The 143,649-nt window shown below is 50.4% G+C and overlaps 1 protein-coding gene across 2 annotated transcripts; it reads left to right on the top strand.

Annotated features, from left to right (window-relative positions):
* The first annotated feature begins 34,513 nt into the window (after window positions 1-34,513).
* Window positions 34,514-133,813, top strand: URI1 (URI1 prefoldin like chaperone). 2 transcript variants are annotated; one of them, XM_088451065.1, is made up of 11 exons: window positions 34,514-34,673; window positions 85,581-85,615; window positions 94,072-94,150; window positions 96,227-96,362; window positions 116,167-116,258; window positions 118,950-119,010; window positions 123,508-123,685; window positions 124,071-124,317; window positions 124,447-124,589; window positions 126,527-126,758; window positions 133,434-133,813. In XM_088451065.1, the coding sequence occupies exons 1-11, from the start codon at window positions 34,602-34,604 to the stop codon at window positions 133,617-133,619; spliced, it is 1,461 nt and encodes a 486-aa protein (XP_088307191.1). In that variant the 5' UTR covers window positions 34,514-34,601; the 3' UTR covers window positions 133,620-133,813. The 2 variants fall into 2 exon arrangements, with proteins under 2 accessions (XP_088307191.1, XP_088307192.1); XM_088451066.1 differs by lacking the exon at window positions 85,581-85,615 and having other exon boundaries at window positions 34,527-34,673.
* The last annotated feature ends 9,836 nt before the right edge of the window (window positions 133,814-143,649 follow it).

The following is a 143,649-nucleotide window of genomic DNA, read 5'->3' as shown; positions in this document are numbered from 1 at the left end:
TGCTCCATACCCTGTCTGCCTGTCCTGTCTGTGCTCCATACCCTGTGTCTGTCTGTCCTGTCTGTGTTCCATACAGTGTCTGTCTGTCCTGTCTGTGTTCCATACCCCGTGTCTGTCCTGTCTGTGTTCCATACCGTGTCTGTCTGTCCTGTCTGTGCTCCATACCCTGTGTCGGTCTGTCCTGTCTGTGTTCCATAGCGTGTCTGTCTGTCCTGTCTGTGTTCCATACCCTGTATCTGTCTGTCCTTTCTGTGTTCAATACCCTGTCTGTCTGTCCTGTCTGTTCCATAGCGTGTCTCTCTGTCCTGTCTGTGCTCCATACCCTGTGTCTCTCTGTCCTGTCTGTGTTCCATACCGTGTCTCTCTGTCCTGTCTGTGTTCCATACCCTGTGTCTCTCTGTCCTGTCTGCGTTCCATACCCTGTGTCTCTCTGTCCTGTCTGTGCTCCATACCGTGTCTGCCTGTCCTGTCTGTGCTCCATACCCTGTGTCTGCCTGTCCTGTCTGTGCTCCATACCCTGTGTCTGTCTGTGCTCCATACCCTGTGTCTGTCTGTCCTGCCTGTGTTCCATACCCTGTGTCTGTCAGTCCTGTCTGTGCTCCATACCCTGTGTCTCTCTGTCCTGTGTGCTCCATACCCTGTGTCTCTCTGTCCTGTCTGTGTTCCATACCCCTTGTCTGTCCTGTCTGTGTTCCATACCGTGTCTGTCTGTCCTGTCTGTGTTCCATACCCCGTGTCTGTCCTGTCGGTGTTCCATACCTGTGTCTGTCTTTCCTGTCTGTGCTCCATACCCTGTGTCTGTCTGTCCTGTCTGTGCTACATACCCTGTGTGTCTGTCCTGTCTGTGTTCCATACCCCGTGTCTGTCCTGTCTGTGTTCCATACCGTGTCTGTCTATCCTGTCTGTGCTCCATACCCTGTCTGCCTGTCCTGTGTTTCATACCCTGTGTCTGTCTGTCCTGTCTGTGTTCCATACCCTGTGTCTGTCAGTCCTGTCTGTGCTCCATACCCTGTGTCTCTCTGTCCTGTCTGTGCTCCATACTCTGTCTGCCTGTCCTGTGTTTCATACCCTGTGTCTGTCTGTCCTGTCTGTGTTCCATACCCTGTGTCTGTTTGTGTTCCATACCGTGTCTGTCTGTCCTGTCTGTGTTCCATACCCCGTGTCTGTCCTGTCTGTGTTCCATACCGTATCTGTCTGTCCTGTTTGTGCTCCATACCCTGTGTCTGTCTGTCCTGTCTGTGTTCCATACCCTGTGTCTGTCTGTCCTGTCTGTGCTCTATACCCTGTGTCTGTCTGTCCAGTCTGTGCTCCATACCCTGTGTCTGTCTGTCCTGTGTTCCATACCGTGTCTGTCTGTCCTGTCTGTGTTCCATACCCCTTGTCTGTCCTGTCTGTGTTCCATACCGTGTCTGTCTGTCCTGTCTGTGTTCCATACCGCGTGTCTGTCCTGTCGGTGTTCCATACCTGTGTCTGTCTTTCCTGTCTGTGCTCCATACCCTGTGTCTGTCTGTCCTGTCTGTGCTCCATACCCTGTGTGTCTGTCCTGTCTGTGTTCCATACCCCGTGTCTGTCCTGTCTGTGTTCCATACCGTGTCTGTCTATCCTGTCTGTGCTCCATACCCTGTGTCTGTCTGTACTGTCTGTGTTCCATACCCTGTCTGCCTGTCCTGTGTTTCATACCCTGTGTCTGTCTGTCCTGTCTGTGTTCTATACCCTGTGTCTGTCAGTCCTGTCTGTGCTCCATACCCTGTGTCTCTCTGTCCAGTCTGTGCTCCATACCCTGTCTGCCTGTCCTGTGTTTCATACCCTGTGTCTGTTTGTCCTGTCTGTGTTCCATACCCTGTGTCTGTCAGTCCTGTCTGTGCTCCATACCCTGTGTCTCTCTGTCCTGTGTGCTCCATACCCTGTGTCTTTCTGTCCTGTCTGTGTTCCATACCGTGTCTGTCCTGTCTGTGTTCCATACCCTGTGTTTGTCTGTCCTGTCTGTGCTCTATACCCTGTGTCTGTCTGTCCTGTCTGTGCTCTATACCCTGTGTCTGTCTGTCCAGTCTGTGCTCCATACCCTGTGTCTGTCCTGTCTGTGTTCCATACCGTATCTGTCTGTCCTGTTTGTGCTCCATACCCTGTGTCTGTCTGTCCTGTCTGTGCTCCATACCCTGTGTCTGTCTATCCTGTCTGTGCTCTATACCCTGACTTTCTGTCCTGTCTGTGTTCCATACCGTGTCTGTCTGTGTTCCATACCCCGTGTCTGTCCTGTCTGTGTTCCATACCGTGTCTGTCTGTCCTGTCTGTTCCATACCCCGTGTCTGTCCTGTCTGTGCTCCATACCGTGTCTGTCTATCCTGTCTGTGCTCCATACCCTGTGTCTGTCTGTCCTGTCTGTGCTCCATACCCTGTCTGCCTGTCCTGTCTGTGCTCCATACCCTGTGTCTGTCTGTCCTGTCTGTGTTCCATACAGTGTCTGTCTGTCCTGTCTGTGTTCCATACCCCGTGTCTGTCCTGTCTGTGTTCCATACCGTGTCTGTCTGTCCTGTCTGTGCTCCATACCCTGTGTCGGTCTGTCCTGTCTGTGTTCCATAGCGTGTCTGTCTGTCCTGTCTGTGTTCCATACCCTGTATCTGTCTGTCCTTTCTGTGTTCAATACCCTGTCTGTCTGTCCTGTCTGTTCCATAGCGTGTCTCTCTGTCCTGTCTGTGCTCCATACCCTGTGTCTCTCTGTCCTGTCTGTGTTCCATACCGTGTCTCTCTGTCCTGTCTGTGTTCCATACCCTGTGTCTCTCTGTCCTGTCTGCGTTCCATACCCTGTGTCTCTCTGTCCTGTCTGTGCTCCATACCGTGTCTGCCTGTCCTGTCTGTGCTCCATACCCTGTGTCTGCCTGTCCTGTCTGTGCTCCATACCCTGTGTCTGTCTGTGCTCCATACCCTGTGTCTGTCTGTCCTGCCTGTGTTCCATACCCTGTGTCTGTCAGTCCTGTCTGTGCTCCATACCCTGTGTCTCTCTGTCCTGTGTGCTCCATACCCTGTGTCTCTCTGTCCTGTCTGTGTTCCATACCCCTTGTCTGTCCTGTCTGTGTTCCATACCGTGTCTGTCTGTCCTGTCTGTGTTCCATACCCCGTGTCTGTCCTGTCGGTGTTCCATACCTGTGTCTGTCTTTCCTGCCTGTGCTCCATACCCTGTGTCTGTCTGTCCTGTCTGTGCTACATACCCTGTGTGTCTGTCCTGCCTGTGCTCCATACCCTGTGTCTGTCTGTCCTGTCTGTGCTACATACCCTGTGTGTCTGTCCTGTCTGTGTTCCATACCCCGTGTCTGTCCTGTCTGTGTTCCATACCGTGTCTGTCTATCCTGTCTGTGCTCCATACCCTGTCTGCCTGTCCTGTGTTTCATACCCTGTGTCTGTCTGTCCTGTCTGTGTTCCATACCCTGTGTCTGTCAGTCCTGTCTGTGCTCCATACCCTGTGTCTCTCTGTCCTGTCTGTGCTCCATACCCTGTCTGCCTGTCCTGTGTTTCATACCCTGTGTCTGTCTGTCCTGTCTGTGTTCCATACCCTGTGTCTGTTTGTGTTCCATACCGTGTCTGTCTGTCCTGTCTGTGTTCCATACCCCGTGTCTGTCCTGTCTGTGTTCCATACCGTATCTGTCTGTCCTGTTTGTGCTCCATACCCTGTGTCTGTCTGTCCTGTCTGTGTTCCATACCCTGTGTCTGTCTGTCCTGTCTGTGCTCTATACCCTGTGTCTGTCTGTCCAGTCTGTGCTCCATACCCTGTGTCTGTCTGTCCTGTGTTCCATACCGTGTCTGTCTGTCCTGTCTGTGTTCCATACCCCTTGTCTGTCCTGTCTGTGTTCCATACCGTGTCTGTCTGTCCTGTCTGTGTTCCATACCGCGTGTCTGTCCTGTCGGTGTTCCATACCTGTGTCTGTCTTTCCTGTCTGTGCTCCATACCCTGTGTCTGTCTGTCCTGTCTGTGCTCCATACCCTGTGTGTCTGTCCTGTCTGTGTTCCATACCCCGTGTCTGTCCTGTCTGTGTTCCATACCGTGTCTGTCTATCCTGTCTGTGCTCCATACCCTGTGTCTGTCTGTACTGTCTGTGTTCCATACCCTGTCTGCCTGTCCTGTGTTTCATACCCTGTGTCTGTCTGTCCTGTCTGTGTTCTATACCCTGTGTCTGTCAGTCCTGTCTGTGCTCCATACCCTGTGTCTCTCTGTCCAGTCTGTGCTCCATACCCTGTCTGCCTGTCCTGTGTTTCATACCCTGTGTCTGTTTGTCCTGTCTGTGTTCCATACCCTGTGTCTGTCAGTCCTGTCTGTGCTCCATACCCTGTGTCTCTCTGTCCTGTGTGCTCCATACCCTGTGTCTTTCTGTCCTGTCTGTGTTCCATACCGTGTCTGTCCTGTCTGTGTTCCATACCCTGTGTTTGTCTGTCCTGTCTGTGCTCTATACCCTGTGTCTGTCTGTCCTGTCTGTGCTCTATACCCTGTGTCTGTCTGTCCAGTCTGTGCTCCATACCCTGTGTCTGTCCTGTCTGTGTTCCATACCGTATCTGTCTGTCCTGTTTGTGCTCCATACCCTGTGTCTGTCTGTCCTGTCTGTGCTCCATACCCTGTGTCTGTCTATCCTGTCTGTGCTCTATACCCTGTCTTTCTGTCCTGTCTGTGTTCCATACCGTGTCTGTCTGTGTTCCATACCCCGTGTCTGTCCTGTCTGTGTTCCATACCGTGTCTGTCTGTCCTGTCTGTTCCATACCCCGTGTCTGTCCTGTCTGTGCTCCATACCGTGTCTGTCTATCCTGTCTGTGCTCCATACCCTGTGTCTGTCTGTCCTGTCTGTGCTCCATACCCTGTCTGCCTGTCCTGTCTGTGCTCCATACCCTGTGTCTGTCTGTCCTGTCTGTGTTCCATACAGTGTCTGTCTGTCCTGTCTGTGTTCCATACCCCGTGTCTGTCCTGTCTGTGTTCCATACCGTGTCTGTCTGTCCTGTCTGTGCTCCATACCCTGTGTCGGTCTGTCCTGTCTGTGTTCCATAGCGTGTCTGTCTGTCCTGTCTGTGTTCCATACCCTGTATCTGTCTGTCCTTTCTGTGTTCAATACCCTGTCTGTCTGTCCTGTCTGTTCCATAGCGTGTCTCAATGTCCTGTCTGTGCTCCATACCCTGTGTCTCTCTGTCCTGTCTGTGTTCCATACCGTGTCTCTCTGTCCTGTCTGTGTTCCATACCCTGTGTCTCTCTGTCCTGTCTGCGTTCCATACCCTGTGTCTCTCTGTCCTGTCTGTGCTCCATACCGTGTCTGCCTGTCCTGTCTGTGCTCCATACCCTGTGTCTGCCTGTCCTGTCTGTGCTCCATACCCTGTGTCTGTCTGTGCTCCATACCCTGTGTCTGTCTGTCCTGCCTGTGTTCCATACCCTGTGTCTGTCAGTCCTGTCTGTGCTCCATACCCTGTGTCTCTCTGTCCTGTGTGCTCCATACCCTGTGTCTCTCTGTCCTGTCTGTGTTCCATACCCCTTGTCTGTCCTGTCTGTGTTCCATACCGTGTCTGTCTGTCCTGTCTGTGTTCCATACCCCGTGTCTGTCCTGTCGGTGTTCCATACCTGTGTCTGTCTTTCCTGTCTGTGCTCCATACCCTGTGTCTGTCTGTCCTGTCTGTGCTACATACCCTGTGTGTCTGTCCTGTCTGTGTTCCATACCCCGTGTCTGTCCTGTCTGTGTTCCATACCGTGTCTGTCTATCCTGTCTGTGCTCCATACCCTGTCTGCCTGTCCTGTGTTTCATACCCTGTGTCTGTCTGTCCTGTCTGTGTTCCATACCCTGTGTCTGTCAGTCCTGTCTGTGCTCCATACCCTGTGTCTCTCTGTCCTGTCTGTGCTCCATACCCTGTCTGCCTGTCCTGTGTTTCATACCCTGTGTCTGTCTGTCCTGTCTGTGTTCCATACCCTGTGTCTGTTTGTGTTCCATACCGTGTCTGTCTGTCCTGTCTGTGTTCCATACCCCGTGTCTGTCCTGTCTGTGTTCCATACCGTATCTGTCTGTCCTGTTTGTGCTCCATACCCTGTGTCTGTCTGTCCTGTCTGTGTTCCATACCCTGTGTCTGTCTGTCCTGTCTGTGCTCTATACCCTGTGTCTGTCTGTCCAGTCTGTGCTCCATACCCTGTGTCTGTCTGTCCTGTGTTCCATACCGTGTCTGTCTGTCCTGTCTGTGTTCCATACCCCTTGTCTGTCCTGTCTGTGTTCCATACCGTGTCTGTCTGTCCTGTCTGTGTTCCATACCGCGTGTCTGTCCTGTCGGTGTTCCATACCTGTGTCTGTCTTTCCTGTCTGTGCTCCATACCCTGTGTCTGTCTGTCCTGTCTGTGCTCCATACCCTGTGTGTCTGTCCTGTCTGTGTTCCATACCCCGTGTCTGTCCTGTCTGTGTTCCATACCGTGTCTGTCTATCCTGTCTGTGCTCCATACCCTGTGTCTGTCTGTACTGTCTGTGTTCCATACCCTGTCTGCCTGTCCTGTGTTTCATACCCTGTGTCTGTCTGTCCTGTCTGTGTTCTATACCCTGTGTCTGTCAGTCCTGTCTGTGCTCCATACCCTGTGTCTCTCTGTCCAGTCTGTGCTCCATACCCTGTCTGCCTGTCCTGTGTTTCATACCCTGTGTCTGTTTGTCCTGTCTGTGTTCCATACCCTGTGTCTGTCAGTCCTGTCTGTGCTCCATACCCTGTGTCTCTCTGTCCTGTGTGCTCCATACCCTGTGTCTTTCTGTCCTGTCTGTGTTCCATACCGTGTCTGTCCTGTCTGTGTTCCATACCCTGTGTTTGTCTGTCCTGTCTGTGCTCTATACCCTGTGTCTGTCTGTCCTGTCTGTGCTCTATACCCTGTGTCTGTCTGTCCAGTCTGTGCTCCATACCCTGTGTCTGTCTGTCCTGTGTTCCATACCGTGTCTGTCTGTCCTGTCTGTGTTCCATACCCCTTGTCTGTCCTGTCTGTGTTCTGTACCGTTTCTGTCTTTCCTGTCTGTGCTCCATACCCTGTGTCTGTCTGTGCTCCATACCCTGTCTGCCTGTCCTGTCTGTGTTTCATACCCTGTCTGTCTGTCCTGTCTGTGATCCATACCCAGTGTCTGTCTGTCCTGTCTGTGTTCCATACCCTGTGTCTGCCTGTCCTGTCTGTGCTCCATACCGTGTCTGCCTGTCCTGTCTGTGCTCCATGCCCTGTGTCTGCCTGTCCTGTCTGTGCTCCATACCCTGTGTCTGTCTGTGCTCCATACCCTGTGTCTGTCTGTCCTGTCTGTGTTCCATACCGTGTCTGTCCTGTCTGTGTTCAATACCCCGTGTCTGTCCTGTCTGTGTTCCATACCGTGTCTGTCTGTCCTGTCTGTGCTCCATACCCTGTGTCTGCCTGTCCTGTCTGTGCTCCATACCCTGTGTCTGTCTGTCCTGTCTGTGCTCCATAACCTGTGTCTGTCCTGTCTGTGTTCTATACCGTGTCTGTCTGTCCTGTCTGTTCCATACCCCGTGTCTGTCCTGTCTGTGTTCCATACCGTGTCTGTCTGTCCTGTTTGTGCTCCATACCCTGTTTCTGTCTGCCCTGTCTGTGCTCCATACCCTGTGTCTGTCTGTCCTGTCTGTGTTCCATACCCTGTGTCTGCCTGTCCTGTCTGTGCTCCATACCGTGTCTGCCTGTCCTATCTGTGCTCCATGCCCTGTGTCTGCCTGGCCTGTCTGTGCTCCATACCCTGTGTCTGTCTGTGCTCCATACCCTGTGTCTGTCTGTCCTGTCTGTGTTCCATACCGTGTCTGTCTGTCCTGTCTGTGTTCAATACCCCGTGTCTGTCCTGTCTGTGTTCCTTACCGTGTCTGTCTGTCCTGTCTGTGCTCCATACCCTGTGTCTGCCTGTCCTGTCTGTGCTCCATACCCTGTGTCTGTCTGTCCTGTCTGTGCTCCATAACCTGTGTCTGTCTGTCCTGTCTGTGTTCTATACCGTGTCTGACTGTCCTGTCTGTTCCATACCCCGTGTCTGTCCTGTCTGTGTTCCATACCGTGTCTGTCTGTCCTGTTTGTGCTCCATACCCTGTTTCTGTCTGCCCTGTCTGTTCTCCATACCCTGTGTCTGTCTGTCCTGTCTGTGCTCCATACCCTGTGTCTGTCTGTGTTCCATACCGTGTCTGACTGTCCTGTCTGTGTTCCATACCCCGTGTCTGTCCTGTCTGTGTTCCATACCGTATCTGTCTGTCCTGTTTGTGCTCCATACCCTGTGTCTGTCTGTCCTGTCTGTGCTCCATACCCTCTGTCTGTCTATCCTGTCTGTGCTCCATACCCTGTCTGTGTTCCATACCGTGTCTGTCTGCGTTCCATACCCCGTGTCTGTCCTGTCTGTGTTCCATACCCTGTGTCTGTCTGTCCTGTCTGTTCCATACCCCGTGTCTGTCCTGTCTGTGCTCCATACCCTGTGTCTGTCTGTCCTGTCTGTGCTCCATACCCTGTCTGCCTGTCCAGTCTGTGTTCCATACCCTGTGTCTGCCTGTCCTGTCTGTGCTCCATACCGTGTCTGCCTGTCCTGTCTGTGCTCCATACCCTGTGTCTGTCTGTGCTCCATACCCTGTGTCTGTCTGTCCTGTCTGTGTTCCATACCGTGTCTGTCTGTCCTGTCTGTGTTCCATACCCTGTGTCTGTCCTGTCTGTGTTCCATACCTCGTGTCTGTCCTGTCTGTGTTCCATACCTGTGTCTGTCTTTCCTGTCTGTGCTCCATACCCTGTGTCTGTCTGATCTGTCTGTGCTCCATACCCTGTGTGTCTGTCCTGTCTGTGTTCCATACCGTGTCTGTCTGTCCTGTCTGTGTTCCATACCCCGTGTCTTTCCTGTCTGTGTTCCATACCGTGTCTGTCTATCCTGTCTGTGCTCCATACCCTGTGTCTGTCTGTCCTGTCTGTGCTCCATACCCTGTCTGCCTGTCCTGTGTTTCATACCCTGTGTCTGTCTGTCCTGTCTGTGTTCCATACCCTGTGTCTGTCAGTCCTGTCTGTGCTCCATACCCTGTGTCTCTCTGTCCTGTCTGTGCTCCATACCCTGTCTGCCTGTCCTGTGTTTCATACCCTGTGTCTGTCTGTCCTTTCTGTGTTCCATACCCTGTGTCTGTCAGTCCTGTCTGTGCTCCATACCCTGTGTCTCTCTATCCTGTCTGTGTTCCATACCGTGTCTGTCCTGTCTGTGTTCCAAACCCTGTGTTTGTCTGTCCTGTCTGTGCTCTATACCCTGTGTCTGTCTGTCCAGTCTGTGCTCCATACCCTGTGTCTGTCTGTCCTGTGTTCCATACCGTGTCTGTCTGTCCTGTCTGTGTTCCATACCCCTTGTCTGTCCTGTCTGTGTTCCATACCGTGTCTGTCTATCCTGTCTGTGCTCTATACCCTGTGTCTGTCTGTGCTCCATACCCTCTCTGCCTGTCCTGTCTGTGTTTCTTACCCTGTCTGTCTGTCCTGTCTGTCTTCCATACCCTGTGTCTGTCTGTCCTGTCTGTGTTCCATACCCTGTGTCTGCCTGTCCTGTCTGTGCTCCATACCATGTCTGCCTGTCCTGTCTGTGCTCCATACCCTGTGTCTGCCTGTCCTGTCTGTGCTCCATACCCTGTGTCTGCCTGTGCTCCATACCCTGTGTCTGCCTGTCTGTGCTCCATACCCTGTGTCTGCCTGTCCTGTCTGTGCTCCATACCCTGTGTCTGTCTGTGCTCCATACCCTGTGTCTGCCTGTCCTGTCTGTGCTCCATGCCCTGTGTCTGTCTGTGCTCCATACCCGGTGTCTGTCTGTCCTGTCTGTGTTCCATACCCCGTGTCTGTCCTGTCTGTGTTCCATACCGTGTCTGTCTGTCCGGTCTGTGCTCCATATCCTGTGTCTGCCTGTCCTGTCTGTGCTCCATACCGTGTCTGTCTGTCCTGTCTGTGCTCCATAACCTGTGTCTGTCTGTCCTGTCTGTGTTCCATACCGTGTCTGTCTGTCCTGTCTGTTCCATACCCCGTGTCTGTCCTGTCTGTGTTCCATACCGTGTCTGTCTGTCCTGTTTGTACTCCATACCCTGTTTCTGTCTGTCCTGTCTGTGCTCCATACTCTGTGTCTGTCTGTCCTGTCTGTGCTCCATACCCTGTGTCTGTCTGTGTTCCATACCGTGTCTGTCTGTCCTGTCTGTGTTCCATACCCCTTGTCTGTCCTGTCTGTGTTCCATACCGTATCTGTCTGTCCTGTTTGTGCTCCATACCCTGTGTCTGTCTGTCCAGTCTGTGCTCCATACCCTGTGTCTGTCTGTCCTGTGTTCCATACCGTGTCTGTCTGTCCTGTCTGTGTTCCATACCCCTTGCATGTCCTGTCTGTGTTCCATACCGTGTCTGTCTATCCTGTCTGTGCTCCATACCCTGTGTCTGTCTGTGCTCCATACCCTGTCTGCCTGTCCTGTCTGTGTTTCATACCCTGTCTGTCTGTCCTGTCTGTGTTCCATACCCTTTGTCTGCCTGTCCTGTCTGTGCTCCATACCGTGTCTGCCTGTCCTGTCTGTGCTGCATACCCTGTGTCTGCCTGTCCTGTCTATTCTCCATACCCTGTGTCTGTCTGTGCTCCATACCCTGTGTCTGTCTGTCCTGTCTGTGTTCCATACCGTGTCTGTCTGTCCTGTCTGTGTTCCATACCCCGTGTCTGTCCTGTCTGTGTTCCATACCGTGTCTGTCTGTCCTGTCTGTGCTCCATACCCTGTGTCTGCCTGTCCTGTCTGTGCTCCATACCCTGTGTCTGTCTGTCCTGTCTGTGCTCCATAACCTGTGTCTGTCTGTCCTGTCTGTGTTCCATACCGTGTCTGTCTGTCCTGTCTGTTCCATACCCCATGTCAGTCCTGTCTGTGTTCCATACAGTGTCTGTCTGTCCTGTTTGTACTCCATACCCTGTTTCTGTCTGTCCTGTCTGTGCTCCATACTCTGTGTCTGTCTGTCCTGTCTGTGCTCCATACCCTGTGTCTGTCTGTGTTCCATACCGTGTCTGTCTGTCATGTCTGTGTTCCATACCCCGTGTCTGTCCTGTCTGTGTTCCATACCGTATCTGTCTGTCCTGTTTGTGCTCCATACCCTGTGTCTGTCTGTCCTGTCTGTGCTCCATACCCTGTGTCTGTCTATCCTGTCTGTGCTCTATACCCTGTCTTTCTGTCCTGTCTGTGTTCCATACCGTGTCTGTCTGTGTTCCATACCCCGTGTCTGTCCTGTCTGTGTTTCATACCGTGTCTGTCTGTCCTGTCTGTTCCATACCCCGTGTCTGTCCTGTCTGTGCTCCATACCGTGTCTGTCTATCCTGTCTGTGCTCCATACCCTGTGTCTGTCTGTCCTGTCTGTGCTCCATACCCTGTCTGCCTGTCCTGTCTGTGCTCCATACCCTGTGTCTGTCTGTCCTGTCTGTGTTCCATACCCCGTGTCTGTCCTGTCTGTGTTCCATACCGTGTCTGTCTGTCCTGTCTGTGCTCCATACCCTGTGTCGGTCTGTCCTGTCTGTGTTCCATAGCGTGTCTGTCTGTCCTGTCTGTGTTCCATACCCTGTATCTGTCTGTCCTTTCTGTGTTCAATACCCTGTCTGTCTGTCCTGTCTGTTCCATAGCGTGTATCTCTGTCCTGTCTGTGCTCCATACCCTGTGTCTCTCTGTCCTGTCTGTGTTCCATACCGTGTCTCTCTGTCCTGTCTGTGTTCCATACCCTGTGTCTCTCTGTCCTGTCTGCGTTCCATACCCTGTGTCTCTCTGTCCTGTCTGTGCTCCATACCGTGTCTGCCTGTCCTGTCTGTGCTCCATACCCTGTGTCTGCCTGTCCTGTCTGTGCTCCATACCCTGTGTCTGTCTGTGCTCCATACCCTGTGTCTGTCTGTCCTGCCTGAATTCCATACCCTGTGTCTGTCAGTCCTGTCTGTGCTCCATACCCTGTGTCTCTCTGTCCTGTGTGCTCCATACCCTGTGTCTCTCTGTCCTGTCTGTGTTCCAGACCGTGTCTGTCCAGTCTGAGTTCCATACCCTGTGTCTGTCTGTCCTGTCTGTGCTCTATACCCTGTGTCTGTCTGTCCAGTCTGTGCTCCATACCCTGTGTCTGTCTGTCCTGTGTTCCATACCGTATCTGTCTGTCCTGTCTGTGTTCCATACCCCGTGTCTGTCCTGTCTGTGTTCCATACCTGTGTCTGTCTTTCCTGTCTGTGCTCCATACCCTGTGTCTGCCTGTCCTGTCTGTGCTCCATACCGTGTCTGCCTGTCCTGTCTGTGCTCCATATCCTGTGTCTGTCTGTGCTCCATACCCTGTGTCTGTCTGTCCTGTCTGTGTTCCATACCGTGTCTGTCTGTCCTGTCTGTGTTCCATACCCCGTGTCTGTCCTGTCTGTGTTCCATACCGTGTCTGTCTGTCCTGTTTGTGCTCCATACCCTGTCTGTCTGTGTTCCATACCGTGTCTGTCTGTCCTGTCTCTGTTCCATACCCCGTGTCTGTCCTGTCTGTGTTCCATACCCTGTGTCTGTCTGTCCTGTCTGTGCTCCATACCCTGTCTGTCTGTGTTCCATACCGTGTCTGCCTGTCCTGTCTGTGTTCCATACCCCATGTCTGTCCTGTCTGTGTTCCATACCGTGTCTGTCTGTCCTGTCTGTGCTCCATACCGTGTCTGTCTGTCCTGTCTGTGCTCCATACCCTGTGTCTGTCTGTCCTGTCTGTGTTCCATACCGTGTCTGCCTGTCCTGTCTGTGCTCCATACCCTGTGTCTGTCTGTCCTGTCTGTGCTCCATACAGTGTCTGTCTGTCCTGTCTGTGTTCAATACCCTGTGTCTGTCTGTGCTCCATACCCTGTGTCTGTCTATCCTGTCTGTGCTCCATACCCTGTGTCTGTCTGTCCTGTCTGTGTTCCATACCCTGTCTGTCTGTGTTCCATACCGTGTCTGTCTGTCCTGTCTCTGTTCCATACCCCGTGTCTGTCCTGTCTGTGTTCCATACCCTGTGTCTGTCTGTCCTGTCTGTGCTCCATACCCTGTCTGTCTGTGTTCCATACCGTGTCTGTCTGTCCTGTCTGTGTTCCATACCCCGTGTCTGTCCTGTCTGTGTTCCATACCGTGTCTGTCTGTCCTATCTGTGCTCCATACCCTGTGTCTGTCTGTCCTGCCTGTGTTCCATACCCTTTGTCTGCCTGTCCTGTCTGTGCTCCATACCCTGTGTCTGCCTGTCCTGTCTGTGCTCCATACCCTGTGTCTGTCTGTCCTGTCTGTGCTCCATACCCTGTGTCTGTCCTGTCTGTGCTCCATACCCTGTGTCTGTCTGTCCTGTCTGTGCTCCATACCCTATGTCTGTCTGTCCTGTCTGTGTTCCATACCGTGTCTGTCTGTCCTGTGTTCCATACCGTGTCTGTCTGTCCTGTGTTCCATACCCTGTGTCTGTCTGTCCTGTCTGTTCCATTCCCTGTGTCTGTCTGTCCAGTCTGTGCTCCATACCCTGTGTCTGTCTGTCCTGTCTGTGCTCCATACCCTGTCTGCCTGTCCTGTGTTCCATACCCTGTGTCTGTCTGTCCAGTCTGTGATCCATACCCTGTGTGTCAGTCCTGTCTGTGTTCCATACCCTGTGTCTCTCTGTCCTGTGTGCTCCATACCCTGTGTCTCTCTGTCCTGTCTGTGTTCCATACCGTGTCTGTCCTGTCTGTGTTCCATACCCTGTGTCTGTCACTCCTGTCTGTGCTCTATACCCTGTGTCTGTCTGTCCAGTCTGTGCTCCATACCCTGTGTCTGTCTGTCCTGTGTTTCATACCCTGTGTCTGTCTGTCCAGTCTGTGCTCCATACCCTGTGTCTGTCTGTCCTGTCTGTGCTCCATACTCTGTGTCTGTCTGTCCTGTCTGTGTTCCATACCCTGTGTCTGTCTGTCCTGTCTGTGTTCCATACCGTGTCTGTCTGTCCTGTGTTCCATACCCTGTGTCTGTCTGTCCTGTCTGTTCCATTCCCTGTGTCTGTCTGTCCAGTGTGTGCTCCATACCCTGTGTCTGTCTGTCCTGTCTGTGCTCCATACCCTGTCTGCCTGTCCTGTGTTTCATACCCTGTGTCTGTCTGTCCAGTCTGTGTTCCATACCCTGTGTCTGTCAGTCCTGTCTGTGCTCCATACCCTGTGTCTCTCTGTCCTGTGTGCTCCATACCCTGTGTCTCTCTGTCCTGTCTGTGTTCCATACCGTGTCTGTCCTGTCTGTGTTCCATACCCTGTGTCTGTCTGTCCTGTCTGTGCTCTATACCCTGTGTCTGTCTGTCCAGTCTGTGCTCCATACCCTGTGTCTGTCTGTCCTGTGTTCCATACCGTGTCTGTCTGTCCTGTCTGTGTTCCATACCCCTTGTCTGTCCTGTCTGTGTTCCGTACCGTGTCTGTCTATCCTGTCTGTGCTCCATACCCTGTGTCTGTCTGTGCTCCATACCCTGTCTGCCTGTCCTGTCTGTGTTTCATACCCTGTCTGTCTGTCCTGTCTGTGTTCCATACCCAGTGTCTGTCTGTCCTGTCTGTGTTCCATACCCTGTGTCTGCCTGTCCTGTCTGTGCTCCATACCGTGTCTGCCTGTCCTGTCTGTGCTCCATGCCCTGTGTCTGCCTGTCCTGTCTGTGCTCCATACCCTGTGTCTGTCTGTGCTCCATACCCTGTGTCTGTCTGTCCTGTCTGTGTTCCTTACCGTGTCTGTCTGTCCTGTCTGTGTTCAATACCCCGTGTCTGTCCTGTCTGTGTTCCATACCGTGTCTGTCTGTCCTGTCTGTGCTCCATACCCTGTGTCTGCCTGTCCTGTCTGTGCTCCATACCCTGTGTCTGTCTGTCCTGTCTGTGCTCCATAACCTGTGTCTGTCCTGTCTGTGTTCTATACCATGTCTGTCTGTCCTGTCTGTTCCATACCCCGTGTCTGTCCTGTCTGTGTTCCATACCGTGTCTGTCTGTCCTGTTTGTGCTCCATACCCTGTTTCTGTCTGCCCTGTCTGTTCTCCATACCCTGTGTCTGTCTGTCCTGTCTGTGTTCCATACCCTGTGTCTGCCTGTCCTGTCTGTGCTCCATACCGTGTCTGCCTGTCCTGTCTGTGCTCCATGCCCTGTGTCTGCCTGGCCTGTCTGTGCTCCATACCCTGTGTCTGTCTGTGCTCCATACCCTGTGTCTGTCTGTCCTGTCTGTGTTCCATACCGTGTCTGTCTGTCCTGTCTGTGTTCCATACCCCGTGTCTGTCCTGTCTGTGTTCCATACCGTGTCTGTCTGTCCTGTCTGTGCTCCATACCCTGTGTCTGCCTGTCCTGTCTGTGCTCCATACCCTGTGTCTGTCTGTCCTGTCTGTGCTCCATAACCTGTGTCTGTCTGTCCTGTCTGTGTTCTATACCGTGTCTGTCTGTCCTGTCTGTTCCATACCCCGTGTCTGTCCTGTCTGTGTTCCATACCGTGTCTGTCTGTCCTGTTTGTGCTCCATACCCTGTTTCTGTCTGCCCTGTCTGTTCTCCATACCCTGTGTCTGTCTGTCCTGTCTGTGCTCCATACCCTGTGTCTGTCTGTGTTCCATACCGTGTCTGTCTGTCCTGTCTGTGTTCCATACCCCCGTGTCTGTCCTGTCTGTGTTCCATACCGTATCTGTCTGTCCTCTTTGTGCTCCATACCCTGTGTCTGTCTGTCCTGTCTGTGCTCCATACCCTGTGTCTGTCTATCCTGTCTGTGCTCCATACCCTGTCTGTGTTCCATACCGTTTCAGTCTGTGTTCCATACCCCGTGTCTGTCCTGTCTGTGTTACATACCCTGTGTCTGTCTGTCCTGTCTGTTCCATACCCCATGTCTGTCCTGTCTGTGCTCCATACCCTGTGTCTGTCTGTCCTGTCTGTGCTCCATACCCTGTCTGCCTGTCCAGTCTGTGTTCCATACCCTGTGTCTGCCTGTCCTGTCTGTGCTCCATACCGTGTCTGCCTGTCCTGTCTGTGCTCCATACCCTGTGTCTGTCTGTGCTCCATACCCTGTTTCTGTCTGTCCTGTCTGTGTTCCATACCGTGTCTGTCTGTCCTGTCTGTGTTCCATACCTCGTGTCTGTCCTGTCTGTGTTCCTTACCTGTGTCTGTCTTTCCTGTCTGTGCTCCATACCCTGTGTCTGTCTGATCTGTCTGTGCTCCATACCCTGTGTGTCTGTCCTGTCTGTGTTCCATACCGTGTCTGTCTGTCCTGTCTGTGTTCCATACCCCGTGTCTTTCCTGTCTGTGTTCCATACCGTGTCTGTCTATCCTGTCTGTGCTCCATACCCTGTGTCTGTCTGTCCTGTCTGTGCTCCATACCCTGTCTGCCTGTCCTGTGTTTCATACCCTGTGTCTGTCTGTCCTGTCTGTGTTCCATACCCTGTGTCTGTCAGTCCTGTCTGTGCTCCATACCCTGTGTCTCTCTGTCCTGTCTGTGCTCCATACCCTGTCTGCCTGTCCTGTGTTTCATACCCTGTGTCTGTCTGTCCTTTCTGTGTTCCATACCCTGTGTCTGTCAGTCCTGTCTGTGCTCCATACCCTGTGTCTCTCTATCCTGTCTGTGTTCCATACCGTGTCTGTCCTGTCTGTGTTCCAAACCCTGTGTTTGTCTGTCCTGTCTGTGCTCTATACCCTGTGTCTGTCTGTCCAGTCTGTGCTCCATACCCTGTGTCTGTCTGTCCTGTGTTCCATACCGTGTCTGTCTGTCCTGTCTGTGTTCCATACCCCTTGTCTGTCCTGTCTGTGTTCCATACCGTGTCTGTCTATCCTGTCTGTGCTCTATACCCTGTGTCTGTCTGTGCTCCATACCCTCTCTGCCTGTCCTGTCTGTGTTTCTTACCCTGTCTGTCTGTCCTGTCTGTCTTCCATACCCTGTGTCTGTCTGTCCTGTCTGTGTTCCATACCCTGTGTCTGCCTGTCCTGTCTGTGCTCCATACCATGTCTGCCTGTCCTGTCTGTGCTCCATACCCTGTGTCTGCCTGTCCTGTCTGTGCTCCATACCCTGTGTCTGTCTGTGCTCCATACCCTGTGTCTGCCTGTCCTGTCTGTGCTCCATACCCTGTGTCTGCCTGTCCTGTCTGTGCTCCATACCCTGTGTCTGTCTGTGCTCCATACCCTGTGTCTGCCTGTCCTGTCTGTGCTCCATACCCTGTGTCTGTCTGTCCTGTCTGTGTTCCATACCCAGTGTCTGTCCTCTCTGTGTTCCATACCGTGTCTGTCTGTCCGGTCTGTGCTCCATATCCTGTGTCTGCCTGTCCTGTCTGTGCTCCATACCGTGTCTGTCTGTCCTGTCTGTGCTCCATAACCTGTGTCTGTCTGTTCCATACCCCGTGTCTGTCCTGTCTGTGTTCCATACCGTGTCTGTCTGTCCTGTTTGTACTCCATACCCTGTTTCTGTCTGTCCTGTCTGTGCTCCATACTCTGTGTCTGTCTGTCCTGTCTGTGCTCCATACCCTGTGTCTGCCTGTGTTCCATACCGTGTCTGTCTGTCCTGTCTGTGTTCCATACCCCTTGCATGTCCTGTCTGTGTTCCATACCGTGTCTGTCTATCCTGTCTGTGCTCCATACCCTGTGTCTGTCTGTGCTCCATACCCTGTCTGCCTGTCCTGTCTGTGTTTCATACCCTGTCTGTCTGTCCTGTGTTCCATACCCTGTGTCTGCCTGTCCTGTCTGTGCTCCATACCGTGTCTGCCTGTCCTGTCTGTGCTCCATACCCTGTGTCTGCCTGTCCTGTCTGTTCTCCATACCCTGTGTCTGTCTGTGCTCCATACCCTGTGTCTGTCTGTGCTCCATACCCTGTGTCTGTCTGTCCTGTCTGTGTTCCATACCGTGTCTGTCTGTCCTGTCTGTGTTCCATACCCCGTGTCTGTCCTGTCTGTGCTCCATACCCTGTGTCTGCCTGTCCTGTCTGTGCTCCATACCCTGTGTCTGTCTGTCCTGTCTGTGCTCCATAACCTGTGTCTGTCTGTCCTGTCTGTGTTCCATACCGTGTCTGTCTGTCCTGTCTGTTCCATACCCCGTGTCAGTCCTGTCTGTGTTCCATACAGTGTCTGTCTGTCCTGTTTGTACTCCATACCCTGTTTCTGTCTGTCCTGTCTGTGCTCCATACTCTGTGTCTGTCTGTCCTGTCTGTGCTCCATACCCTGTGTCTGTCTGTGTTCCATACCGTGTCTGTCTGTCCTGTCTGTGTTCCATACCCCGTGTCTGTCCTGTCTGTGTTCCATACCGTATCTGTCTGTCCTGTTTGTGCTCCATACCGTGTCTGTCTGTCCTGTCTGTGCTCCATACCCTGTGTCTGTCTATCCTGTCTGTGCTCTATACCCTGTCTTTCTGTCCTGTCTGTGTTCCATACCGTGTCTGTCTGTGTTTCATACCCCGTGTCTGTCCTGTCTGTGTTTCATACCGTGTCTGTCTGTCCTGTCTGTTCCATACCCCGTGTCTGTCCTGTCTGTGCTCCATACCGTGTCTGTCTATCCTGTCTGTGCTCCATACCCTGTGTCTGTCTGTCCTGTCTGTGCTCCATACCCTGTCTGCCTGTCCTGTCTGTGCTCCATACCCTGTGTCTGTCTGTCCTGTCTGTGTTCCATACCCCGTGTCTGTCGTGTCTGTGTTCCATACCGTGTCTGTCTGTCCTGTCTGTGCTCCATACCCTGTGTCGGTCTGTCCTGTCTGTGTTCCATAGCGTGTCTGTCTGTCCTGTCTGTGTTCCATACCCTGTATCTGTCTGTCCTTTCTGTGTTCAATACCCTGTCTGTCTGTCCTGTCTGTTCCATAGCGTGTATCTCTGTCCTGTCTGTGCTCCATACCCTGTGTCTCTCTGTCCTGTCTGTGTTCCATACCGTGTCTCTCTGTCCTGTCTGCGTTCCATACCCTGTGTCTCTCTGTCCTGTCTGCGTTCCATACCATGTGTCTCTCTGTCCTGTCTGTGCTCCATACCGTGTCTGCCTGTCCTGTCTGTGCTCCATACCCTGTGTCTGCCTGTCCTGTCTGTGCTCCATACCCTGTGTCTGTCTGTGCTCCATACCCTGTGTCTGTCTGTCCTGCCTGAGTTCCATACCCTGTGTCTGTCAGTCCTGTCTGTGCTCCATACCCTGTGTCTCTCTGTCCTGTGTGCTCCATACCCTGTGTCTCTCTGTCCTGTCTGTGTTCCATACTGTGTCTGTCCAGTCTGAGTTCCATACCCTGTGTCTGTCTGTCCTGTCTGTGCTCTATACCCTGTGTCTGTCTGTCCAGTCTGTGCTCCATACCCTGTGTCTGTCTGTCCTGTGTTCCATACCGTGTCTGTCTGTCCTGTCTGTGTTCCATACCCCGTGTTTGTCCTGTCTGTGTTCCATACCTGTGTCTGTCTTTCCTGTCTGTGCTCCATACCCTGTGTCTGCCTGTCCTGTCTGTGCTCCATACCGTGTCTGCCTGTCCTGTCTGTGCTCCATATCCTGTGTCTGTCTGTGCTCCATACCCTGTGTCTGTCTGTCCTGTCTGTGTTCCATACCGTGTCTGTCTGTCCTGTCTGTGTTCCATACCCCGTGTCTGTCCTGTCTGTGTTCCATACCGTGTCTGTCTGTCCTGTTTGTGCTCCATACCCTGTCTGTCTGTGTTCCATACCGTGTCTGTCTGTCCTGTCTCTGTTCCATACCCCGTGTCTGTCCTGTCTGTGTTCCATACCCTGTGTCTGTCTGTCCTGTCTGTGCTCCATACCCTGTCTGTCTGTGTTCCATACCGTGTCTGCCTGTCCTGTCTGTGTTCCATACCCCGTGTCTGTCCTGTCTGTGTTCCATACCGTGTCTGTCTGTCCTGTCTGTGCTCCATACCGTGTCTGTCTGTCCTGTCTGTGCTCCATACCCTGTGTCTGTCTGTCCTGTCTGTGTTCCATACCCTGTGTCTGCCTGTCCTGTCTGTGCTCCATACCCTGTGTCTGTCTGTCCTGTCTGTGCTCCATACAGTGTCTGTCTGTCCTGTCTGTGCTCCATACCCTGTGTCTGTCTGTGCTCCATACCCTGTGTCTGTCTATCCTGTCTGTGCTCCATACCCTGTGTCTGTCTGTCCTGTCTGTGTTCCATACCCTGTCTGTCTGTGTTCCATACCGTGTCTGTCTGTCCTGTCTGTTCCATACCCCGTGTCTGTCCTGTCTGTGTTCCATACCCTGTGTCTGTCTGTCCTGTCTGTGCTCCATACCCTGTCTGTCTGTGTTCCATACCGTGTCTGTCTGTCCTGTCTGTGTTCCATACCCCGTGTCTGTCCTGTCTGTGTTCCATACCGTGTCTGTCTGTCCTGTCTGTGCTCCATACCCTGTGTCTGTCTGTCCTGTCTGTGCTCCATACCCTGTCTGCCTGTCCAGTCTGTGTTCCATACCCTGTGTCTGCCTGTCCTGTCTGTGCTCCATACCGTGTCTGCCTGTCCTGTCTGTGCTCCATACCCTGTGTCTGTCTGTGCTCCATACCCTGTGTCTGTCTGTCCTGTCTGTGTTCCATACCGTGTCTGTCTGTCCTGTCTGTGTTCCATACCTCGTGTCTGTCCTGTCTGTGTTCCTTACCTGTGTCTGTCTTTCCTGTCTGTGCTCCATACCCTGTGTCTGTCTGATCTGTCTGTGCTCCATACCCTGTGTGTCTGTCCTGTCTGTGTTCCATACCGTGTCTGTCTGTCCTGTCTGTGTTCCATACCCCGTGTCTTTCCTGTCTGTGTTCCATACCGTGTCTGTCTATCCTGTCTGTGCTCCATACCCTGTGTCTGTCTGTCCTGTCTGTGCTCCATACCCTGTCTGCCTGTCCTGTGTTTCATACCCTGTGTCTGTCTGTCCTGTCTGTGTTCCATACCCTGTGTCTGTCAGTCCTGTCTGTGCTCCATACCCTGTGTCTCTCTGTCCTGTCTGTGCTCCATACCCTGTCTGCCTGTCCTGTGTTTCATACCCTGTGTCTGTCTGTCCTTTCTGTGTTCCATACCCTGTGTCTGTCAGTCCTGTCTGTGCTCCATACCCTGTGTCTCTCTATCCTGTCTGTGTTCCATACCGTGTCTGTCCTGTCTGTGTTCCAAACCCTGTGTTTGTCTGTCCTGTCTGTGCTCTATACCCTGTGTCTGTCTGTCCAGTCTGTGCTCCATACCCTGTGTCTGTCTGTCCTGTGTTCCATACCGTGTCTGTCTGTCCTGTCTGTGTTCCATACCCCTTGTCTGTCCTGTCTGTGTTCCATACCGTGTCTGTCTATCCTGTCTGTGCTCTATACCCTGTGTCTGTCTGTGCTCCATACCCTCTCTGCCTGTCCTGTCTGTGTTTCTTACCCTGTCTGTCTGTCCTGTCTGTCTTCCATACCCTGTGTCTGTCTGTCCTGTCTGTGTTCCATACCCTGTGTCTGCCTGTCCTGTCTGTGCTCCATACCATGTCTGCCTGTCCTGTCTGTGCTCCATACCCTGTGTCTGCCTGTCCTGTCTGTGCTCCATACCCTGTGTCTGTCTGTGCTCCATACCCTGTGTCTGCCTGTCCTGTCTGTGCTCCATACCCTGTGTCTGCCTGTCCTGTCTGTGCTCCATACCCTGTGTCTGTCTGTGCTCCATACCCTGTGTCTGCCTGTCCTGTCTGTGCTCCATACCCTGTGTTTGTCTGTGCTCCATACCCTGTGTCTGTCTGTCCTGTCTGTGTTCCATACCCAGTGTCTGTCCTCTCTGTGTTCCATACCGTGTCTGTCTGTCCGGTCTGTGCTCCATATCCTGTGTCTGCCTGTCCTGTCTGTGCTCCATACCGTGTCTGTCTGTCCTGTCTGTGCTCCATAACCTGTGTCTGTCTGTTCCATACCCCGTGTCTGTCCTGTCTGTGTTCCATACCGTGTCTGTCTGTCCTGTTTGTACTCCATACCCTGTTTCTGTCTGTCCTGTCTGTGCTCCATACTCTGTGTCTGTCTGTCCTGTCTGTGCTCCATACCCTGTGTCTGCCTGTGTTCCATACCGTGTCTGTCTGTCCTGTCTGTGTTCCATACCCCTTGCATGTCCTGTCTATGTTCCATACCATGTCTGTCTATCCTGTCTGTGCTCCATACCCTGTGTCTGTCTGTGCTCCATACCCTGTCTGCCTGTCCTGTCTGTGTTTCATACCCTGTCTGTCTGTCCTGTGTTCCATACCCTGTGTCTGCCTGTCCTGTCTGTGCTCCATACCGTGTCTGCCTGTCCTGTCTGTGCTCCATACCCTGTGTCTGCCTGTCCTGTCTGTTCTCCATACCCTGTGTCTGTCTGTGCTCCATACCCTGTGTCTGTCTGTGCTCCATACCCTGTGTCTGTCTGTCCTGTCTGTGTTCCATACCGTGTCTGTCTGTCCTGTCTGTGTTCCATACCCCGTGTCTGTCCTGTCTGTGCTCCATACCCTGTGTCTGCCTGTCCTGTCTGTGCTCCATACCCTGTGTCTGTCTGTCCTGTCTGTGCTCCATAACCTGTGTCTGTCTGTCCTGTCTGTGTTCCATACCGTGTCTGTCTGTCCTGTCTGTTCCATACCCCGTGTCAGTCCTGTCTGTGTTCCATACAGTGTCTGTCTGTCCTGTTTGTACTCCATACCCTGTTTCTGTCTGTCCTGTCTGTGCTCCATACTCTGTGTCTGTCTGTCCTGTCTGTGCTCCATACCCTGTGTCTGTCTGTGTTCCATACCGTGTCTGTCTGTCCTGTCTGTGTTCCATACCCCGTGTCTGTCCTGTCTGTGTTCCATACCGTATCTGTCTGTCCTGTTTGTGCTCCATACCGTGTCTGTCTGTCCTGTCTGTGCTCCATACCCTGTGTCTGTCTATCCTGTCTGTGCTCTATACCCTGTCTTTCTGTCCTGTCTGTGTTCCATACCGTGTCTGTCTGTGTTTCATACCCCGTGTCTGTCCTGTCTGTGTTTCATACCGTGTCTGTCTGTCCTGTCTGTTCCATACCCCGTGTCTGTCCTGTCTGTGCTCCATACCGTGTCTGTCTATCCTGTCTGTGCTCCATACCCTGTGTCTGTCTGTCCTGTCTGTGCTCCATACCCTGTCTGCCTGTCCTGTCTGTGCTCCATACCCTGTGTCTGTCTGTCCTGTCTGTGTTCCATACCCCGTGTCTGTCGTGTCTGTGTTCCATACCGTGTCTGTCTGTCCTGTCTGTGCTCCATACCCTGTGTCGGTCTGTCCTGTCTGTGTTCCATAGCGTGTCTGTCTGTCCTGTCTGTGTTCCATACCCTGTATCTGTCTGTCCTTTCTGTGTTCAATACCCTGTCTGTCTGTCCTGTCTGTTCCATAGCGTGTATCTCTGTCCTGTCTGTGCTCCATACCCTGTGTCTCTCTGTCCTGTCTGTGTTCCATACCGTGTCTCTCTGTCCTGTCTGCGTTCCATACCCTGTGTCTCTCTGTCCTGTCTGCGTTCCATACCATGTGTCTCTCTGTCCTGTCTGTGCTCCATACCGTGTCTGCCTGTCCTGTCTGTGCTCCATACCCTGTGTCTGCCTGTCCTGTCTGTGCTCCATACCCTGTGTCTGTCTGTGCTCCATACCCTGTGTCTGTCTGTCCTGCCTGAGTTCCATACCCTGTGTCTGTCAGTCCTGTCTGTGCTCCATACCCTGTGTCTCTCTGTCCTGTGTGCTCCATACCCTGTGTCTCTCTGTCCTGTCTGTGTTCCATACTGTGTCTGTCCAGTCTGAGTTCCATACCCTGTGTCTGTCTGTCCTGTCTGTGCTCTATACCCTGTGTCTGTCTGTCCAGTCTGTGCTCCATACCCTGTGTCTGTCTGTCCTGTGTTCCATACCGTGTCTGTCTGTCCTGTCTGTGTTCCATACCCCGTGTTTGTCCTGTCTGTGTTCCATACCTGTGTCTGTCTTTCCTGTCTGTGCTCCATACCCTGTGTCTGCCTGTCCTGTCTGTGCTCCATACCGTGTCTGCCTGTCCTGTCTGTGCTCCATATCCTGTGTCTGTCTGTGCTCCATACCCTGTGTCTGTCTGTCCTGTCTGTGTTCCATACCGTGTCTGTCTGTCCTGTCTGTGTTCCATACCCCGTGTCTGTCCTGTCTGTGTTCCATACCGTGTCTGTCTGTCCTGTTTGTGCTCCATACCCTGTCTGTCTGTGTTCCATACCGTGTCTGTCTGTCCTGTCTCTGTTCCATACCCCGTGTCTGTCCTGTCTGTGTTCCATACCCTGTGTCTGTCTGTCCTGTCTGTGCTCCATACCCTGTCTGTCTGTGTTCCATACCGTGTCTGCCTGTCCTGTCTGTGTTCCATACCCCGTGTCTGTCCTGTCTGTGTTCCATACCGTGTCTGTCTGTCCTGTCTGTGCTCCATACCGTGTCTGTCTGTCCTGTCTGTGCTCCATACCCTGTGTCTGTCTGTCCTGTCTGTGTTCCATACCCTGTGTCTGCCTGTCCTGTCTGTGCTCCATACCCTGTGTCTGTCTGTCCTGTCTGTGCTCCATACAGTGTCTGTCTGTCCTGTCTGTGCTCCATACCCTGTGTCTGTCTGTGCTCCATACCCTGTGTCTGTCTATCCTGTCTGTGCTCCATACCCTGTGTCTGTCTGTCCTGTCTGTGTTCCATACCCTGTCTGTCTGTGTTCCATACCGTGTCTGTCTGTCCTGTCTGTTCCATACCCCGTGTCTGTCCTGTCTGTGTTCCATACCCTGTGTCTGTCTGTCCTGTCTGTGCTCCATACCCTGTCTGTCTGTGTTCCATACCGTGTCTGTCTGTCCTGTCTGTGTTCCATACCCCGTGTCTGTCCTGTCTGTGTTCCATACCGTGTCTGTCTGTCCTGTCTGTGCTCCATACCCTGTGTCTGTCTGTCCTGTCTGTGTTCCATACCGTGTCTGTCTGTCCTATCTGTGCTCCATACCCTGTGTCTGTCTGTCCTGCCTGTGTTCCATACCCTTTGTCTGCCTGTCCTGTCTGTGCTCCATACCCTGTGTCTGCCTGTCCTGTCTGTGCTCCATACCCTGTGTCTGTCTGTCCTGTCTGTGCTCCATACCCTGTCTGTCCTGTCTGTGCTCCATACCCTGTGTCTGTCTGTCCTGTCTGTGCTCCATACCCTGTGTCTGTCTGTCCTGTCTGTGTTCCATACCGTGTCTGTCTGTCCTGTGTTCCATACCGTGTCTGTCTGTCCTGTGTTCCATACCCTGTGTCTGTCTGTCCTGTCTGTTCCATTCCCTGTGTCTGTCTGTCCAGTCTGTGCTCCATACCCTGTGTCTGTCTGTCCAGTCTGTGCTCCATACCCTGTGTCTGTCTGTCCTGTGTTTCATACCCTGTGTCTGTATGTCCAGTCTGTGCTCCATACCCTGTGTCTGTCTGTCCTGTCTGTGCTCCATACTCTGTGTCTGTCTGTCCTGTCTGTGTTCCATACCCTGTGTCTGTCTGTCCTGTCTGTGTTCCATACCGTGTCTGTCTGTCCTGTGTTCCATACCCTGTGTCTGTCTGTCCTGTCTGTTCCATTCCCTGTGTCTGTCTGTCCAGTGTGTGCTCCATACCCTGTGTCTGTCTGTCCTGTCTGTGCTCCATACCCTGTCTGCCTGTCCTGTGTTTCATACCCTGTGTCTGTCAGTCCTGTCTGTGCTCCATACCCTGTGTCTCTCTGTCCTGTGTGCTCCATACCCTGTGTCTCTCTGTCCTGTCTGTGTTCCATACCGTGTCTGTCCTATCTGTGTTCCATACCCTGTGTCTGTCTGTCCTGTCTGTGCTCTATACCCTGTGTCTGTCTGTCCAGTCTGTGCTCCATACCCTGTGTCTGTCTGTCCTGTGTTCCATACCGTGTCTGTCTGTCCTCTCTGTGTTCCATACCCCTTGTCTGTCCTGTCTGTGTTCCATACCGTGTCTGTCTGTCCTGTTTGTGCTCCATACCATGTGTCTGTCTGTCCTGTCTGTGTTCCATACCCCGTGTCTGTCCTGTCTGTGCTCCATACCGAGTCTGTCTGTCCTGTCTGTGCTCCATACCGTGTCTGTCTTTCCTGTCTGTGCTCCATACCCTGTGTCTGTCTGTCCTGTCTGTGTTCCATACCCTGTGTCTGCCTGTCCTGTCTGTGCTCCATACCCTGTGTCTGTCTGTCCTGTCTGTGCTCCATACCGTGTCTGTCTGTCCTGTCTGTGCTCCATACCCTGTGTCTGTCTGTGCTCCATACCCTGTGTCTGTCTATCCTGTCTGTGCTCCATACCCTGTGTCTGTCTGTCCTGTCTGTGTTCCATACCGTGTCTGTCTGTGTTCCATACCCCGTGTCTGTTCTGTCTGTGTTCCATACCGTGTCTGTCTGTCCTGCCTGTGCTCCATACCCTGTGTCTGTCTTTCCTGCCTGTGTTCCATACCCTGTGTCTGTCTGTCCTGTCTGTGCTCCATACCCTGTGTCTGTCTGTCCTGTCTGTGCTCCATACTCTGTGTCTGTCTGTCCTGTCTGTGTTCCATACCCTGTGTCTGTCTGTCCTGTCTGTGCTCCATACCCTGTGTCTGTCTGTCCTGTCTGTGCTCCATACCCTTTGTCTGTCTGTCCTGTCTGTGTTCCATACCGTGTCTGTCTGTCCTGTGTTCCATACCCTGTGTCTGTCTGTCCTGTCTGTTCCATTCCCTGTGTCTGTCTGTCCAGTCTGTGCTCCATACCCTGTGTCTGTCTGTCCTGTCTGTGCTCCATACCCTGTCTGCCTGTCCTGTGTCTGTCTGTCCTGTCTGTGTTCCATACCCTGTGTCTGTCAGTCCTGTCTGTGCTCCATACCCTGTGTCTGTCTGTCCTGTCTCTGCTCTATACCCTGTGTCTGTCTGTCCTGTCTGTGCTCCATACCCTGTGTCTGTCTGTCCTGTGTTCCATACCGTGTCTGTCTGTCCTGTCTGTGTTCCATACCCCTTGTCTGTCCAGTCTGTGTTCCATACCGTGTCTGTCTATCCTGTCTGTGCTCCACACCCTGTGTCTGTCTGTGCTCCATACCCTGTCTGCCTGTCCTGTCTGTGTTTCATATCCTGTCTGTCTGTCCTGTCTGTGTTCCATACCCTGTGTCTGTCTGTCCTGTCTGTGTTCCATACCCTGTGTCTGCCTGTCCTGTCTGTGCTCCATACCGTGTCTGCCTGTCCTGTCTGTGCTCCATACCCTGTGTCTGCCTGTCCTGTCTGTGCTCCATACCCTGTGTCTGTCTGTGCTCTATACCCTGTGTCTGTCTGTCCAGTCTGTGCTCCATACCCTGTGTCTGTCTGTCCTGTGTTCCATACCGTGTCTGTCTGTCCTGTCTGTGTTCCATACCCCTTGTCTGTCCTGTCTGTGTTCCATACCGTGTCTGTCTGTCCTGTTTGTGCTCCATACCATGTGTCTGTCTGTCCTGTCTGTGTTCCATACCCCGTGTCTGTCCTGTCTGTGTTCCATACCGAGTCTGTCTGTCCTGTCTGTGCTCCATACCGTGTCTGTCTGTCCTGTCTGTGCTCCATACCCTGTGTCTGTCTGTCCTGTCTGTGTTCCATACCCTGTGTCTGCCTGTCCTGTCTGTGCTCCATACCCTGTGTCTGTCTGTCCTGTCTGTGTTCCATACCGTGTCTGTCTGTCCTGTCTGTGCTCCATACCCTGTGTCTGTCTGTGCTCCATACCCTGTGTGTCTATCCTGTCTGTGCTCCATACCCTGTGTCTGTCTGTCCTGTCTGTGTTCCATACCGTGTCTGTCTGTGTTCCATACCCCGTGTCTGTTCTGTCTGTGTTCCATACCGTGTCTGTCTGTCCTGCCTGTGCTCCATACCCTGTGTCTGTCTGTCCTGCCTGTGTTCCATACCCTGTGTCTGTCTGTCCTGTCTGTGCTCCATACCCTGTGTCTGTCTGTCCTGTCTGTGCTCCATACTCTGTGTCTGTCTGTCCTGTCTGTGCTCCATACCCTGTGTCTGTCTGTCCTGTCTGTGCTCCATACCCTTTGTCTGTCTGTCCTGTCTGTGTTCCATACCGTGTCTGTCTGTCCTGTGTTCCATACCCTGTGTCTGTCTGTCCTGTCTGTTCCATTCCCTGTGTCTGTCTGTCCAGTCTGTGCTCCATACCCTGTGTCTGTCTGTCCTGTCTGTGCTCCATACCCTGTCTGCCTGTCCTGTGTCTGTCTGTCCTGTCTGTGTTCCATACCCTGTGTCTGTCAGTCCTGTCTGTGCTCCATACCCTGTGTCTCTCTGTCCTGTGTGCTCCATACCCTGTGTCTCTCTGTCCTGTCTGTGTTCCATACCGTGTCTGTCCTGTCTGTGTTCCATACCTTGTGTCTGTCTGTCCTGTCTCTGCTCTATACCCTGTGTCTGTCTGTCCTGTCTGTGCTCCATACCCTGTGTCTGTCTGTCCTGTGTTCCATACCGTGTCTGTCTGTCCTGTCTGTGTTCCATACCCCTTGTCTGTCCAGTCTGTGTTCCATACTGTGTCTGTCTATCCTGTCTGTGCTCCACACCCTGTGTCTGTCTGTGCTCCATACCCTGTCTGCCTGTCCTGTCTGTGTTTCATATCCTGTCTGTCTGTCCTGTCTGTGTTCCATACCCTGTGTCTGTCTGTCCTGTCTGTGTTCCATACCCTGTGTCTGCCTGTCCTGTCTGTGCTCCATACCGTGTCTGCCTGTCCTGTCTGTGCTCCATACCCTGTGTCTGCCTGTCCTGTCTGTGCTCCATACCCTGTGTCTGTCTGTGCTCCATACCCTGTGTCTGTCTGTCCTGTCTGTGTTCCATACCGTGTCTGTCTGTCCTGTCTGTGTTCCATACCCCGTGTCTGTCCTGTCTGTGTTCCATACCGTGTCTGCCTGTCCTGTCTGTGCTCCATACCCTGTGGCTGCCTGTCCTGTCTGTGCTCTATACCCTGTGTCTGTCTGTCCTGTCTGTGCTCCATAACCTGTGTCTGTCTGTCCTGTCTGTGTTCCATACCGTGTCTGTCTGTCCTGTCGTTGTTCCATACCCCGTGTCTGTCCTGTCGGTGTTCCATACCGTGTCTGTCTGTCCTGTTTGTGCTCCATACCCTGTCTGTCCTGTCTGTGCTCCATAACCTGTGTCTGTCTGTCCTGTCTGTGTTCCATACCGTGTCTGTCTGTCCTGTCGTTGTTCCATACCCCGTGTCTGTCCAGTCGGTGTTCCATACCGTGTCTGTCTGTCCTGTTTGTGCTCCATACCCTGTTTCTGTCTGTCCTGTCTGTGCTCCATACCCTGTGTCTGTCTGTCCTGTCTGTGCTCCATACCCTGTGTCTGTCTGTGTTCCATACCGTATCTGTCTGTCCTGTTTGTGCTCCATACCCTGTGTCTGTCTGTCCTGTCTGTGCTCCATACCCTGTGTCTGTCTATCCTGTCTGTGCTCCATACCCTGTCTGTGTTCCATACCGTGTCTGACTGTGTTCCATACCCCGTGTCTGTCCTGTCTGTGTTCCATACCGTGTCTGTCTGTCCTGTCTGTTCCATACCCCGTGTCTGTCCTGTCTGTGTTCCATACCGTGTCTGTCTGTCCTGTCTGCTCCATACCCTGTGTCTGTCTGTCCTGTCTGTGCTCCATACCGTGTCTGTCTGTCCTGTCTGTGCTCCATACCCTGTGTCTGTCTGTCCTGTCTGTGCTCCATACCCTGTGTCTGTCTGTCCTGTCTGTGTTCCATACCGTGTCTGTCTGTCCTGTCTGTGTTCCATACCCCGTGTCTGTCCTGTCTGTGTTCCATACCGTGTCTGTCTGTCCTGTTTGTGCTCCATACCCTGTCTGTCCTGTCTGTGCTCCATACCCTGTGTCTGTCTGTCCTGTCTGTGCTCCATACCCTGTCTGTGTTCCATACCGTGTCTGTCTGTCCTGTCTGTGTTCCATACCCCGTGTCTGTCCAGTATGTGTTCCATACCGTGTCTGTCTGTCTGTCCTGTTTGTGCTCCATACCCTGTGTCTGTCTGTCCTGTCTGTGTTCCATACCCGTGCCTGTCCTGTCTGTGTTCCATACCGTGTCTGTCTGTCTGGTCTGTGCTCCATACCGTGTCTGTCTGTCCTGTCTGTGCTCCATACCCTGTGTCTGTCTGTGCTCCATACCCTGTGTCTGTCTATCCTGTCTGTGCTCCATACCCTGTGTCTGTCTGTCCTGTCTGTTTTCCATACCGTGTCTGTCTGTGTTCCATACCCCGTGTCTGTCCTGTCTGTGTTCCATACCCTGTGTCTGTCTGTCCTGTCTGTGCTCCATACCCTGTGTCTGTCTGTCCTGCCTGTGTTCCATACCCTTTCTCTGTCTGTCCTGTCTGTGCTCCATACCCTGTGTCTGTCTGTCCTGTCTGTGCTCCATACCCTGTGTCTGTCTGTCCTGTCTGTGCTCCATACCCTGTGTCTGTCCTGTCTGTGCTCCATACCCTGTGTCTGTCTGTCCTGTCTGTGCTCCATACCCTGTGTCTGTCTGTCCTGTCTGTGCTCCATACCCTGTGTCTGTCTGTCCTGTCTGTGTTCCATACCCTGTGTCTGTCTGTCCTGTCTGTGTTCCATACCGTGTCTGTCTGTCCTGTGTTCCATACCCTGTGTCTGTCTGTCTTGTCTGTTCCATTCCCTGTGTCTGTCTGTCCAGTCTGTGCTCCATACCCTGTGTCTGTCTGTCCTGTCTGTGCTCCATACCCTGTCTGTCTGTCCTGTCTGTGCTCCATACCCTGTGTCTGTCTGTCCAGTCTGTGCTCCATACCCTGTGTCTGTCTGTCCTGTGTTCCATACCGTGTCTGTCTGTCCTGTCTGTGTTCCATACCCCTTGTCTGTCCTGTCTGTGTTCCATACCGTGTCTGTCTATCCTGTCTGTGCTCCATACCCTGTGTCTGTCTGTGCTCCATACCCTGTCTGCCTGTCCTGTCTGTGTTTCATACCCTGTCTGTCTGTCCTGTCTGTGTTCCATATCCTGTGTCTGTCTGTCCTGTCTGTGTTCCATACCCTGTGTCTGCCTGTCCTGTCTGTGCTCCATACCGTGTCTGCCTGTCCTGTCTGTGCTCCATACCCTGTGTCTGCCTGTCCTGTCTGTGCTCCATACCCTGTGTCTGTCTGTGCTCCATACCCTGTGTCTGTCTGTCCTGTCTGTGTTCCATACCGTGTCTGTCTGTCCTGTCTGTGTTCCATACCCCGTGTCTGTCCTGTCTGTGTTCCATTCCGTGTCTGTCTGTCCTGTCTGTGCTCCATACCCTGTGTCTGCCTGTCCTGTCTGTGCTCCATACCCTGTGTCTGCCTGTGCTCCATACCCTGTGTCTGTCTGTCCTGTCTGTGTTCCATACCGTGTCTGTCTGTCCTGTCTGTGTTCCATACCCCGTGTCTGTCCTGTGTTCCATACCGTGTCTGTCTGTCCTGTCTGTGCTCCATACCCTGTGTCTGTCTGTCCTGTCTGTGCTCCATACCCTGTGTCTGTCTGTCCTGTCTGTGCTCCATACCCTGTGTCTGCCTGTGCTCCATACCCTGTGTCTGTCTGTCCTGTCTGTGCTCCATACCCTGTGTCTGTCTGTCCTGTCTGTGTTCCATACCGTGTCTGTCTGTCCTGTCTGTGTTCCATACCCCGTGTCTGTCCTGTCTGTGTTCCATACCATGTCTGTCTGTCCTGTTTGTGCTCCATACCCTGTCTGTCCTGTCTGTGCTCCATACCCTGTGTCTGTCTGTCCTGTCTGTGCTCCATACCCTGTCTGTCTGTGTTCCATACCGTGTCTGTCTGTCCTGTCTGTGTTCCATACCCCGTGTCTGTCCTGTCTGTGTTCCATACCGTGTCTGTCTGTCCTGTTTGTGCTCCATACCCTGTGTCTGTCTGTCCTGTCTGTGTTCCATACCCCGTGTCTGTCCTGTCTGTGTTCCATACCGTGTCTGTCTGTCCTGTCTGTGCTCCATACCGTGTCTGTCTGTCCTGTCTGTGCTCCATACCCTGTGTATGTCTGTCCTGTCTGTTTTCCATACCCTGTGTCTGCCTGTCCTGTCTGTGCTCCATACCCTGTGTCTGCCTGTCCTGTCTGTGCTCCATACCGTGTCTGTCTGTCCTGTCTGTGCTCCATACCCTGTGTCTGTCTGTGCTCCATACACTGTGTCTGTCTATCCTGTCTGTGCTCCATACCCTGTGTCTGTTTGTCCTGTCTGTGTTCCATACCGTGTCTGTCTGTGTTCCATACCCCGTGTCTGTCCTGTCTGTGTTCCATACCCTGTGTCTGTCTGTCCTGTCTGTGCACCATACCCTGTGTCTGTCTGTCCTGCCTGTGTTCCATACCCTTTGTCTGTCTGTCCTGTCTGTGCTCCATACCCTGTGTCTGTCTGTCCTGTCTGTGCTCCATACCCTGTGTCTGTCTGTCCTGTCTGTGTTCCATACCCTGTGTCTGTCCTGTCTGTGCTCCATACCCTGGTGTCTGTCTGTCCTGTCTGTGCTTCATACCCTGTGTCTGTCTGTCCTGTCTGTGCTCCATACCCTGTGTCTGTCTGTGCTCCATACCCTGTGTCTGTCTGTCCTGTCTGTGTACCATACCCTGTGTCTGTCCTGTCTGTGCTCCATACCCTGTCTGTGTTTCATACCCTGTGTCTGTCTGTCCTGTCTGTGCTCCATACCCTGTGTCTGCCTGTCCTGTCTGTGTTCCATACCCTGTGTCTGTCTGTCCTGTCTGTGTTCCATACCCTGTGTCTGCCTGTCCTGTCTGTGCTCCATAGCCTGTCTGCCTGTCCTGTCTGTGCTCCATACCCTATGTCTGTCTGTGCTCCATACCCTGTGTCTGTCTGTCCTGTCTGTGTTCCATACCCTGTGCCTGTCTGTCTGTCCTGCCTGTGTTCTATACCGTGTCTGTCTGTCCTGTCTGTGCTCCATACCCTGTGTCTGTCCTGTCTGTGTTCCATACAATGTGTCTGTCCTGTCTGTGTTCCATACCGTGTTTGTACTAACTACATTCCTCGAGTCCCTGGTTCATGCAGCTGGTACTTAGAGGTCCCTTTGAGGGGACAATAAAATGTGCTCTGTGGTGGGTTGGCAGTTTTGCAGTGGGCCATTAACATTGCATTCCCCTGGTGGGCCCTCCATGTCGCAGATTGCAGTAAAAGGATGTCGGGCAGTCGGTACATTGTGGTGCAGTGAGAACGGTACAGTGTGGAGCAGTAAGTACAGGGTACAATGCTGGGTACAGTGTGAAGCAGTAGATACAGGGTACAGTGTTGGGCAGTATATTCAGGGTACAGTGAAGGGCAGCGGGTACAGAATAAAGAGTGGGGCAGTATGTACAGGGTACAGTGTGAGGAAGTGAGTACACTGTGGGGCAGTATGTACAGGGTACAGTGTTGGGCAGTATATTCAGGGTACAGTGAAGGGCAGCGGGTACAGAATAAAGAGTGGGGCAGTATGTACAGGGTACAGTGTGAGGAAGTGAGTACACTGTGGGGCAGTATGTACAGGGTACACTTTGGGGCAGTATGTACAGGGTACACTGTGGGACAGTATGTACAGGGTACAGTGTGAGGAAGTGAGTACACTGTGGGGCAGTATGTACAGGGTACAATGCTGGCAGGTGTGGAAAAGTGGGTGCAGTGGTTACAGTGCTGGGTACTATAGGGCAGTGAGTGCAGAGTACAGAGCTGCGTGGTGTGGTAAAGTGGATACAGTGTGGGGTAGTATGTACAGGATACAGTGCTGGGTAGTGTAGGGCAGTGGGTACAGGTTTCAGTGCTGAGTACAGTGTGGGGCAATGGGAACAGTGCTGGGTAGTGTGGGGCAGTGGGTACAGTTCTGGGTAGTGTGGGGCAGTGGGTACAGTGTTGGCTAATGTGGGGCAGTGGACACAAGGTACAGTTCTGGGTAGTGTGGAGAAGTAGGTACAGTGCTGAGTAGTGTGTGGGGCAGTGGGTACAGTGCTGTGTAATGTAGGGCAGTGTGTACAGTGCTGAGTAGTGTGCCTGGCAGTGGGTACAGTGCTGAGTACAGTGTGTACAGTAGTGTGTAATGTAGGGCAGTGTGTACAGTAGTGTTTTACGTAGGGCAGTGTGTACAGTGCTGTGTAATGTAGGGCAGTGGGTACAGTGCTGAGTAGTGTGCGGGGCAGTGTGTACAGTGCTGAGTACAGTGTTGTGTAATGTAGGGCAGTGTGTACAGTGCTCTGTAATGTAGGGCAGTGGGTACAGTGCTGAGTAGTGTGCGGGGTAGTGGGTACAGTGCTGAGTACAGTGTGTACAGTAGTGTGTAATGTAGGGCAGTGGTACAGTGCTGAATAGTGTGCGGGGCAGTGGGTACAGTGCTGAGTACAGTAGTGTGCGGGGCAGTGGGTACAGTACTGTGTAATGTAGGGCAGTGTGTACAGTGCTGAGTAGTGTGCCTGGCAGTTGGTACAGTGCTGTGTAATGTAGGGCAGTGGGTACAGTGCTGAGTAGTGTGCGGGGCAGTGTGTACAGTGCTGCGTAATGTAGGGCAGTGGGTACAGTGCTGAGTAGTGTGCGGGGCAGTGGGTACAGTGCTGAGTAGTGTGCCTGGCAGTGGGTACAGCGCTGAGCAGTGTGCCTGGCAGTGGGTACAGCGCTGAGCAGTGTGCCTGGCAGTGGGTACAGCGCTGAGCAGTGTGCCTGGCAGTGGGTACAGTGCTGAGCAGTGTGCCTGGCAGTGGGTACATCGCTGAGTACAGTGAATGAGCCTGATGTGATGATCTCGCCTGTCCCTCTCCCACGTGTGACATCTCGCGAGATGGTGACGCCGTCAGTGTACTGTACGTAGGGGGAATGTGCTGCTGTGAGTGAGGGGACCGGGAGGCGGAACCAGGACTGGGGTGAGCCCGGAGCATGGAGGGTGCAACTGGGGTGAGGCAGCCCAGCACCCGAGAGGTGACCCGCTTGCAGCAAGAGCAGAGCCAGGTAACCCGGGGGGAGGAGGAGTCTGCGCCGCTACACGTGATGATGGGTGACCCGTGTGCCCCGTGCTGGTGGTAACATTACACAGTCTCCCACATGGGGTCACATAACACAGAGGGCCCCAAACTGTCACCCGGATCTACTGTGCAACATGTGCATCCAATCAGTGTCCAGCAACACTCCATGTAATATCTATAATACCTGCCCCAACACATCACCCCTTCCCCCCAGTACCCAGTGCTCTGCCTCCCCACCCCAGTACACACTGCTCTGCCCCCCACCCCAGTACTCAGTGCTCTGCCCCAACACATCACCCCTTCCCCCCAGTACCCAGTGCTCTGCTCCCCCACCCCAGTACCCAGTGCTCTGCCCCAACACATCACCCCCTTCCCCCCAGTACACACTGCTCTGTCCCCCACCCCAGTACACAGTGCTCTGCCCCAACACATGACCCCTTCCCCCCCAGTACACAGTGCTCTGCCCCAACACATGACCCCTTCCCCCCCAGTACACAGTGCTCTACCCCCCCACCCAGTACACAGTGCTCTGCCCCAACACATGACCCCCCCGGTACACAGTACTCTGCCCCAACACATCACCCCTTTCCCCCAGTACACAGTGCTCTGCCCTCCCCACCTCAGTACACTGTGCTATGCCCCAACACATCACCCCTTTCCCCAAGTACACAGTGCTCTGCCCCCCCACCTCAGTACACAGTGCTCTGCCCCAACACATGACCCCCACCCCAGTACCCAGTGCTCTGCCCCCCCACCCCAGTACACAGTGCTATGCCCCAACACATCACCCCTTTCCCCCAGTACACAGTGCTCTGCCCCCCCACCCAGTACACAGTGCTCTGCCCCAACACATGACCCCCACCCCAGTACCCAGTGCTCTGCCCCCCCACCCCAGTACACAGTGCTCTGCCCCAACACATGACCCCCTTCCCCCCAGTACACAGTGCTCTGCCCCCCACCCCAGTACTCAGTGCTCTGCCCCCCCACCCCAGTACCCAGTGCTCTGCCCCAACACATCACCCCCTTCCCCCCAGTACACACTGCTCTGTCCCCCACCCCAGTACACAGTGCTCTGCCCCAACACATGACCCCTTCCCCCCCAGTACACAGTGCTCTGCCCCAACACATGACCCCTTCCCCCCCAGTACACAGTGCTCTGCCCCCCCCACCCAGTACACAGTGCTCTACCCCCCCACCCAGTACACAGTGCTCTGCCCCAACACATGACCCCCCCGGTACACAGTACTCTGCCCCAACACATCACCCCTTTCCCCCAGTACACAGTGCTCTGCCCTCCCCACCTCAGTACACTGTGCTATGCCCCAACACATCACCCCTTTCCCCAAGTACACAGTGCTCTGCCCCCCCACCTCAGTACACAGTGCTCTGCCCCAACACATGACCCCCACCCCAGTACCCAGTGCTCTGCCCCCCCACCCCAGTACACAGTGCTATGCCCCAACACATCACCCCTTTCCCCCAGTACACAGTGCTCTGCCCCCCCACCCAGTACACAGTGCTCTGCCCCAACACATGACCCCCACCCCAGTACCCAGTGCTCTGCCCCCCCACCCCAGTACACAGTGCTCTGCCCCAACACATGACCCCCTTCCCCCCAGTACACAGTGCTCTGCCCCCCACCCCAGTACTCAGTGCTCTGCCCCCCCACCCCAGTACCCAGTGCTCTGCCCCAACACATCACCCCCTTCCCCCCAGTACACACTGCTCTGTCCCCCACCCCAGTACACAGTGCTCTGCCCCAACACATGACCCCTTCCCCCCCAGTACACAGTGCTCTGCCCCAACACATGACCCCTTCCCCCCCAGTACACAGTGCTCTGCCCCCCCCACCCAGTACACAGTGCTCTACCCCCCCACCCAGTACACAGTGCTCTGCCCCAACACATGACCCCCCCGGTACACAGTACTCTGCCCCAACACATCACCCCTTTCCCCCAGTACACAGTGCTCTGCCCTCCCCACCTCAGTACACTGTGCTATGCCCCAACACATCACCCCTTTCCCCAAGTACACAGTGCTCTGCCCCCCCACCTCAGTACACAGTGCTCTGCCCCAACACATGACCCCCACCCCAGTACCCAGTGCTCTGCCCCCCCACCCCAGTACACAGTGCTATGCCCCAACACATCACCCCTTTCCCCCAGTACACAGTGCTCTGCCCCCCCACCCAGTACACAGTGCTCTGCCCCAACACATGACCCCCACCCCAGTACCCAGTGCTCTGCCCCCCCACCCCAGTACACAGTGCTCTGCCCCAACACATGACCCCCTTCCCCCCAGTACACAGTGCTCTGCCCCCCCACCCCAGTACCCAGTGCTCTGCCTCCCCACCCCGGTAATCAGTGCTTTGCCCCAACACATGATCCCCTTCCCCCAGTACCCAGTGCTCTGCCTCCCCACCCCAGTACACAGTGCTCTGCCCCAACACATGACCCCTTCCCACCCAGTACACAGTGCTCTGCCCCAACACATGACCCCTTCCCCCCCAGTACACAGTGCTCTGCCCCCCCATCCCAGTAAACAGTGCTCTGTCCCCCCACCCCAGTACACAGTGCTCTGTCCCAACACATGACCCCTTCCCCCCCAGTACACAGTGCTCTGTCCCAACACATGACCCCTTCCCCCCCAGTACACAGTGCTCTGTCCCAACACATGACCCCTTCCCCCCCAGTACACAGTGCTCTGCCCCAACACATGACCCTTCCCCCCCAGTACACAGTGCTTTGCCCCAACACATGACCCTTCCCCCCCAGTACACAGTGCTCTGCCCCAACACATGACCCCTTCCCCCCAGTACACAGTGCTCTGCCCCAACACATGACCCCTTCCCCCCCAGTACACAGTGCTCTGTCCCCCCACCCCAGTACACAGTGCTCTGCCCCAACACATGACCCCCACCCCAGTACCCAGTGCTCTGCCCCCCCACCCCAGTACACAGTGCTCTGCCCCAACACATGACCCCCTTCCCCCCAGTACACAGTGCTCTGCCCCCCCCACCCCAGTACCCAGTGCTCTGCCTCCCCACCCCAGTAATCAGTGCTTTGCCCCAACACATGACCCCTTCCCCCAGTACCCAGTGCTCTGCCCCCCCCACCCCAGTACACAGTGCTCTGCCCCAACACATGACCCCTTCCCACCCAGTACACAGTGCTCTGCCCCAACACATGACCCCTTCCCCCCCAGTACACAGTGCTCTGCCCCCCCATCCCAGTAAACAGTGCTCTGTCCCCCCACCCCAGTACACAGTGCTCTGCCCCAACACATGACCCCTTCCCCCCCAGTACACAGTGCTCTGTCCCAACACATGACCCCTTCCCCCAGTACCCAGTGCTCTGCCCCCCCACCCCAGTACCCAGTGCTCTGCCCCCCTACCCCAGTAAACAGTGCTCTGCCCCCCCACCCCAGTAAACAGTGCTTTGCCCCGCCACCCCAGTAAACAGTGCTCTGTCCCTCCACCCCAGTACACAGTGCTCTGCCCCAACACATGACCCCTTCCCTCCCAGTACACAGTGCTCTGCCCCAACACATGACCCCTTCCCCCAGTAAACAGTGCTCTGCCCCCCCACCCCAGTAAACAGTGCTCTGCCCCCCCACCCCAGTAAACAGTGTTCTGTCCCCCCACCCCATTACACAGTGCTCTGCCCCAACACATCACCCCCTTCCCCCAGTACACAGTGCTCTGCCCCAACACATCACCCCTTCCCCCCAGTACCCAGTGCTCTGCCTCCCCACCCCAGTAAACAGTGCTCAGCCCCCCCATCCCAGTAAACAGTGCTCTGTCCCCCCACCGCAGTACACAGTGCTCTGCCCCAACACATCACCCCTTCCCTCCAGTACCCAGTGCTCTGCCCCAACACATGACCCCTTCCCCCCAGTACCCAGTGCTCTGCCTCCCCACGCCAGTACACACTGCTCTGCCCCCCCACCCCAGTACCCAGTGCTCTGCCCCAACACATCACCCCTTCCCCCCAGTACACAGTGCTCTGCCCCAACACATCACCCCCTTCCCCCAGTACACAGTGCTCTGCCCCAACACATCACCCCCTTCCCCCCAGTACACACTGCTCTGTCCCCCACCCCAGTACACAGTGCTCTGCCCCAACACATGACCCCTTCCCCCCCAGTACACAGTGCTCTGCCCCAACACATGACCCCTTCCCCCCCAGTACACAGTGCTCTGCCCCAACACATCACCCCTTCCCCTCCAGTACACAGTGCTCTGCCCCCCCCCACCCAGTACACAGTGCTCTACCCCCCACCCAGTACACAGTGCTCTGCCCCAACACATGACCCCCCCAGTACACAGTACTCTGCCCCAACACATCACCCCTTTCCCCCAGTACACAGTGCTCTGCCCTCCCCACCTCAGTACACAGTGCTATGCCCCAACACATCACCCCTTTCCCCAAGTACACAGTGCTCTGCCCCCCCACCTCAGTACACAGTGCTCTGCCCCAACACATCACCCCTTTCCCCCAGTACACAGTGCTCTGCCCCCCCACCCAGTACACAGTGCTCTGCCCCAACACATGACCCCCACCCCAGTACCCAGTGCTCTACCCCCCCACCCCAGTACACAGTGCTCTGCCCCAACACATGACCCCCTTCCCCCCAGTACACAGTGCTCTGCCCCCCCACCCCAGTACCCAGTGCTCTGCCTCCCCACCCCGGTAATCAGTGCTTTGCCCCAACACATGACCCCCTTCCCCCAGTACCCAGTGCTCTGCCTCCCCACCCCAGTACACAGTGCTCTGCCCCAACACATGACCCCTTCCCACCCAGTACACAGTGCTCTGCCCCAACACATGACCCCTTCCCCCCCAGTACACAGTGCTCTGCCCCCCCATCCCAGTAAACAGTGCTCTGTCCCCCCACCCCAGTACACAGTGCTCTGTCCCAACACATGACCCCTTCCCCCCCAGTACACAGTGCTCTGTCCCAACACATGACCCCTTCCCCCCCAGTACACAGTGCTCTGTCCCACCCCCCAGTACACAGTGCTCTGTCCCAACACATGACCCCTTCCCCCCCAGTACACAGTGCTCTGCCCCAACACATGACCCTTCCCCCCCAGTACACAGTGCTCTGCCCCAACACATGACCCCTTCCCCCCAGTACACAGTGCTCTGCCCCAACACATGACCCCTTCCCCCCCCAGTACACAGTGCTCTGTCCCCCCACCCCAGTACACAGTGCTCTGCCCCAACACATGACCCCCACCCCAGTACCCAGTGCTCTGCCCCCCCACCCCAGTACACAGTGCTCTGCCCCAACACATGACCCCCTTCCCCCCAGTACCCAGTGCTCTGCCCCCCCACCCCAGTACCCAGTGCTCTGCCTCCCCACCCCAGTAATCAGTGCTTTGCCCCAACACATGACCCCTTCCCCCAGTACCCAGTGCTCTGCCCCCCCACCCCAGTACACAGTGCTCTGCCCCAACACATGACCCCTTCCCACCCAGTACACAGTGCTCTGCCCCAACACATGACCCCTTCCCCCCCAGTACACAGTGCTCTGCCCCCCCATCCCAGTAAACAGTGCTCTGTCCCCCCACCCCAGTACACAGTGCTCTGCCCCAACACATGACCCCTTCCCCCCCAGTACACAGTGCTCTGTCCCAACACATGACCCCTTCCCCCAGTACCCAGTGCTCTGCCCCCCCACCCCAGTACCCAGTGCTCTGCCCCCCTACCCCAGTAAACAGTGCTCTGCCCCCCCACCCCAGTAAACAGTGCTTTGCCCCGCCACCCCAGTAAACAGTGCTCTGTCCCTCCACCCCAGTACACAGTGCTCTGCCCCAACACATGACCCCTTCCCTCCCAGTACACAGTGCTCTGCCCCAACACATGACCCCTTCCCCCAGTAAACAGTGCTCTGCCCCCCCACCCCAGTAAACAGTGCTCTGCCCCCCCACCCCAGTAAACAGTGTTCTGTCCCCCCACCCCATTACACAGTGCTCTGCCCCAACACATCACCCCCTTCCCCCAGTACACAGTGCTCTGCCCCAACACATCACCCCTTCCCCCCAGTACCCAGTGCTCTGCCTCCCCACCCCAGTAAACAGTGCTCAGCCCCCCCATCCCAGTAAACAGTGCTCTGTCCCCCCACCGCAGTACACAGTGCTCTGCCCCAACACATCACCCCTTCCCTCCAGTACCCAGTGCTCTGCCCCAACACATGACCCCTTCCCCCCAGTACCCAGTGCTCTGCCTCCCCACGCCAGTACACACTGCTCTGCCCCCCACCCCAGTACTCAGTGCTCTGCCCCCCCACCCCAGTACCCAGTGCTCTGCCCCAACACATCACCCCTTCCCCCCAGTACACAGTGCTCTGCCCCAACACATCACCCCCTTCCCCCAGTACACAGTGCTCTGCCCCAACACATCACCCCCTTCCCCCCAGTACACACTGCTCTGTCCCCCACCCCAGTACACAGTGCTCTGCCCCAACACATGACCCCTTCCCCCCCAGTACACAGTGCTCTGCCCCAACACATGACCCCTTCCCCCCCAGTACACAGTGCTCTGCCCCAACACATCACCCCTTCCCCTCCAGTACACAGTGCTCTGCCCCCCCCCACCCAGTACACAGTGCTCTACCCCCCACCCAGTACACAGTGCTCTGCCCCAACACATGACCCCCCCAGTACACAGTACTCTGCCCCAACACATCACCCCTTTCCCCCAGTACACAGTGCTCTGCCCTCCCCACCTCAGTACACAGTGCTATGCCCCAACACATCACCCCTTTCCCCCAGTACACAGTGCTCTGCCCCCCCACCCAGTACACAGTGCTCTGCCCCAACACATGACCCCCACCCCAGTACCCAGTGCTCTACCCCCCCACCCCAGTACACAGTGCTCTGCCCCAACACATGACCCCCTTCCCCCCAGTACACAGTGCTCTGCCCCCCCACCCCAGTACCCAGTGCTCTGCCTCCCCACCCCGGTAATCAGTGCTTTGCCCCAACACATGACCCCCTTCCCCCAGTACCCAGTGCTCTGCCTCCCCACCCCAGTACACAGTGCTCTGCCCCAACACATGACCCCTTCCCACCCAGTACACAGTGCTCTGCCCCAACACATGACCCCTTCCCCCCCAGTACACAGTGCTCTGCCCCCCCATCCCAGTAAACAGTGCTCTGTCCCCCCACCCCAGTACACAGTGCTCTGTCCCAACACATGACCCCTTCCCCCCCAGTACACAGTGCTCTGTCCCAACACATGACCCCTTCCCCCCCAGTACACAGTGCTCTGTCCCAACACATGACCCCTTCCCCCCCAGTACACAGTGCTCTGCCCCAACACATGACCCTTCCCCCCCAGTACACAGTGCTTTGCCCCAACACATGACCCTTCCCCCCCAGTACACAGTGCTCTGCCCCAACACATGACCCCTTCCCCCCAGTACACAGTGCTCTGCCCCAACACATGACCCCTTCCCCCCCCAGTACACAGTGCTCTGTCCCCCCACCCCAGTACACAGTGCTCTGCCCCAACACATGACCCCCACCCCAGTACCCAGTGCTCTGCCCCCCCACCCCAGTACACAGTGCTCTGCCCCAACACATGACCCCCTTCCCCCCAGTACACAGTGCTCTGCCCCCCCACCCCAGTACCCAGTGCTCTGCCTCCCCACCCCAGTAATCAGTGCTTTGCCCCAACACATGACCCCTTCCCCCAGTACCCAGTGCTCTGCCCCCCCACCCCAGTACACAGTGCTCTGCCCCAACACATGACCCCTTCCCACCCAGTACACAGTGCTCTGCCCCAACACATGACCCCTTCCCCCCCAGTACACAGTGCTCTGCCCCCCCATCCCAGTAAACAGTGCTCTGTCCCCCCACCCCAGTACACAGTGCTCTGCCCCAACACATGACCCCTTCCCCCCCAGTACACAGTGCTCTGTCCCAACACATGACCCCTTCCCCCAGTACCCAGTGCTCTGCCCCCCCACCCCAGTACCCAGTGCTCTGCCCCCCTACCCCAGTAAACAGTGCTCTGCCCCCCCACCCCAGTAAACAGTGCTTTGCCCCGCCACCCCAGTAAACAGTGCTCTGTCCCTCCACCCCAGTACACAGTGCTCTGCCCCAACACATGACCCCTTCCCTCCCAGTACACAGTGCTCTGCCCCAACACATGACCCCTTCCCCCAGTAAACAGTGCTCTGCCCCCCCACCCCAGTAAACAGTGCTCTGCCCCCCCACCCCAGTAAACAGTGTTCTGTCCCCCCACCCCATTACACAGTGCTCTGCCCCAACACATCACCCCCTTCCCCCAGTACACAGTGCTCTGCCCCAACACATCACCCCTTCCCCCCAGTACCCAGTGCTCTGCCTCCCCACCCCAGTAAACAGTGCTCAGCCCCCCCATCCCAGTAAACAGTGCTCTGTCCCCCCACCGCAGTACACAGTGCTCTGCCCCAACACATCACCCCTTCCCTCCAGTACCCAGTGCTCTGCCCCAACACATGACCCCTTCCCCCCAGTACCCAGTGCTCTGCCTCCCCACGCCAGTACACACTGCTCTGCCCCCCACCCCAGTACTCAGTGCTCTGCCCCCCCACCCCAGTACCCAGTGCTCTGCCCCAACACATCACCCCTTCCCCCCAGTACACAGTGCTCTGCCCCAACACATCACCCCCTTCCCCCAGTACACAGTGCTCTGCCCCAACACATCACCCCCTTCCCCCCAGTACACACTGCTCTGTCCCCCACCCCAGTACACAGTGCTCTGCCCCAACACATGACCCCTTCCCCCCCAGTACACAGTGCTCTGCCCCAACACATGACCCCTTCCCCCCCAGTACACAGTGCTCTGCCCCAACACATCACCCCTTCCCCTCCAGTACACAGTGCTCTGCCCCCCCCCACCCAGTACACAGTGCTCTACCCCCCACCCAGTACACAGTGCTCTGCCCCAACACATGACCCCCCCAGTACACAGTACTCTGCCCCAACACATCACCCCTTTCCCCCAGTACACAGTGCTCTGCCCTCCCCACCTCAGTACACAGTGCTATGCCCCAACACATCACCCCTTTCCCCAAGTACACAGTGCTCTGCCCCCCCACCTCAGTACACAGTGCTCTGCCCCAACACATCACCCCTTTCCCCCAGTACACAGTGCTCTGCCCCCCCACCCAGTACACAGTGCTCTGCCCCAACACATGACCCCCACCCCAGTACCCCGTGCTCTACCCCCCCACCCCAGTACACAGTGCTCTGCCCCAACACATGACCCCCTTCCCCCCAGTACACAGTGCTCTGCCCCCCCACCCCAGTACCCAGTGCTCTGCCTCCCCACCCCGGTAATCAGTGCTTTGCCCCAACACATGACCCCCTTCCCCCAGTACCCAGTGCTCTGCCTCCCCACCCCAGTACACAGTGCTCTGCCCCAACACATGACCCCTTCCCACCCAGTACACAGTGCTCTGCCCCAACACATGACCCCTTCCCCCCCAGTACACAGTGCTCTGCCCCCCCATCCCAGTAAACAGTGCTCTGTCCCCCCACCCCAGTACACAGTGCTCTGTCCCAACACATGACCCCTTCCCCCCCAGTACACAGTGCTCTGTCCCAACACATGACCCCTTCCCCCCCAGTACACAGTGCTCTGTCCCAACACATGACCCCTTCCCCCCCAGTACACAGTGCTCTGCCCCAACACATGACCCTTCCCCCCCAGTACACAGTGCTTTGCCCCAACACATGACCCTTCCCCCCCAGTACACAGTGCTCTGCCCCAACACATGACCCCTTCCCCCCAGTACACAGTGCTCTGCCCCAACACATGACCCCTTCCCCCCCCAGTACACAGTGCTCTGTCCCCCCACCCCAGTACACAGTGCTCTGCCCCAACACATGACCCCCACCCCAGTACCCAGTGCTCTGCCCCCCCACCCCAGTACACAGTGCTCTGCCCCAACACATGACCCCCTTCCCCCCAGTACACAGTGCTCTGCCCCCCCACCCCAGTACCCAGTGCTCTGCCTCCCCACCCCAGTAATCAGTGCTTTGCCCCAACACATGACCCCTTCCCCCAGTACCCAGTGCTCTGCCCCCCCACCCCAGTACACAGTGCTCTGCCCCAACACATGACCCCTTCCCACCCAGTACACAGTGCTCTGCCCCAACACATGACCCCTTCCCCCCCAGTACACAGTTCTCTGCCCCCCCATCCCAGTAAACAGTGCTCTGTCCCCCCACCCCAGTACACAGTGCTCTGCCCCAACACATGACCCCTTCCCCCCCAGTACACAGTGCTCTGTCCCAACACATGACCCCTTCCCCCAGTACCCAGTGCTCTGCCCCCCTACCCCAGTACCCAGTGCTCTGCCCCCCTACCCCAGTAAACAGTGCTCTGCCCCCCCACCCCAGTAAACAGTGCTTTGCCCCGCCACCCCAGTAAACAGTGCTCTGTCCCTCCACCCCAGTACACAGTGCTCTGCCCCAACACATGACCCCTTCCCCCCAGTACACAGTGCTCTGCCCCTGCTCTTCCCCCTAATGTATGACTGCAGACACCTGTGCTGAACTAGGTAATGGATGAGAAGTGGGAAGTTGTGGAGCAGAGCACTGTGCACTGGGGGGAAGGGGTCATGTCGGAGGGTCTGATAATATAACAACACTGCACTGAGCCCGTCTGTACGCACTGGCTCTGTCTATATATACCCCTCATCTATACAATTACATATTGCCACCTATACATACTGTGCTGCCCCATCTATAGGTCCCTCCACGTATATATACATACTGTGCTGACCCCATCTATACACACCCCACAATGATACATATTGCGCTAACCCTGTCTATACACACCCCATGTCTATACATCCTGTACTGCCCCATCTATAGGTCCCCCCACGTCTATCCATACTGTGCCGACCCTGTCTATACACCCCCACGTCTATCCATACTGTGCCAACACCGTGTATACACACCCCACGTCTATCCATACTGTGCTGTCCCATCTATACACCCCCACGTCTATCCATACTGTGCTGACACTGTCTATACACTCCCCACGTCTATCCATACTGTGCCAACACCGTGTATACACACCCCACGTCTATCCATACTGTGCTGTCCCATCTATACACCCCCACGTCTATCCATACTGTGCTGACACTGTCTATACACTCCCCACGTCTATCCATACTGTGCCAACACCGTGTATACACACCCCACGTCTATCCATACTGTGCTGTCCCATCTATACACCCCCACGTCTATCCATACTGTGCTGACACTGTCTATACACTCCTCACGTCTATCCATACTGTGCTGACCCTGTCTATACACACCCCACGTCTATCCATACTGTGCTGACCCTGTCTATACACACCCCACGTCTATCCATTCTGTGCTGACCCTGTCTATACACACCCCACGTCTATCCATACTGTGCTGACCCCGTCTATACACACCCCACGTCTATCCATACTGTGCTGACCCCGTCTATACACACCCCACGTCTATCCATACTGTGCTGACCCCGTCTATACACTCCCCACGTCTATCCATACTGTGCTGACCCCGTCTATACACACCCCACGTCTATCCATACTGTGCTGACACTGTCTATACACACCCCACGTCTATCCATTCTGTGCTGACCCTGTCTATACACACCCCACGTCTATCCATACTGTGCTGACCCCATCTATACACACCCCACGTCTATCCATACTGTGCTGACCCCGTCTATACACACCCCACGTCTATCCATACTGTGCTGACCCTGTCTATACACTCCCCACGTCTATCCATACTGTGCTGAGCCCGTCTATACACACCCCACGTCTATCCATACTGTGCTGACCCTGTCTATACACACCCCACGTCTATCCATACTGTGCTGTCCCATCTATACACCCTCACGTCTATCCATACTGTGCTGACACTGTCTATACACATACCACGTCTATCCATACTGTGCTGACCCTGTCTATACACACCCCACGTCTATCCATACTGTGCTGACCCTGTCTATACACACCCCACATCTATCCATACTGTGCTGACCCTGTCTATACACACCCCACGTCTATCCATACTGTGCTGACACTGTCTATACACACCCCACGTCTATCCATACTGTGCTGACCCTGTCTATACACACCCCACGTCTATCCATACTGTGCTGACACTGTCTATACACACCCCACGTCTATCCATACTGTGCTGACCCTGTCAATATAGTGTTCCCGCTAGGCTGTTTTAGCGGGGTGCAGCACCCTGCCTGATTTAAAATTGCTTAAATGCTCCTTGTCCTTATGGCGTCGCCCTTCTGAATCAGCCTGCCTGGTGCTATCCACACCCACGGGCTGCAGTGTTTTGATGGGGGGAAAAGTTGTGGTGAAACAATCACCGCTGGGTGAATTGATGCCGTGTGCCTGGCATCTGATCGCACTCCGAGGAGAGCTTGGGGGGGGGGGGCAGCCCAGCATGTCTGTGAGTGCTTAGCACCCCCCCACAGTGATGTAAAGAGGGTGCATCTCAAGGACACGCCCCCTTTCTGAGTGACCACGCCCCCTTCTTGGGTGCCCTTTTGTTGGCCAGGTGCCCAAGGACACCTCTGTGTATGGTGTATGTAATCATTACATCTGTGCTACCTAGAAGGAACGACATTCTGTTAACCAGTTTACATATAACCTGTGATTATGGCTTAGTTGGGGGGTGGGGGAGGATTAGGTGAAATATACCTGTATAAATGATTATACATAATGATATCTGGTGTACATAATATTATATTTTCTACTTCAGGGTCCATAGGGTATCCACAGGATACCTTGGGGTATAGGTGTGACGTCAGTCACTGGGCACCATAGAGTTAAGCTTTTCAGCCTCCCAGGATGCACTAGGGTCCCCCTCCTATACCCCGCCCCCGAGCCAAGGCACCTCAGTTTAGTTTGGTGCCCGGCCGGCGTCGGGTGCACCTGTCGGAGTGGGCTAGAAGAGCCCCTGAAGCTTTCTTCAGTGCAGCTGTGGCTGCACATCTGGATGTACAGCATGGACAGTCAGTCCTGACGTCCATGCTGTCTTCCCTACACCCCCGCCGGTACCAGAACGCCGGTACCGATCCGGGGATGCTGGTGAGCATCTGGGGTCACAGCTAGCGGTGACCCCAGATGTTCCGGACCATGGCCGGATCCAAGGGGGACAAAGGTAAGCAGCGGGGTCCCGCGGTTGGTCCCCGCTGGTCACATGGTCCTAAGTCCCCAGGCAGGGGGCTCCCTGGGGACTGGCTGCAGCATGGAGCCAGGCGACCATCCTGCGCTTTCCACTACCCCCTAGGACAGCGGACCGCAGCAGAGCGGTAGCGCTGCGGCGTCCCAGGGGTTAAATGCATGCCAGGGGAGCGCGCCTTCCCTGTCTCACAGCCGGCGCCTCCCCCGCTGCACTAAGCCCTCTCTGCACGCTGCCGACTGGTCCTGTGGCAGCGCTCCTCCCCCTGGCCAGCCTCCTCTCTGCTCCTCGGCGGCCATCTTCTCCAGAACGCATGGTGAACGCTGCTGGAAGCGCTGGACGGAAGCATCGTGGTCAGGGTCCCCCCGCATACCTCTCCTCCGCTGTGGCTCAGGTCTGTGTATGCAGCGCTGTGTCCTACCAGGCCCTGTGTCTGTGTAGTTGAGTGATCAGCGCTGTTAGTGCAGGAATTGTTATTTCTCTGCATTGTATGTGACTGTGCTAGCGCTGCTGCCTGTAACTTTTCTCTAAACTGTCAGCTTTATTACTGTCCCTGTTCTTTTTGCTAAGCCCTTGCGGTGCAGTGCTGCAGGGTGGTCACATACGTGGTGCCATCATGTCCGAAAGTGATTTTCCCCTCCGGCTACAGTGTACTACGTGTAAAGTACCGTTAGCGGAGGGGGAGGGTAGCGCGGAGGGCCTTTGCCGGCAGTGTTTGCCAATGGCGCGGCCTCTTACGGTTACAGCACCGGTACAGGAGCCGCCCTGGGCTTGTTTCGCTCAGGCGCTTACAGCCTTAGTGGGCCAGTTAGCTCCGCAGCCCGCGTTTACACCGATGGGTTTATCCCAGCGGTCAGTGGTGTCGTCACCCATGCAGGGTTTCCCACGACAATTGGTGGTACCCCACAGTCTCCCTATTTCCCCGCTCCCGGTTTCTCAGGAGCCAGCGTGGGTTAACTCCCTGACGAGTTCTGTACAGCACTTGTCGGATGTGTTGCAAGGGGAGTCTGTGATGCGGCCACATAAACGGCCGGTGGCGTCTCTGTCAGCTCCTTATGAGGATGACGAGGGGACGTCTGATGATGGGGAGATTCTGGATCCTTACGATCAGGAACCTCTCATACTAAGGACGCTGATGCTAAGTCCAAAGTATATATTCCTGGACTTATTCGGGCGGTCCGCACAGCCTTGGTGATTGAGGACGAAGTTCCCCCAGCGGCTAAATCTAAGTTTGCCTTTTTCAAGGATGTGAAGGGCGATGCCACAGTCTTTCCTCTTTCGGGTCAGTTGGTGGACCATTTAGAGGAGGCGTGGAAACAGCCTGGCAAAAGATACCAGCCGCAGAGACGCCTGGCGGTGGCTTATCCGTTCGCGGATAATTATTTTGCAAAGTGGGAATCCCCTCCACAGGTGGATTCTCACGTGACCCGTCTTGTCCGTAGTGCCACATTGCCGATGCCATCCATGTCCTCCCTTAAGGATGCTACGGACCGCAAGGTGGAGAACTGCCTGAAGTTCGCTTATTCCCTTGCAGGGGGGGCAGCACGGCCGGCTATGGCCATTTGCTGGGTTGCCAGAGCGATGGAGCGCTGGGCGGATTCATTAGAGGCTTCTTTTGATTCTGACTGTCCGGCCGAACAGGCGGAGTTGATTGGCAATCTCCGTGATTCGACCACCTACATCAACGAGGCAGCCCTAGACATTAGTACTCTGGTGTCTAGGATTTCTTCAGCAGCGGTAGCTGCTCGTTGCACCTTGTGGCTGCGATCCTGGAAGGCGGACGCAGATTCCAAAAAGGGTCTGGAGGCGTTGCCGTTTACCGGAGAAGTTCTCTTCGATCCGGATCTGGATAAGATTGTGGCCACGCTGGCGGCAGCCAAATCGGCTTGTCTCCCGTCGGCCGCTGCTCCTTCTGGTTCTGGACCATCGTCCTTTCGGTCATCTAGGGCCCAGGGCAGGCCCAAACCACAGTCGTTTCCTCGACAGGCTGGTCCTAAGAAATCGGCCAAGCCCCGGAAGCAGGCATGGAGTACCAGACGTCCGGCCCCCAAGCCAGATGACAAGCCTGCAGCCTGACGGTCCGGGCCTCCCTTTGGGGGATCCCAGGGTGGGAGACCGCCTGCTGCAGTTCGCCCAGTGTTGGTCGACCACTACGACAGACACTTGGGTTCTGGAGGTGGTTTCCCACGGATACGCCCTCTCCTTCCGGCACAGACCCCGGCTCAATTCTTCACCACGGGTCTACCATCAGACCGGAACAAGGCTACGGAGCTGCGGAAGGTATTGCACACTATGCTCCAGGCTGGAGTTATAGTGCCTGTTCCATTCTCCCAGAGGGGCCAGGGTTTCTATTCAAATCTATTTTTGGTACAGAAACCCAATGGGTCATATCGTCCGATTCTCAACCTCAAAGCGCTCAACAAGTCTTTGCGGGTCCCGAAGTTTCGGATGGAGACCCTGCGGTCCATCATTCTGGCGCTGGAACCTGGGGACTACATGGTGTCATTGGACATACAGGACGCTTAACTGCATGTTCCTATTCTTTTGCGCCATCAACAGTTCCTCAGGTTTGCAATCCGCAGCGACCACTTCCAGTTTCGGGCGTTACCTTTTGGCCTGGCGACAGCACTGCGTGTTTTCACCAAGGTGATGGCGGTCATGGCGGCTTCTCTGCGGCTGCAGGGAGTCCACATGTTGCCGTACTTGGACGACCTGTTATTGGTGGCAGGATCTCCAGTGCTCCTGTTACGCCACTTGGACCTGACCATTGCACTGCTGCAACGGCATGGCTGGCTAATCAACTGGCAGAAGTCCACTCTAATCCCGTCTCGGAGGATTCTGCATCTTGGAGCCTTATTGGTCTCGGGACAGCAAAGGATCTTCGTGACGGAGGACAAGATCTCTGCTTTACAGTCAAGGGTGCGCAGTTGTCTGCACAGCCGTCGGGTGTCCCTACACTCGGCGATGAGGTTACTGGGCTCCATGGTGTCGGTGTTCGACATGGTGGAATACGCCCAGTTTCACTCCAGACCTCTGCAGCGCCTGATCCTGTCCAAGTGGTACGGGCTGCCTCAGTCTCTGAAGTCCCAGACGATTGTGTTCACACCGGAGGTTCGCCTGTCCCTTGCGTGGTGGTTAGAGACGACTCACCTCAACAAGGGACGTCCGTTCTGGGTTCCAAATTGGGTCCTGTTGACAACGGACGCCAGTCTTCGGGGCTGGGGAGCAGTTTCGGGTCCACACTTGTTCCAGGGCAGGTGGACGCCGACAGAAGCGGAGCTTCCAATAAATATCTTGGAACTCCGTGCGGTCTTCAATGCTCTCCAGCAGGCACAGCGGTTTCTCCAGGGTCACCCGGTGCAGGTCCAGTCGGACAACGCTACCACCGTGGCCTACATAAACAGGCAAGGAGGAACTCGCAGTCGGGCGGCTCTCGTAGAGGTCTCTCGGATCCTGGTTTGAGCGGAGCGCAATCTTCCGGCCATATCAGCGGTCTTCATCCCGGGAGTGCTAAATTGGGAGGCGGACTTTCTAAGTCGCCAGGACGTTCATCCGGGGGAATGGTCCCTGCACCCGGACGTTTTTCAACTGCTGGTGGACAGGTGGGGTCTTCCAGAGATCGACCTCATGGCGTCCCGGCACAACAACAAGTTGCCGGTGTACGGGTCTCGCACAAGAGACGAAGGGGCGTCTCTGGTGGATGCTCTGTCCGTCCGGTGGACGTTCCGGTTCGCATACCTGTTCCCTCCGGTCTCCCTTCTTCCACGGGTAATCCGGAAATTCAAACAGGAAGGAGGGACGCTCCTGTTGATAGCTCCCGCGTGGCCCAGACGGCACTGGTTCTCAGACCTTCAGGGTCTGTCCGTGGACAGTCCTCTGCGGTTGCCGCTACGACCGGACCTTCTGTCTCAGGGTCCCTTGCCTTCACCCGGACCTGACTCGGCTGTCTTTGACGGCGTGGCTGTTGAGACGGCCATGCTGAGGTCCCGGGGGTTTTCTAGCTCTGTGGTGCGTACCATGTTACGAGCTCGGAAACCGTCTTCCGCGAGGATATACCATCGCGTGTGGCATACGTTCTTCCAGTGGTGTCGACCGAGAGGTTATGCACCGCGGGAGTTTCGTCTGTCTCGGATTCTCGCCTTCCTGCAAGCGGGACTAGATCATGGGCTTCGCCTTGCTTCTTTGAAGGTACAGGTTTCGGCCCTATCTGTCTGGTTTCACTGTAGGATCGCTACAATCCCGGATGTGCGCACCTTTATGCAAGGTGTTCTCCGCATTCAGCCGCCCTTTGTTCCACCTGTGGCGCCTTGGGATTTGGCTGTGGTCCTGAGGGCTCTCCAAGGACCGCCGTTTGAACCACTGGGCTCAGTGGATCTTAAATGGCTAACAGCTAAGACTGTTTTCCTTCTGGCCATTGCTTCGGCCAGACGTGTTTCTGAGTTAGGGGCTCTTTCTTGTAGACCCCCTTTCTTGGTTTTTCATGGGAACAGGGCAGTGCTTCGCACTCGGCCCGAGTTTCTTCCCAAAGTTGTTTCCCAGTTTCATGTTAACGAGGAAATCGTTGTTCCGGCCTTTAACTCACCGGGTCTTTCCGTGGGTGAGGCCTCTTTGGATGTTGTGCGGGCCTTAAGGACTTATGTTGACCGCACTTCTTCGTTTAGGAAGTCGGACGCTTTGTTTGTCCTCTATGGCTTCCGTAAAAAGGGTTGGCCTGCTTCAAAGCAACTTTGGAAGCCTGGATCCGTATGGCTATTTCTGAAGCTTATCTTCATGAAGGCCTACCGGTCCCTCCTTCTCTGAAGGCTCATTCCACTAGGTCTGTGGGTCCTTCGTGGGCAGCTCGACGTGGTGCCTCGGCAGTTCAGATCTGCAAGGCTGCTACGTGGTCCTCTGTCCATACCTTCGTGAGGTATTACAGGTTTGACACCTTCGCCTCTCAGGATGCTTCCTTCGGGCGGCGGATTCTCCTTTCTGCACAGGAGCGTCCCCACCCTTAAAGGATACTGCTTTGGGACATCCCCAAGGTATCCTGTGGATACCCTATGGACCCTGAAGTAGAAAATATGAGATATGGTAAGAACTTACCCTTGTTATCTCTATTTCTACGAAGTCCATAGGGTTCCACAGGACTCCCGCCCTGTCACACCTGTGCTGCAGATGGGCTTTGCTCTGGTCACCGGTTTTCCATCTCCCTCTGGTGAGAATGTGATTCTTGTATGTGTCCAGATCTTTTTTTCTCTCTCTTCCTTCTCCTCCTCCGGCCTATGGCTTGATAACTAACTGAGGTGCCTTGGCTCGGGGGCGGGGTATAGGAGGGGGACCCTAGTGCATCCTGGGAGGCTGAAAAGCTTAACTCTATGGTGCCCAGCGACTGACGTCACACCTATACCCCAAGGTATCCTGTGGAACCCTATGGACTTCGTAGAAATAGAGATAACAAGGGTAAGTTCTTACCATATCTCATATTTTTACTATTTTCCAGTAGAGAAATATTGTTTTTGCATGACCTCCTGGATAGCAGTGGTTTCCAACACATGGTCATAAAAGTTGTTCTAAAACCCGTTTGTCTACACACAGGACCTAATTCAGAGCCGCTCTCTAGCACTGTGCGCTCGCAAGCGGCCTGATGGTTTGCGAATGCGCATGCGTACACTTTGTTCTGCGCGTGCATAAACTCCTCTGTGCGATCGCAGGCCGCTCCCTCACCCAGCAAAGACAGCCCAGGGTAATGAGTGACAGGAGAGGCCATTTGTGTGCACTAATAACGGGGAGTGGAGGTGCGAACGCAGGCGTGCCTGGGTGTTTCAACGCCGTTATTAAGGCGTGCATAATTAATAGGCAGCGTCATAGTACACGTCACATGCCTGTTTTTTACACTGCAGTCCTCGCAATGCTTGCGGCAGGGTAAGGTAACCACAAGCGCTGCGATCGCCCCCGATGGTGCTCAATGTACCAATGTTTTAATACACTTCCTGGAGATGACTTGCGCTAGTGGGCGTCTCTACATAGGCTAATGGGTGTCAGCATGCACAAAGCGATCGCTCGCACAGCCAAAGTGGGTGTGCTTATGCCTTGGCGAGCGATCGCTTCCCATGGCGTCACTTTGAAAAATTTGCATACGCTGGATGCGAGCAGCTCTGAATCAGGCCCACAGTCTTTTGTAAACGACAGGCTTAATCCACGGCACTCAACCATCTGGGGTGCCCTTGGCATGTGACCACACCATCTACATAAAAACTCGGCACTCACATGCTTTTCAAACTGCAAAGTCTTTTGTAGTGGTGTCACATGGAAGAGACTTGTGGGCAGAAAGACAGTATTTAAAAATGCTATTCTGATGCTAGAAGTTTGCTAGATCCAGACTATCATTTTGCTATTGAGGTTCTCTTTCCTGTACCATTCTTTTTTTATTTTATGAGACTGTTTTTGCAAATTATTTTTGACGGTATGCCATTTGTTATCTTTTTCTTTTTTTTTTCTTTTTTTAATAAATATATTCATTAAGCTTTGTGACTTTCTTTGTCATACTAAGATCCATTTATTAATGTTCTGTATTTGTTTTCCTAAAAGACCTGTGTGTCTGACAAACTTGGCTGTGTAGTGTACAATGACTCTGGTTAATTCAAGAGGGGATTGTATTGTGAGATAAGTCCGGGTGTAACCGAAAGCTTACATTTGCGCTATGGAAACAAAATCTTGTTGGAGGCAGAACTGTGTAGCTCAGTAGCGAGTATGAGATTGCATATTTTGGGGATTTCGTTATTTTTAGATGGAGCAGGTGGGGGTCTCACAGGGTCATCGGAAGGACATTCTCTCCCGTTAATTGTTGCTTTATGTCTTAAGAATTATTGACTCCATAAATGTTCAGTACTTTATTGGCAAAGGCAAATGCATGTGCTAGACATAGTGTAAGTTATTCTTATAAGTTGAAAGATGAGTCTCCTGCCCAAGGGCGGGACAAGTTGTCTACTAGGGGGTAAGTTTCCTGCCTAAATGCTGGGAAGTGGCGGCTTTTACAAGCTGCCGCTTAGTAAACGTACCCCCTAGGGCAGGCCTGGCCAGCCTGTGGCTCGCCAGCTGTTTTGAAACTACAGGTCACAGCATGCCCTGCAACTGTATAAGCATTCACTAATATAAAAACTGTAGCAGGGCATGCTGGAACTTGTAGTTTACAACAGCTGGAGAGCCACAGGTTGGCCAGGCCTGCCCTAGGATCAGGGTCATCAGCTTTGTACCAGACACATCATCCTTCCATCGCTGGAAAATAAAAATGCTTACACACAGTAAAGCTGGCCATTTACCTGGCTGAACCAGTGACTATGAGCACGCAGCCAATTATTTTACCAGGAACCATAAATAGGAAGTACGTCTGTGGTATCACTGGTTCCAAGCAAATTGGTCATTTTTCATTGTCGTTCAAAGTCCCTGTATCGGCCATCGGCATTCGTTCATTTCTTTATTATGTATTTATTTCTGATGTTATAACGTGATGTCTCTATTATCACCAGAGAAAATGAGATGCTGTCTGTCATAATGTTGACACCGCAATGTTGACAGGTGTGGTGTCAACATTGTTGGAATGTGAACATGGAACACGTCAACATCTGTAGAATGTCGACGGGTTCACAATGTCGACATTCTACAGGGGCGGAGGGTTAGGGTTAGGCACTTGGGGGAGGGTTAGGCTGCAGGGGTGGAGGGTTAGGGTTAGGCACTAGGAGGAGGGTTAGGCACTAGGGGGAGGGTTAGGGTTAGGCACTAGGAGGAGGGTTAGGGTTAGGCACTAGGGGGAGGGTTGGGGTTAGGCACTAGGGGGAGGGTTAGGCTGCAGGGGCGGACGGCTAGGGGTAGGCACTAGGGTGAGGGTTAGGCACTAGGGGGAGGGTTAGGGTTAGGCACTAGGGGGAGGGTTAGGCTGCAGGGGCGGAGGGTTAGGGGTAGGCACTAGGGGGAGGGTTAGGGTTAGGCACTAGGAGGAGGGTTAGGGTTAGGCACTAGGAGGAGGGTTAGGGTTAGGCACTAAGGGGAGGGTTAGGCTGCAGGGGCGGAGGGTTAGGGTTAGGCACTAGGGCGTGGGTTAGGCACTAGGGGAAGGGTTAGGGTTAGGCACTAGGGGGAGGGTTAGGCTGCAGGGGCGGAGGGTTAGGTACTAGGGGGAGGGTTAGGCACTAGGGGGAGGGTTGGGGTTAGGCACTAGGGGGAGGATTAGGGTTAGGCACTAGGGGGAGGGTTAGGGTTAGGCACTAGGGGGAGGGTTAGGGTTAGGCACTAGGGGGAGGGTTAGGGTTAGGCACTAGGGGGAGGGTTGGGGTTAGGCACTAGGGGGAGAGTTAGGCTGCAGGGGCGGAGGGTTAGGGTTAGGCACTAGGGGGAGGGTTAGGGTTAGGCACTAGGGGGAGGGTTAGGGTTAGGCACTAGGGGGAGGGTTGGGTTTAGGCACTAGGAGGAGGGTTGGGTTTAGGCACTAGGGGGAGGGTTAGGCTGCAGGGGCGGAGGGTTAGGGGTAGGCACTAGGGCGAGGGTTAGGGTTAGGCATTAGGGGTAGGGTTAGGCTGCAGGGGCGGAGGGTTAGGGTTAGACTGCAGGGGCGGAGGGTTAGGGTTAGGCACTAGGGGGAGAGTTAGGGTTAGGCACTAGGGGGAGAGTTAGGGTTAGGCACTAGGGGGAGGGTTGGGGTTAGGCACTAGGGGGAGGGTTGGGGTTAGGCACTAGGGGGAGAGTTAGGCTGCAGGAGCGGAGGGTTAGGGTTAGGCACTAGGGGGAGGGTTAGGGTTAGGCACTAGGGGGAGGGTTGGGTTTAGGCACTAGGGGGAGGGTTAGGCTGCAGGGGCGGAGGGTTAGGGGTAGGCACTAGGGCGAGGGTTAGGGTTAGGCACTAGGGGTAGGGTTAGGCTGCAGGGGCAGAGGGCTAGGGTTCGGCACTAGGGGGAGGGTTAGGCTGCAGTGGCGGAGGGTTAGGGTTAGGCACTAGGGGGAGGGTTAGGCTGCAGGAGGGGAAGGGTCAGGTTTAGGCACTAGGAGGAAGGTTAAGGGTTAGGCTTGGGCTGCGGAATAGGAGGTACTGATAGCGTAACACAAGGGTTAGGCACTAGGGGAGGATTAGGGTTAGGCTACATGAGGGAGGGTTATGGTCACACTGCAGGAGGGGAGGGTTAGGCTCTTGGGGGGCTTTAGCTTGCGGGAGGGGAGGATTAGGCACTAAAGGGAGGTTGTGGGAGGGGAAGCTTCGGTGCATTTGGGAGGGTTGGGGTTATAGTGCGGGAGGGGAGGGTTAGGTTAATGCTGGGGACACACTGACTTGAGCGACCCAGTAGCCGACCGGTCATCGCTCCGTCTGAGGAGCCGGTTTGGTAAGTTATAGACACTTACCAACCAGCCGCTCAATTTGATGGACCAGACATCACTACTAGGGAGGCATTTAAATTTGCCCACCCAGCTGTGATGCCAGTGTCGGCGGTCCCTGCGGCCAGTGTACGGGTGATTGGCGGGTCACATGTACACACAGCCAGACGTACCGATATACCTGAATGATGTATTGCATTGGCTGTGCTGCAGGGCTGATGTGATGTGTCTGTAAACGATGTTTTTCACAGACATATCGGGTGTACAAACCCGCCAATTGCATTAGCGACATATTGTTCGTCGCTGTGTACCCAGCTTTAGGCACTAGAGGGAGGTTATGGTTAGGCTGCTGGAGGGGAGGCTTAGGCACTAGAGGGAGGTTATGGTTAGGCTGTGGGAGGGGAAGCTTAGGCACTATAGGGAGGTTATGGTTAGGCTGCGGAGGGGAGGCTTAGGCACTAGAGGGAGGTTATGGTTAGGTTGTTGAGGGGAGGCTTAGGCATTAGAGGGAGGTTACGGTTAGGCTGCGGAGGGGAGGCTTAGGCACTAGAGGGAGGTTACGGTTAGGCTGCGGGAGGGGAGGCTTAGGCACTATAGGGAGGTTATGGTTAGGCTGCGGGAGGGGAGGCTTAGGCACTAGAGGGAGGTTATGGTTAGGCTGCGGAGGGGAGGCTTATGCACTAGACGGAGGTTATGGTTAGGCTGTGGGAGGGGAGGCTTAGGCACTATAGGGAGGTTATGGTTAGGCTGCGGAGGGGAGGCTTAGGCACTAGAGGGAGGTTATGGTTAGGCTGTGGGAGGGGAGGCTTAGGCACTATAGGGAGGTTATGGTTAGGCTGCGGAGGGGAGGCTTAGGCACTAGAGGGAGGTTATGGTTAGGCTGCAGGAGGGGAGGCTTAGGCACTAGAGGGAGGTTATGGTTAGGCTGCGGAGGGGAGGCTTAGGCATTAGGGGGAGGTTATGGTTAGGCTGCGGGAGGGGAGGCTTAGGCATTAGAGGGAGGTTACGGTTAGGCTGCGGAGGGGAGGCTTAGGCACTAGAGGGAGGTTACGGTTAGGCTGCGGGAGGGGAGGCTTAGGCACTATAGGGAGGTTACGGTTAGGCTGCGGGAGGGGAGGCTTAGGCACTAGAGGGAGGTTATGGTTAGGCTGCGGAGGGGAGGCTTAGGCACTAGAGGGAGGTTATGGTTAGGCTGCGGAGGGGAGGCTTAGGCACTAGAGGGAGGTTATGGTTAGGCTGCGGAGGGGAGGCTTAGGCACTAGAGGGAGGTTATGGTTAGGCACTAGAGGGAGGGGTGGGTTAGGGTTAGGCACTTGGAGACGAGTTAGGAGTTAGCGTTACTCACCGCTGCTGACCACCGAGGACGCTACCACGTAAGTAAACTCCGCACTGCCAGGGAACACAGCTTTGTCGACATGATGAGTGTTGTTAAAACAAACTCAACCAGAGAAAATATATATTTATTTATCTAGAAATAAACCAAGCCTGATTCTATTTCTATAGAAACATGTTGGAGAGACATTTTAATTATTCTGCTCCCACCATCAGCGCATCAACCAGGAGATGAAATTAATTTCCAGATTAGATTTAGACGTTACTTGAGAAATGCTAATACATCATTACCGGGACACGTTTTATTTTCTCTGCAAATGAAAACATGTAATCGGAGAGCGCAACGCAGACCCAAAAAGCTGCGAAATATGGCGGCGGGTGGCGAATCGGTTTATCAGACAGACGTTCTGTATTGCTCATTTTATTGATTTCAGACTATAGGTATATCTGCTGAGAAGCCCACACGCCATAAGATGGGGTTATACAGTCTGTCGTGAATTACCCTATTTCTAAGTAATTCCACTTCCCAACAAGTGGCTTCCATTAAATATACCCGGCCCAAAGATACATACCTATACAATAATTCCTGTCAAGATTCAGCCGTGCCCGGTCTCCTGTACAGTAATATAGTTTAGTTTGATTTCGCTAGGTTTCAGATACTAATAGGCAGCCTTAGAATGGTCTGTCTCTGGGGTAGGCAAACTGTGGCACTCCGCCTGCTATGGAACTACACATCCCAGCATGCACTTCCACAGTTTTGCTGTTTGGGCATGCTAAAACTGTGACAGGACATGCAGGGATCTGTAGTTCCACAGCAGCCGGAGTGCCACAGCTTGCCTATCCCCGGTCTGTCTAGGTATGCAGTCGGGAAGCCGGCGGACGTAAGCCCGACAGCCGGCTTCCCGACTCCTTTATCCCGGCGAGGGTTAAATGACGGGCGTCTAAATGTAGACGCCTGTCATTTTACAGACGCCGGGAGACCGGCGCCCGGCATCACGATCTAAGTGGTGGCGGGTGAGCGGGGGGGGGGGGGGTTAGGTTTAGAGCTCCCAGGGGGGGACTGAGGGTTAGGCAGCCCCCCGGGAGGTTAGGGTTAGGCTAGGGGGATGGAGGGTTAGGGTTAGGCACCCCCCCCGGGGGTTTAGGGTTAGGCAATGGGGGGGAGGTTAGGGTTAGGCACCCCTAAGGAGGGTTAGTGAGGTTAGGTTAGTTGATACCTACCTAGGGACGATCGGGATTTTCAGCCATATCGGCCATCCGACGGCGGCTGTATCTGCATGCGAAATGTTACGTTACAGTATCAGCAGCTGTGACACTAACGTAGCATTTCTACTTCAGGGTCCATAGGGGGTCCACAGGGTTGACCTTGGGGTATAGCTTGGATCTGGATCCACGGGCACCATACAGTTAAAGCTTTAGCTCCCAGGATGCACTTGGGTCCTCCTCTATACCCCGCCCCCGAGCCACAGGCACCTCAGTTTCAGTTTGGTGCCGGCCGAAGTCGGTTGCACTGTGCAGTGGGGCTGCAGGATCAGCCCCTAAGCTTTATTTTTACAGAAGAAAAGTTTTTTTATTTTTTTTTTCTCTTGTTTTACACTTAATGCAGCAGCATAGGACTGTCCTTCTGGACGTCCATGCTGCCGCTTCACCACCCCGCTGGCGCTGCGACGCCAGTACTGATCTGGCGATCGCAGCGGGACCCCGGAGTTAGTCCTAGCATGGCTCCGGGACCTCCCTCTGACTGCTGCCGGACTCTACGGGGAACAGGTAAGCCGCGAGCAGCGCTCTTAGCGCCGCTCGCGGGGGTAAATGCAGTCAGTTGCCGCCGGTCTCTGGGGACAGACCGGCGGCGCTAGTAGCGGCGGCGGGCTCCCCCTCATGCAGGCATACCCCGCGCTCCGCTGAACCACCAGGGTATAAGTTCCGGAGGGGAACCGGCATCCCTGGGGTTAAATACTAGCCAGGGGAGGCAGCCTTCCCTGGTTTAGCGGCTCCTCCCCTCAGCTCAGCGCGCCTTTTCTCACGTGTACTGGCGTCGCTGAGCTGCTCCTCTGCTGGCCACTCCTCCTCAGAGCTCTCCGGCTGTAACGCAGGCTCCCAGGCAGGTGCATGGTCAGGTCCCCCTGTGTACCTCTCCCCTACCTAAAGGACAGTGTACACAGCGCTATAACTCCCCCCCAGACACTGAATCTGGGTGGTTGAGGGCAGCGATTGGTGCAGTAAGTACAATCTTCCTGCATTGTATGTGACTTTGCTAGTGCTGCTGTCTGTACTTATTCTCTACTTGCTGTCAGCTTATATCTATCCCTTTGCTTCTCCTACAGCCCGAAGGTGTGTGGGGGAGGGGCGTTTTCTATTAACCTCACTTTTATAAATCATGTATTTGTGAGGTCAGTCACATACTGTTGTGTGCTACACAGTACCATATTTTTGGGCCTGTTTGTGTTGCATGCTGGTGAGTGCGAGGGTATTAACACCGTATGTCCTCTGCTGATAAGTATTTATTGTATAATTACTGTATCATGTCTGATGAGGAGACTGAGCACTCCGGGGCTCCTGTGTTGCTTTCCTGCAGACGCTGTTCTGCTGGTGTTAATGGGAGGATTTATCTCAGGATGGTCTTTGCGGGCAGTGCCAGCTGGCACCAGGCCCCTCTATACCCCCTATGCAGCAGGACCCCCCTTGGGCGATGTTTTCACAAGTGCTGACATCTATTGCAGATGTCGATCCCTACAGTGACCCCTTCTGGGGCATGGTCCCAGCACGCTATCTCCCATTCCCCGGATATTCCGCAGGTATTGCGGTCTCCCTACGGGGCCCAGACTGTGAGACAGTATTCGGGGCTGCCTGTGTATGTAAAGCCTCCCCCTGTATCACAACATTCTGTAGTGCCTTTTCAGGGCTTCCCTCAGTCGGCTCCTCCGCCTTGGGTGGATGTTCTCTCCAACTCGGTACAGAGTTTGGCGCCTTCATCCTCGGCTTTTCAGTCATTTTTGCAGGGTGATGTGCCACAGAAGGCGACTAAGCGGCCTGTTGTGAGTTTACTCACTGCGCAGGTATCAGAATCGGATCCCTCTTCAGATGATGGAGAGGTCCATGAGGATTCTGATTTGGATGCTGTGGGATAGGAGGTTGAGCCTAGGTCCTCCATTAATGTTCCAGCATTAGTTAGGGCGGTGCGGGCTATTCTCAATATAGAAGAGGAGGCACCGGTCCCTAAGTCGAAGTTTCCTGACTTTAAGAAAGCAAAGGTTACTTCTAATGTGTTCCCTCTGTCCGATCAGTTGGCGGATCATATGGTGGCGGCCTGGCAATTACCCAGCAAAGAGATTCCAACCGCAGAAAGGGTTGGCTTCTCATTATCCCTTTCCTGAGGATCATTGCAGGAAATGGGAGACTCCACCGGCGGTGGATTCACAAGTCACTTGCTTGGTTAAAACCGCTACGCTACCATTGCCATCTATTTCCTCTTTAAAGGATCCAACGGACAGGAAAGTGGAGATTTGTTTGAAGTCGCTCTCCGGAGCGGTGGCGCGCCCGTCCATGGCCATTTCCTGCGTGGCTAAAGCCATTGAGAACTGGGCCAAAGCCTTGGAGGATTCTCTTACGGACGGTGTTCCGGATGTTTAGAGAGCATTAGTGGCACAAATGAGGGATGCCGATTCCTATATTGGGGAAGCATAATTGAACGCAAGCATGTTAACCTCTAGAGTTTCGGCTGCGGCTGTGTCTGCTCAGAGATCCTTGTGGCTGCGGTCCTGGAGGGCTGATGCGGACTCTAAAAAGGGTCTGGAGGCTCTCCCCTTTAATGGAGATTTGCTATTTGGTCCAGACTTGGACAAAATAGTGGATACCTTGGCTAAGTCCAAGTCGGCTTTCCTCCCTTCGGCTTCTGCGCCGGCTAGGGTGAGGAGCACTGCCGTTCGGTCCATTCGGGTTCAGGGTAAGGCCAAGGGCCAGTCCTTCCCGAGACATTCAGCGACCAAAGCCTCATCCAAACCCAAGAAGCATATGGAATGCTTGGCGCCCCTCTTCCAAACAGGAGGATAAACCTGCTGCCTGACGGGACGGGCCTCTCCCTGGGGGACCCCAGAGTGGGAGGCCGACTTCTCAGATTCGTCCAGTGTTGGTTCAGTACCACCACGGATGCTTGGGTTCGAGAAGTAGTCTCTCAAGGGTACGCCCTGTCGTTTCGGTGCAGGCCGCCCCACCAATTTTTTTGCACGAGTCCTTCGCTGGACGAGTCCAAAGCTTCGCATCTCTGTTTCTGGTGCAGAGACCCAATGGGTCTCATCGCCCTATTCTGAGTTTAAGGCCTCTGAACAAGTACCTCAGAGTTCCCAAGTTCAGGATGGAAACATTGCGGACCATCATCCTGGCGATGGAACCGGGGGACTTCATGGTCTCCCTCGATATCCAGGACGCCTATCTCCATGTGCCCGTGGCACCGGCACATCAGCGGTACCTGAGGTTTGCAATCCTAAACCATCACTACCAATTTCGGGCGTTGCCTTTCGTTCTTTCCACGGCTCCGAGGGTTTTCACCAAGGTGATGGCAGTCATGGCTGCCCACCTTCGGGGTCAGGGTATACGGTTGCTGCCGTACCTGGACGATCTGCTGCTGCTGGCGAGCTCCCCGGAGGTGCTTCTTCATCATCTCCACCTGACAATTGCTTGTCTTCAAGCACATGGGTGGTTGATAAATTGGAAGAGGTCGTCTCTGATCCCATCTCAACGGATGGTCCATCTGGGAGCACTTCGGGACTCCAGTCAACAAAGGATTTTCTTGACTCTGGAAAAGGTATCCTCCCTACAACTGAGGATACACGGTTGCCTAAGCAGTGGCAGGGTGTCAATACATTCGGCAATGAGTCCTGGGGTCCATGGTGTCGGCATTCGACATGGTGGAGTTCGTCCAGTTCCATTCCAGACCCCTGCAGGGGCAGATTCTTGTGGCATGGAACGGGTTGTCCCGCCGGATACGATCCCAGATACTGGTATTGTCCCCGGAAGTGCACCGGTCCTTGGCGTGGTGGCTGCAGTCAGCTCATCTCAGCCAGGGTCGCCCCTTTTGGATTCCGGACTGGGTTCTGCTCACGACAGATGCCAGTATCCGGGGTTGAGGGGCAGTGACCGGCTCGTTGTCTCTTCAGGGCCGTTGGTCGGCGGAGGCCGTCCTTCCCATAAACATTCTAGAGCTACGGGCAGTGTACCGTGCTCTTACCGTTCTTCTCGGAAGAGCAGTTCAGGTGCAATCAGACAACGCCACCACGGTGGCATACATAAATCACCAGGGAGGAACTCGCAGTCGAGCTGCGATGTTGGAAGTGTCCCAAATCCTGACTTGGGCGGAGTGCCACCTTCCAGCAATATCGGCAGTCTACGTCCCGGGAGTCCTCAATTGGGAGGCAGACTTCCTCAGCCGTCACGACGTGCATCCCGGGGAATGGTCGCTTCACCCAGAGGTGTTTCAACTTCTCGTGGACAGGTGGGGACTGCCGGAATTGGACCTGATGGCCTCTCGTCACAATTACAAGTTGCCCATATATGGCTCAAGGACAAGGGACGCAGGCGCAAGCCTAGTGGATGCGTTGTCAGTGAAATGGTCGTTTCACCTAGCGTATCTGTTTCCTCCAGTCTCCCTGCTCCCTCGGGTACTCAGAAAGATCTAACAGGACGGAGGCATGTTTCTGCTGGTTGCTCCAGCTTGGCCCAGACGTCCTTGGTACTCCGATCTCAGGGGCCTGTCTGTAGACTCTCCGTACCTTCTGCCTCAACGTCGGGATCTGCTGTCTCAGGGTCCCTGCCTTTACCCGGATCTGGGTTGACTGTCTTTGACGGAGTGGCTCTTGAGACAGCCGTCTTAAGGTCCCGGGGTTTTTCAAGCTCTGTCAACAGTACCATGCTTAGGGCACGTAAGCCTGCCTCTGCACGGATTTACCACGGAGTGTGGCACACTTACTTTCAGTGGTGCGAGTCTAGAAGCTATGACCCTCGGGTGTTCAGAGTTTTCTAGGATTTTGGCATTTCTGCAGTCAGGTCTTGACCTGGGCTTACGGCTTGCTTCCCTAAGAGTTTATGTATCGGCCCTGTCAGTGTGGTTCCAACGAAGGATTGCCACACTGCCTGACGTTCACACTTTGTTCCAAGGTGTTCTGAGGATCCAGCCTCCCTTTGTGCCTCCAGTGGCTCCGAGGGACTTAGCGGTGGTTCTTCGGGTCCTGCAGGGACCTCCTTTTGAGCCTCTTGAGTCGGTTGACCTTAAGTGGTTAACACTTAAGACTGTGTTTCTCCTGGCTCTTACTTCGGCCAGGAGGGTATCCAAGTTGGGGGCACTTTACTGTATCCCCCCCCTTCCTGAGTTTTTGCCTAAAGTGGTTGCTAAGTTCCACATAGATCAGGAACTTGTGGTGCCAGCTTTTCAGGCTCCGGGTCTTACGGCTGGCAAGGCTTCGCTGGACGTGGTCCGGGCTCTCAGAATTTATGTTGAACGGACGGCCTCTGTTAGGAAGTCCGATTCGTTGTTCATCCTCTTTTCCATAAGAGGGGTTGGCCTGCCAACAAACAAACTTTAATCCGTTGGCTTTGTTCTGTTATTAGGGAGGCTTATATACAGGAACGTTTGCCTGTTCCAGCCTCGGTTAAGGCTCATTCCACTCGGTCTGTAGGCCCTTCTTGGGCTGCTAGACGTGGTGCCTCCGCTGTTCAGCTGTGCAAGGCAGCCACTTGGTCTTCAATTCAGACATTTTTGAGGTTTTATGCGTTTGACACCTTTGCCTCTCAGGATGCATCCTTCGGGTGCAGGATTCTCCTTTCTGCTCAGGAGCGTCCCCGCCCTTAGTTGAACTGCTTTGGGACATCCCCAAGGTCAGCCCTGTGGACCCCCTATGGACCCTGAAGTAGAAAACAAGAGATATGGTAAGAACTTACCTTTGTTATCTCTGTTTCTACGAAGTCCATAGGGTCCACCGGCGCGCCCGCCCTGACGCACCTGGCTTCAAATGGGCTGTGGTACTGGTCACCGGTGTTTCCGTCTCCCATTTCTGTGAGTATGGTTTCTTGTGTGTTCCAGTCTTCCTTCTCTCTGTTTAGTCTCCTCCTTCGGCCTAGGCTACTTACCAACTGAGGTGCCTGTGGCTCGGGGGCGGGGTATAGAGGAGGACCCAAGTGCATCCTGGGAGCTAAAGCTTTAACTGTATGGTGCCCGTGGATCCAGATCCAAGCTATACCCCAAGGTCAACCCTGTGGACCCTATGGACTTCGTAGAAACAGAGATAACAAAGGTAAGTTCTTACCATATCTCTTGTTTTCGCATGCAGATACAGCCGCAGACGCACACAGAATATAGGCATTTCGATATCATTTTAACCAGCAGAAGCTGCTGGTGTGTCCTATTCGCATCGCCTTGCGAATAAGACGCATTTGAAGGTAAAAAGTCGCACGAAAAGACGCTCGACGCTACCGAGTCACGTGACTAGAAGGGCTGTTTAACACACAAGGAAGTAAGATGTATGTGGACACATCTGTATGTTCACACATACTGATACGACGCTGTAAATGTCTTGCTTCAGTGACTGTGACTGCTTGCAGTAATTCAGGCTGCAGTGTGTCTGTAATTAGCCTGCATCGGGAAATAGCCCGTATGCAAATGGAGCATATTGTTTGTGCAGTCATATTGTATGTGCTGTTTTATTGTACCCTCTATATATTCTTCCTGTGACCTATTTTGTCTTCTACCATTTTTGAACATCTTTCTTTTTAAGCTACAGTATGTCTGACTTTGGGCCTGATTCAGAGCCGGACGCTATTTGCGCTCGCTCGTCCAGAAAATAGGGGTGGCTATTCAAATGAACTGTTCGCTGTTTGCGGTCTGTTCACGCCTCTAGGTCTGAACGAGCGAACAAAACTTGCGGTCGTTTTTTGGGAAACTACGCCCCCTGGCCGCTCGCATCCTACGTCATGTCCGCTATTTATTAGATTAATCGAGTACATCGAACAGGGTATGAGCTGCTCGCTATTCTTGTGGTTGGTTTTTGCTACCACAATTTTGCGAACAGTTCTGGCTTAAAAAAAACCCAGTGACGTGGTCAATGACGCTGCTGTTTTAAATATGCACACCCATAAAACGCCCGTTTTGACCTTTAAGCACGCCTGCGATCGGATCTCCACTCCCCATTTTCAAGCACCTTCCCCTGTTACCACCCACATACGCCTCATTCTGTCACTCAAATTATCAGGCATTCGCTATTTTGCGAGCACATGAATTTCGGCCGCACTGACTGGTTCGCGCATGTGTATAACGATCCGTACGCATGCGCAGTTGGGCAAACATCGCTCGGAGCGAACGAGCTGCCGCTTACGAGTGGCTCTGAATCAGGCCCTTTGTTTTTAAAACTGTTATAGTTGTGTAATAACGTTTGACGGTCAGTCCTGTCGGCTACGCCAAGGTTTGTTCTTTATAATACAAGTACAATTTGGGCATTCTGTTATCGTGTTATGAACCAGAGCATCAACTTTATTTTTAGCTTGGATTTCAGTTTCCCGGTAGCATTAGACCCCATTTCTGCTCCCGGCTCCCAGGTTACTCACCTTTCTTAAATGTCTTTTCCTGTAGAAAACTAGATTATAACATGAATAAGATACGTCATAGCTTATTTGGACTGTTCAGGGCACTGTTATTCCCATGTGGGTGTTGGGTATTTTTGGAACCAGCAGGTTGTAGGTGCTGTGTCTTTGTTACTTGCAGTGTTTAGAACAGAAAAATGACATTAGGCACAAACATAGAGCCGTATTCAATTAGATTCGCCCGGCGATACTTTTTCGCCTCCCGGACTTTCCGCCTACTTCGCCTGTTTTGTAGGCGGAAAAGTATCGCACAAGTCCCCGCGTATCCCCATATTCAATTTGAAAGCAGGCGAAAACGGCAACCGGCGAAACTGAAGCAGGCGGAAAGTGCTGTCAGATTTGGGGAAATCAGCCTGACACCCCCCAAAAGATGCACAGACATGGGGGATCACTATGGGTACCCCCGAATAGCCCTGCTGAAGTTATTTGGGCTTTTTATACGGGCTCAATAGGTGCCGTTTTTGGTTAAGTGGTGAAGAATAGTATTTAGCAATTTTTTTGGGACAAAATAAGTATTCCCATCAAATTTGGGGTACTTGAAAATGGGGGGCAGCATATGTAAAAGTGGCTAATTTGAAGTTAAAAATACCGTGAAAAATCCACCTGCCGCATACACCTGCAATCTTAAAAACACTTGGGGCATACTTGGGGGACCCCTTGGAGTCTATTTCGCTACTTTTTAACTTTGTCCCCCCCAATTTTTTTTTGGCCCCCTTTTCAAAGTCACTTTTTGGGGTGTCCTTAAGTGTTTCCTAGGCGGAAAGTCTTTCAAATTGAATACAGAGTAAAGTCAAAACAGGTGAAAATAACGTCATCAGCGAAAAAGTATCGCGGATACGGACTTTTGGCCTCAAATTGAGCCATAGATTTCTGCAAACGTGTCTGGCTAGTAGTCTGTTCAGTGCCGGAGGTTGCCTCGTTGCTGGGGTGCATTCTCTCTCCTGGGTTGTCGCGAGTGAACCTACTCATTTTCCATGCATTGAAGTCCTATGGAGCCTTTCCTAGGTGGCAGTATAAATATGCGCGTTGCAGACCCGTCTTTGGAATAGAGCGTTATGGCGTAAAAAGGAAACGCACTCACTTTAATTTTTAAATCCTCATGTTGACATACCTTCAAAAGTTGGTTAACTTGGCAATAGGATAATTCCTCTAAGGCCTCATACCCATTGCTGTGTGTTGTTTGTAGAGTACAAATGTCACTGAAGTTGTGTAGTTTTGGAGATTACTTCTGCTAAATGCAATTCAGTGGAGCAGTGCTTCCATATTTACTCCCAATTTGTGTATTAAGCATAGGACTTGCTGCCCAATATCTTATCTTGACTTTTTGGTCCGACCAGGGCATCCAAAATACCCATGTACATAATTTGCTTAGTATTGCATCACTGTCTGTGTGATGTATCATTGCATCATTTCTGAAATGTCACGCTGTATGGTTTGTCTTCTCTGGTGCCACCTAGAGGATTTGTGCGGGACAGCATGCCTTGTCTCTATAGGACGTTTGACTGCACACCCATCTTGCACCTGCTTAAAATGAGACTTAAACATGTAGCGGGTTACTATATATATTTATCTGTTTATAGCTGCAAGGACAGCGGTGTGTTGGCAGCAAATATAGACCTGGCGGTTGTCCATGAGCTTGTAATGCAATGTATAAACATAATATAATGTTGTCTTTGTTGTGTTGTCCATCTGTATCCAGCTTTATTATACTGACAATAATTATTATTAACATCAACAAGAACATCATAAAAAACCTGTTTCACAGTCTGCTCGGCCTCTTACCTGATTGGCTGTATCCGTAACATTTGGCCTTTTGTGTGTAGGGAAATCGCAGCTGTATAGTCAGCTATTAGCTAATTGCTCTGTACTTACACTTCTACCTAACTCAATGTTTTCTGCTTCTATGTAACTTCAGCTGCATTTGTCTTTGTGCCGGTATCCCCAGCTGTACCTCCCTGTATTGCAGGCTTTGTATATAGATATACAGCTTGTATATATTTTCTGTTTTACCAATATTGTTTGTCCTTTTTAATAATTGTGCTTTAAAGGCAATGTCAACCCAATGTCTCAACTTATATCTAAATAGTGTTTACAGTGCTGACTGCACTGCGCCCCCTTTTCCTCCTCCCGCGGGGGTGGTCACATGATGCGTTAGGGGCTCTTCGCATCATGTGACTCCAAACTTCACCTGCGGCCCCAGCTCGGACTAACTCAGTGACGGTCAACATAAAAAGAGGTGAAAGTTCACGAGACCGAGTCATTGGTGCTTTGCCAGCTAGCTATACTGCCACTGGTTACAGGACACTGTTTTTGTAATTCAGTGACCGTGGGTGAGTATCCTGACATCTCTGCTGCACCGACGCATGGGGAGGTAGGTGGGTTGTTAACATTAAAATAAATTGTTTAGATGGACCTTTCCTTTAAATGCAAACTGTATAGGTGTATAAGATGTATGTGAGGTTTTTTAGCTTCATACGAACATTCAAATCTTTGATTCATGGCAGAAAAAGGCTATTCTAGCCGGATATCTGGGTAGCATGAAGATGTGCAGAATACCCTGCATCTGTGCATAATGATTTCAGCAGGGTGAGTAATATATGTACATGGCTGGATCTCCATTGTCATGTGCATTTCGCTGGATCATTGGTGTTGTCTGCTCTCGGAGACAGATACGTTTTACTAGTGATAGTACTGAGAGATGGAAAACCTTTTCTGTATCAGTAGACAGCGCTGACCCTCCAGTGAGTTGTCCACCCCATGCGCTGTGTGATAAACGAGGTTCTCTTCAGGGCACTCTGCGACTCGTGGGACCCCCGGCAGCTGCTTCCGAAGGGTTGAGGGGCGTTCAGAGATCATCGCTATTAATCAAGAGGAAGATACTGCGAGATACTCAGAGCGATGAGACGAGTTTATGTTCACCTGACTTAATGGAGCTGAGTAGAACGGGACGACGCTTGTGGATCCAGACGTGTAGGGTGAGGGAAGTCTTAGCCCCCCTTCAATGAATTACCGTCACCCATAAACCTTTCTTACGTCTTGTAAAGGATAATGAAGATAAAAAGATACATACAGATATCTGCTCAGTTCCATTCTATCATATTGTTCTTACACAGCCGGTATTGCACCAGTGGCCTAAATGCATATGTCTACAAATATGTGGGATATGTGGGATCAACAGGATGATCTGTGGTTTATGCTCCTTATCATGGCTGTACAAATCCTGTTCAGTGCTGGGATATGTGACCTGGGGGCCAGAGGAGATCCCCAGCTTCATGCACAATGTCGTTGTGTGTGCCATTTTTATAGGGACACACGGGCTGGTGTGCGATGCTTTTGCGGGGACCAGCAGGTTGGTGGGTGATGATTTTATGGGTGCACGCAGGCCGGTGCGTGAGGCTTGTGTGGGGGTATGTAGGGTGGTGCATAGTGCTTTTGTGGAGGCACACAGGCTGGTGTGCAATGCTTTTCTGGGGAGCCGCAGGCTGGTGCTTGTTGCTTTTGTGGGGGGGCGCACAGACTGGTGCGTAATGCTTTTGTAGGGGCACACAGGCTGGTGTATGCTGCTTTCCTAGGGGCACAGAGGCTGGTATTTGATTTAGTGGAGGCCCACAGGATGGTGTGTGATGCTTTTGTATGACACTATTGTCACGGCACAGGCTTGTGCGCAATGGTCTTGTGGGGGTGAGGCACAGAGGGTGGTCTACAGGCTGGTGCATGTTGCTTTTGTTGGGGCACACAGGCTGGTGCATGTTGCTTTTGTTGGGGCACACAGGCTGGTGCGTGTTGCTTTTGTTGGGGCACACAGGCTGGTGCGTGTTGCTTTTGTTGGGGCACACAGGCTGGTGTGTGTTGCTTTTGTTGGGGCACACAGGCTGGTGTGTGTTGCTTTTGTTGGGGCACACAGGCTGGTGCGTGTTGCTTTTGTTGGGGCACACAGGCTGGTGCGTGTTGCTTTTGTTGGGGCACACAGGCTAGTGCGTGTTGCTTTTGTTGGGGCACACAGGCTGGTGGGTGTTGCTTTTGTTGGGGCACACAGGCTGGTGCGTGTTGCTTTTGTTGGGGCACACAGGCTGGTGTGTGTTGCTTTTGTTGGGGCACACAGGCTGGTGCGTGTTGCTTTTGTTGGGGCACACAGGCTGGTGTGTGTTGCTTTTGTTGGGGCACACAGGCTGATGCGTGTTGCTTTTGTTGGGGCACACAGGCTAGTGCGTGTTGCTTTTGTTGGGGCACACGGGCTGATGCATGTTGGTTTTGTTGGGGCACACAGGCTGATGCGTGTTGCTTTTATTGGGGCACACAGGCTGGTGCGTGTTGGTTTTGTTGGGGCACACAGGCTGATGCGTGTTGCTTTTGTTGGGGCACACAGGCTAGTGCGTGTTGCTTTTGTTGGGGCACACAGGCTAGTGCGTGTTGCTTTTGTTGGGGCACAGGCTGGAGTGCGATGCTTTTGTTGGGGCACACAGGCTGGTGCGTGTTGGTTTTATTGGGGGACACAGGCTAGTGCGTGTTGGTTTTATTGGGGGACACGGGCTGGTGTGCGATGCTTTTTCAGGTGCACAGGTATGTAGGACAGTTAGTGTAATGACTAGCATTACTGCCTCCCACCACGGTCCTAACTGTGTGAAGTTTATATGGTTTCCCCTTCCTAGGGCGGGTTTCCTCCTTGCAAGTCAAAAATATGCTGGTAGGTTTATTGACTCCTGACAAAAATGAGCCCTCATGTATAAGTCTGTGCGTCCACTGGGGCAGGGACTGATGTGAACGGACAAATATTCTCTGTAAAGCGCTGCAGAATATGTGCGCTATATAAGTAACTGGTAATAAATAATAATAATAATCTTAATGTATGGACACAGTTATGTTAATAAGAATGCTGGCCAGTTGGGAAGTACTTTGTGCAGGTGCAGGCTGCTGTATAATCACTACTATCGTTCCGGGCTCCCACCTCTTTACCCGTCTTAAAAGTTCTTACTTACAATATTGCTCACTCCTAAATTTGGAAATGACCTGCCAAGACCCGTATGACCTATTCCCCAGCGATGTACAACATGGAAATCGCGGAAAGGTATACAGAAACCGTTACTGGGTAAAAGGCGAGGGGGTCTCCGGGGATCTAAACCCCGTAGGGGCTGATTCAGCGTTGCAGGCATGTCAGTCTAATGGTGCGTACACACGATATCACTGACTGATCGTTCTGCATCCTCCCAGAGTGCTGGATGATCAATATCGATCATCCAGCACACCACCGACCCGCCAACGACCCGCGTCCCTATAGTATCCTGGTCCATAACGACCAGGTTGGCCTGCGTGCATGGGCGATGGACGATATCGTTATCGTCCATGTGTGCCCGCGCATCGCAGGTCGTTGATGGGTTTTAAGGGTCCAAAAAAATGCACAATATGAATGGTAACGATTTGATCGATTATCGTTATTGTTCATATCGAGCATTTTAATCGTCCCGCGTGTACGCACCATTACACACAGATCTTGCGCGGTTTCAGTGCACGCATCAGGCGTAGCGAAGTCATACTCAGTCGCAGCAGCAGCTCAAGGGGCGTAATCAGCAGTAACGGGGCATTCGCTCATAATATAGATTTAGTGGGGGCGTGCACACAGAATGTCGGCTATATTGTATTGTGCGTTCGCAGAGCTCTGTCTGATTTCAAATGTATCTGTTGTACAAAGGATGAAACCAAGCATATAGATAAAGGCGATTCGACCGCAAAGATACGTGTAACGTGCGTACGGGCGAATCGCTTCCTTTTTCTCTGTTGTATGGCATGCAGGTGTAATAACGTACAACTTTGGTGTACTTCTGGACCAGCCCCTTAATAAATTGTTGAACTAACTGTCTCCTGACTGTAATAAAGTTATCACGTGAATTATACATTTTTCTCCCCATACATTGAGTTTTGTCCCGATGACGGGTTGCGTGGAAGAGAAGTCCCTTCGATTGGATATATTTCTGCGTTACTGTAACCCAGGTATCGGCTATGGCAGATCAGCCCCTCTTATTAGAAGGAAATGATGGCGTTCTTATGTTGTGTTTAATCACTTTCTGTCACTGAGACAGTGAGCGGGGTTATGGAAATGTTTAAGCTGCTCCCTAGTGACAGCACGCTCATAAGTAGCTATAGGAACAGCAGCTGCAATCTTCCAGCAATACTGGCTGTACATTCGGAGCATGACACTGGCCTTTACGTCTCAGCAATGCAGGGTAGGGGGGTTTCTGCCCACATCAGGAAACGCTGCCATGCTGGTGGGTATATTTACAAAGTGACGGCTTTTGCAAGCTGCCACTGCTTGCAGGGTTTGAGCTTAAAATTTAAAGCTGCGCTAATATTGAGTATATAATTATTCGTGCATTTAATATTGGTGCCGCTTTAAATTTTGTGCTCAATGACGGATATTGTTTCTAGGCCTCCTGTCTGCTTACCGTAAATCGAGCCTATAGATAGAGCGACACGTTGTAGTAACCACGCACCGCACGACACTGATCTGTCTGTTACGGAGGTCGGAGGTCAGGCGGCAGAGGCTGCGTTTCCACTGTGATAGAATTATGGGATAGGGAACTACACACGTGTCCTACAACTCTGTTAGCGCTGGGGGTCTTTTTTGCCAAAAAATAAATGCATCTTAGTCGTAATGCGATGGGACTAGGACGCACCAGGAGACTGCGCTGATTAATTTGATATGCGACATGTATATCTGTGTGTGATTTAGGGCATGATCAGAGATGGATAGATTTGCAGAGCCGCACAGTCTCCTGGTGTGTCCTAGTCACATCGCATTGCGACTAAGATGCACTTTTGGGCGAAAAAGACGCCCAGGCGCTAGCATAGGCGCATGGGACCTGTTGTTTCACTTACGCCAGGCGTCTCGTGCCACTTGGTGTATTGAGGCTAGATGTATGTGATTACCGCTAGGGCCTGGTCACTCTGAACCTGTTACAGCGTGTGGCTTGCTGACTCGCAATCTACTTATTATTATTTATTTATATGGCGCCACAAGTGTTCCACAAGGCTGGAGATCACTCTGTCATGCTGATTGAGTTAGAATAACAGACTGGAAGCTTTAAAAGGAGGGTGGAGCTTGAAATCATTGTTCTTCCACTGTTACCCATGGTTACCTGCAAGGAAACAAGTGCAGTCATCATTGCTTTGCACAAAAAGAGCTTCACAGGCAAGGATATTGCTGCTAGTAAGATTGCACCTAAATCAACCATGTATCTGATCATCAAGAACTTCAAGGAGAGAGGTTCAATAGTTGTGAAGAAGGCTTCAGGGCACCCAAGAACGTCCAGCAAGCGCTAGGACTGTCTTCTAAAGTTGATTCAGCTGCGGGATCGGGGCACCACCAGTGCAGAGCTTGCTCAGGAATGGCAGCAGGCAGGTGTGAGTTCATCTTCACACACAGTTAGTGTGAAGACTTTTGGAGGATGGCCTGGTGTCAAGAAGGGCAGCAAAGAAGCCACTTCTCTCCAGGAAAAACATCAGGGACAGACTGATATTCTGCAAACATTACAGGGATTGGACTGCTCAGGACTGGGGTAAAGTTACTTTCTCTGATTAATCCCCTTTCAGATTTTTTGGGGCATCTGGAAAAACGCTTGTCGGTGAGCGCTACCATCAGTTCTGTGTCATGCCAACAGTAAAGCATCCTGAGACCATTCATGTGTGGGGTTGCTTCTCAGCCAAGGGAGTTGGCTCACTCACAATTTCACAGCCATGAATAAAGTGGTACCAAAACATCCTCCAAGAGAAACTTCTCCCAACCATCCAAGAACAGTTTGGTGAGGAACAATGACATGATGGAGCACCTTGCCATAAGGCAAAAGTGATAACTAAGTGGCTCAGGGAACAGAACATCAAAATTTTGGGTCCATGGCAAGGAGACTCCCCAGATCTTAATCCCATTGAGAACTTGTGGTCAATCATCAAGAAGCAGGTGGACAAACAGTAACACACACTCCAAGCATTGATTAGGTAAGAATGGGCAGCCATCAGTCAGTATGTGGCCCAGAAGGTGAGTGATAGCATGCCAGGGCGAATTGCAGAGGTCTTGAAAAAGAAGGGTCAACACTGCAAATATTGACTCTTTGCATAAACTTAATGTAATTGTCAATGAAAGTACTTGACACTTATGAAATGCTGTAATGTTACCTCAGTATACCATAGTAACATCTGACAAAAAGGTCTAACAATACTGAAGCAGCAAAACTTTGTGAAAACCTATACTTGTCATTCTCAAAACTTTAGGCCATGGCTGTAGGTACAGGTGAGGACTTTGACTGGGGCGGTACACCTGTCAAACCGTAACGCAGGTGTCCTAAGGCGAGCTCAGGGAGGACAGAAACCTCCCATGGAGCAGAAGGCAAGCCCTTCTGCTCCATGGGACACCTGCGTTACAGTTTGACAGGTGTACTGCCCCAGGTGTTTTGTTTATCAGGGCAGTGTTATAATGTGGATATTATCTTTTGTGGGTATAGTCCTGCAACAGCCTTGATGGCTGGAATACTTGGCCAGTCTTTGACTAGTTGTGGCCTGTGGTCCGTAGAACAAGATGCAGCCTTTGGGCCGTGTAGCAGCCTTGGCTGTAGTGGTCTGAAGAAGGACCTGTGCCGCCGGGTTGACACAGGCGGTGGTACGCAGGATTGCGTACTTTGGACGCTGGATTGCGGCCTATGCCGCCGGGTTGACACAAGCGATAGTACGTTGGATTGCGGCCTGTGCCACCGGATTGACACAAGCAGCTGGACGCTGAACTGCTGTCTGTGCCGCCTGGATGACACAAACGACGGGTAACAAAAACTGACAGGTGGACTGGGTACTTGACTGGAAACCGGAGATACCAACAGAACCGGAAACACGTGAAACGCTATCAGCGGCATCAGAGCAGCGTTCGCACCAGAAGGAAATATCTGCAGGAACCAATCCAGAACGGAGCAAGGATTATGGATAGTTGATGGGAGGAGTTCAGCGAACGGTCCCCCGGTGTTCGCATGAGCGTCTTTTGACAGGCAGCATGTTTGAGTACAGCGTGAATGGCGCATTTTGCACATTATTTTTTATATATTTTATGTATCATTGATTAAAGACACAGACATATAGTTGTGTGGGACTCTAGTCCATAAAAAGTATACTACAAAGCTGGGAGCTTGGTCCGTATTAATTCTGCTCTGTATTATTCTGTTATTGTAAAAAAAAAAATAATAATAATAATTTTGTTTATTGAATATAATATTCAAGTTATTGTTTTTCGAATACTGTTTTCACGTCCAGTTATAATGCACAGTACTTTGTGTTGCTGATTTAAAGGAATCACTGTTTCCCCCTAGTGGCCAAACATGATAAGGCGTTTGGCTATTTACGCTGTCTAGGAAGAGCAGGTAACAGCTGATATTCATGGTTTCAGGAGATTGAGCATGATGTGAAGATAGACGAACACATAATAGGCTGCTCTACTAATAATGTTTTTGAGCTTTTTTTTAATTTTTTTAGCATTACACCAGCCTTGTCCAACTTCATCCTCAAGGGCCAGTGACCTGCCAATGTTTTCTGATTTCTCTAATTAACAGGCAATCAATTATCTTTGCTGCACACACCGCTCAGGAAAGTGTTTTAGTGCATCTTGTCTCTCAAACCTGGACGGCTGATGGCCCTCGGCGCCCAGACTTGGACAAGACTGGCCCTCACTATTCATTTTACCCCTTCTATGCCAGCTGTCCGGATGATTTGAAGATGCGATGTTGGCCGAGACCCGTGGCAGCTATTTATTTCTTTATTTTTGACAGGTCAGGTAATGCCTTTGATATGTTTAGAGACCTGCAACAAAAGGACTGAGACACCTGTCATTTTCTGGACGTGCCCAGCATAAAGAGGGCAGGGGGAGAGATCGGCGCTGTGCAAGTAACTTTCCGAGGACTTGTGATATTGGATAACCTCGTACTGGAAAAGGCACCGATGTAGCAATGCTCACAGCATGTTGTGGTTAAAGTTTCATGGTGGGTTTCTCTTTAACCCCTTCGCTGCTGAGCCTATGTTGGCACTTTTTGGGCAGGTCATGACTCCTACATCGATATCCGCAATAATTTATACCCACAGAATTGATACTATTCTCTTAGATAAAATCTGAACTTACAAATCATTTTTTTTTCTTTGTATGTGTTTGATTTAAACTCCTAAAATGTTTAGGGATAATACATAAAGCTTCCTGCAGTATAGGGTATTATTGCTTAGTGATCACCAAGCGATAACTACCAAGGGGGCACACTGTTTGAAAAAGAGGACTACACTTTTAAATGAGGGCCCCTCTCCCCTCCTGATGAGTGTGAAGGTACCAGGTTGGGGGCTTTGTACACGTTAAGTGCCCACCCCCATCCGCAGGTAGTATTTCTGCAGCACAGGTTTGTATTGTCTGGTGGCCATTGGAGACTACGAGACAATAAAGAATAAATACTAACATGCCACATCTTTAAAAGAGGGGTCTCACCTCTTTCAAATCAGGGTACCCCTGTGTTTGTGGGTGCTGACATGAGAGAGAACTTTTAATGCACCCTCCTCGTTTTACTGGCTTCTAAAATTACTCTGCGTGTTTCCTCGAGGGGGCGGGGCTTCATTACATCATCTCTCTCCTGGTGTTATGGCATCACAAAAAGCCCCGCTCCCTCCCAGGTACAAGCGACAGCAACTACAATGGGAAAATGTCTGGCCCCCTCATTTTAACCACTGCAGCTCTTAGGACGGATCCCGCTTGTCCTTCTTGGTGAAGGGGTTAATTGATAGCTTTGACCAAAAGTGTAAATGCCTAAGTTAAATATCAATGTAGAAAATGCTTTAGTCTTTGGCCAGGCGCTCCACCCAATATGACGGAACCCCGCGTCAGCCCTGTCCAGGAGAGAGAGCCCCTCTGCCCCGCGTCGTCGTCTTAAACCCCTCTCACATTCCTACTACCAGGGGTGGCACATGGACTCGGAACCGCCCCCCCTTGCCCCAGCCCTCCGCTCACAATTGTGTTAATATCCAGGGACTAGCCTGTGTATAAGTCATTTCTGACTTGTGCAAGGAGCAAGCCAGACGCCGTTCTGTATAGGCATTGCAGTATAGCGGGATAAAGCGCGGTAGCCAGAATCTTGTCGCAGTGACCGCATTTTTGGAAACCGTCTCTGGAATCTTCAGCCCAAACTGTGTTCTATTAGTGCGAATCTGGCTCCCAGATCGTATGAACCGGTGCCACTGGCCCTATCTGTCAAAAAAAATATGCTTCATTCATTTGCATATTTGCTAATTAAAGTAGCTTCTTGGAAACATTAAGTAAAATATCTTCTGTAACCTTTATCACCGCAGTTAATGGATATAGTCTAGCAAATCTCATAGACGGCCCTTTAAATAATGTAAATGATTATGAATATGTAACTAGTTAATAGCAGTGAAAGGATTATCGTGTTGAGGTTAATGAACGCGCCGCTCTTGTTCTGTGGAAGACTAGGAGCACGCTTCATGCATGAGCAGTCTAATGCTGATTACAGTGTGTGCCATGTATGTATACGTGTGTTATGTATACACTGACTAATGACTGCAAGTGGGGGTGAGGGGGGGGGTCGTCTCACCTCCCAAACATATTTTAATATTTGTTCATCGTGTGTACCAAAAGCAAAGGGGTTAATGAGAGTTTTCAGACGTGGAGCGGAGAGTGAGGGAAAGAGGCGCGAGGTGTGAGGGGGGGGGGGGTAGGCCTGAGAGGACAGGGGTACAGTTTTGATGCAGCGTTAGTGTTGGGATCAGTTGAGGGTTTTGTTAGGTAACAGACGCTGAATCGTGAACAGCGGAAAGTGTTTCATGCTGGGTGTATGATCCGATGTGTCCGTGAATAGAGCATTAAAATTATGGGGAAATAGCACAAATTAAATAATTAGTAAGCACTAGCTTAATTTTCTTCACCTCTTCTATCACAATATAGGTCCCGGTTTGGCAAGGCTTCAGTATTCTATACCTGTCAATATTTAAGGTCCATGAATTGGGGAAGTTCTGGGGGGCATGCCTAGCGCTCTTGACCCCTCCCATCCAAACTCCCCGTTCATTGCTGCGCGCCATTGCAGCATGTGTGCGTGGCACCCGGTCATCGCTGCTGCGCCTTGCAGTACGGCGGTTGACCGGGACGCGCCACCCAACCTACCCACCCTATGACAGGCACACTGGCGTTCGGGACAGAGCTCTAAAATTGGGACTGTCCTGTATAAATCAGGACCGACCTCTCTCCCTTTATATCTGCCTAATCATTTCATGCTCGTACCGCAAAGACTATATTGGCATAAACGGCGTAATTATCAATATGTGACAAAACGCAATTGATCTCGGCCAGCGGCAGCCCATATGATGAATTAACACTCTCTGCAATATACAGGTAAATATTTCAGCCTTTTCGATTCAAGGTTGCATTGCCATATCCCCTCATCAATGCAGAGAACGCTATATTTTAAGATGGGAGACTTCTAATCAAGCTGAAAGTGAATGACAGTATAGCCGCCCTCTCCCGAGCCTGCTCGCATTATTTAAGTTCCACTTTAGGAACTGGGAAAGTGTTTGTTTAGCTGCGGAGCACTGTGTAGCCTTTTCTTTCTCTTTTTTTCGATGCACGTACGAATGTGCTGGCAGATGTTATGCCAGCCGCGCGTAAATCTCCTGTCTGTGGCGTGAAATGGGCACCAGAGCGTCGTTTTGTGCTGGAGTAAGACGGCAGCTTCAAAGATCAATGTAGATTTATAGCGTGTGTGTGGCGCGGCATATTATTGTCACATATGGGTCTCCCACCGAAGAGTGATTTATTTTATTTTTTTCCCCCATTTTCTGAAAGTAGAAGTTGCTAGTATCTGACCGGTAACAGCCGTACGTCTTATCCGTACCGTTCTGTGTACACCGATCAGCCATAACGTTAAAACCGCTGACAGGTGAAGTGAATGACTTTGATTATCTCGTTACACTGGCACCTGCCCAGGGGTGGGATAAATTAGGAGGTAAGTGAACAGTTACTTCTTGAAGTTGATGTGATGGAAGCAGGATAAATAGGTAAGCTTAAGGTACTGAGCAACTTGGGCTGGTCTTGTGAGGTCTTCCCGGTGTGCAGTGGTTAGTACCTACCAAATGTGTTCCAAGGGAGGACAACTGGTGGGCTAGCTCATTGATGTACGCGGAGAGCGAAGGCTAGACTGTCTAGTCCTATCCCACACAGAGTGCATTGTAGCTTGCATGGGGCTGCGTAGCCACAGACCGGTCAGAGTCCCCATGCTGACCCCTGTCCACTACCAAAAGCTCCTTCAATATGCACGTGACCGTCAGAATTGGACCATGGTACAATGGAAAAAGGTGGCCTGGTCTGATGAATCACGTTTTCTCTTACATCATGTGGACGGCCGGGTGCATATACCTGGGGAGGAGATGGCGCCAGGATGCACTATGGCACAGGTTCTCAAACTCGGTCCTCAGGACCCCAAACAGTGCATGTTTTCCAGGTCTCCTCATAGAATCACAAGTGAAATAATTAACTCCACCGGTGGAACTTTTAGAATGTGTTAGTGAGTAATGAATACACCTGTGATCCTGCTGGGTGACCTGGAAAATGTGACCTGTGTGGGGTCCTGAGACCCGAGTTTGAGAACCGCTGCACTATGGGATGAAGGCAAGCTGGCGGAGGCAGTGTGATGCCCTGGGCAATGTTCTGCCGGGAATCCTTTGGGTCCTGGCATTCATGTGGATGTTACTTTGACATGTACCACCTGCCTAAATATTGATGCAGACCAAGTACCCCCCCCTTCCTGGCAGTGGTATGCCCTGATGGCAGAAGGATAATGCGCCCGGCTGCCATACTGCAAAAAATGTCTGAGGCACGATGGGGACCTACACAATAATTAGGCAGGTGATGTTAAGGTTCTGGCTGATCAGTGTATGTGTACAAACCTACAATAACGGTCAGGCCACGCGCTGTCTGCCGAGGCTACGGGCGTTGATTAAGTGATGCAAATATGATAAGTAGTTATTTGTACATACAGCCATGGCCAAAAGTTTTCAGAATGACACAAGTATTGGTTTTCACAAAGTTTGCTGCTTCAGTGTTATTAGACCTTTTTGTCAGATGTTACTATGGTATACTGAGGTAACATTACAGCATTACATAAGTGTCAGATGTTACTATGGTATACTGAGGTAACATTACAGCATTACATAAGTGTCAGATGTTACTATGGTATACTGAGGTAACATTACAGCATTACATAAGTGTCAGATGTTACTATGGTATACTGGCGTAACATTACAGCATTACATAAGTGTCAGATGTTACTATGGTATACTGAGGTAACATTACAGCATTACATAAGTGTCAGATGTTACTATGGTATACTGAGGTAACATTACAGCATTACATAAGTGTCAGATGTTACTATGGTATACTGAGGTAACATTACAGCATTACATAAGTGTCAGATGTTACTATGGTATACTGAGGTAACATTACAGCATTACATAAGTGTCAGATGTTACTATGGTATACTGAGGTAACATTACAGCATTACATAAGTGTCAGATGTTACTATGGTATACTGAGGTGACATTACAGCATTACATAAGTGTCAGATGTTACTATGGTATACTGAGGTAACATTACAGCATTACATAAGTGTCAGATGTTACTATGGTATACTGAGGTAACATTACAGCATTACATAAGTGTCAGATGTTACTATGGTATACTGAAGTAACATTACAAGCATTTCATAAGTGTCAAAGGCTTTTATTGACAATTACATTAAGTTTATGCAAAGAGCCAATATTTGCAGTGTTGACCCTTCTTTTTTTCAAGACCTCTGCAATTGGCCCTGACATGTTGTCACTCAGCTTCTAGGCCACATACTGACTGTTGGCCGCCCATTCTTGCCTAATCAATGCTTGGAGTTTGTCAGAATTTGTGGGTTTTTGTTTGTCCACCCGCCTCTTGAGGACTGACCACAAGTTCTCAATGGTCTGGGGAGTTTCCTGGCCATGGACCCAAAATTTTGATGTTTTGTTCCCCGAGCCACTTGGTTATCACTTTTGCCTTATGGGAAGGTGCTCCATCATGCTGGAAAAGGCATTGTTCCTCATCAAACTGTTCTTGGATGGTTGGGAGAAGTTGCTCATGGAGGATGTTTTTGGTGCCATTCTTTATTCATGGCTGTGTTCTTAGGCAAAATAGTGAGTGATCCCACTTAGAGGCGGTCTGTTCACGCCTCTAAGTCTGAACGAGCGAGCAAAACATGCGGACGTAAATTTGAAAAATACGCCCCCTGGCCGCTCGCACCATACGTCATGTCCGCTATTTATTAGATTAATCGAGTACATCGACCAGCGTATGAACTGCTCGCTATTCTTGTGGTTGGTTTTTTCAACCACTATTTTGCGAGCAGTTCTGACTATAAAACAACCAAGTGACGTCAATGACGCTGCTGGATTAATTATGCACTCCCTTAAAACGTCCGTTTTGACCTTTAAGCACGCCTGCGATCGGATTTCCACTCCCCGTTTTCAAGCACCTTCCCCTGTTACCACCCACATACGCCTCATTCTGTCACTCATATTATCAGGCATTCGCTATTTTGCGAGCACATGAATTTCGACCGCACTGACTGGTGCGCGCATGCGTATAACGATCCGTACGCATGCGCAGTTGGGCAAACATCGCTCGGAGCGAACGAGCTGCCACTTACGAGTGGCTCTGAATCAGGCCCTTTGACAGTTATGAAATACTTGTAATGTTACCTCAGTATACCATAGTAACATCTGACAAAAAGGTCTAAAAACACTGAAGCAGCAAACTTTGGGAAAACCAAAACTTGTGTCATTCTCAGAACTTTTGGCCATGGCTGTATATAATATATACAATATTTTACAGGACATATCTGGTAAAATACAGTATAATAATTTGTTCTCAAATAGGGTCCTATTTCACACACTTCAGTTCCATATGACTTGGGGTAATATGAGGATCTTTATGAACGTGTTGATTCCTTGGTGGCTGCTAACCACTGTTGGGTGATGGTGTGTATAATGGACGTAAGCATCACCCAAATTACAGAGAATGTACGGGAATATTCTACATTTAGGGCGTCATAGTGCTGTGAATTTCATACATACACATTTCATACAATGTATAGAATGTTTAAAATTCTAAAATGGCCCATTGCATTCACCTTTTTTTGTCCTGTTCAGGAAAGCCTTGTCAGTGGGGTCCGATAGCTGAAAGTGTTTTTGTTTTAGTGCACAAAGCCATATTTATATACATACATACATACCGCAGCTCTTCTCCATACATAGCTTACTGCAGCTCTTCTCCATACACAGCTTACTGCAGCTCTTCTCCATACACAGCTTACCGCAGCTCTTCTCCATACACAGCTTACCGCAGCTCTTCTCCATACACAGCTTACCGCAGCTCTTCTCCATACACAGCTTACCGCAGCTCTTCTCCATACACAGCTTACCAAAGCTCTTCTCCATACACAGCTTACTGCAGCTCTTCTCCATACACAGCTTACTGCAACCCTACTCCATACACAGCTTACTGCCGCTCTTCTCCATACACAGCTTACGGCAGCTCTTCTCTATACACAGCTTACCGCAGCTCTTCTCCATACACAGCTTACCGCAGCTCTTCTCCATACACAGCTTACCGCAGCTCTTCTCCATACACAGCTTACCGCAGCTCTTCTCCATACATAGTTTACTGCAGCTCTTCTCCATACACAGCTTACTGCAACCCTACTCCATACACAGCTTACTGCAACCCTACTCCATACACAGCTTACTGCAACCCTACTCCATACACAGCTTACTGCAGCTCTTCTCCATACACAGCTTACTGCAGCTCTTCTCCATACACAGCTTACTGCAGCTCTTCTCCATACACAGCTTACTGCAGCTCTTCTCCATACACAGCTTACTGCAGCTCTTCTCCATACACAGCTTACTGCAGCTCTTCTCCATACACAGCTTACTGCAGCTCTTCTCCATACACAGCTTACTGCAGCTCTTCTCCATACACAGCTTACTGCAGCTCTTCTCCATACACAGCTTACTGCAACCCTACTCCATACACAGCTTACTGCAGCTCTTCTCCATACACAGCTTACTGCAGCTCTTCTCCATATACCGCTTACTGCAGCTCTTCTCCATACACAGCTTACTGCAGCTCTTCTCCATACACAGCTTACTGCAACCCTACTCCATACACAGCTTACTGCAGCTCTTCGCCATACACAGCTTACTGCAGCTCTTCTCCATACACAGCTTACTGCAGCTCTTCTCCATACACAGCTTACTGCAGCTCTTCTCCATACACAGCTTACTGCAGCTCTTCTCCATACATAACTTACTGCAAGTTTACTCCATACACCATAGATATTTTTTCATCAGCATGGTAAATCTTTTAAAAAATCAAAATCCCATTTTACTGCGCACTCATTTGCAGATTATTACTCCGCTAGCCTCCATAAAGGGGAATGATCTGCAGATCTCTAGAGAGGCTAGTTGAATAATAATCTGCCAAGAAGTACAAAGTAAAACAGGATCTATATTGGTACAAGCTTTGCAAGTTGATGCATTTGGGGTCTATATAAGGGGGAATGTGATTCTTGTACCCCTGAGTAGCTCACAATGGGTTAAGTGACCATTACCCAAACATGACCCCTCCGCCCCCACCCCACCCTGGTTTCTGGAGCCACAATCTCATTTCACTTGCTGCAAATATTATGTTCATTTGTTTGGAAGTGTTTATCTGAAACGTCCTCTATAAAGATATAATTAGGCCGTATGTCACTCTAATAGGGCTGTTGCTGTTAATATTTATAGAATTCCGTTTTATTTTTGTTTTTTAATAACTGAGTTAACCTTTTATGATTTCTACTGTAGTTTACTTTTATTTACAAGAGCATTAAATATATATTATTCGCCTTTTCCGAGCAGCGTGAGGAATGCGGCCGGTTCCACACTGTTCTTATTTTTTATTTTTTATTTCCTTATCAAAATTTTCCATTTTATTGACTGCATTAAAAAGAAAAACTCCCAAAAATAACTGTTAAAAAAAAAAAATCACCCAGCAAACAGGACCTCTCCCGTGTCCTCGGCATGGAGATAATCGTGCATGGGTGACCAGTGTTTTGCGCCGTTATCTGCCGGCTGTAGAAAGCTGTGATAAAGTCTTATGCTGGGAAACGAACGATCTCCGGCCTTTGCTGTGACAAATAAAAATGTTTAACCAGGGCTCCTGGAATCCGCTCATGTCTCTGATACATTGATATTGCCTCCGAGTACCTTCTCCCCTGTTTTCTCACCAGCCGTTATCTATTTTAATGACAGGTGGTCAGCAGCTGTCAAGAAAAGATCCAGCACTGGTAAGTGTGAAATACTGATAAAAGAATAACATTACTGTTCTCCTATCTGTAATCCTTAATTCTGTCTGTGTTTTAGCCGCTGTATTGATGTGGAGACATGTACTTCTATTGAAAATAATATTACGGTCTACTTAATGGCGGCCGTTGCTTTGTATATTGCAGTTTAGCATAGCGTTCTCTTTACTTTTAAAGCGCCAGTCTTTTTATAGCACCTTTTTTAAGCATGCAAATGATAGATAGTCTTCCTAGCTGTCCTTCTGGAAATCATTAACTTCTGTTCAAAATTACTCTGGAGGACAGACAAATATGGCTGCCAGTCACAAACTCAGGATATCAAGTGATGACAGTGAAGGGGGGGGTTGTACGGTACAAAGATCTCAGAGGGTCTGTGCCGTGTGGCCGCACTTGCCATTTAAGTCACATGACACTGTGGAAATTTAGCAGAATTAGAATTAGTGGCCGTCTGAAGAAACAAATGAAGGCAAAATGAGAATTACTAAGATATATTTTATAATCTCCTGGAGTGATTTAAAAAAATTGGGATTGCTGCTTTAACATCAAGTGAACATGTCTCCTATATACAGTAGAGACAGCTATAGAATGCAGCCTGTTGAATGACCGCATTGAGGCATGAGGCACCGTAGGATCACTAGTTCCAAGGAAATGGATTTGCATGATAGTGGTTCTGACGACAAAACCACTCGCTCCACCATGTGTAGGTTGTGATTACACTTATCTTGTGGTCTAAAAGTATTATTTTTTTTTTCTTCATTCATTCCAAAATCAGGAGCCTCCTAGTACAGCTGTGTCCTCACACTTCTTTGCTGCGGTCGCGCTAAACAGCCCCTCCCAGCGCGCCAGGTTCCGTGAGACTCTGCTTATGCCGGGCATCTTTTTTTGCGTCTTTGTTCTCCAAAAATGCATCGTGATGCGACTATGATGCACCAGCAGACTGTTCTGATTAATATGATATGTGACACTTTGTATATCTGTGTGCGACCGAGTCTCTGAATCTGTATATGAAGTGCTACAATGTAACGGACGCAGCTGTGTTCATTCCAAGTTCCGTTGTGCTTCATATACAGACTCAGGGCCGTATTCAGTTAGCGGCGAAAAGTCTGAATCCGCGGAAATGTATAGCGGATGACGTAATTTCGCCAGGTAGAAAAGTATCGCCGTATTCAATTGCAAAGACTTCACGTTCGCGGAAAGACAATGCAGGCGGAAAAAAGTGCAGAATTACGGTTTTGGGGTGCAGACTTCAGGAACCCCCCCTCCACCCTTGGGCAGTCCCCCAAAGATAAACTGCATCAAAAAAATAATAAAAAATGACTTTTGAAAACCCCCAAAAAAGTACTTTCATTTTGGGGATGGAAAAGTGCAAAGTTGGAGGATCAAACTTAAAAACTAGTGAAATAGACTTTTGGGGGGGTCTGCAAGTATGGGGGAGCTGTTTTTTTTATTGCAGGTGCTTGCAGAAGGTGCGTTTTTTAAAACGTAACTTTTGCGAATTTAAACCATACTTGCACCCATTTTCAAGTACCCCAAATTTGACAGGACTACGTAATTTCTCCAAAAATACTGCTTAATGCCATTCTTCACCACTTGTGCAAAGACGCTAATTCGAGGCAATTGACAGGAAGTACCCAAAATAGCTTCAGTAAGGCTATTCGGGGACATCTATATTGATCCCCAATGTTGGTGCATCTTTTGGGGGGTGTCAGTCTGATTAGTCCATTTTTGACAGCACTTTTTGCCTGTTTGAGCTTCACCGGGACGCGTTTTCATGTCCTTTGGAATTGAATAGGGGGAATAGCAGGGGGCGCGCCCGATAAGTTTCCGCATCCAAAACACGCGATGTAGGTGGAAACAAGATTCCGGCGGCGACGAAAATATCACGGCTAACTGAATACGGCCCTTTGTCGCACTCTCACATATACAAGTGTCACATATCACATTAACCAGCACAGTCTGCTGGTGCGTCCTAGTCACATCGCATTGCGACTTAGACGCATTTTCGCCAAAAAAGACGCCTGACGCTAGCAGAGTAGCACGGGACCTGGCGACTCACTCACGCCGGGCAAGTCGCGCTGTGTGGAGCAATGAGACGCTATAGTGTTCCCCACTAGTGTTTTGCTGTGACACCCTGCACAGTGGGAAAGTGGGGGAAGGGGTAGATAATTTATGATGGACAGGACAATTAAATAATTTAGAATTCAGCTTAATTAGTAGTAATGAGTACTACTGTCCTATTCTCAGAGCTTTCTTTGGAAGATAAAAAGCACTTTGGCTCGTGTTACTGTCTTTAAAACATCAAAGGATAATCCTTTGTGTGCTATATATTCTACACAGGTGGATCGTTATTGTTAATTAGCACCTTTAGCCTAATCTAGCCCCCTTATAGCACCTGCAGCGCGGAAAGCTGTGAACTTTGGCGATCTGAGACCCCATGACAAGGGGCAAATGACGAGACAGAGGAGCGATCCGTAGACGGGAATACTTTAAAATAAACTTACAACAAATAGGGGAGCTAGGTAGGAGAGAGATGTTCAAATATTACAATTGGGGGCACATGTAATCCATTTGCTCCAATGATGTTGCCACATGTGAAATTACATATGATGTAGACTTTTAGGAATAGCATAGTAAGTAATGAGGAGGGGGCAATGAGGTGGTACAGTGGACTTTAAGAGGGAAATTCAAATACTGGCGATGCATGGCTGTGATGCCCGGCTGTGCGAGGGATTACGTGCCGCGTCACTGGACGCGATGCGCCTTCCCGGTTGGACAGAGTGGTTCCAGATATTATGAGGTCGAGCTGATGTATAAACGATGATGAAATACATGTGCTGGAATCAGTCCTGTACATTAGCTCTCCTTTACAGATTCTTACTGACGTGGGAACATTTATCATTTTCCTTCCTGGTTCAGTTTCATTTAAAAATTAAAGCACAAGGATGTTAGAAATTGTACGTTTTTAATGTTTTAATTGTGTGGATTAATGAGGAAATAATGGCCCTCATTCAGAGCCGCTCGTTAGCGGCAGTACGCTCGTTCCGAGCGATGTTTGCACATCTGCGCATGCGTACGGTTTTTAGTACGCATGCGCGAACCAGTCAGTGCGGCCGAAAATCGTTGGTACGCAATATAGCGAGGGCCTGCTATTTTGAGTGACAGAATGAGGCGTATGTGGGTGGTAACAGGGGAAGGTGCTTGAAAATGGGGAGTGGAGATCCGAACGCAGGCGTGCTTAAAGGTCAAAACGGGCGTTTTATGGGTGTGCATATTTAAAACAGCAGCGTCATTGACCACGTCACTGGGTTATTTTATAGCCAGAACTGCTCGCAAATTTGTGGTAGCAAACACCAACCACAAGAATAGCGAGCAGTTCATACCCTGGTCGATGTACTCGATTAATCTAATAAATAGCGGACATGACGTAGGATGCGAGCGGCCAGGGGGCGTTTTTAACAAATAAACGAGCGTATGTTTTGTTCGCTCGTTCAGACTTAGAGGTGTGAACAGACTGCAATGTGCGTACGGATCATTTGAATAGCCACCCCTTGTTTTTAAACGAACGACCACAAATAGCGAACGGCTCTGAATCAGGCCCAATGTTCCTTAGAAAAGAGAGCAAAGGGAACCTTTAGTGCTTAGGAATTCCTGATCAGTCCCTTTTTTAATTATATTTTATTCAGACATTATTAGACTAGTTCAAATGGATGAATGGTTACTATTACATTATAAGTTCCTTTACCTGAGGCAGATGGAGCCTGTTAAATAATGAGTTTATAAACTGTGATTAATCATAGCAGACCGTTGTAGGAGGCAGGAGACTGAACAGAGGTGGCTTACTTGTATGTGTTCCTGATTGTTTCCAATTATTCCCCCTCCTATGCCCATAACTTGGACATATAGCTCTATAAGGCTATTTTCGGTAAGGAGGTTCTGTAGTGCCAGAGGATGTCACTGAATTGGGTAACCTCATTATCTCATATCTGGCCCGAGAAGTAGCCTATTCATTTAAAGTAAGAGACAAGCGATTCAATAATGTTTTGTTACTAGTTTGTAAAATAACCATAATTGAACAACAAGCGTTTAACCATTTTTTTAAGAACACAGGTTAAAGTTTTGTACATAAGGGAGCTAGTCGTCGTGCGGTCTCCTAGGTAACAAATCACATTTTTGTAAATGACTGTATTCAGCATGGGAATCGGTAGTCTGTGGTTTCATTTATTTTTTGTGGTTTGTAGTTACATGTACGCAACAGAGATCATAATATAAGGGTGTGAGCAGTGCTATATTGCTTTTACAAAATAAATAAAGAACCCAGGGAATGTTACATGCACCTGAATAAATTTAGCTGATCTTTAAACGGCGTTGGAGCAAGTATGTCAGCGGGGAGAATCCAATGACAGCCCACTGTCTCTGGGCTGTACACTGGCTTCTTAGTACTAGCCACTCCCTGCTGCTCCTGGGGGGTGTAGTAGGTATTACCGTCAGCCGCATGGCCGGCGATTCAAATCCTGACAGCGGAAGCCCGGCAGGGGTGAAGATCCCGATCGCTAATTAAGGTAAGTACCGCTAACCTAATTCCCTACCCTAACCTTCCTTTAGGGGTGCCTAACCCGAACCTCCCACCCTAGTGCCTAACCCTAACCCCCCTCTAAGTGCCTAAACCTAACACCCCTTCCCCGCAGCCTAAACCTAAGTCTCCCATGGGGGTGTCTAACCCTAACCTCCCCCCGGGGGGTGCCTAGCCCTAACCCTCCCAGGGGGGAGCCTAAACCTAAGTACCCCCGGGAGCCCTTAAACCTAACCCTCCCCCCCCCCTCGTGGTTGTTCGTGCCCAGCGCTCGGCTTACCTTCGTTCGGTATGCTAGACATCGGGCTCCCGGCGTAGGTCTAATGACAGGCGTCAGGATTTCGACGCCTGTCAATAGTACTTTGCCGGGATTAGACAGTCGAGAAGCCGGCGGTCGGCATTTAGACCTTCGGCTTCTTGACTACATCCCGCTCCTGTCAGTCTGGGCCTTTAATGGGGCGAGATAGAGGAGAGTCTACGGGCGATGCTGGAGAGAATCCGGGCTGCGCAGCCCAATTAGGAAGTGAATGCTATTCATAAGCCTGGCTGGGCAGGGCCGTGTCTCTCCAGCACTGGTAAATGGAGCATGTGAAAGTGATATAAGGGGAGGGGTGAAAAGAGACTTCTGGAAAATAGCTGATAGTCAATGCCCCGCTCATTGCGTTTTTACATAGGCCAAGACTTTACTTGAGACGTGACGGGGGGCTTCTGTTGGCGCAGGACCTCCTCTGTAGACAGATCCTTTCTGCCTGCTTTGGCCTCATCAGTACAGGAAAAAAAAAAGTTGGATTTTATGGCAATTTCAGCGAACGGGGACAAATCTAGATGAGATTATTGCCCATTCCCCCCTGCGTTAGGCAGTATAACATTGGTACATAGGGTCTGATTCAGCACGGATCGCAATTACAACTGCTACAAGGGCGATTGTTAGCCATTGCGCATGCGTATAACCCGCACAGCGCGTGTGCTGCAAACGCACTGTGATTACGCATGCAGATAGGAATCCAGCGCAGAGCGAGTGACAGGCTGTGAGCGTTTGGGGGGTGGTGACGGGGGAGTGGTTAGAGAAACGCAGGCGTGTTTGTCCACTGGAACGCCTTTGCATGGACGTGCATTAATTAGCCACTGCGATTGCCTACGCAGCTTGTGTACTCACTGCGAGCAACGAGAATTTCTGCGACCGGTCAGAGCTGCTGTAATTGTGCGTGACGGGCCGATGTGCTTCGATGTTACCGATGTATACGCAGGACTGCGAGATTTTTTACGGATGTGAGATAGCGGCAGTGGGCATCTATGCTGGCTGAGCTGTGACTGATGTTACTGATGTATACACAGGACTGTGAGGTATTACAGATGTGAGATAGCAGTAGTGGGTGTCTCTATGCTGGCTGAGCTGTGACTGATGTTACTGATGTATACACAGGACTGTGAGGTATTACAGATGTGAGATAGCAGTAGTGGGCGTCTCTATGCTGGATGAGCTGTGGCTGATGTTATTGATGTATACACAGGACTGTGAGGTATTACAGATGTGAAATAGCAGTAGTGGGTGTCTCTATACTGGCTGAGCTGTGGCTGATGTTACAGATGTATACACAGGACTGTGAGGTATTACAGATGTGAGATAGCAGTAGTGGGTGTCTCTATACTGGCTGAGCTGTGACTGATGTTACAGATGTATACACAGGACTGTGAGGTATTACAGATGTGAGATAGCAGTAGTGGGCGTCTATGCTGGCTGAGCTGTGGCTGATGTTACAGATGTATACACAGGACTGTGAGGTATTACAGATGTGAGATAGCAGTAGTGGGCGTCTCTATGCTGGCTGAGCTGTGGCTGATGTTACAGATGTATACACAGGACTGTGAGGTATTACGGATGTGAGATAGCAGTAGTGGGCGTCTCTATGCTGGCTGAGCTGTAGCTGATGTTACAGATGTATACACAGGACTGTGAGGTATTACAGATGTGAGAAAGCAGTAGTGGGTGTCTCTATGCTGGCTGAGCTGTGGCTGATGTTACAGATGTATACACAGGACTGTGAGGTATTACAGATGTGAGATAGCAGTAGTGGGCGTCTCTATGCTGGCTGAGCTGTGGCTGATGTTACAGATGTATACACAGGACTGTGAGGTATTACGGATGTGAGATAGCAGTAGTGGGCGTCTCTATGCTGGCTGAGCTGTGGCTGATGTTACAGATGTATACACAGGACTGTGAGGTATTACGGATGTGAGATAGCAGTAGTGGGCGTCTCTATGCTGGCTGAGCTGTAGCTGATGTTACAGATGTATACACAGGACTGTGAGGTATTACAGATGTGAGAAAGCAGTAGTGGGTGTCTCTATGCTGGCTGAGCTGTGGCTGATGTTACAGATGTATACACAGGACTGTGAGGTATTACAGATGTGAGATAGCAGTAGTGGGCGTCTCTATGCTGGCTGAGCTGTGGCTGATGTTACAGATGTATACACAGGACTGTGAGGTATTACGGATGTGAGATAGCAGTAGTGGGCGTCTCTATGCTGGCTGAGCTATGGCTGATGTTACAGATGTATACACAGGACTGTGAGGTATTACAGATGTGAGATAGCAGTAGTGGGTGTCTATGCTGGCTGAGCTGTGGCTGATGTTACAGATGTATACGCAGGACTGTGAGGTATTATGGATATGAGATAGCAGTAGTGGGTGTCTCTATGCTGGCTGTGCTGTGGCTGATGTTACAGATGTATACACAGGACTGTGAGGTAGTACGGATGTGAGATAGCAGTAGTGGGTGTCTATGCTGGCTGAGCTGTGGCTGATGTTACAGATGTATACACAGGACTGTAAGGTAGTACGGATGTGAGATAGCAGTAGTGGGTGTCTCTATGCTGGCTGAGCTGTGGCTGATGTTACAGATGTATACACAGGGTTGTGAGGTATTACAGATGTGAGATAGTAGTAGGTGTCTATGCTGGCTGTGCTGTGGCTGATGTTACAGATGTATACACAGGACTGTGAGGTATTACAGATGTGAGATAGTAGTAGTGGGTGTCTATGCTGGCTGTGCTGTGGCTGATGTTACAGATGTATACACAGGAATGTGAGGTATTACAGATGTGAGATAGCAGTAGTGGGCGTCTCTATGCTGGCTATGCTGTGGCTGATGTTACAGATGTATACACAGGACTGTGAGGTATTACAGATGTGAGATAGCAGTAGTGGGTGTCTCTATGCTGGCTGAGCTGTGGCTGATGTTACAGATGTATACACAGGACTGTGAGGTATTACAGATGTGAGATAGCAGTAGTGGGCGTCTCTATGTTGGCTGAGCTGTGACTGATGTTACAGATGTATACACAGGACTGTGAGGTATTACAGATGTGAAATAGCAGTAGTGGGTGTCTATGCTGGCTGTGCTGTGGCTGATGTTACAGATGTATACACAGGACTGTAAGGTGTTACAGATGTGAGATAGCAGTAGTGGGCGTCTCTATGTTGGCTGAGCAGTGGCTGATGTTACAGATGTATACGCAGGACAGCGAGGTATTACGGATGTGAGATAGCGGTAGTGGGCGTCTCTATGCTGGCTGAGCGGTGGCAGACATTAGCCTATTTTTGGCAGCTTCATTGCGTGCGATTTACGCAGCTGCAATCGCGATCCGTGCTGAATCAGGCCCATAATGCATTGCACAGTGCATGTACAGTGGGATCATTCATCTGTTCTTTCCAATGCACGTACCGTGTAATACAGAGACTCCTGTTCTGTGTGCTCCTGCCGTCAGCTCTCAACAACACTGCAGCGTAAGTTGTCAATCAGAGTAGTAAAGTTTAAACTGTTGTCTCAGTGTATTGTGTATTATTAATGTCATTCTCTGTTCTCTGCAGGAAGAAGGTAGAAAGTGACTATGATGCGCTACAGGAACGGCTGGGCACATTGCCTGATAAGTTGTCGTATGATGTCATGGTAGGTGTAGGTCTTATTATCACAGCAGTTACAGTTTGGGGCAGGTTCAGTAACCCTTGGGTACGGTCACAGGGTCTGTCCTCTCAGGTGAGAGCTTTTTAATTACAGACCTGGATCAGCCGGAAAGCAGGCCCCAGGCAGATGCTAACGCTGGTTTCTGCTGAATAATAGCAGAAATTAACGTTAACTCCTGCGTCAGTGCTGCTCGTCCATTGATAGCATGTCGGCAATTAATAGCTCCGGGGCACTTTGTCCGGGAGAACAGACCATGGGACACAACCCGCGGCTAGCTGAACCTGCCCCTATGTCATACGGTTGAGGCTGGTTCATTTAGTTCATTTAAATATAAAAAACGATCTGTATTAAAATGAGCATAATAGGTATTCATCCAAAGAGCCACAAGGGACAAAAAAGTTTGTATATAGGCGTTAAAGGAATATTTCCTGCTCCTAGGCCCAAAAGTCCAAATTGTGTTAGTGGGCCTGATTCAGCAAGGAACGCAGTTGTTAATACGCACGCAATTGACCGATTGTTGCGTTCAGCGCGCGTTAACTAGACACTGCGATCTGGACTGCGATCGCAGAGGCTACGCAGGTATGCAGACCCATAGCATAGTGATTGACAGGAAGTGCAGTTTGTGGGTGGTGATGGGGTCGAACGCAGGCGTGCCAGTTCATTTCAACGGCGTTGCAGGGGCGTGCGTAAATTAGGCACTGCGATGCCATATGCAGCCATAGCACTGATAGCGTGCGTGGCTGTTAACAATTTAGGAGTAAGGTCTGGGCTTGTGCAAGTGTGCGTATAGGTCCGATGTTACTCAATGGTACCGATTGTTTTGCTATATTAAGTATAACATGTGAGACAAGGGAAAGTGGGCGTCCTTAGGTGAGACTGTGATCGCAATGTTCTTCTGCGATCGCAGTCTATTTGCATATCACCGCTGATATTAGCAACTGCGTTCCGTGCGCATTAGCAAAATAGCGATTCGTGCTGAATCAGACACAGTTGTTACACCAGATATACAAATATTGTCCTCCAAAGAGAAAAAGAACTAAAACTTAACATTTATTTATTTCATGTAAATATAAAGGTTTTAATGCACCTACAGTATAATATGATATTACAAAATATTTTTATTTTATTTTTTTTTTCCTTTTTATTTTTTAATATAGAAAGTATTGTCGTAAAGTAGGAATTATGTGACGTAAAACAGGGTCCGCAGCTCGGGTGTCTGTGTTATATAGTAGGCAGCAATTACAGGACTTCAATTCTCGCAAGGAGATAAAATAATAAATAATAAATAACGTCCTCTGAGTGACACAGATTCTTATATATCTCCCCAAACACATAATATGGAGGATCATGGTATTATTAATTAATGAACCAAAATACTCCAATCCAGTAGATTGCCTTATTACCTTGGCCAAAATTATATATAAGTGTCCCGGGGGGGGTTCTTCAACAATTATCTGCCTTACGAGTATATATAATACAGTACCTTGCCAATTTTGTCCAAGGTCTCGTCCTTTATTTTCTTTGTGGCTCTTTGTAAAGAGTTTACTGCAGCTCATTCAAAATATCATTACATAATTATATCCTTTAAATGGTAATACAGGGAAATATTTCAGGATAATCCGAAACCTATGTCAGTTGCCCCTTCTAAAAGAAAAATATTAAAATAACCTACTATTGGGTGAGTAATATAACTGATCTAGGTTAATTATACCAATATGGAGTGGACCCTTTAGTACTGTAATAAATCTATGAGCAGGACCGTTCTAATTGTCTTTTAAGGTATTCACTCAAGTCACTCATTTGAAATAGGGGATAGACGTTCACATAAATATGACAGTAGGCAGTGAACAACTCATGAATGAACGCCAACAGCAGGAAAGTATGGTTTACTCTCTGCAACAATGTGTCGAAATATTTTTATTGAGCTTTGTTGCACTTGAAGTGGTTTGTCCTCCTGTAATACTCGGGGGCATGGAGATGTGTCATACGACTAGCGCTGAGATTTGTGTCTCTCTGCCGAAGTGGTCACTATTGACTAGTTTCCATCTTTATTTTCCCCAGGTACCGTTTGGCCCCCTTGCTTTTATGCCTGGACGGCTTGTCCAAACCAACGAAGTAACCGTTTTACTTGGGGACAATTGGTTTGCCAAATGTTCCGCAAAACAAGCGGCAGCTTTAGTTGATCACAGGAAGAAACGTGAGTATTCAGAAATGATTGCTTGTGTTACAGAAATATGTTTGGCTTCCGTCATTCCGAAATTGTAAAGCAACAGTCCCCATGAATAAATTACAGTTTTATTACTATTTATTTCTTTAGTTTTACATTAATCACAGAGGAAGGCTATAAGAAGCTACTTGGTAACTACTGGCTTTTCATAGGTTTGTTTCCACAGACTGCTATAAATGATTGATAAATCTGCAGATTTTCCACAGTGTCATGTGACTGCCATGGCAACCACAGTCACATGCATGTGAGCAGAGAGGCTTTGGAATGCCCTTTTGAGCACTTTCTGTGACTTCCACCCCTCCTCCCTCTTCCCCTCCTCTTCCCCTCTCTTGCACTACGTAACATTTTGGGAGGCTGAGAACTTTTGCCCGTGTGTCGCAGCCAGACTTGTTTTCCTTCCAGAGACATTTTGCAAAAAGAGATACTGATTTATTGGAGGACGGCTAAGACCAAATCAATTTTTAGAATGTGTCTAGTTAGCTATTTATAGAGGGGGAATCCTACATTGGATTGCTGCTTTCTTGCTTGAAAATGACTTCTTTATACCCTCCCCACATAAAACTAACCTGTGACCTGACTGAGGTATTAGTGGAGTTGTCCATTGCTGGTGCAAGTATGATCTCACACTGGAGTGACACAGGTCACAGGCTATTGAATGTCTGCAAATTCAGACAACTATAATTTCAATTACAGCACTATCTCACTATTTTTAGCAAATTGTGCGTGTCACGACCTTAATACACAATTTAGAGCATATACGAGAGACTTTAGTCAGACGCACCTTATTCGCTTCTCACCGACGGCTGAATGGGAGTTACTGGGGGGGGGGGCAATCGGGAGCCAGCAGGCCGTTTGCAAGTAGGAGAAGTCTTGTTTCCTGAATAGACTGTGTCCTCCCAAATTGTGTATTCCACAATTCTCCTGATATGTAAAATGTTGGGTGTCTACAAAGACTCAGATGTTAAAGGAGGGTACCCGACTATAGACAGACAGTAATTAATTAGACAATGTCTAGATAGACACCAGATGTTAGACAGTGAATAGTCAGACACACTAAAGTTAGACATGTAAAAAGGTCGCCAGGGTCAAAAGTTTGACATGAAAATGGTTGACACATTTTTTTTTTTTAGGGTTAGGGTGCGTAGACGCTGGGCGATTAGGAAAGACCGTACGATTACGACATCGTAATCGTACCGTAGTTCCTCATCCCCTGTAGTGTCTACACTGAACGATCAGTCGTTCAGTGCAGGCACCGTCCATCATTCCTGAACATGGCCAATCTGTCGTTATCGGCAGATTGACAGGCATGTTCAGGCGATGGACAATGTTGGAAACGACCAGCGGGAGTGCGCATCGCTGGTCGTTTCTGACATTATAATGCACGATTTGCGCACGATTACTGAGCGATTGCACGATTACGATGTCGTAATTGTGCAATCGCTCAGTAAAATCGCCAAGTGTGTACGCACCATTAGAGTTAGGCATTTACTAGAGGATTAAGGTTAGGCACTTACCCCCACGGTTAGGGTTAGGCACCAGGAGGGAGGGTTAGGCATCAAGGGGAGGGTTAGGGTGAAAATTAGGGCTAAAAACATAAAACAATTGTCTACCATTTTTGTGTTGACAATTTTCATGTCGACGTTTTGTACCTATCGACCTTTTTACATGTCTAACTTTAGTGTGTCTGACTTTTTTCCCTGTCTTAACTATTCACTGTCTAACATCTGGTGTCTATCTAGACATTGTCTAACTAATTACTGTCTATCCCTTATACTACACCCGTCAAAGGATAACCGCTCATGGTTTTTGGGTGGAATTCCATGGGTTAAGCATAAACCTGGCTTCCGGGGTTCTACCCGGTACGGAGTGTTCTTGGCGTCTTCCACGCTGTCCTCACTCCTTCCACCAGCTTCTTGTCTATGGCACTCAATCCAGCCCCCCGGTTTAGCCAGAACGTTTTCGTCACTGTGCGGAAATGCATTAAATACCTTCCCGTAGATAAGTACAAATGGCATCCTGCCTCCCCCAGCTCGACAATAGCGGAACTTTGCAGGGGTGATCTGGTCCTGATGAGTTAAATGCTCACAAGAGTGAATAGTAATGAGAGTCAGCGTCGCGATTTATTTATTTATTTATTTGCGGAGAAGGAACCAGCTGAGAAACGCCGCTCCCCGCCACTTCACCTTCCCCTCTTGATTAGGGAGAAAGCTAATCAGACTTCTAAACGCTCAGACGTAGAGTCTGAACCCTGCTCAGGCATTGATACGCCCCACACCAGGGAATATACCATTTATCTCCTCTCTAAAGTTAGACTCCGACGACTCTGCCGTCTCTTTAGAATAGAGATATGTTTAATTCTGTTCTATTTAAAGACCGTGATATTGGCACGTACACGCGAAGCCTGACCTGGGAGCAGTACGCGTCTCATTCCCTACCGTGGGATCTCTGGTCCCGGACGGAATAAGGTGTGCAGTGAAATGACCCCCCAGCCTGTCCTGGGCACCTACCGTATTCCATTCTCATGTTGGTCATGGGATTCAGTGGCACGCAGCGAAGAACCAGGCTTTCCACGGGAATCATGGGACGGTGCGAACTCGCAGGGGCACAGACTAAATAAACCGGCGTGCTGAACCAGATCAGACGGTTCACATAGTGCTTCAGTAAGGGTTACGGATCGCTGGGCCCAGCTGTGTTCACGAAGCAGATTACGTGTAAACCATCTGCATGGTAAAAACGTGTGTAATAGTAGATTTAGAAGAATACGCAAGACATACAGCGCGTCAGGTAAAGATTCTTGCATAGGTTTTACAAGTACACGTCTCTCCACGTTTCAGACCTCACTGGAGGCCACTACTGACTCCTACGTATCCTAGATCAGACACATGATCACACATACAGATGTGTCCTGCTATATCTTTGCCGATCACGCTACAAGCGTGCGCGTGCATAGCGCCATGTGATTACCCGCGAGAGAATATGCTATGACGTGCAGGGGGGGGGTTAGGTTGTAGGGCTCCTGGGGGGAGGGTTAGGTTTAGGCTAGGGAAAGGGGGGGAGTTAGGGTTAGACACCCCCATCGGGAGGATTGGGTTAGACACCCCCATCGGGAGGATTGGGTTAGGCACCCCCCCCCCCGAGAGACTTAGGGTTAGGCTGCGGGGAAGGGGGTTGGGTTTAGGCACTTAGAGGGGGGTTAGGGTTAGGCACCCCTAAAGGAGGGTTAGGGTAGGTAATACGTACTGGTTCCCTGAATCAGTGCCACACACGTTGCGAATGTTCAAGTAGCGATTTCGTTATAGTTGAGCATGTGTACGCTGTTGCGATCGGGACAGACGGAATCAGAAGTGTGGTGGAAACGTTCTGGGCGATGACTGGGAGGTGGCTAAGAATGCACGCAAAAATGGTCTACTCAGTGGGCGTGTCAGTGCAAGCGGCCGCGTTCACGGCCGCAGGCATCGGAGGTCGCAGTCAGACTGAGAAACTGCCTTCAACGGGGCTTGTGCAGGTTTCCACGGTGCACCCGATTGGCATAAGGACCTACCCATCAGTGTTACAGCGTTCGCAGGCGCTAAAGGTGGGCACTCTAAGTCCTTGCACATTCGGGCAAACGGATATAGACAAGGGGAGGAGTCTGCAGCTGCATTTGCATAAACTTGCAGACGGGCGCTTTTGCGTACGAACGACTCCGATTCAGTTTGCATATGTCCGATGGTGTTTGTCCTGTGTGTGCGTCCAAGCTGCACTGCGCACTAAACTCAACTTGATTGACGGGCTGCCGGCGTTTGGGGGCAGTGACGGGGAATGCTGGTGAAAACGCAGCATGTCTCCTCCATTTTGGGGGCTTACCGGAGCCAGAGACTGCATCCTCTGACGCAGATTAGTTGCAGTGGACATTCTAAGTGACCTCCGGGTTACTCAGTGGTACGATGGTCCGCGCAGCGTCCCCAATGTTGATACAATACTGTGTCTTCGGGCGCAAGCAGCGGATCTGAGAAGCATGTGTTCTCAGATCTGCTGCAACCGTAGACACGGCACCGATCCCTCTGGGGTTCCCCTCTGAATCAGCCAGAGAGAGTGGAGAGGGCAGATCCATGTCTTTATCCGGTGTCCATCTCTTTTGCTGCACTATGTTTTATTTTCAGGCATAAAAATATTGTCACTTGTGGGTTTGCGTTCCCCATTCCTGTGCACAGAAGTGTGATGAGAGGAGCAGCTGAGCCTGGCAATGCAAAATGAATATTAGATTTCTCCCCGTCCCCTACCTTGCTGGTAGATGCTAAATTCAAAGTGTATTACAGCTGAAAAATCTGCATTTTGTGGGCAGGCTGCATATTATTAGTTGATATACAGATACAGAGAAGCTGCCACTCTCCTCTCATTACTGACATTAATATACAGCCCTAGCCGTTAGTATGCTGAGTCTGTTTTCTGCCACAACATCCCTTCTGTGCTGTCGTAACATTAAAGGATACCCCTAGGTCGTAAGGGTACTGCTGCAGTGTCTGGGTTCCGGCATTACTTTTCAGCTACCGTGGGGTGATCACAGGGGCCTTCAACCTTGGCCCTCCAGCTGCTGTGGAACTACACATCCCAGCATGCACTGCCACCTTTTTGATATAGCAGCATGCTAAAAGTATGGCAGTGCATGCTGGGATGTGTAGTTCCACAGCAGCTGGAGGGCCAAGGTTGAAGACCCCTGACTTAGGGTAACAAGGCAAGACGGTAAGGATACCAGGGTGTGTGATTCATTTCATTATGTATCATAAAATAAGTGGCTGTTAGAACATGGCGATAAGTAATCTAAATAAAAACTAATGGGGATGGAAAAAAGTTATTGTACATTTTTCGTTAGAGAGCACAGAGCCCCCCCCCCCTCCCCAATACAGATGGCACCAGCTTATAAACAACAATCTTGTGCCTCAATAACAATGTGCCTTCAAGTGTCTTTAATAAACGCACATGTTTTTATACTCTCGTACTTTGCTGTTTGATTGGTTTTTTGTTATTACATTTATTGGGATCAGATAATAGGTGTTGTCCTGACGTTAACCCCTTCATAGCCAGTTGGGTAACCTGACGGAGCACTCGCCGCTTTGCATTGGGGCGCAACCGTTAAAATAAAAATAATATGGAGGAAGTAAGGAGTCAGTGGGAAGTTAGTCTCCATACATTTCCTCTCTGTAGCCAACGTGTCAGAGAACAGGATTGAGACGGAGAGATCACCCGCTCATTACCACGTCTGATATAGTGAGGGCAAAACCCATTATGTTTCATTGCAGCTGTTACAGTAAAATATGTTGAAACACATCTTTGTAGAGAGACGCTGCAGTTGCTTCAGGGGATCCCCAGGTTATGGGGGGACGTGAGCAGCAGGAGAACAATATAGGAGCATAATCCCCAGACACACCAGTCCTTCAAGGGGTTAGAATCACTGCCAGCTCGTGTCGCATCTAATCTCTGATTCATATTTGTCACTGTGGCTCAAGCTCGGCTTCAATAGACAGACGTCGGGGGGGGGGGGGGGGGGGATGTATTGAGCCAGGTACACACTGGAGCAATATCGTCCCGATTGGCCAAATTGGAACGACAAATCTGGGCCTATCGTGCAGTGTGTATGTCCAATATGCTCGCTTCCGTGGTCGCATGCGATATCGCGGGATTGGCCGGTCTGCATGGCCAATCACACGATATTGCTTACGGCGCTGTAGATATTACTTGAAGGACGGAACGAGTGATCATTCCATCGTTCGTTAAATCGGGTAATGTGTACCGGCAATCATGCAACGTCCCTGAACATCGGACCGGTCGCCGGTCGCTCCAGTGTGTACCCAGCTTAAGCCTTGAAGAGAGATAAAGTACCAACCAGTCAGCTTCTTTTGTGTTACAGGCTGTGTTTGAAATATGACAGGAGCTGATCGGTTGGTACTTTATCCCTCTCCAAGGCTCAGTACATCCCCTAGAGCTGTTATTGTACTTGAGATCAGCAATATGGATTTGCAATACCAGAACAATAGTTTTGTCTTTATCATTCGCCAGATCAATTCAGCTTTTCCGGAAGAATAAAAATAAGTGTCTGCCGTAAAACTGTGGGCCTGATTCAGACCCGCTCGGGAGCGCATAGGGGGGTGGCTACACAAATGGAGGCATTCCCGAAGGAATGTGATGTCAGTGGAGAATGGAATGTGATGTCAGTGGAGAGCTTCCTGCTCTGTTAGAGCAGGAAGCTCTCTGGGGCTTGCGATGGACGAGACCCTACCACAAGGGTCTCGTCGCAAGCCCCGATGGTCGCGACCATCACCTGGCCGCTCGCAAAAGCTGTGGGTGGTCACCCACAGCTTAGCGAGCAGCCAGGAGGCCGCAACAAAAAAAAACAAAACGCCCTGATTCAGAGCGAGCGCTCAACAAGAGTTGAATGAGGCCCTGTGTTTTTTTGGGAATAAAACTTGTGTATAATGTACAAGTCTTGAATGTTTTTTTTTACATTTTAAGGGGTCTATGTACTAAGGGCCTGATTCAGAGGCGCTCGCTCTGAATCAAGGCGGATTTAAAAAAAAAAAAAAAAAAAAATCCACCTCCAGGCCGCTCGCATAGCTGTGGGTGACCACCCATAGCTTTTGCGAGCGGCCTGACGATGGTCGCGATTATCGTGACCATCGGGCTTGCGACGAGACCCTTGTGGTGGTAGGGTCTCGGTTCTCGCAAGCCCGAATGAACTTACTGCTCTAATAGAGCAGGAAGTTCACTACTGACATCACGAATGATGCGCTCGCGAGCGGGTCTGAATCAGGCCCTAAGCCTTGGACGGAGAGAAAATACCAACCAATCAGATCCTAACTGTCACTTTACAGGCTGTGTTTGAAAAATGACAGCTGGGAGCTGATTGGCTGGAGCACCATTTATCACAAGCAGCGAGTTTTAAAACCTTGTTGCGTATGATAAAAACTTGTTGATAAATGAGGCCCGTAAACCCCTATGAGACCATTTTAAGAGACCATCTGAAACAATATGCCGTGTGACCGTCGCAAACTAAGTCCGCTTCCGAGTAACGCCGCTTCATAGAAGTACGTGGAGGGTGTGGCCATTCAGCTGATGATGTGAATCTTCGTGGCAAACTGTGGGATTATGTAGAGATGAGCCCAGCTATATATGGCTGGTTCATTATACATTGGATTTTGAGTAGTTCTGGGGGTGTCAATTGGCGGTCGTCCATGTGAGGGTTGAAGCGAATGCAACTACAAAGTCCATCCGTGCGGCCTAATAGGTGCATTCTGAGATGCCCGATTTTAGCGTTTGCGCAGTAATATCGCATCATAAATATTTTTTTTAAGCAAGACCTATTGCAAAAAGGTTCTGCAAGCGCTGCACGCCTTTATACTTGTGGCTGCTGGGGAGAAGCATCTGCGTGGCAGAGCACACTGAGCCTAATGTGCCACTGGAATGACAAGCCAAAATACAGCGCTAACCTTTCAGGTGTAACTGGATTCCTCTGCCAAATCACCGCCGTGACAGGGTGGCTGTATTCAGGTGTCAGACTGTCACACGCAGTAAAGCTCTGACATTTCACGCCATACTAGAGTTATTTGTAGTGTAATGGTACATATTTCCTCTTTGGCGTGGTATCAGAGCACTCCGCTTCAATCTAAAAAAGATTCTGCTGCGCGCACAGCTGACGACGTGTGGCTCCCACATCCCCTGGCATTTCCAGGTCTGTCTGGAAGACGTTTGCTAAAACCACCAGCTATCTTTATTTTTTTTTATTTATTTTTTTTGGCTTCGCAATAATGAAACGGGATGCGTAATTACCCCATTTCCATTGTACTGCCTTCCAAAACTTTCTAGAGATGCGTTTGCACATATTAAGCCATTAAAGTTCTTTAAAAGACTTTGATTTTATTCGCCAAAAATAGAAATAAGACAACTGCATTGCAGCATAAATATCCTGGCGCACACATAAAAAAAAAAAATATTCAAAACTACTTAGCATGAGAAAAGAAATCATCCGGAGAGGAGATGGGTGGGTGGGAGGGGGGGGGGGGGACCTTTTATGAAAGAGCAAATTACCAGGATTATTGAAATAAGGAATATCAAGCCGCTCCTCATTGATTGGTATAAGATAGAAATGAGAATCATTTGGTAGGGTTAATAAACCTCAGAGAACGCGGCATTGACAGGCGCGCAATTAAGACCCTCAGATAAATCCTTGAAATCAGTAATATGATTGATTTTGGTGTCTATTTAAAAATGTTTCGCTGGCAAAGGAAAAAAAAGGGTTTTATTTGTTATTCTATTGTTATTTTATATAGAAAAAAAAAGGCCTTGGCATAATAAGGAGAACTATTGGGAAGATTCAGTTTAGCATCCTGGTCGAGCTCCTCTTGTGCCTGGATCTTGGTCCAGCTCTGTGGGTGTTCCTTGGTTACTGGGTTAGCCCTGTGATTGTTCCTGTTGTGCCTGGATCCTGGTCTAGCGTCTGTAGTGCTTTGGTTCCTGTTACAACTCTATGGGTGTTCCTGTAGTGCCTTGATCATGGTCCGTCCCTGTGGGTGATCCTGTGACGCATTGCTTCCTGGTCAAGCCCTATGGGTGCGCCTATAGCGCCTTGGTCACGGTCTATCTTTGTAGGTGTTCCTGTAGTACTTTAGCTCCTGGACCAGCCCTCTGTAGTGCCTTGGTTCCTGGTCTAGCTCTATGGGTGTTCCTGTAGTGCCTTTTGTTCCTGGCCTATCCCTGTGGATGTTACTGTAGTGCCCTGACTCCTGTTCCAGCCCTGTGATTGTTCCTGTAGTGCCTTGGTCCTGGTCCAGCCCTGTGACTGTTCCCATGGTGCCCTGGATCCTTGTCCAGCCCCATGGGTGTTCCTGTAGTGCCTTGGTTCCTTGTCTAATAATATGAGTGCGTCTGTGGTGTCTTGGGTCCTGGTCCAGCCTTCTGAGTGTTCCTGTAGTGCTTTGGTCCTGGTTCAGCCTTCTGAGTGTTCCTGTATTGCCTTGGTTCTGGTTCAGCTTTCTGAGTGTTCCTATAGTGTTTTGGTTCTGGTTCAGCTTTCTGAGTGTTCCTGTAGTGCTTTGGTCCTTGTTCAGCTTTCTGAGTGTTCCTGTATTGCCTTGGTTCTGGTTCAGCTTTCTGAGTGTTCCTGTAGTGCCTTGGTTCTGGTTCAGCCTTCTGAGCGTTCCTGTAGTGTTTTGGTCCTGGTTTAGCCCTGTGAATGTGAGCTATGTTTAAAGGGAACTGGATTTATACCCTAGGTTTTCACCTATGTTGCCTAGCTGTTAGTCTGACTCTGACCTGTAAACTAAAATATTGCATGTTACAAGTAAATCCTATTTGTTTCTATCATTTTTGCTTTGTTTAGACCACTAATTTCATGTTCATTCTTAAACCTACAAGTTCATTCTGAAAATTAATTTAAGGGAGTTATCTTGTTTATTCATTACATATGTATCCTGTAGAACTTTTTGCGTTCCTAGGAAACTATCTTCACTCAAAGGTTATTTGTGAAACTCAAAACGTTTGATAGATAAGGTGCTGTGTCCTCTCTCTGCCCACAGGTGGCACTGCTGCTATTTATGGGGCTGCTTTTAGGAACAAACAAGATGACAATATTAATGATTGTAACAATATTAATGACTGTAATATTAATACAGTTTAGTATAAGGTACTTTGCCCATAAAGGCAGCATTTCACTTCTGATTTTTTGATAGACTCTGCTCGCTTATTATTTTTTGATTGAAACGTGTCTCTTTTAATGAACTGGACATATTTATTTTTAAGTTGTAAAGCCGTGCATGAGCTCACCCTTCTAGTCAGGCTGGGGTGGCCCCAGTCCTCCCCTCCCCTGGTTATATTAAGCAGACAATGCTGATGTCATGCATAGTCCCCTCTTTCCATTGTGGGAGAATGTGCCAGGAAGCCTCTGCTGTGAGCTGTCTTTCTTAAGCAGCCCAAACTCTCGGAGCTATAGCGGTATCTGTCCAGCATCTGTTCCCCCATCCTGTGCAGCGCTAACTCTGCAGAGCACGTGGGAAGGCGCAGGCGGATAGTTTATACGCACCAGTATACCAGTGGCCCGTGCGTGTTACACTGGTGGATGTGACTCAGCAAAGTTACAGATCACGTCCTGTTTCTGGGCCCGATTGAGTGGTGCGCACATCTCCAAAGCAGTACGGTAGCCCAGCATCACAATGTTCCCACGTAGTGTTGGTGGGCGCTATGTGACAGCGTCCTGACGGTACTCTGCGGGCATCGCCTGGTTCTGAATTTCCTCTCGTGTATTAATAACAGACTGACCATTAACAATGCGATATGTTACTAGTTTTATTTCATCCGGAGTGTACTGCTTGTCGTAACGATCACCCATCCCTATATTTACTCATTTTCTACCCAAAGGGACAAAAAGTGTCTTATTTGTTTTTTACCCATTTAATTTGCTTGTTGTGTTATCCCCAAAAATAGTTAGAGGCTACTATCACATGCTACATTTCCAAACTGAGCCTGTCGGAACCCCCAAATCCTGCAATATGACTCTCCGTATAAAATGCTCTGCACCTGAATTGCCGACTTTACATATTGATGCACTACCTGTGCTGAATGAAATGAAAACAAGGATTTTTTAAATTTATTTTATAGCATAAAATAATGAGTTTAGCGCGGGTAACTGCGAGAGTAAGGGAGTAATGAAGTGACTAGTTCAGGAGCAGTGCGCGTTGTACTGGGTGGAAAAGGGTTAATATGCGAGGATCTGTACCTCTCATCCATAGCACAGAACGCACTTGTGTCTGTACCTCTCATCCATAGCACAGAACGCACTTGTGTCTGTACCTCTCATCCACAGCGCAGAATGCACTTGTGTCTGTACCTCTCATCCATAGCACAGAGCGCACTTGTGTCTGTACCACTCATCCATAGCTGTGCCTCTCATCCATAGCACAGAACGCACTTGTGTCTGTACCTCTCATCCATAGCACAGAACGCACTTGTGTCTGTACCTCTCATCCATAGCACAGAACGCACTTGTGTCTGTACCTCTCATCCATAGCACAGAACGCACTTGTGTCTGTGCCTCTCATCCATAGCACAGAACGCACTTGTGTCTGTACCTCTCATCCATAGCACAGAACGCACTTGTGTCTGTGCCTCTCATCCATAGCACAGAACGCACTTGTGTCTGTGCCTCTCATCCATAGCACAGAACGCACTTGTGTCTGTACCTCTCATCCATAGCACAGAACGCACTTGTGTCTGTACCTCTCATCCATAGCACAGACCGCACTTGTGTCTGTATCTCTCATCCATAGCACAGAACGCACTTGTGTCTGTACCTCTCATCCATAGCACAGAACGCACTTGTGTCTGTACCTCTCATCCATAGCACAGAACGCACTTGTGTCTGTACCTCTCATCCATAGCGCAGAACACACTTGTGTCTGTACCTCTCATCCATAGCGCAGAACGCACTTGTGTCTGTACCTCTCATCCATAGCACAGAACGCACTTGTGTCTGTACCTCTCATCCATAGCTCAGAACGCACTTGTGTCTGTACCTCTCATCCACAGCACAGAACGCACTTGTGTCTGTACCTCTCATCCATAGCGCAGAACGCACTTGTGTCTGTACCTCTCATCCATAGCACAGAACGCACTTGTGTCTGTGCCTCTCATCCATAGCGCAGAACGCACTTGTGTCTGTACCTCTCATCCATAGCACAGAACGCACTTGTGTCTGTACCTCTCATCCATATCGCAGAACACACTTGTGTCTGTACCTCTCATCCATAGCACAGAACGCACTTGTGTCTGTACCTCTCATCCATAGCACAGAACGCACTTGTGTCTGTGCCTCTCATCCATATCGCAGAACACACTTGTGTCTGTACCTCTCATCCATAGCACAGAACGCACTTGTGTCTGTACCTCTCATCCATAGCTCAGAACGCACTTGTGTCTGTACCTTTTATTGCATTTAGCTTTATGGCAAATGATTTGCTCAACTTCTATTTGGGGTATTATGGTAATTTTGGGGGTAACCAGTCAGATTGTCGACTTTCAGAATGTCGACAGGTTCTGAATGTTGCCGTGGACTTAAGGTCGACAACCAATATCTCGACATTAAAAAATGGCGACATGTTGATAATGTGGTACTCCCACCACTGACTGGACCACCACCAATCTGCTAGTTGAAGTTAGTAGGAGGAGTGGGAAAATCGTTTGTCTTCTCCCAGAGATCCGTCCTCACATTAAGGAAACTTTATGGTCCAGTTACTGTACATGAGCTGAGAGTGAGGACAGACGCTGTCGGCAGCTACTGGGAGCGAGTAGCTGATCGCTAACACTGTGATCATTAAGCAGTTTATCCCTTTTGTGAGCCATAAGTACCGTAGTGTACCCCTGTTAAATGTGGTGTTTTGCTGTTAACCCTTCGGCTGTCCGAGTGCTCGGCGTGGAAGGAACAGCGGATACGGGCAGGCGTAAGAGGTAATTGAAGGTGATCTTTGCAATCCGCGCTGAGTGCTCTTTGAGACGTTAAGCTAAACCTTCCCGCTCTAATATCCACACTGGAAGCTTGTAAGAATTCCCAGCTGTGCCAGGCACTTGTGGTTTGATCTCAAGAATCACAGATGACTCGTAAATGGTTTTCCGTGCTGGGTAGCGCGGGCTCGCAGAGGACAGATAACAGCGCAGTCTGAGCCGTCTTCTGTGTTCTGCTAATTAGCCGCCACCACCGATCTGACAACACACCCTGCTTGTAAGAGGCCCTGCGTCTCCTGCCGCTCACCCCCCCCCCCCCCGTTTACCAGCAGACCATGTCTCCGGCACCGCGCACTCCGGCACCGCGCAGAGCCACGCTAGGCAGCTGTCAGCTGCAATTTTTAATAACCTCCCACTTAGATCAGGCCAAGGCTTCTGCTTCTCCAGTATTGATATTTTATGAACGATCCCGATGGGGGATGGTAGGGTTAAAGTATGTAAATTGCCGCAGCCTCTAATTTTATTGATTTTAGACACTGCTGGAAAAAAGAAGCCCTCTCATTAAGATGCATATATAATACATGTCACCAGGCTGCAGACTGGGCTGATGGGATGTGCCCCCTTAAAATGACAAATGCAGGGCGGATAGTCTTAATATATAGGCATTGTCTAAAGTGTGATCAATGGGATTTCAGCCTCTTAAATCCAATTTAAACCCATTTCAGCACTTTGCATCACAACTTTTACATTAATGTAGGTTCTTAGAGAGAAGAGCAAGATTACATTACATGGGGAGGCCTGGTAAGGGGCGCGTAGATGGGTTAAGGCAGAGATTCCCAAAGGATAGCCATGCTTGAGCAGAGGTGACTTAATTAATACCTCAGTCAACTTGATTTAACCATCCACGCTCAATCATGGCTATCCTTAAAACATGGACTGTAAAGGCGGAGTTTGGGAGTCTCTGAGTTAAGGCAGATATGGAGGAAAGAATGATGCCTATCCAGCCTTTCCTCCTTATTTTCATCCTCGCAGGTCCCGCCGCAGGGGGCGTGTCCGGAGCAGGGGTTGAGATGGAGCGAGGGTACGCGCTCGTGGCTATACAAATCAATCAGTAAAATGCAGCGCTGTTACCAGAGGACGCTGCATTATATTTGATGTGGCCGTATGTGAGTTATTATATAGAGCCCACAGTATTTTTTTTTTCCCCATTACCAACCAGCCAATGATGAAATCCGCAGGGTGTAACGCTGCATTGCAGGGAGGGCCTGATTTAAAGATGGACGTAATGCGATTTTTTGCAGAATGCGTCACAGCTGCACTGAGCACAAGCGGCGATGGACTAGCAATGACGGACGCAGAGAGAATTTATTCGCAAAGTGAGTGATAAGTAGTCAGCGTTTGGGAAAGGTAACGGGGGTTGGTTTAAAAAGAAAAAGCAGCCGTGTCTGGGCGTGCCTTAGTGAGCCCCTGCAAATTAGTTTGCCGCTGGAGAGGCCCCGGCGTCTTAGCAGAGCCGCTCTGTTAGAGACAGCATAGCCTTACTTAGACTGATGCTTTCCGCTGTGGTACGTAAGCAGCGGATGTGCGTCACCAGAGGTGGGCTTCTCAATACACAAGACATCAGAGTCAGCATACTTTTGCAAGTCCTTTGCGTATGGAATCGCAGTCGCAACAGTGCCAGCTTGCATCTGAACAGATTTCGGTGCCACCTTACAGCATGAATGTGTCTCCCATCAGCTATCTTCTCTATTACTTCTTCCCCATGTAGTGCCCATTCAGCGCATCTTAATGGAAAAAGTACTGGGCAGCTATTGAGTAGCCAGGTAATAACGCCCATGTAGTGCCTTAATCAGGGTGATACTGTATCCGCATGCAGTTTGTATGACCATCCCGTGTTTTGCGGGTTTCCAAAGTGTTATGGTCGGGTTATGCGGGCATTGTTGAACGCACCCGTTGTCTGGGCGAGAAACCCTCTGCCCTGTAAAAAGTGGATGAACCAAGAATATATGCCCTGTGTAGCAGAAGTGAATGGGGCATCCTGTTCTCCGGTCACGCCATTCAGGCCGTAGAGTTTTTTCAGTGCAGTGACTTTAACTCTTTTGGATATGTTAGGACAAATTAGATTGCAAGCTCCAATGCTGTGTCTGTATTCCTCTGATTGTACAAACACTGTTGGTGCCATTAACTACAGAGCCAGCAGGGGACTAATGCTCTGAAGAATACGCGTGCTACTATAACTGCACAGTTTGTCTATTCAAGTCTGTGACTTAGGATATGGACTAGTGTAGCTATATGGCAGTATGCAGTCAACAACTGCTCAATTCTATTCTGATCGTCAAGAAAAGCGAAGACACTGCTTCCCTCTCCTCTGCAACAGATTATCAAGAATATTTCTGTCTGTACATTAAAAAAAGGAAACTAAGCAGATGTGACACTAGAACATAAGTACTCAGGGCTCACTGGGATTTGTAGTTCCACAGCAGCTAGCCAGCCACAGGCTACTACACCTGTTTCTTCTCACCACCTTGTACGAATGCTCTCCTTGATTGCCGAATTCTATCCATGTAACCCTTTTCCCTTAACTGCACTGCAAGATAAAATATGCTTCAAATCTTCCGACTGGTGATTTAACATCATTGTCCCTCCATGATCCTCTACCCACCTGCCATGAATTTTAAAGCCGCGTGCCAACTCAAGGTTTCCACCGATAACGCTACAGCACGGCGCCCCCCTCCCAGAACTCCATAATAAATAAATAAGTTTCATGCTTACTCCTCTTCCCGCCGTGCTCCACGGTTTAAAAAATAAAAATAAAAAAATAAGATTTTCCATCCGTTTTAGGAGGGGAAAGTAAAATCTGAAATAGAAGAAAAATAAATAAATTATTTATTTAACAAAAAAAAATGATATATTTTCCAGCCGTCAGGTAGGGGAAACAAAAATCTGGAATAGAATAGAAGAAAAAAAAATGTATTTTAAAAAAAAAATAATTATATTTTCTGGCCGTCTTAGGAGGGTAGAGAAAAATCTGGAATAGAATAGAAGAAAAAAAAAATATTTAAAAAAAAAAATAAAAAAATTATATTTTCTGGCTGTCTTAGGAGGATAGAGAAAAATCTGGAATAGAATTTAAAAAAAAAAAAAAAGTTATTGATTTGACCTCCTACCTAAAATAATGTTCTTTAGATCTAAAGCTGGTTAGACACATTATCTAGCTGGGCTCGGTGAAGCGGAAACATTCCACAACCTCAACCTTTTCCCTGACCCTCCGCTTTTAACAACTGCCGACACCGTTTTGTGCTGTTATGTGACCATGCACCGATGAAATCTGTCAAACAGCTTCTTGAGTTATTAGGCTGTCTGACTCTGACCTTTCTGCAATCAAAGATATATGACTTAAGGGCTCGGATTTGCCATGGCAACCGGCCCAATTTGCTGCCGTGAGAAAAGGTCTAATTGTTGCAGAAATTTAATGATCTACAGCGACATCAGGGCTGTGAGATTTTATGAACTGTTTACACCGTAATTTTCATTTTGTTAATGCCATCCCTTCTTTTTTTTCTCTCTCTCCAAACCCCCCCCCCACCCACCCCATTTCCCTTTTATTTTATTGTAACCCGTTCGGTTCTGCCGCAGCAACAGCTGTCTGAGCGCAGGATGAACGTGGGAAATCAGCCGGTTGCTTTATTGAGATGATTGCAGAGTTCTGTATATTTTTAGATGGCTTTTTTTTTTTCTGTTAGATATTATTAATACTGTACTTTTTTTTTTAGCTATTTTAATTAAGTAGAAGCGATATGGGGGATAAAAACACCCTACATGGCTTTCTTTATATAAAGAGGCTGTATGTAAAACAAGATGGATAAAGGCTACAACATTTTTATATGCTTTACAAATAAATACTACTGATACAATGGTAAGGGGGAGGGATGAGTGATTGGGGGGGGGTGTAAAAACTGGTGGTATCTTGTGAGCTATGACGTGCTAGTCGCCCTGCGTGTCTGGGTACGGTGACCTTAATAGGGTGGAATAATGGCAGCAATTAGTGCACCAGACAGGAAGGAAAACACAGCCGAGGAGAAAGGCCTTTCCCTGAATGCTGCAGTTCAGTGTCCTGCGCCAGAGCGGAGATTCGCTCTGTCACTGTTCCCTCGCCACCGTGCAGGGAACAGGATCCAGTCGGCCAGCAATTGCAGTCGCCGCCTCTGGGAGCCTTGTGGTCATCCAGGAGTTTCTGGTGCAGCCACTTCACATCCGTGCTCTTTAAAATAACGCATTATTAGCGCATCTGCAGTACAGCCAATGAAAGCCTACAGCTTAGGGCTCGTACCTAATTACCGCTTATCATGCGCCTGCGGTGCGCTCCATCTCGGCAGCAGTCATGAAGAACGCACCGCCGGACGGGTCATCAGCGCAAGGCAGTAGCGCTGTCTGCGTTTACCATCCGTCAAGCACTCTGAAGGATCCTGTAGGATGATGTTGCGTTCACCGTAGGGTTTTGAACCATATTTGAAGTGATGTCACTCTCATAAGGCGGTAACGCAGCTGACATGGGACGTCCCACAGGCTCATTAGTTCATACGTTCATACCTACATCGCGCTAATGGAGGCGGCATGCTCTTATTTCTATGTCCTGAGCGCAATGTACATGTGATCATTCAATTATAACTCAAGGAAGTAGAACTTAATATTATCGTTAGGATATATTTCAAACATGACAATATAAGGTATTGGGAACTACATTATAATCTCATTACGCTCCTATTTATGTGCTTGTACTATATTGTGCTGCTCTAATGTGGATTGGGTTCCCTGCTTTCACACCGGCATAGGATGGGTAAAACTGGCATCTGTTATATGGCTGCCAGCTGTGCGTCTGACATGAGGCCCCTTACAAAGTGGGCACCGGCTCTCCCGGTAACACTCCATAAGTGGGTGTGGTACAAAGTATCGACATTCAGAATTTCGACATGGTCAATAGTGTAAGTCGGCATAACGTTTTTTCTACTGTTAGGGCTCTATGCCTAACTGCAGCCTAACCCTAAACCTATAATGTCGACATTAACAAAATCGCATAACGTCCACTGAACTCCAGTATAACCGTAAATCCCAAACACAGCACTTTGCAGAGTAATAAGTAGATGCAGACGCTAAAGTTTGTTTCTTGTAAAACTCCCGTTATGCACAGAAAACACAATTAACAAACTGTAGCGTTAAAGTCAGGCGCCAACATCCCTGAACAAATGCGGTTTTCGGTTCCGTAAAAAGATTACGACATGCCGGAGAGCCGGCAAAGGGTGATGACCACACAAAATCTGCCAAGAGGCAGTTGGGATGGATTTTTAACGTGTGACATTAGCGTCTGCCTGGGAACCCGCCTGCATTTCTCTAGAAGTCTAAACCAAACTCTCAACTCCATCCTGTAAAAGTTTTTGATAATCTGGTTTGTACACACTCTCTTAGCTGTCTGTTGTGCAGTTGGGATCCACTGTGTATATTTGGTACAATAAGATGTAGCGCTTCATAGTGATCTAAATATTGCACTTAAGTGTTTGAAATGAGGACAGCGTGTTACACTTGCTCTTACCATGGCAATGTAGGCAGTCAGGATTTCAGCCTAAAGGTGGGTACACACCTAGCAGATATTTCTGCAGATCATGGTCGTTCATATACACTGAACGACCATCATCTTCCAGGCATCCGCAAGTCCCGTTGGTCGAGGGCGGGTCTGCCCCCCTCCCCGCGGCTGCCGCTGCATGTGAAGACCGGCCGTACACACTGAATGAATGTTTTATGGGCATGTTCGTGATAACACATACAGGGGTCTATTTACTAAGCAGTGTTAGGAGACGGAGTGAAAAGTGATAAGGTACCAGCCAGTCAGCTCCTGTCATTTTTCAAACACAGCCTGTGAGATGGCAGTTAGGAGCTGATTGGCTGGCACCTTATCACTTTTCACTTCTCCTAACACTGCTTAGTAAATAGACCCCACAGTGCTGATAGGAATATTGTCTCTCTCTACATTGTTAGTACGAGGTACTCTATAAATCTGCATTCCCAATGGGGCTTTAAAAAAATATTGGTGCTCCATTCAGCTGTACAGTATTTTCCCCAGGCTCTGTTGCTCCTCAGCCAGGACCTTGGAGGAGCAAGTAACCACAGGGAGATTGCAGCCTCTTATTGGTTCCTGACCCAGTCTCTGACTGGGGCATGAAGCGCCCACTGGGGGAATGCAGTGATAGGAGCCCATACTTAGGGGTGTGGCCAGCCTCCAGAGGGGGTGTGGCCAGTCTCCACAGAGACTTGCCTAACCATTAGAGAGAGTGCATGGACTGGGCCCCTTAAAAATGTATATACAGTAAATACTGCTAGTGCATGCATGATAATGTACCTGATTAATAACAGCAATGCATTGTAGGAAATACACCATGGTACTGTGCAGTATAATGTCACATATGTACAGTTCAAGTGCACAGTCTTGAACCTGATCCCTAGAGGAGTGGGTGGGCCCTCAGGCAGTGGGGCCCACCGGGGGTTTCCCCTGTACCCCTGTGGGCCAGTCCGACCCTTTCCTGACCACACCCATCTATGCAGCCATTTTTAGAATAGCGAAGGTTATTAGCTTGATATCGTAAATGGAAGCGTATAGCTTAGTCGGTTCTAGTAAGGTCTTTACAAAGCACTTAAAGTAATACATCTGGTTACAGCCAATTGGATGACTGCTTTCATTTTATAAACTGTATGATAATTGTGACTGCACCTGGTTGGTATGTGGTACAGCACTCTTTCTGCACCAGGTTTCTCGTGACATGTGCAACAACATACTTTATATTGTGACAGCTATTCTATCCCGAATCATTTGTTAGATACATTCTCCAGCAGTGCATCTAACGCCTTTCCATCAAGGTTTGGTGTTTGCAATCCAGAAGTACCACTTATCACATAGCTGGAAAAGCTATTCAGCTCTGTGATGATGGGCGCACTGCAGTGTTGGATACACTCTCCATAAGAGTGTAGATGTTAGATATAGCACAGAGCTTATGGTTGCAGAATAGTATTTTAGTGTCTATTTTGCACACATAACCAAAGACTGGGTAGGCAGCCTGTGACACTCTAGCTGCTGTGGAACTACACATCCCAGAATGCCCTGCCACAGTTTTGCTCTTAGGGCATGGTGAAAGGGTGGCAGGGCGCATGCTGGGATGTGTAGTTCCACAGAGGGTCCTAGCTTAGAGTGTGTCCTATAAATATTACAGCATGCTGGGGACTCGTGTGTCGCTGTGACATGAATGCCTCTCTCTTATTCCAGATGTCAGGAAAGCATTGGAGGATTCGCAAGATGTCATGAAGAACTTTGAGTCCAGGGTTGAGTTTACGAAGGACCTGCAGAGAATGAGCAGTGTAAGAGGGCACAGGGCAGAGGTTGAGGAACGGGGATTATGGTCGTTAGGTCAATAATACAGTGTCACCATTCATAATATTGAAACCACAATGTCACCATGTCGATATGTTCACAGTATTGAAATTGGAAATCTCAACATGTGAAATCCTGACATTCTCAGAATGTCGACATTAGTGCTAGGCTGGGGACGAGGAGGGTAGGCATTAGGGGGTGGCTAGGTTGCAGACAGGAGGGTTACGGTTAGGCTGCTGAAAGGTGGGTTAGGGCCAGGCTGCTGACTGGAGGGTTAGGGCCAGGCTACTGACAGGAGGGTTAGAACTATGCTGCTGACAGGAGGGTTAGGGCTAGGCTGCTGACAGGAGGGTTAGGGCTAGGCTGCTGACAGGAGGGTTAGGGCTAGGCTGCTGACAGGAGGGTTAGGGACAGGGTGCTGACAGGAGGGTTAGGGACAGGGTGCTGACAGGAGGGTTAGGGACAGGGTGCTGACAGGAGGGTTAGGGACAGGGTGCTGACAGGAGGGTTAGAGCCAGGCTGCTGACAGGAGGGTTAGGGCCAGGCTGCTGATAGGAGGGTTAGGGCCAGGCTACTGACAGGAGGGTTAGGGCCAGGCTGCTGACAGGAGGGTTAGGGCCAGGCTGCTGACAGGAGGGTTAGGGCCAAGCTGCTGACTGGAGGGTTAGGGCCAGGGTGCTGACAGGAGGGTTAGGGCCAGGCTGCTGACAGGAGGGTTAGGGCCAGGCTGCTGACAGGAGGGTTAGGGCCAAGCTGCTGACTGGAGGGTTAGGGCCAGGGTGCTGACAGGAGGGTTAGGGCCAGGCTGCTGACAGGAGGGTTAGGGCCAAGCTGCTGACTGGAGGGTTAGGGCTAGGCTGCTGACAGGAGGGTTAGGGACAGGGTGCTGACAGGAGGGTTAGGGACAGGGTGCTGACAGGAGGGTTAGGGACAGGGTGCTGACAGGAGGGTTAGGGACAGGGTGCTGACAGGAGGGTTAGGGACAGGGTGCTGACAGGAGGGTTAGAGCCAGGCTGCTGACAGGAGGGTTAGGGCCAGGCTGCTGATAGGAGGGTTAGGGCCAGGCTACTGACAGGAGGGTTAGGGCCAGGCTGCTGACAGGAGGGTTAGGGCCAGGCTGCTGACAGGAGGGTTAGGGCCAAGCTGCTGACTGGAGGGTTAGGGCCAGGGTGCTGACAGGAGGGTTAGGGCCAGGCTGCTGACAGGAGGGTTAGGGCCAGGCTGCTGACAGGAGGGTTAGGGCCAAGCTGCTGACTGGAGGGTTAGGGCCAGGGTGCTGACAGGAGGGTTAGGGCCAGGCTGCTGACAGGAGGGTTAGGGCCAAGCTGCTGACTGGAGGGTTAGGGCCAGGGTGCTGACAGGAGGGTTAGGGACAGGGTGCTGACAGGAGGGTTAGGGACAGGGTGCTGACAGGAGGGTTAGGGCCAGGGTGCTGACAGGAGGGTTAGGGCCAGGCTGCTGACAGGTGGGTTAGCGGAGGGTTAGGGCTAGGCTATGGGTTGGGGGGTTAGGTTGAGGCACTAGAGGTAGGGGTTAGTGATAGAGCCAGTGTACTTAACCAAGGGTTAGGCTGCCGACAGGAGGGTTAGAGCTAGGCTGCTGACAGGAGGGTTAGAGCTAGGCTGCTGACAGGAGGGTTAGGGCTAGGCTGCTGACAGGAGGGTTAGGCTGCTGACAGGAGGGTTAGGGCCAGGCTGCTGACAGGAGGGTTAGGGCCAGGCTGCTGACAGGAGGGTTAGAGCTAGGCTGCTGACAGGAGGGTTAGAGCTAGGCTGCTGACAGGAGGGTTAGAGCTAGGCTGCTGACAGGAGGGTTAGAGCTAGGCTGCTGACAGGAGGGTTAGAGCTAGGCTGCTGACAGGAGGGTTAGAGCTAGGCTGCTCACAGGATGGTTAGAGCTAGGCTGCTGACAGGAGGGTTAGGGCCAGGCTGCTGACAGGAGGGTTAGGCCTATGCTGCTGACAGGACGGTTAGAACTAGGCTGCTGACAGGACGGTTAGACCCAGGCTGCTGACAGGAGGGTTAGAGATAGACTGCTGACAGGTGGGTTAGGGCCAGGCTGCTGACAGGAGGGTCAGGGCTAGGCTGCGGACAGGAGGGTTAGGGTTGGGCACTAGGAGGAGGGTTAGGCTGTGGACGGGAGGGTTAGGCATTAGGGGGCGGCTAGGCAACGGACGGAAGGGTTAGGCATTAGGTAGTGGCTAGGCTGTGGATGGAAGGGTTAGTTAGGCATTAGGGGGTGGCTAAGCTGCGGATGGGAGGGTTAGAGTTAGGCATTAGGGGGTGGCTAAACTGCGGATGGAAGGGTTATAGTTAGGCATTAGGTGGTGCAGACGGGAGGGTTAGGGCTAAGCTATGGGTTGGGGGGTTAGGTTGAGGCACTAGAGGTAGGGGTTAGTGATAGAGCCAGTGTACTTAACCAAAACGCCGTTCAATCAGATGACTACACTGGATCTGAAAGTCACATCGGAAGACGCCACTGGAATCTCTGCAGCCGCCTGGAGCAGATACGTCGCCGCAGGGCCACCAGGGACGATATGTTGACATTATGACCATATGACATAGCATACCACACCTGGGGAAGGAACGTTCAGTGTTTCGTAGTGAGGGTCGCTGTACCTTAGGTGCCTTATTACTTACAAGTAGCGAGAAAACCAATCTCTTTCTCTCTTACTGCAGGAGTCCAGTGAGTTCTGTGATATCCGGGAAGAAGCCAACGAGGGGACAGTGTCCACAAAAGGTATCGCACCCGGTCACACAGCTTGTGGTCCTTTCTGCGTTATATAGAGGGTTGTTCTGCTTTCTTATGCTCATATACGTTATAGTGACAGAACTGGCGGTGTAAGAGGTAAATAGGTTTCCCGCTACCCCTGTTGGCCGTATACTGTGTGTTCTCATAGTCATCCCTTATTGATATAGTGACGGCAGAGGGGCTCATGCGCAGCGGAGATTACTCCTGTTGGCGGAGCATACCCCGCATTTTGCCGCATTGCGCATGATCTGGAACAATTGGAGTCGATGCAAAGTGCCGCGCAGCTTTACGTACGGTGGAAGAGGTCTAACTGGGCTGCAATGGGACGTTCTCCTGTTGGCACAATGACGGGCTATGCCGAGTTGGACGTAAGTGTAAATTTCGCCTGTTTCCAGGCATTTAGATTGCGCTAAATATACAGTAAGCTGGAACAAGTGCGCACAGATAATGATGATGAGTAGCAAGCATGGCGTACAGATTAGGGGCGGGCACACCGCATGAGGCGTACAATTCTGCATATGGGGGAGTATACACCTTTATTTCATGCACGCAATGCGGAAACACATACACCCGATTTGCAAATTCCATACACTTGGCACGGGTTGGGTACGGGATGCCAGCACTCGGGATCCCGGCGGTCAAAATCCCAATGTTAGTATTCCGACAGGGTTAGGATACCAACACCTATGGGTTGGTATCCTAACCCACTCCCTACACTGACTCTAATCCTTCCTCCCCGGTCCCTAAACCTAATCTCCCTAGTGCCTAAACCTAACCTCCCCCTCCCCGCACCCTAACCCTCCCCCTAGTGCATAGCCCTAACCCTCCCCCCTAGTGCATATAACCATCCCCCTAGTGCATAGCCCTAACCCTCCCTCTAGTGCATATAACCCTCCCCCTAGTGCATAGCCCTAACCCTCCTCCCTAGTGCATATAACCATCCCCCTAGTGCATATAACCCTCCCCCTAGTGCATAGCCCTAACCCTCCCCCCTAGTGCATAGCCCTAACCCTCCCTCTAGTGCATATAACCCTCCCCCTAGTGCATAGCCCTAACCCTCCCTCTAGTGCATATAACCCTCCCCCTAGTGCATAGACCTAACCCACTACTTACCTTTGAAATGCTGGCGCCGGGAGTCTGACAGGTGTCGCCAGTATTCTAATCGCCGGCATCCCATGTGCCAGGATATTGGCCGGATCCCCTTGTCACCCTGGGTCCCTGATATCCCGTGTTTATACTGTGCCCTAGCACCATATGGCATATTATTATTATTATCCTTTATTTATATGGCGTCACAAGTGTTCCGCAGCCCCTTACACAGTACATAAATAATTTGACAACTGTCTTACAGTACAATCTAGGACAAGGACATGGATAATAGACATTGCTACATTAGTGACCATAACACCCAGATAAGCAACAGAGCGTAAGCAACCAAGTGTTAGGTTCCCTGATGGGGGGTGAGAAGTAGGTGAAAGTAAAGTAAGGAGAAGCACAAGAGGGTAGAGGCCCTGCTCGTAAGAGCTTACATTCTAAAATTCATATTAGAATGAGCTATGGGTGACAAGTATAAAAGGTAATTTAGGTGCCTCTATAGTGTTACATTGACATTGTACAGTATGAAAGCTGCTCCATACTTCACCCTGTTGGAAAATAGTTTTACCGATCGCAACCAATCAGATGTCTGTTTAACTGACTGGTTGTTACGGGTCACGCCAACGTTTTCTGCACAGTTTCCTCTCGGCTGGACCTGTCGCACTACAAATGCCATCATGTCTTCTTTATGGAATTGGATTATAATCAGCTATTAGTAAAACCCTGTTGGTTCCATTACAGCAAAAAAAAAAAAAACTGTTTAATAAATCTGTAAAGATCAATAAATATCATCTTGTAAAGAGCAGAATAGGAGAATAGATAATAAGAATCCCATCTAAGAGGCAGCCAGAGGAATTGTATTGTGCAGTTGATCAATATTTAAAAATGGGGACAAATCTGTTCCACCAGGAGCTGTCCCTGGAAATTAGGGACCGCCGGTAAGTACACAGAATTGCGCAGAACATGTAAATGGAATACATCTCCTACATGTGCCTCTGATTCTCGTCCTCCCTGCGACGCTGCCTGCTTTGATGTCAGCCGCCGCTGTTTACCGCATTGATCTTTTGCTCTGTGCCATCAAGGCCGATTGTTTTAAGAGGGATTAAAATTCATAGCGGAGCTGAAGGAAGATTCTGTGTTGCATCTTCTATTACCAGAGCAGGATACTTGTAATGAGAGTAAAGATTTTAGATGGCAGTAGAACTAAACGAGTTGCATAATCACGGCAAAAAAAAAAAAAAAAGAGTGCGTGCCAGAAAAAGAGGCTTCGCAGACCCCCCCCTAACCCCCTCCTCCCGACCACTGAAACTCTGCTCATTTCAGTCACACTGTTACAGGGTCTGCGATAGCAATACTATTTGTGGCCCTCCAGTATATTTATATGTCAGCGGTACCTGGATCCTCTGTAGTCTGTGACACTGCCATTTTATTTAAAGCTTTCCGCAACCTACAGCGCACGTTGCCTTACGTGAACAGACTCTTCCACCCGCAGGTATTATGTGAAGGTTTTCTGAGCTTAGAATCGGAACCGAAGATATCTGTGATAGTGGGGGAATTTTTATTCCCTTGTGGAACGCTCACTCCCTGTCAGTAAACTGTAGTCAGTATCCTTTTAGACAGCGACTGCAGAGAACGGTAACTTACTCAGCTGCTTAGCGAATGTTAATACATCTCGAGGTCAGACATAGTATGGGCATTTAAATTGTTTAACGTTCAGTTGTATATATGTGGATGTGAAAACGGTCTTGCAGGTTGAGTCTCCCATATCCAAAATGCTTGGGACCAGGGGTATTTTGGATACTGGAATATTTCGTATTTTGGAATAATTGCATACCATAATGAGATATCTTGGGAATGGGACCCAACTCTAAACACAGAATGCATTTATGTTTTATTTACGCCTTATACACACAGCCTGCAGGTACTTTTACACAATATTTTCAGTAATTTTGTGGCTCAAAGAAAGTTTGTGTACATACATGAAATTAATTTGTTTCATATAATTTTATACAATATTTGTAATTATTTTGTGCCTTAAACAAAGTTTGTGTACACAGGGCCTGATTCAGAGCCGGACTCTCTGACAGAGCGCTCGCTCTGAATCAGGGCCGTCCCTCCTACCTTTTGGAGCGCCACAGCTATAGCGAGCGGCCAAAATGATGGTCGCGATGGTCAAGACCATCGGGCTTGCGACGAGCTCCTTGTGGTAGGGTCTCGTTGCCGCAAGCCCAAGAGAGATTTCGGCTCTTACAGAGCCGGAATCTCTCCACTGACATCACTAGTGATGTCAGTGGGGCCGGCCCCAGACGGTAGGCGTTCCCATGGGAACGCCTCGGTCTGGGCTGCCACGCCCCCGGCACGCCCACCAAACGGGGCGTGCTGTCAATCAACATCGACAGCACGCCCCCTTTGGTGCGAGACCCATAACGACGGCTTGGCCGTCGTTATTCGGGTCTCGTGCATGCGCACGACGGAGCCGCCTCCGTCGTGCGCATGTGCACTTGGGCAACATCGACCCGCTTGCGATCGCTCAGCGCTCGCGAGCGGGTCTGAATCAGGCCCACTGAACCATCAAAAAGCAAAGGTTTCACTATCTCAGTCATGCTAAAAAAAAAAGTCTGTATTTCGGAATATTTGGATATGGGAGACTCAACCTGTATATCAAAGTAATGTGTTAGTATTTGCTATTATGATCTTTTCTTTATAAAGCGCTGACATGTACAATGAGAGGGGATCATGACACACAATTTCATGAAATAGAAGGTGACGGTGACCTTGCCCAAATGAGCTTACAATCTAAGGGGTGTGGGGTAGAGATGGCCTTTGAAGGGTTAAGCATCAATGATTTTTAGCCTTCGTTTTGAGACGTAGGGGGAGTGAGAACCATCGATGGTTTGGGTCTGTGCATGCGCAAAGGGACGGGGACTGTGGCCAACGCATTCGCAGTACGTAAAAACGATGGAACTCACCCCCCCCCACAATTGTAACGCAGAACGGAGACCATATATCCGTCGCTATATGTACAGTTTATTGCAAATGTAGGATTGTTCATATTGCACACAGCTAAGAGTTCTGACATCCTGCCAACTTTGAATGTAGGGGGGTTAATTGTCTGTGTCGTTTATTTTTATGGGATCCCACAAAGGCAGAGCTATTTTTACCCATGCATACTGTGCAGCTGCTTCATGCAAAACAGGAAAAAGAAATGTAATCTCTGTTTTCTAGGCACGTGCCGAGCACTGTGCTGTCGCCCGTTAGAGGGCTTCCACTTGTGCAGCTGCCTAGGTGTTCTCCTGCGCCTCTAAGAGCGTTAGTCGCTGATCGGCTCTTTATAGGCATCAGTCTCTCAAACACACCAGGGGTAATAGTGACGCGCTCATTTCTGTGCAGGTAAGCACCGCACCGCTCACAGACCCCACTCGAAACCAAAGGCGGCAGAGAGTCCTGAGGTGGATTTTCGGGAAGGAGGAAACGAAGGATCTAAAGATGGGTCCGTAGACGATGCTGGGCTGTGGGCCAGGCTGGAGGAGCTGGAGAGACAAGAGGAGCTGCGGGGAGAGCTGACGGAGTAAGTTTCCTGAGGGGTAGGGGTAGATTTGAGTTGGCTGCCTCTGCTACACACAGTGATGGCAGCCATTTTGTGGGCTGAAGTAATCATGCCATGGCTCAGCCCACAAAATGGCTGCCTAGTCCAGGTGACAAACCTCTTTTAAAGACCATTCATAGCTAAAATGTAATGTTGGTTATACGCCTGCAGATAAATTGTGCAGATTCAGGTTAACATTTCCTAATGGTGGCTCCCCAATTCTGCCCACCTCTGACGTTCATTTAGTGATTGTGGTACCGCCTGTAGTATAGCGGCCGAGATGTTGGATTAAATAGTTGCCTTGGTCAGGCCCATTGGATTAGTCTTATTTTTGCGCTGCACCAATATTTCTCTTTTATTCCTACAGAATAGCCGAAACTCATCCACTTAGCAACGTTTCATGTTCTGAGGAAAAAAAAGAGATTGTGAAGACCGATCTAAACGTGGAACAAGATTACCCTGCTCAGGGCCAGCCTATAGAATCAGGGGCGTCATTGGGCACCACGCCCGTCAATGGGTCCATGTCTCATCACAGTGATGAGGAAGATGACTCGGAAAGTAGTAAAACCCCTGTGGCCACCATACATTTTCTCCATACCGTTGAACCAAAAAGGGTGCGTGTAACTCTTATCTCCTAGTTGAGTGGTTACCTCACCTTTCACTCCATGTAGTCTTCTCTTTCAAAAACCAATGTTTTCTATGTAAGTCTTGCGTTGTTTTTGTTTTTTCTTTTGCTCGCCCAGGTGAGAATAAACACCGGAAAAAACACAACCTTAAAATATAGCGAAAAGAAAGAAGAAGCAAAAAGGAAAAGAAAAAACAGTAATGGAAATGGGCACTGCGCCCCAGAACTGCCAGTTATCAAAACCCCGGCCGATATCTACAGGTAGAATTGTGTATTGCCTTTCTGTCTAGCCCAGTGAGTGTTCTGATTGGCTACAGGATAGTCTAGCTCAATGACTGTTCTGATTTGGCTACAGGATAGTCTAGCTCAATGAGTGTTCTGATTTGGCTACAGGATAGTCTAGCTCAATGAGTGTTCTAATTGGCTACAGGATAGTCTCGGCCAATGAATGTTCTGGTTTGGCTACAGGATAGTCTAGCTCAGTGAGTGTTCTGATTGGCTACAGGATAGTCTAGCCCAATGAGTGTTCTGATTGGCTACAGGATAGTCTAGCTCAGTGAGTGTTCTGATTGGCTACATGATAGTCTAGCCCATTGAGTTTTCTGATTGGCTACAGGAGAGTCTAGCTCAGTGAGTGTTCTGATTTGGCTACAGGATAGTCTAGCTCAGTGAGTGTTCTGATTGGCTACAGGATAGTCTAGCTCAATGACTGTTCTGATTTGGCTACAGGATAGTCTAGCCCAGTGAGTGTTCTGATTGGCTACAGGATAGTCTAGCTTTTATGAGTGTTCTGCTTTGGCTACAGGATAGTCTAGCCCAATGAGTGTTCTGATTGGCTACAGGATAGTCTAGCTCAGTGAGTGTTCTGATTTGGCTACAGGATAGTCTAGCTCAGTGAGTGTTCTGATTTGGCTACAGGATAGTCTAGCCCAATGAGTGTTCTGATTGGCTACAGGATAGTCTAGCCCAATGAGTGTTCTGATTGGCTACAGGATAGTCTAGCTCATTGAGTGTTCTGATTTGGCTACAGCAGAGGTTCTCAAACTCAGTCCTCAGGACCCCACACAGTTCACATTTTCCAGGTCACCCAGCAGGTGCACAGGTGTATTTATTACTCACTGACACATTTTAAAAGATCCACAGGTGGAGTAATTTCAGTTTTGATTCTGTCAGGAGACCTGGAAAACATGCGCTGTGTGGGGTCCTGAGAACCGAGTTTGAGAACCTGTGGGCTACAGGATAGTCTAGCCCAATGAGTGTTCCGATTGGCTACAGGATAGGCTAGCTCAGTGAGTGTTCTGATTGGCTACAGGATAGTCTAGCTCAGTTAGTGTTCTGATTGGCTACAGGATAGTCTAGCTCAATGAGTGTTCTGATTTGGCTACAGGATAGTCTAGCTCAATGAGTGTTCTGACAGGATAGTGTAGCCCAGTGGTGTCAAACTAGGGCCCTTCAGCTTTTGTGGGACTACATATCCCAACATGCCCTGCCACAGTTTTAGCATGCCCTAATAGCAAAACTTTGGCACTGCATGCTGGGATGTGTAGTTCCACTGCAGCTGGAGGGTCCGAGTGCGACACCACTGGTGTAGCCCAATGAGTGTCTTAATGCTCTGATTGGCTACAGTATAGTCTGGACCTGTGAATGTTCTATTGGTTTCATTTGACTCCAGGTCGTTCTAGACCTGAGATTGTTCTGACTGGCTACACGTCGGTGTAATCCTGTGAAGGATCTAATGATCTGATTGGCTAACGGTTAGCCCAGCACTATGTTTGTCTTGTCCCTGAATGGCTATAGGTTAGTCTAGACCTGTGAATGCTCCTATTGGCTACAGATTGTTTTAGTCCTTTCTGTGTTTTAATGCTCTGGCTGCAAATTGGTCTAGTCTGGTCCAGTGCTGTGTTTGGCTACAGGTTGGTCTGGACCTGCAATTGCTCCTATTGGCACCAATAAATATTCGTAATTGAAAAAAATGCCAGTTTCACAACAGTTTCTTGTTTCATTCCATTTCTGACACAGAATAGTACTTTAGCGAATAATGTAGGTACCTCAATTTTCTTAAATTGTCTTTTTAAAGTGTTTTTGTTTTTTTACTATAATGGAGAATTGGAATCTGGCGTTTATTTTTCGGAGTTACATTTTCAAACTAATATGATTTTTATTTAGCCTGTTTTGTCTTGCGACAATGTGCTTTGCAGAGTGTTCGTGGACGTGGTAAACGGCGAGTACGTCCCACGCAAGTCCATCATGAAGTCCCGGAGCCGCGAGGACAGCGTGTGTAGCGATACCAGCGAGAACAGCTGCCACGAATTGGAAGAGAGAAGAGGTTTCCTGCGGAACATCAGCTTTGAAGACTGCACGTTCAGCGACCACAGCGAGGAGGAGGATCAGGCACATAAAAAGCCTTCTCCGGTGTATGGACCATTAGAGGTGAGACGCATCGTACAGGTATTATAGGTCAGGCTTTTCATTACATTCTATATATTTATGTGTAGGAAGGAGGGATAAAAAGTCTCCATTTTCCCGTGACCATTTTGCATTTCTGTAAATCCTACGCAGGTTCTCTTTCTATTTTCATAGACTTTGTTTTTGTTTTTTTTGTTTAATTTTCTTATTTTACGTAAATATTTTACTTTTTTTTTTCCCCTCTACCACAAGCAGATCACGAATGCGAATTGCATGGTCCATCAGATCTGTGCTTTTGAGAGCTGTACGTACCAGGACAGTAGGGTTCAGGTTTTGAATGCAGGGAAAGGGACTCCATTTTCTTGTAGATAAAGTGTGTGACAGCTGCCATTGAAGAGCACCAGTCTCGTTGCACTCAGACATGGGTGAGCTGACACCGTATGCAGCCTACTAATTCGCTAGGAACCGGCGACATCACTGTGGGCACTCTGTGCCTCATGCCTCCATAACGTTCTTAGTCAAATGAACAGGGTCCATTCTCGGGAACGTTGTTTCAACCTACAGATGTGTCCTCATGCATCTAACCACAGTCTGCCACGCAGCGCGACTTGCCGGGCACGAGGGAACCGCCAGGTCCCCATGGTACTCTGCTAGTGTAGAGTGCCTTTTTTTTTTTGCCAAAAATGTGTCTAGCCGCAATGTATATCTGTGTGCACCCGAGTCTGTGTATGAAGCACAATGGAACTTGGAATAAAGAAAAGCTTTTGGTTTTTGCATTTACGTGTTCGCCCCAGGTGCTCCTCCTTCTTTCCGCGCTCACAAACTAATGGTGCATACACACGTAGCGATCAGCCAGCGATACGATAACGCTGGCTGATCGTCCTACACCCCTCCTGGTGTGCTGGATGATCGATCATCCAGCACACCACCAACTTACCATCGCCTATAGCGACCCGCAATCCCTATAGTAAACTGCTCGATACCAAGCAAGTTTGCCTGCATGCACGGCCGATGGACGATGACGCCATCGGCCATACGTGGCCGAGCATCGCTGGTCGTGGTGAGTGGGTAGGGACCGAAAAATGCACGATATGAACGATAATGACATGATCGATATCGTTCAAATCGTACATTTGTATCGCTACGTGTGTACGCACCATAAGTGTACATCTAGGGGTACAGGGAGACGGACATATAAGGGGTGCTCTGTGAGAAAGTGTTAAAGTCCAGCCGCGTGGGAACCTCCCCGTACATTAGAGTAAACTTCCATCGTATGCCTAAAATACAACTTGGCATGAATTGGGCATGGCATGGACCGGACATTTTTCTGCTTCTGATGCTTTTCCATGGAACTGGAGGTTCAGCCCCTGCAACAGACAAGAAGCATTTATACAACAGATGAAACAAAGTGATTGTATTTGAAAATGTATTATTCCCATTGCCAGCCAAGATTAGGAACACATTGGTATTATAACCAATGCACAGGAATGGGTGATAGTGAAAGCTGTGTATTGGGAACTCCTGTGTATTTATCCTGCATGGGGTATAGAGTGGAGTTGCAGAGAACTTGGGCACTTTGAATTTACCTGCACAAAGCTCAGGCTCCTCCCCCTCTGTACCCCATTGGCTGCCTGGCAGCTTAATTTTTTTTTTTTTTTACTGCTACTGACGGAGCTTTGTGCTCATTTTTTGGTTGCTTATTGCAGCCAATCTGTCTGTTATTCTAGCTTTATTATTTTCCCGGTGTTTTTCTTCACTGTCCCCTCGACCACAGCTGGGATTGCCGAGGGTGGTATGTGTTTTGCTTGTGGGGGTACCTGGTCACAGCTGTTGCAGGTAGTGTCCAGGATCCCCCCATGTCTCCTGCTGCGATTGGGTCAGTTACTGTACTGGACTGTATGGAGGAAGGTAGCTGCGGCCCCACGCTAAGCATTAGGATGGCTAACAGTATTAGCAGCTATCATCTTGCCCTGATGGGGCTTGGTCCATTACAGCGCCAATTCTGAGTGACCATAGACTCGCTCAGGAAGTCGGTGGTTGCCTGATCTGCGTCCGATGCGGCGTATATATGTGTACGCAGTTGTGGACAGCTGCAACGGCGTCGGTGGGTGTCTCTCAGTACAAGTCCCAGCCGCTGTTGCATTAGCATGTCTTCACAGATCCACAGCTGCGAAAATAGCAGCTGTGCCAGCATTAGTGTAATGAGGCCCAAATGCCTGGGAAACGTGATACAGCCCTGGCTCAGAGGCAAAAAGTTTTGCCTGTCCCAGATGTCACTCCACATGACTGTGCCCAGAGCAGGATGGATTGGCCATTCAAGGCTCGTGAGGTTGGCGGACCAGAGGCCACACTGAAGTCCAGTCCCAGGCCCGGTTTATGATAGAGCTGACTGCATGCCCTTTGATCTCTGAAGTGTGTTCCAATCCCTGGTAGTCATTGACCCACAGAATGCGCTATTGCTACCTCAGGGTCTCTGATCGGCCTGCATGATGAAGGCACAGCTGAAACACGTTGGAGATCCACATCAGCCACCGTCACAGAACCGCGACCCGGAACCCCACGTGATCGCCAGAGATCCCCCCCTGCCGCAAACAGTGACTGTCCATCACAAGGAGCCGCCAGCACCTCAGGCGAGCGGCATCCCCATCTTGTGACCATAGCACTCCCGGCACCCAGCCCACTCACCCCCGCCCAATATCCGGTGACCTCACTCGCAGGAGTCACGAGGAACCGCTCAACACCGCCTACAAGCGGCATCCCATATCCGGACACTTACCCTCGGTCGTCACGCTTTTCCACGCGGCACACGCACAGGGAACAGGAGCGCATCCCACACCACGGAGCAGCCAGCCCGTCGCAGCCCATCGATCCGCAGACCCAGCCCGGGTCCAGCCACAACGCTGACCCAGACTCCTCCAGTCTGCCAGCACAAACAAGAGCGCCTGAATCAGCAGCACGAGGCACAGCTGCACCAGGAGCCGCAGCATACAAGGAGCAGCCAGCTGATCTGGCGATATACACCACTAAAGACTGCCGATCACCATCACCCCCTATCTCAACGCCTACCCAGGCACCTACTGGTAGGTAAGTTGTACCTTTTGCGGGACGCCGCTACACCATCCACCCCAAACAGACTTCCACCACCACATTGCCGGGCGTTAAGACTGTTGACCAAAGGTCCAGCAGGGACAACGTGCTGGTCCAGAACTGCACGGTAAGGAGCCCCCTAAAAGGGTTCACCCACCTCCCCTCCTGTGCAACCATTCTGCTCTACCCCCACTTCCCCTGGGTCATTCGTTCTCAAGCAGCATCGTGCCTACTTAATAAAGCCTTTGACCCAACACCACCGTTCATGTCTCTCTGTTACATACTTCACTGTTACCTACCAACATTACACACTCCCTCATCCACTAGAGAGCGCGCCTTACCCATATTCTACCAGTCTCTATCTCAGGTAGGAACAGGTACTCCTACCATAGGCGCAGCACTCTCACACTCCCAACCCCCTTTCCTTCCAGATACACGCACATTTCCTCTCCCGACCTCTATCTCCCTCCCCCCCCACTCCACTCCTACAGTCATACCAGTGAGCGCGGTTCACCTTTCTTTATCCGGCCTGCTATGACCTCCACCTCAATGGTCTTTGGAATCCAAATGTGTCAAAGCTCCCAATAAGTGTGCTGGGGCTTAGAGCAATATTCAACGCTCTGGTTTACAGACGCCAATTCTTGCGAGGTTGGGCCATCAAGATCCAATTAGACAATTGCCAAGATTGTGGCATGCATCACTCAGTAAGAGCGGCCTGGCCATGAGGAAGACCAGCAGGATCTTGTATTGGGGCTTGCAAAATGCTCCAGCTATCGCAGAGGTTTTCGTTCAATGCTGGAAAACTGGCAGACAGACCCTTCACCTTGGGAAATGCTCCCTACAACCCGGAGCTTTTTCAACAGCTAGTGGAATGGTGGGGGGGGGGGGCAACTAGATGTCGCCATGATGGCATCTTGGTAATGCTATAAGGTTGGGGTGCTTCTGCTCCTAGATGAGGGTTCCACAAGCAATTCTGATAGATGCCCTGTGGGATTCTTGGAAATTCCTTCTCATCTACCGGTTCCCTCTCTTAGCGATGTTCTGCAAGTCTCTAAAAAGGTAAAGCGCTGGGAGATTTTGGCGACTCTGATATCTAGGTCTTGGTACACAGACATCCATAGCATGGGAGAGGCGCCAGCCTGATGCTGAAGGTGGATTGAGGGATGGCAGCCTATCACACAGCTGCTGCGTCTTCTCCGATCCGATGCTGCGTCCTCTGATCACTCTGCATGAACATCAGTCAGCTGAGTAATCCTTCAGGTTACTCAGTATGGGCGGATATTCACGCTGCTGCCCAAGGACGCAACTTCACTGGCCTCAGCACCCGCAGAAAATTGGACGTTAGCAATCGCCACCTCTGAATGCTAGCAGCGCGTTAATCATGCTGCAACGTTTCGGGCACTGCGAGTGACATCGCATGATCTGATCTGCACATGCGCAGTGCGGCTTCTGCGCAGATCTAAAAACATTGGAGATGTACGTAAATCATCGTCCCCCTCAGTCTCTTAAACCGAAGGCCCTCCCATCACCAGAGTTTACCTCGGCTGGCTGTTGAAGCCATAATCCATAGAGCTAAGGGTTTTTCGCACAGTATGCTCTGACCATGCTCAAAGCTCGCAAACTTGTTTGGGCCGAGAATTACAAGCAGCTTTGGAGGATTTACATTGCTTGGTGATGAGTCTGTTACCAGTGCCTCCCAGCTGCAGCCTGATTGACAGGCTGCGGCATTTGTGAGGTGGAACGTCGGACGTTCCTGCAAACAGGCGTGTCGCCCCCATTTTCCGGGAGAAACGAGGCCAAGGTCTGAGTCGGTGGACACAGATTTCCTGGCCTCACAAGCTGCCAGGTCACGTGGAGTTAAGCTTCAGCTTCTACAGCCTGGCCAAATGGGGCAACCATTGCGACCTCAGTCTCAACGCTGGGATAACAGATAACGCTAGCATTTGAGATGGACGGAATTGCACAGCTGCTTGTGTGCTTGCTCTGCAATTCCGTCCATCTCTGAATCAGGACCTCTGTCATCTAGGCCTCTTTCTTCATTTTGGTGACAAGGATGTTTGTTAGAAGCTAAACCTTCATTTCAGCTAAAAGTGGTTCCAGGTCAATGAGGACGCTGTGTTCCTGGCTTTAGGCTAGGGTAGGCCGTCCAGAAGAAGATGGCTCTCTCCATTCTCTGGATGTGGTCTATGTCTATAAGACTAAAAACTTGCGTGGAACGAATTACCTGGGTTAGGCTGCGATAGGGGACGATAAGGGTTAGGCTGCAGGAGGGGATGGTTAGAGTTAGAATACCCACTAAAATTTATCAGGATTTCGACCGTTGGAATTCCGCTGCCAGTATTGTGACCGTCGGGATCAGGGCAGCCATCTCTGTGTTTCTTCAACTCCAGCTATGCAGTCTCTCCAGTTCCAGCCAGCCTCCCTTCTGTCTCTCCAGCCATCCAGCCCCCCTTCTGTCTCGCTTGCCCCCCTTCTGTGTCCCCAGTCAGCCTACCCCCCTTCTGTGTCCCCAGCCATCCAGCCCCCCTTCTGTCTCTCCAGCCATCCAGCCCCCCTTCTGTCTATCCAGCCCCCCTTCTGTCTCTCCAGCCATCCAGCCCCCCTTCTGTCTCTCCAGCCATCCAGCCCCCTTTCTGTCTCTCCAGCCATCCAGCCCCCTTTCTGTCTCTCCAGCCATCTAGCCCCCCTTCTGTCTCTCCAGCCCCCCTTCTGTCTCTCCAGCCATCCAGCCCCCCTTCTGTCTCTCCAGCCATCCAGCCCCCCTTCTCTCTCCAGCCATCCAGCCCCCTTTCTGTCTCTCCAGCCATCTAGCCCCCCTTCTGTCTCTCCAGCCATCCAGCCCCCCTTATGTGTCTCCTGCCTGCCACCCTTCTTTGTCCCCAGCCAGCCCCCCTTCTGTCTCTCCAGCCATCCAGCCCCCCTTCTGTCTCTCCTGCCTGTCCCCCTTGTGTGTCCCCAGCCTGCCCCCCCTCTGTGTCTCCAGCCCCCACACTTACCTTCTACTTGTCCGTGCAGCTTCTCTCTTTCAGCGGTGCTGTGTGACGCCATGATGTCATGCTCCGGGACTCAAAATAAAACCACTCTATTGCATGGCGGGCAAGCTTGTAGGCAGACGGCGCCAGGTTAGAGGGCAGGCAATAACATGGGCGGCTTGCGACAGGCCCCCCTCTCTGTCCAGGCCCTGTCCAGAATCTAGTTGCTATGGGCGACAACACCACTTTTCTTTTTTAAAAGCTTTATTAAATCCACCCCTTTGGATGTCCATCCCCACTGTCCTTTCAGTTGATTAGCTTTTGGTTTAGTTTCCATGTTCCCCTCTGGAGTTGCATCTGAGCCCCTCCCCCAACTACATTCACAAATGCCCCTGGGGCCTCCGCTGCTTTTACAGAACACGGCTGGCAATTAGATCCTTCACTTCTGTGTGTCCCCACTGTACGGAGCAATACCTGTCTGGTTGTATAGAAATAACCCAGAAGGGCAGAATTGTCTGAATCCTGAAAGTGGCAGAATGTCTCTATTCCTCTATTTCTATTGTCTGCATCAGGATTTCTGTTTGACAATAATGGGTTTAATCACATATATGGTGTAATCATTGTTATAATTGTGTTGTAGGCATTTTCGGGAACTGTAATAGAAAAGGACCCATTCTCCATAGCTGTGCCAGTGACGAGTAGTGCCCACCCATCTTTGCCCACCATCCAAGAGAGGAAATCGGAAGAACTGACCCCTGAGGTCCCTGAAGAGGGGACAAAGAGGGTCTCAAAGTTCAAAGCGGCAAGAATACAGCAATATAAATAACATTTACCATCCCTTCCGAGGGGGAAAGAAACGTGCAGGTCTGGGTTGTTTTTTTTTATACCAGTTTAGTCTGTGCCCGATGATGTTCCGTGTACGCGCTATTATGTAAAATGGTTCAGACGGTCATTTTTATAATCTTCAGAAGTCCGATTTTTTTTTTTTTTTTTCTGAATAAATATGCAATTGGTACAGTGTGCACCTTATTTGTGATTTAACGTTACGGAGAGTTGAGGACAAACCCCCGTTGAGCGTCCTGCGACTCAAGACACAATACTAGGAGCTACCACTGCGGTGCCGTTTTCAGTCTCTCTGAAATATATGTTTTAGGTTGCCTTTTTTTTTCTTAATGGGACATGCAGTCCGTTAGGTCAACAGACAGTTGTTTAGCTCAGGATTAACATTTGTAGGTCCTGTCATTTGTTTGGACACACCTACGCTCAAACAGGGACATCCATAAAACATGTACTGTATGTCAGATACCATAGCTAAGCTCTGTGTTACACAGCGATGCTGTGAAAACGTTTTTGCCTTCTCTTTACTCGATACTGAGCGTAAACTACTTATTACCTGGCCCAACTCAGCCGTCAAATATTCTGTGACTGGAATTTTTTTTATGAAGGCCTCAATTCTTTACCTTGAGTAGTTTTTGGTTTTTATTGATCGTTTTACCACATAATAAGTTGGGTGTATGAACTTGGGTTCACATGGAGGCACGTTGCCGGTCCAGATGTCGTGCAACTCAAAGAGAAAGGAGGAAGTCAGCAATTAACAGGACTCAAAACTTCACTGACATTGCCAAAGTCACATTGAATTCAAAAGGTGCCGATACCCCAAGTGTAATGAGCCTAAAAACAGCCGACCGCAAACTGGTAGGCCGCAACCAATATCACCAGTCACCCGTCAGCAGTGTTTTTTATTCACTTAGTGGAGGCAAACATTTTATGGCCTGACCCTGTGTCCGCTCACTAGGATCTACTCAGCTTCCTGTTGAGAGAAGCCTCAGTGATGTCACTAGTTCATCGTGATTTGAAGGGCCGCGTTCTTGTGAAAGTTGGTGCAGCCAACAAAATGGCCGCCTCCACTGTGTCAATTTGAAGTAATTTATTTGAGGGTAGTATAATTTTGAATGAAATAAACATTCACCTGTGGTGACTTTATTTAAATATTGGAATTGAATATCAGTACACAGCATCCTGACGCTGTTTACTACATTTCTTATGTGCGCTTGTTAAAAGAACAAGGACTCCTCTATAGACCCTTCCCATTCTGTCACACTCCTCCTTAAGCGTGCTCACATACAAAGCAATGCACCGATATCAACATCTGACAGCCTATTATCTCTAACGTTGACAATACAGACTCACCATCGGGTGTAAACCAGGCCTTAACCTCCAGGGACTCTTGTCCTGATCTCAGTCACCTCGTCATCCATCTTAAAAACACCTCAGTCGTTAACATTACTCTGGTCAGCAGACCTGCAAAAAAACAAACAAACAGACCCAAAGTTGTAGTACTATTTGAATCACAGATTTTAATTGCACATTTAAAAAAAAATGTCTTTAATAATACCTACTCTTTTGTAATAAGGTGACAGCCAATTATTCTCATTTAAAATGTAACACCTTGCCTTGAAATACTGTATGGCAGGGACTCGGGGCCCGATTCAGACCCAGACGCTAAGAAGCGTTCGCTCGTAGCTACCGATGGCTCGCATTGTGCGTATGCATCGCAGTGCGCGAACCACTGCGAAAGATCGGTAAGCGTTCGCTCGCCGAGCATAGACATCCCAGCAGAGTGAGTGACAGAAGAGGCCGTTTGTGGGTGGTAACAGGGGCAGGCCACTAGAAACGGGGGAGTGTAGATGTGAACGCAGGCGTGCCTGACCGAAATAACGCAGTTTCAGAGGCGTGCATAATTAACAGGCAGCGCCATAGTACACGTCACCTGGAGTGTTCGCAGTGCTTGCGGCAGGGTATAGTCTACCTCAAGCGCTGCGTTCGCTTCCGATGGTTGCATACACTTCCTGGAGATGACGTGCACAGGTGGGCGTCTTAAGACAGGCTGGTGGGCGTCTACATACACAAAGGGATCGCACGGCAAGACATAGTGGGCATGCTTATGCCTTGCCGTGCGATCGCCTGCCATGCCGTCACTTAGCCCGAATTTGCATACGCTGGGAACGAGCGAAGTAATCTAGTGACCGGGTCTGAATCGAACCCTTGGTGCTCCCACTAGGCTGTTTTAATGGAGAGCCTCGTCCTGCCCGATTTTAAAATGCTAAAATGCGCCCTGCCCTTATGGCGAAGGGCAAAATATTAGACGTTTAGTATCGCTGCTGTAGCGATACATCACGTCTAACATTTTGTCCTTCAAAATTGAAATGTGCCCTCCTCACTGACCAGCACCCTGCACCCAGAGGGAACACTAGTACTCTTTGTATTCCCATACTTGTAATTCCTTGTGAGAGAGCTTACTGTACTATTACACACACAATACTGCATTTTAGACGTTCACTCGGAAGCTTATCAGAGGAAAAATAGTATTTTGTAATAGTATTTTTTTCCAAAGAAAAAAATTCTTGTGAATTGTTTGAATTCTATTTTCGCAATGTTAAATGTAAAAAAATAAATAAAAATAAAGTTTGTACTGTGACTGTGAGCAAATTGTATTTTCTGCTACGTATATAACCTATTATATAACTAGTTAATGTGTCAGTCTTGCAGCTGCACAGCAAGAGCTGGAGGGAGGCTCCGCCTCCCTCACAGCTCTCACTGGCTGCCTGAAGGGCACAGTACCTCCTTCGCAAGCAAAATGAGCTCCCTCTCCCCGGCCTAAGAAAAAAGTTCTGATCAAGGAGCCTCGCCGCACCCCCGTGGGAGAAGGTCCTGAACTGATGAAGGTTGAAACTCCCCAAACAGGAGAGAGAGAGAGGGGTACAGAGATGACAGGAAAAGAGAGAGAGATGGAACAAAGACAGAAAAATGAGAGGAAGGTGAGAGAGATGGGAGAAAGAGGAAAGACAAAAAGGTAAAAGAGATGGAGAATGGGTGGAAGATTGAGAGAGCGATGGGAGGAAGATCTCTCTTTCGAGAGAGAAAGAGAAAGGCAGAAGATAGGGAGAGATGGGGAGAAAGAGAGGGGATAAGAGCTATGGAAGGAAGAGGGCGAGAGATGAGTGGGGGAGGGGAAGATAAGGGGGAGGAAGAGAGAGTTGGGTGATCGAGGGGGAAGGAAGAGGGGTAGATGGAATGGAAGAAATTGGGAGGAAGATGGGAGAAAGGGAGGAACAGGTGGAGAAAGAGCGATGGAGGGAGATGAAAGGAAGAGGGAGAGAGATGGGAAGAAAAGGTAGAGAAGATGTGAGGGACAAAGAGATGGAGAAGGTGGAGAGCAATGGGAGAAAGAGATGAGAAGGTGGGGAAATGGAGAAGGAAAAAAAAAACCTGCAACACCCAAGAACAATAGCTAGTGACCGGCAATGGCGGGTCCACAATAGTTAATATAATTGTCATAGCATAGTTGTTACATAGCCACTGAGGCTGGACAAAGGGACTTATCCATTTGGTTCACATAAATCTAATTCTAAAATTGCTCACCCCTTATTTAACCTTTGCAATGTGCATGTACAATACAATGTGTCCTCTATACTTTCCTGCTGAAAAGACATTACCATTTCCTAAAGATCTAGCAAACACTGAAAACATGTCTCCCATCATAGATACACCCCAACCTCGCCCGTGCGTAGGCAAAGTATCGGTGAGAAGCCCCCATAGGGGTGACATATTCTTGCCCATCTGATTTGCTTCTTGGGTGCCTTGTCCAACACCAGACCAACAGAGTGGAATAAGGTAGGTAGCACAACATAAGGGAATGGATCCTACTTATGACCTTTAAAGGTGCCCATACACGGTGCGGTTTTTATTTTTTTTTATACACGATTTGGCTGTTTTCGATCGATCATAACGACCAATCGTGTAAAAAGTGGCGTTTTCTTGGACGATAATGATGCCGATGCGCGTCCCCGGCGTAGTGTATCGACATTGTAGATGAACTGAACCTGCAGTAAGATTTCGACCTATCGTGCACAATGTGACCCACATCGTCCTGTGTTTGTGCACATCATGCACGATAGAGATGCATGTAGCACGGACCAGGGAGATTCGTGCTACATGCATCTGTGTCACTGACACAGAGCACGGACGGGATAAGAGCAACCAGCCCTGGGCTTTTAGTGACCCAGTGCTGGTTGTGCTTGAATGCAGGGGACACCAGGCTAGTCAGAACCAGCCTTGGTTGCCAAAATACCGGGGGACAAATGACAGTTCCACAGCAAAAGACAATATTTCCAACACTTTCAAATGCACTACACTACATGATCAACCCGGCAGCCACCGCCCAGGGTTAATGCTTCGGCTGGGGGGCCCGGTGAAAGGGCTCCCCTGGCTGTGGCAATAGCCCCCCGCTAAAAAAGTTGTGCTGGTTCTGGATAATACAGGGGGACCCTACTCATTAGTTCCCCCTGTATTTCAAGAACTAGGATTGAATCAGAGCCCAGTGCTGGTTTCGCAAAATACGGGGGACCCCTACGTAGTTTTTTATGGTACTGTGCATGCGCCAAACCCGCACTGCACACGTGTAGCAATGGATTAGCGACAGCGCTCACAGAGTGACAGGTATTCAGTGTTTGGGAGAGGGTAACAGGAGGTGGCTACACAAAATGCAGGCGTGTCGTCTCCCGGAGGTCGGCTCGGTGTCTAAGATGGTGGCTGACATCATATTTTCGCAAGTGCTGCGAACGGGCATTGCGTGCATCTCTGAATCAGGAACTACATTGTAGTTACCACATTTCACATTATGCCTCACAGTGCCTCTGCTCACATTATGCCTCACAGTACCTCTGCTCACAGTGCCTCTGCTCACATTATGCCTCACAGTGCCTCTGCTCACAGTATGCCACACAGTGCCTCTGCTAACAGTATGCCACACAGTACCTCTGCTCACATTATGCCTCACAGTGCCTCTGCTCACATTATGAGACATTGTAAGTCACCCAGTTCACATTGTTACATTGTAGTGCCCCTATTTACATTATTCCACATTGTAATGCCTCATGTTCACATTAAGTCATACACTGCCCCCAGTTCACATTATGCCACATATTAGTGCCCTCAGTTCACAATTGCTGCACACTACCCCCAGTTCACATTATGCCACATTACAGTGCCGAGTTGGCATTATGCTACATTATAGTGCCCCCAGTTCACATGCCACCTTACAGTGCCGAGTTTGCATTATGCTACATTGTAGTCAGGCCCGGCGACACAGGGGGATAAGGGGACACCAGTACTGGACCCCGAGGATTCAGGGAAAGAAAAAAAACGGAGCAGCAACACCTATTAATACCTTTTAAAACTGCTGTGTTGCTGTAGATGGCATTACAGCAAAAGCCCCTCCCACCGTCACCATTCAATCCTTCCCCCAAGTGAAACACCGGTAACACTGACACTTGGGGGCTGGTGGTCTTCCTCCTGAGCCCGCATCCCCGCCTGCAACCAGCTACACGACCGACAGTAGCTCGTCCTGACATTTGCTTCCTGTTGCTCTCCATCGGCCTGTTGTTCGCTGTGGTATTTCTGCTGTTCCCCCTCTCGCGGCACCCCCGAACCCCCCCCTTCCTGTGGCACCACCGACCCCCCTCCCCACACACACACACACACACTCCAAATCCTCCTGTTGAGGTGGTTCAGCTGAAAAGTGTACAAAGGGTCTCTCGGCTAAACTACTGTATGTATGTATATTGTGTTATGTATATATATTGCCTCCGGCCAGTGCACACATTGAGCTTATAGGGGTCTATTTACTAAACAGTGATAGGAGACAGAGTGAAAAGTGATAAGGTGCCAGCCAATCAGCTCCAAACTGTCATTTTTCAAACACAGCCTGTGAGATGATAGCAAGGAGCTGATTGGCTGGCACCTTATCACTTTTCACTTCTCCTAACACTGCTTAGTAAATTGACCCCACAGTCATGTCTGGACCGGAACAGCCAGCACATAGAAGGGTATCTAGTTACAGGCAGGATTTGGAATGCAGTGACATACTGGCGTATGATATTTTGAAGGGATGCGGGGATTCCGGCATTCAGAATCCCAACACTTGTCAGAATACCGGCGACGGCATCACGACTACTGGGATCCTGAAAGTAAGTAATGGGGTTGGGGGGGGTTACAAGTGTTAGGCACTCGGGGGAGGGTTAGGTTTAGGCACTAAGGGGGCAGGTTGGGTTTAGACCAGGGGTGAGGGAACTTTTTTACCTTTTACCCCAAAACATATTTAGATACGCCGACGTTACCCCCTTGATTTGAAAGGAAGGAAATCATATAGTAGTGTCCCCATAGTTATGCCCCTGTAGTAGTGCCCCCATATAATGCCCCTGTAGTGCCGCTTGTACAAAAAAAACACCTTAATCCCCGCTCCTGCATCCGCCGCCGTCCTGTCCGCCCGACTGCTCCTCAGAACTATGGGAGAGACGTCATGAGAGAGGCAGAAGCTGCAGTTCAGAAGAGAACTCCGGTTAACGCGGCGCTGCAGGGAAGGAGCCGGGTGCCCGCTGGTAATAACATCTCAGTGGGCGTCCGGCTTAGAGCCTCCCTGCGGCACAGCCGGGCATGCATATGAATCATTCTGTATTATAGAATGATTCATATGCATGCCCGGCTGTCTGTCCATTACCCCCAGGAATTTCATTTTTACCCCGTGGGGGGTAATTTACCCCTGTTCCCTGACCACTGGTTTAGGCACTGAGGAGGGAGGGTTAGAGGTAAGGAGAAGGGGGAGGGTTAGGATACCAACCAATGGTATCCTAACCCTGTCATGATGCCGGCATTGGGATTCTGACTCCTGGGATTCCTACTGCCGGGTTTTCCGAAGGTGGGTGGGTGGTGGGTTTGGCCAGCCCGGATTGTGGTGCCCCTAGTTCACATTGACAGGATGTTGCTTACCGGTCTCCTTGTGATCTGTTGCCCAAATCTTCTGCACGCGATCTACTACTGGGCAGTGGGCTGGTAGAAGGGACAGTCTACAAACTACTCGCCATGATCTAGTGCACGGGTAGGCAACGGGTGACACTCCAGCTGCTGTTGAACTGCACATCACAGCATGCCCTGTCAGTTTTGCTATTAGAGCATGCTGTGGCAGGGCATGCTTGTATGTGTAGTTACCTGCCCCTAATTTAATTGAGTACAGTAGTATTGGTGTGAGTAGTTAGTAGACTGTCCCTTTTTGTATTTATTATAGTGTTGTGAATACAGGGCTGCTCTACCAACCTGCGTCCTGCGATCAATGTGCCGGACATGCCAGGTTTATATGAACTAAGATTATATTATAAAATAACGTTACATACAGTCTTTGTCAGATACCCATGTAATGACATGTGCATATTACATTTATACATTCACTTGTCTAGGCTGAGCTCTCTAAATATACCTCTCAGCTGGAGATGAGTGGCGTTCTAGATCTCGTTTTGCGGAGGAGTTCCATGAACCTGATTTATAAAGTTGGGGAGAAAATAATTTATTATTATTCCTCAGTAATCTAATGGGAATTTAAGAGAAAGGGGGAAAAGATGAACCCATGGGCACACAACGCACAATACATTACGCTCAAGTGAGCTTCGCTATATAATAGATGCTATATACACTATATAATAGATCAACTGCTGAATAAGATCAACATTCGCTGAAAAGTTTGGAAAATCTTCCTCTCTGATCACAACATTTTAAATGGCCAAGAAAAGCTGTTTTTTTCAGTAGCGCCCTTTCAATGGGAAACGCAGGTGCAAGTTTCGATGGTGGAGTCATTTAGCGTCTAAGTATGGCCTCCTGTGTTAGCAGAACAGCGTCTTTGTCTGCAGGCACTTTATGCGAAACTGCCCTAAGACACAACATTTCCGCATATCTTTAGCTCATAATACAATCACAGGATTGACTCTCGCAAAGTGAAGTACAATAAAATCGATACATGAAAAGTCCGGAGTTTGGTAAACAAACTATCTTTTATTCCTAATTCATTCTGCTTTGACCTCACCCCCCCTCAGTAGGACGCAGAGCTTTGCAGACTTGTTGTTGGAGAAGGCAGTGGCTATTCCCTGCTAACAACCCTGAATGTCTGTGAAAAGATTTTCATTTCAATAAAATAAGTCCAATTAAGTTTCCGCCGGGAAATGTTTTTGCCACAGATTTGATTCCCACTTTGAGGCGCTGACGACCTTTAACACTTCGATAATCTTGACTTCAGCACTTAGCGGATTTCTACAGGTACAGTTTGAATATTTGGAGAAATTGAGCTGGGAGCAAATGCCAGAGCGGCCAACCCGTGTTCCTGTGATGTATGAATGATTGGTGATCAATAAATTAATGGTTCTATTATAGTAAGTGCCCTCGTTAACCAATTCACTTCCTTACTGCTGCTGATAAAAAAATAAAATAAAGATAATTTTTGCACAGAATAAAACACTTTAAAAGGGGGCAGGATATAGACTGTGTACAGGGGCAGTTTAAGAGAGGAGAGGACCCGGGTGCAGGCTCCGTGCAGTCCCCTCTTCTAAGCCAGAGTCTTCTGTGCATTCACAAATCTCCGGGAAAATGGCAGCCGCACCATTTTCCCTGTGACTTCTGGTGCTCTGCAGCATCTGCCGACGTGGGAGTCTGGAGAGGTAAGTATAATTACATGTGTGCAGGGTGTTACGCCAATTATTGTATATAGGCTTTATACAGGAGAGGCTCTTGATGAAGTTAGAGACCCTCTTACCTGTGTGTCCAGAAAAGATATATATATATATATATATACATACACACACACACACGCGCGCGCGAAGCTGGGGCTAAAAGAGGCGGAGCCACACAAATTGCACCCCCAAATGCTCTCCAGCCACCCCGACATTGCAGACCGGGAGTCAGCGGGAAGCCACCAGGGACAAGCTGGGTACAGCACATACAGGACAGCAGAGCAGCTTTCTGCCGACTCCCAGTCAGCAATGTTGGGGTGGCCGGGCAGCGTTTGGGGGTGCAAGTTGTTGTGGCTCCCCCGCTTTTAGTTTTGGGCTGCGCTGAAGCCTCAGTGGAAAAGGGGTATTAATTTACAGTTGCAGCGGTTTCAGTGCATTTGCATAAATGGGCGTGTTTTTAACGGGTGTGACCAATCAGATGCGGTCATCATTAACAGTGTGCAACTTATACCATGTTGGAAGCGCCTGTAGCCAGAGCCCTGGGTACGTTTGCAAACTTTCACCAGCCATTTTAGTCTACGCCCACACCGCTCCCTTATTGTACTTTGGCCACATCTGTACACCCTCTGCTCATGGGCATGCCAGAACTCACAGGACGTAAAATGCTAGGAAGAAGTTTCAAACGGACTATGGGCCTGATTCAGACCCGGTCGCAAGCGCTGAGTGCTCGTAACCGGGTCGATGGTGGCCCAAAGCGCATGCGCACGACAGACCCGGCTCCGTCGTGCGCATGCGCGAGACCCGGATAGCGACGGGCAATCCATCGCTCCGGGTCTCGTACCAAAGGGGGTGTGCTGTCGATGTCGGCCCCACTGACATCACGAGTGATGTCAGTGGGAGAGATTTCGGCTCTGTAAGAGCCGAAATCTCTCTGGGGCTTGCGGTAACGAGACCCTACCACAATGGTCTCGTCGCAAGCCCGATGGTCGCGATGGTCTTGACCATCGCAACCATCTTCCTGGCCGCTCGCTATAGCTGTGGGTGGTCACCCACAGCTATGCAAGCGGCCAGGAGGCCGCTCTAAAAAACAAGAAGGCCGGCCCTGATTCAGAGCGAGCGCACTGTCGGAGCGTCCGGCTCTGAATCAGGGACTATACCCTCAGCCCCATATTGCTGTATAAAAGTAAACTCTGCCGTAATTCAGTGTTTTGCAAAACAAGTTACATTTCTGCTAAAAAAATTATAATTTGTACTTCCAACTATTTGGAGGCGACACGTGTGCAAGTCGGGATGAGTAGAATATGT

The sequence above is a fragment of the Taudactylus pleione genome, unplaced genomic scaffold (assembly GCF_031769625.1).
Source record: "Taudactylus pleione unplaced genomic scaffold, aTauple2 ptg000537l, whole genome shotgun sequence".
Lineage (NCBI taxonomy): Eukaryota > Metazoa > Chordata > Amphibia > Anura > Myobatrachidae > Taudactylus > Taudactylus pleione.
Note: the sequence above shows the minus strand (reverse complement) of the source record. Positions and strands in the feature narration are given on the sequence as shown.

What these genes read in the sequence shown, in the direction of transcription:
- URI1 (XM_088451065.1), top strand. Translation starts at nt 34,602, where the DNA reads ATGGAGGGTGCAACTGGGGTGAGGCAGCCCAGCACCCGAGAGGTGACC. An exon ending in AGTTGATCACAGGAAGAAAC is followed by an intron (nt 96,363 to 116,166) that starts GTGAGTATTCAG and finishes CTCTTATTCCAG; the next exon opens with ATGTCAGGAAAGCATTGGAG. An exon ending in ATACCGTTGAACCAAAAAGG is followed by an intron (nt 124,318 to 124,446) that starts GTGCGTGTAACT and finishes TTGCTCGCCCAG; the next exon opens with GTGAGAATAAACACCGGAAA.